Source organism: Equus quagga, chromosome 3 (genome assembly GCF_021613505.1).
Source record: "Equus quagga isolate Etosha38 chromosome 3, UCLA_HA_Equagga_1.0, whole genome shotgun sequence".
Taxonomy (NCBI): domain Eukaryota; kingdom Metazoa; phylum Chordata; class Mammalia; order Perissodactyla; family Equidae; genus Equus; species Equus quagga.
In genome coordinates this window covers 145,973,975-146,118,153 of record NC_060269.1, presented here as the reverse complement: position 1 = coordinate 146,118,153, position 144,179 = coordinate 145,973,975, and positions in this window count along the sequence as shown.

Sequence of the window (144,179 nt, the reverse complement as noted above, 5' to 3'; positions counted from 1 at the left end):
TCGAAAGAACTATTCTTGCCAAGGTGACCCCCAATGTCAAATCCAATGGTCCCCTCTTCATTGTTATTGAACTTGATCCTTTATCAATTTTTGATACATTTGACAACTGCATCCTCATTTAAACACTTTCTCTCTTGAATTTTGTGACACATCACTATCCTGGTTTTATCCTCTTCTTGGCTTCTTTTGATAGAACTCAGCATGTTGGCTCCTCTTTTCTCTGTCCCGTATTCTCTCTAGGTTATCTCAATCATTCCTCAATGACATCCATCAATGAAATCTCTAGCCCTGTCTCTCCTTGGAACTCCTCACTCACATGCCCTACTTCCTTCTTTTGAGTTCCACTCAGATGCCTAATAATCATTTCAAACTTACCATGATTAAAAGAGAAAGCATGATTTTTTTTTCTTTCAAATCTACTGATGCCTCAAACTTTCTCATCTGACTGAATGGCTGAAGAAGCCTCAAGTTTTCAAGCCAAAAATCTAGGAGTCAGACTTGATTCTTCTCTTTCCAAATCTACTATATCAGCAAGTCTTGTCAAATTACTTCAAAACATATCCCAGTCATGCAGCCCTCACTATTTCCACTAATAAGACTAAACTTATGGCCATTCTCATCTCTCACCTGATTAGACAGTCTCCTAATCCATGTCTCATATTTTCCTGTCCTCTCACATTCTGTTCCTGAGACAGTTTGCAAAATGATATTTTATCAAGTTAAACATAAATTTAACATTCTTTTACTGAACTTTCCCATGAATCGCCATTTTACTCTAACTCATAAAGCCCAGGGTTATTAGAGTCCTGCTTGCTTCACCTTATTTCATGACACTCTTCTCTTAATCCTCCAGCATGAGATAAATTATTCTCCTCTCTATTTTATCAGGAATTTTAAACTCATTCATTCCTTAGAACCTTTGCCTTGTGACTGCACTCACACTCCTCTTCTGTACACAAACTACTTGGATTGAAAGATTTTATTTTTTGCTTCCTCTTAAAACATTTACATTTAAACTTTTTCTTTTATGTATACACATATAAACATGTATAATTTGAGATAAATAAGATTACATCATAAGTGTCATGTTTTTTCTTTTCTTTTTTTTTCTGGTGAGGAAGATTTGCCCCAAGCAAATATTCATTCCCAATCTTCCTCTTTTTTTTGTTGCTTGAGGAAGATTAGCCCCGAGCTAACATCTGTGCCAGTCTTCCTCTATTTTGTGTGTGGGATGCCTCCACAGCATGGCTGATGATTGGAGGAGGTCCACAGCTGCGATTCAAACCCACAAACCTGGGACACCAAAGCAGAGCGTGAGGAGCTCTAACCACTTGGCAATGGGGCTGGCCCCTAAGTGTTGTTTTTTCTACATGGTTTGTTTTCTTGCATCCTTTCTCTTCCTTCTTTCTCTATGCCTACCCTCTCTATCTCCTTCTCAGGTGTTTTGTGCAATATGATCAATTGATAAAAATAACTCCAATTCTTCACTCCTTTCTGTATCCACACTTTTTCCAATGTGTCTTTGCAGTCTCTTTCTTCATCAGACAGAATTTATTTTGTATTCTTTGAATCTGGCCTGTGACTTACTTTGGCCAACAGAATATGGCAGAAGTGATGGTGTACAAATTCTAAACTTAGGTCTCAAGAGGTCTTGCATGCTTTCCCCTTGCTCTCTTGGACTTGTGGCTGCCATATAAAAAGCCTGATCTAATCTAACAGAGGATAAGAGACCATGTGGAGGAGAATCACCCTAGATCAGTCAGCCTAGACCATTTAGCCCCAGTTGATCCACCTGCTGGCTCAGATTCATGAATGAGCTTTCTTGAGATTTGCATCCATCAGTTATGTGTGAGTATATTTTTTCTCCGTATCCTTGAAAAAACAGGCATTATCATGAAAAAAATATATGTCAGACTAATGAATAGAAAGTAATATCTTACGTACTCTAATCTGCATTTACTCAGCCACAACCATATGTCTGCTGATCATTTGAATTTGCTCTTGATTTTGTATATTAACTGGTTTAACATAGGTTTAAGAATTCAGCCTTGAGCTACAGTGTATGTTTGAATCCTGTGAGATTGTTCTTTTTATTACTTTTTAAAGATTTTATGTTTTCTTTTTCTCCCCAAAGCCCCCCGGTACATAGTCGTGTATTTTTAGTTGTGGTTCCTTCTAGTTGTGGCATGTGGGATGCTGCCTCAGCGTGGCTTGATGAGTGACCCCATGTCTGAGCCCAGGATCCGAACCAGCGAAACCCTGGACCAATGAAGCGGAGCACAAGAACTTAATCACTCAGCCACGGGGCCGGCCCACTGTGAGACTGCTCTTTTCTCTTTTTTAGAGCTATGTTTATTAGATTTCGTTATTAGGTTGCTGAATTCATAAATCTTCTTAGGGATTTGTCCATGATTCTTGTCATAGATCTTTAGGAAACACAGGAATTCAGTTGAAGTCTCCTACAAATTATCAGAGATGAAAATAAAAGCAGAATGAATATAAGACTCACCTTTATTCCCTTTACTTTTCATCTACTACAATTTTGAGGTCTTTGTTCTAACTCTTGTTTAGTTAGAGTCCCTTCCGTAGTAATTTCTTCAGTGGTATGAGTGGGTCATAGGATCTGAATCTTTTAATTGCTGCAAATGTCTTTCCTTTACCCTATTGGTGAGTTATGGGTATATGATTAATGTGTATCAGTTCTTTTCTCATCAATATAGGTAGATGTTATTCCACCATTTTCTATTTTCCACTCTTTCACATAAGTTGTCCAGTTATCCAACAGATTTGTTTTTCTTTGTAGCTAAATTGCTCTTTCTTTCTATATATATATATATATATATGTATGTATACGTGCATATATTTATATGTATATGTACTCCTCATCTTTATTCTTAAAATTCAGAAATTTTACTTGAACATGTCTAGGTATGTATCTTCTTTCATCAAGTCTCTCCTTCACTCTGAAGATTCAGTTGTTTTTCCAGCTCAAGAAAATTTCCTCATATCATATGTGCGATTATCCTCTGTTCTCCATGTTTATTTGAGGTTATGTAGAAATCCTACTTGCATCTCAGGTCCTTTATATCTCTTATCATTTCCCTAATGATTTCCATCTCTGAGGTTTTGCTACATGTTTTCAGATAGTTCTTTCATCTGATTATCTAGGTCATAAATTCGGACTTTGACAGCAATTGTTCTTTTTTGCAATTTGCCTATTAATTTTTTTTAGTTCAACAACATGACTTTTACTGTATGAAAATCCTGAAATGCTCTTATTGGTCTTTTTCAAGTCATTCACTGTCTCCAGCAATGCTATTTTGCTCCGTTCTTGATTTACTGGATCAGAGGTTCTTCTCTCTGGTAGTTGGACACCCTTAAAGGTATACTTTTTCTTTGTGGGATTTATTGGAGTTTGCTACTAAATAGTAGCAATGAAAGGGAAACACTCCCCACCTCCACGGCTGGAGTGGGGAGCAGCAAGCGTGGAGCCAGTCCCCTACTGGGACCCAAGAAGGAAGTCTCTCTGCTTCCTGGTCTTCTTGAACCCTACCAGTCTCAGGATCAGGAGGCTCAGCCCACCTAAATGAGCTTCTTCTCCATGTCATGATAAGGAAAAGACAAAGTGTACTAATGTGGGGCAGATGTTTGTTTTCTTCATAGCATTCTTTGATTTCTGTGGTCCACGCTCATTCCAGGATTTCCAGCTTTCCAGTCCTTGGTCCAGGTCTTTCCACTGGTCCTCAGACTTTATCTGATCTACGTTTAAACATATGTTTAATAAATGTTAAAACATTTTAATTATGTTTTGCTCCAGCTCTCCCTACCAGGTGTCAGCAAACCTAAAAATTTACTCGTTCCCAGTTGCCTACAGACTTCTTGATTCAGGAGAGGCATAGTGATCAGGTTGGGAGCCAAGAAGATGAAAATGCATTCAGTTCGTCATCTTCCATGAGTCCTCCAAAAGATTACATTATAAAGAAGGTAATTACAGAGACGAATTCCTTCTTTCCCAGTACTCTTCCTCACATCAACTCAGGATCTAGAAACAGGCGCATATTTATATTTATTATCTAGTTTCCCACTCAAGAATGTAAGCCAGCAGAGGCTTGGTTGGTTGGGTTTAATGCTGTACCCCATCCCCAAACCAGCTCTACCTATATTGTCTTCATCATAGTTGATGGCCACAACTTACTTTCAGCTACTCAGGCATAAAACCATTGAGTTATTCTTAACCACTATCTTTCTCCCTCACTCATCAACAAAATTCATCAGGAAATCTGTAGGCTCTATCTTAAAAAAAATCCATAATTTAGCCACTTTCTCCCACATTCATGACTACCTTCTGGTTCTAGCCACTATCATCTCCCTCCTAGATTGTGAAAATAGTCTTCATACTGTCCTCCAAACTTCAGCTCTTGCTCTTAACACTCTATTTTCAGCACAGCAGCTAGAGTTGTCCTTTTACCATGTAAGCTGTCTTCTTAAAAAAACAATCTACTGAAAATGTGAAAAAGACCCTCATTTCATTCTGAATAAGAGCCAACATCATTAGAATGACACCCAAGTTCTCCAATATCTGAGCTCCTTGACTTTTCTGATCTCATGCCCTGTTTTCTATTCTTGCTTACTTTGCTTAGCCATACTGGTTCTTTGCAATCTTCAAGCTTGCCAGGCATATTCCTGACTCAGTGTTTTTCACTTACTGTTCACTCTGTCTAGAACGATTTTACCCCAAATAACCACATATCAAATGCTCTCGTTACATTAAGATTTTGCTCAAATATCATCTTCTCAATGAAATCTAGCTTGACTAGTTTTTTTTTTTGACAGCTTCCTTGAGGTATAATTGGCATACAAGGAACTGCACATAAAGTGTGCAATTCCATAAATTTTGACATATGAGTAGACCTGGAAAATCATCACCACAAATAAGATAGTGAACATATCCATCACCGCCCAAAGTTTCTTCATGCCCCTTTCTAATCTCTCCCTTCCACTCCTCCCACTCCTCCCTGATCTTCTTTTCCATCTTTAGGAAAGCACCACTCTACTTCCTTTTCTTTTCTTTTTTTTTTTTTTTTGGCTAACATATTTTTACTAATTTATTTGTTTATTTATTTTTCCCATGTACATCATAATATATGTCGAATTCTGCGTAGATTAAATCATGTTCATCACCCAAAAACTAATTACAGTCCATCACCTCACATGTGAGCCTCATCACCCCTTTTGCCCTCCCCCCTCTCCCCTTCCCCAGTGGTAACCACTAATCCAATCTCCAATGCTATGTGTTCGTTTGTCCTTGTTTTTATCTTCCACTTATGAGTGAGATCATATGGAATTGACTTTCTCTCTCTGACTTGTTTCACTCAGCATAATACCCTCAAGGTCCATCCATGTTGTCACAAATGGCTGGATTTCACCATTTCTTATGGCTGAGTAGTAGTCCATCATGCATAAATACCACATCTTATTTAGCCATTTGTCCCTTGATGGGCATCTAGGTTGCTTCCATGTCTTGGCTATTGTGTATAATGCTGCAATGAACATAGGGGTGCAAGTATCTTTATGCCTTTGTGTTTTCAAGTTCTTTGGATAAATACCCAGCAGTGGGATAGCTGGATCATATGGTAGACCTATCCTTAATTTTCTGAGGATACTCCATAATGCCTTCCATAGTGGCTGTACCAGTTTGCACTGCCACCAGCAGTGAACAAGGGTTCCCTTCTCTCCACGCCCTCTCCAACATTTGTTGTTTCCTGTCTTGTTAATTATAGCCATTCTGACAGGAGTGAGATGATACCTCACTGTAGTTTTGATTTGCATTTCCCTGATAGTTAATGATGTTGAGCATCTTTTCATATGCCTGTCGGCCATCTGTATACCTTCTTTGGAGAAATTTCTGCTCAGATCTTTTGCCCATTTTCTATTTGGATTGTTGTTCTTATGTTGTTGAGCTGTATTAATTCTTTGCATATTTTGGATATTAACCCCTTATCTGATATATGGTTTGCAAATATCTTCTCCCAATTGTTAGGTTGTCTTTTTGTTTTGTTGTTGGTTTCCTTTGCTGTGCAGAAGCTTCTTAGTTTGATGTAGTCCCATTTGTTCATTTTTTCTTTTGTTTCCCTTGCCTGGTCAGACATGGGACTTGAAAATACGCTGCTCAGACTGATGTCAAAGAGTGTACTGCCTATGTTTTCTTCTAGAAGTTTCATGCTTTCAGGTCTTATATTCAAGTCTTTAATCCATTTTGAGTTGATTTTTGTGCATGCTGTAAGGAAATGGTCTACTTTGATTCTTTTGCATGTGGCTGTCCAGTTTTCCCAACACCATTTATTGAAGAGACTCTCCTTTCTCCATTGTATGCTCTTGGCTTGCTTGTCGAATATTAGCGCTCCATAAACGTGTGGGTTTATTTCTGGGCTCTCAGTTTTGTCCCATTTATCCCTGTGTCTGTTTTTGTGCCAGTACCATGCTGTTTTGGTTACTATGGCTTTGTAGTATATTTTGAAATCAGGTAGTGTGATACCTCAAGGTTTGTTCTTTTTTCTCAGGAAACCTTTCGCTATTTGGGGTCTTTTGTTGTTCCGTATAAATTTTAGGATCCTTTGTTCTATTTCTGTGAAAAATGTTGTTGGAACTTTGATAGGGATTGCATTGAATCTATAGATTGCTTTAGGACGTATGGACATTTTAACGATGTTAATTCTTCCAATCCAAGAACATGGGCTATCTTTCCATTTCTTTGTGTCTTCTTCGATTTCTTTCAACAATGTTTTATAGTTTTTGGTGTACAGATCTTTCACCTCTTTGGTTAAGTTTATTCCTAGGTATTGTATTCTTTTTGTTGTGATTGTAAATGGGATTGTATTCTTAATTTCTCTTTCTGCTACTTTGTTGTTAGTGTATAGAAATGCAACCGATTTTTGTACGTTGATTTTGTATCCCGCAACTTGACTGTATTCATTTATTTTCTCTAAAAGTTTTTTAGTGGAATCTTTCAGGTTTTCTAGATATAAAATCATGTCATCTACAAAGAGTGACAGTTTCACTTCTTCTTTTCCAATGTGGATCCCTTTTATTTCTTTTTCTTGCCTGATTGCTCTGGCTAGGACTTCCAAAACTATGTTAAATAAGAGTGGTGACAGTGGGCATCCTTATCTGCTTCCTGTTCTTAGAGGGATAGCTTTCAGTTTTTCTCAATTGAGAATGATATTTGCTGTGGGTTTGTCATATATGGCCTTTATTATGTTGACGTATTTTCCTTCTATACCCATTTTACTTAGAGTTTTTATCATAAATGGATGCTGTATCTTGTCAAATGCTTTCTCTGCATCTATTGAGATGATTATGTGATTTTTATTCTTCATTTTGTTAATGTGGTGTATCACATTGATAGATTCGCAGATGTTGAACCATCCCTGCATCCCTGGAATGAAACCCACTTGATCATGATGTATGATCTTTTTAATGTATTGTTGTTTTCGATTTGCTAGTATTTTGTTGAGTATTTTTGCATCGATGTTCATCAGTGATATTGGCCTGTAATTTTCTTTTTTTGTGTTGTCCTTGTCTGGTTTTGGTATCAGGATAACATTGGCTTCATAGAATGAGTTAGGAAGTCTCCCCTCCTCTTCAATTTTTTGGAAGAATTTGAGAAGGATAGGCATTAAGTCTTCTTTGAATGTTTGGTAGAATTCACCAGGAAAGCCATCTGGTCCTGGACTTTTATTTTTTGGGAGGTTTTTGATTGCTGTTTCAATGTCCTTACTGGTGATCAGTCTATTCAAATTTTCTACTTCTTCTTGGTCCAGTTTTGGAAGGTTGTATGTTTCTAAGAATTTATCCATTTCTTCTAGATTATCCAATTTGTTGGCGCATAGGTTTTCATAGTATTCTCTTATTATCTTTTGTATTTCTGAGGTGTCCATTGTAATCTCTCCTTTCATTTCTGATTTTATTTATTTGAGCCTTCTCTCTTTTTTTCTTGATAAGTCTAGTTAAGGGTTTGTCAATTTTGTTTATCTTTTCAAAGAACCATCTCTTGGTGTCATTAATTTTTTCTATTGTTTTCTTAGTCTCTATTTCATTTAATTCTGCTCTGATTTTTATTACTTCCTTCCTTCTCCTGATTTTGGGCTTTGTTTGTTGTTCTTTTTCCAGTACCTTTAGATGGGCTTTTAGATGCTTTATTTGGGATTTTTCTTCTTTGTTGACATAGGCCTGAATTGCTATAAACTTCCCTCTTAGAACCGCTTTTGCTGTATCCCACAGATTTTGGCATGTTGTGTTTTCATTTTCATTTGCCTCCAGGAATTTTTTTATTTCTCCTTTGATTTCTTCATTGACCCAATCATTGTTTAGTAGCATTTTGTTCCATCTCCACATTTTTGTGGCTTTTCTGGTTTTCTTCCTGTAGTTGATTTCCAGTTTCATACCTTTGTGGTCAGAAAAGATGCATGGTATTATTTCAGTCTTCTTAAATTTATTGAGACTTGTTTTGTGGCCTAATATGTGATCAATCCTGGAGAATGTTCCATGGGCATTTGAAAAGAATGTGTATTCTGTGGTTTTTGGATAGAATGTTCTGTATATATCTACTAAGTCCATCTGGTCTAATGTGTCCTTTAAGGCCAGTGTTTCCTTATTGATCTTCTGTTTGGATGATCTATCCATTGGTGTAAGTGGAGTGTTAAAGTCCCCTACTATGATTGTGTTACTGTCTATTTCTCCTTTTATGTATGTTCATAATTGGTTTATATGTTTAGGTGCTCCTATGTTGGGTGCATAGATATTCACAAGCATTATATTTTCTTGTTGGATTGTTCCTTTTATCATTATGTAGTGCCCGTCTTTGTCTCTTGTTACAGCTTTTCTTTTAAAGTCTATGTTATCCCTTGGCTAACAGGCCAAGGGATGAACCTCAATGGCTCCCACCAGGGTCTGTGTCAGCATGCCTGGACCAGCTCATAACAGTGGCCCCCACCAATGTCTCAGTCTCTGGAGAGGTCCTTCCTCTCACCAAGATGCCCCCAGAGCCCGCCAGGTGAGTCTCAATTCACCAAAGGACAGTCAGGCTTCTCTCTGGTGATTTTAGGTTGCTGCAGTGAGTGAGTTTGTGCGTGGCCCCTTTAAGACCTGGGTCTTTTCGGCTTTTGGCCCATTGCTTTTCTGGGGGTATCCTCGCTGCAGTTAATAGCTTGCAAAGCCAGAAGGTAAGACCCCCATCTCGTAGCAGTATCCTCCCCATTCTGGACCTCACTCCTCCAGGGAGGGCTGTGTACCTTAGGGTGGCTCCCACCTGGCCAGCTGAGAAGCTCTGCTGCTCTCAAAGGTGGCTTTTTTCCTCTCCAGCAGGAATTTCTGCTCCTTCTGCCTTAGTCAGGACTGTCCCTTGTTGTGGGCGTTCTTTTTATCCAGTTTTTAATTTTCAATCTGGGGTAATTGTTCCAAAAATTGTTGTAACCTGGTTGTGCTTGTGGGAGGAGACGAGTTCAACGTCTGCTTACACCGCCATCTTGACGAGATCCCTACCACTCTGCTTTCTTTGTCAATAGATTAGTTTGCATCTTTTGGAATTTTATATAAATGAATAATGCAGTATAGACTCTCTTTTGTCCGACTGCTTTCATTAAGCTTAATTATTTTGAGATTTACCCTTATTTTTGTGTATATCAATCTCTTTAAATTGTGGTTCAATATTCTGCTGTGTTGATATAACAAACTTGTTTATCCATTGACCAGTTGATGGATTTTGAGTTCTTTTCAATTTTTGACCATGTATTACTGAAAAAAAAGCTGCTGTAAACATTTGTGTGAAAGTCTTTTTTTTTTTTATTTTTCTTCTTTAAGATTTTCCTGGAGGTAACATCTGTTGTCAATCTTTTTTTTTTCTTTTTTTTTTTCTTCTTCTCCCCAAAGCACCCCAGTACATAGTTGTATATTCTACTTGTAGGTCCTTCTAGTTCCACTATGTGGGATGCCACCTCAGCATGGCTTGATGAGCAACCAGGATCCTAACAAGCCAAACCCTGGACCACTGAAGCAGGGCATGCAACCTTAATCACTCAGCCACGGGGCGGCCCCTATGCCCAAGTCTTTTTGTAGACACATGCTTCTTTTTCTTTTGGGCAAATACCTAGGAGTAGAATGGCTGGTTCATATGGTATATGGATATTTAACTTTTTAAGAAACTATTAAATTGTTCTCCAAATTGGCTTTACCATTTCACATTCCAGCTTTATAACAGAAAATGAGTTCCAGTTTCTCTACACCCTTGCCAACATTTGGTATGGGTAGTCTTTTTAATTTTAGCTCTCTAATAGTTGTGTACTATTATCTCATTGTGGATTTAATTTTACATTTTCCTAATGACTAGTGATGTTAAATATTTTTTTTATGTGCTTACTTGCCATCCACACGGCTTCTTTGGTAAAATTTTTGCTCTTTTTTTTAAAAAAATTGGGTTATTTAATTTCTTATTATTGAAGTTTGGTATCATATCTGAGAAGTTTTACTAACTTTAAAGTCTCAACAGTTTTCTCTTGTTTTGTTCTAGAAGCTTTTTAGTTTTAGTTTTTAGATTTAAATGTATGATCCCTTTTGAGATTTTTTACCTTAATATAGTGAGTATGGATTAAATTTTATTTTATTGATATTAGTTAAAACACAAAACACATATTAATTAAAACACAAAATAGCTGAATTCAATGTTAGATTTTCTAAAGTTATATTGCATAGGTTAACACGGGATATTAAAAAATATGTTAAGCATTTTTTGTATTGAAACTGACTTCTAGAATAACATAAAAGTGCTTTGAGCCCTACCACTGCACAGGCTCCTGGCAAAACATCTATCAATTCATACTTCCAGCCCCAGGCAGGTGGTTCATCAGTCAACTAGAATAATAACATATAGAGCCCTTGACAAATTCATTAAGAAAGCCATAAAACACCAAGTATTGAAGAGAGTCAACCTGGTTTTGCATATCATAATTCTTAGTCCAGAAATAATTTGTAATCAGTTCGTGATTGAGGAACTTCTCAATTTTGCTATGAAGTGGAAAGGACATGGGCTAATAATAAGGAGCAGGTAAATCCCAACACCATTACCTACCTGTTAGACCTTAGCCAAATTATGTAACTTCTCTGTTCCTGCCTGATTCATTGGACTTGGAGGAGATAACAATTGATTTTGTAGGCAAAGTATCTAGCATAGATTCTGACTCATAGAAGAATAGAGTAAGTATTAGTTCCTTTCTTGCTTGTTGGTTTAAACCAATGGTGACAAAACACAGCAAACATTCATTCTGATTTAGAATTACTCTTCTCTTCTTCTGGTTTAGAGTTATCTCCCATTGAAACCTAGTGCAGCCCTACAATTCTTCTCAAAGCTTCCCTGGCTAGTGCCATGATCAGCCCTGGCATAAGGAGTCAAGTATATCTAACACCTGGGGCTAAGTTATGAAAACGCAGTCCATAGATTACTGCATTAGGGAAACATGGAGACCTTACTAAAAATGCAACCCTTGAGTCCCAGTTCAGTCCCTGGAATAGAAGTTTCTGAGGTTAAAGCTCAGGAATATGGCTTTTTGACAGTTTTCCAAGGTTGTTCTTATGTGCACCATAGTTTAAGAGACACTGTTACTTCACTTGACTTTGGCAAGTATTTTTCTGCCATGATGAGTATAAGACTTAGACCCTGCCATATAGAAGCTCAGAGGGTATTGAGGGAGCAAATAACAACAGGCATCATTAAACATGATAATAAAGCCTATAATAGAAAAATGAATCAGGATCTCTCAAAAATCTAGAGGTGCCCAAAGGTATATCTGTGTGTGTCTTTGAGGCTCTCAGTACACTAAAAATTGAAGAAACTAAATCAAAATTATAAAAAATTGAATGTCACATAATTGTACTATTCACAAAATAAACCCAGAGTTCATTAAGAATATAAAATTTAAAGCTAAAGCAGTTTGGACTGGAGTTGAAATAAAGTAAAAATCTAAATGTGTGATTAATGTCTTTCTTCAATTTTGTCAGTGTATTTCTGTGACAATATAAAGAAATTCATTTGGGGATTATGTCACAAGTCTAAATTTATCCCATGGACAAATGACTCTTTAGTGAACCCTTCACTCCCAAGTGTTAGCTTCTGGGATGAACAAGGTATTGTGGGTTTGGGGAAAGTTGAGAAAGTCTTCACAAAGGAAGGGCAATATATCCAGGTGTTGAAGTTTGAAGAGAAGTTTGTTGGAATGTGCTCTCCATGTTCGGCTTACTGCTCCATGCTCTGATCCAGAGCTACCATACACATGACTTTCTTCTTTGTGTTGGTAAGCCTCTCACAGTTTAGTGTTTAATTTCATATAAGATAATTTGAGAAATTTTCAGATCTATTATCCACTCACTACAGCTCTCAGAACTATTAACCATTGCCATCATTGAACCTGGAATAGGGCTGTGCAATGTGTAGAAGAGTGTTGGCTGGGATCAGAGGGTTTTACGTGTGGAACAGATGCAGTAAGGAAAGCTTTTCAGGCACTGCTATGCTACCCACTGACTTCCCACCACTTCCAGCCCTCCTACCATTTTACAGTGAGACAAAAAGAAGAAACAGGGATTCCTGCTCACATATGGTGGGCTTTAGCCACAGATCTCTATGCCAAGGGTCGTTGTGGTAACACCTTTCATACCCTTGACTCTTCTACCCCAGGTGCTACACAGTGTCCTGCAATGCACCCCTCTAATACCTACATTTTTCGCATTTTGGATTTGCAATCACTGTATTCCATGAGTTGCACATAGCAATAGTATTAGTTTTGTCTATAGCCCAAAGGACATTTTAGCAGCAAATAATAAAGACTGATATACATATACATGTACAGTAAAATCTTGTAACAAGTTTCTACCCAGAGGGAGTTATTTATTAGCCATTTGATTCTGTTTTCCACTGATGACATGATGATAAATGGTTCTGCAGCACAACCTGAATATTTTCAAAAGAAATGTTTCGAATAAAATAAGGTTTTATGAGTTTCTTTCATTTGTTTTTCTCTCAATTGAATATAATAATAAGTCCAATGACAGTCAAAAACATTCTTCTTAAATGAGCATATTTTAATGTAATGAATGCATATCCCACTTCTTTTCAAAAATGGCTAGGTAGGATACAAAAATATAAAGCATTTGGTAAGAGCAAAATTAGGTTAAATTAATAAAAGTGAGAAAAAATAAGTTGGATTAGAAAATGAAACAGTAGAGAGATATGAACAGAAATACATGCCCAAAGGTCTTAAAGTTTTTCATAAAAATAAAACATTGACTGAAATCATATCTCAGATCTTCCTGACATTCACAAAGAAGAAAGTCATGTGTATGGTAGCTCTGGATCAGAGCATGGAGCAGAAAAAGGGTAATACCTATGTGCTATAATATGTATATTCCCTGTAATATAGAAATAAACGAGTTGCTTAGAAGTATAGCTTTTCTAGTTACCAAAGCTGAGAATTTCTAATTTGGAAATTTGGGGTAATATGGTGAATAAAACTCTTACACAATATTGTCACAGTAAACATAGACTCCTGTAGATATTTCTCATCACAGGTCTCCATGAAAGCAGAAGATATAATCCCAGTTTTCCAGCACTCTCCCTGGATATTCTTCCACAGCTTCTTAACATTGCTCCCCTACTTGACCCTTGAAAATTGGGAGTTGTATGTACTAGTCACCTTTCCTTTGCTCTTCACTCCCCTTCCCTGGGAGATCACAGGCTTCCCAAGGCTTCGTAATTACCTAATCTCCATCTTCAGCCCAGACCTGTTGCCTGAGCTCCAAAACTCTTTCACCAACAGTCTTCCGTGGCATTTCTGTATTGGTTTCTCACAATCTCCTTAAAGTCATTCTTTCAAAACTGAACTACTTATTTCCCTTCGAAGAGACTTTGTCACTCAGTGCTCAATAGCTCAGTTAAGTAAACATTCCACCTGAAAAACCATCCCATCCATTGAGTTGCTCCACATAAATGCTTGGGAGGCATACTTGTCTTTTTTTTCTCTCTTTCTTGCTTCTATAACTAATCAATTGTCAAGTCCTACCAATTTTACCTGTTGTTATGAATTAATGCACATCTCTCCAGCTTCTTCACCACCATCTGAGCAGCAGCCAGGGACACCCTTTGTCCAGATTATGATGACATCCCTTACCTGGTTTTCCCACATATACTCTGATCTGGCCACAATCTATTTTCACCAAATAAGTAGCAAGGTTCATCTTAGGGTGCAAATGTGATCATGTCCCTCTCTAGCTTAAAATCTCCTAATAGCTTTTTGCTGTATGATGAATGCAAGATGCATATTTTCTAGTGCCATTGCCTATAAGGCTTTTGAGAACCTGGACTCCACCCCTTTCCCCAGCATCATAACAAACTCCTATTACCTCTATGGCCTCCAGGATTATCTTTTAATACTCTGCAGAGTCAAGGGCTCTCTCAAGAGAAGTATTTTGTGCCTAGGGTCTTTTCTCCCCAACCACCCCTCCCCACCCTGATGCCATCTATTCATCATGCCAATTTTGACTCTAACCAAATGTCATGAGGGAGGCCCTCTAGGAGAAGGTTGGTTCCCCCAAGTTGTGTTCCCACAGCACCATGCTCTCTCCCACCGTGTATCTTTCCCACTAGACTTTAAACTCCATTCGTGCAGAGACACTACAGAGTTTTCTTCATCTCTATAACCCCCATGCCTGCCACATTGCCTGGCATTTTGTCGGGGCTCAAAGTCTTACTTGTTAAATAAACGCATGAATGAATAAATGACTGGATGAACAAATGAATGCCTACATGTCTTATTTCAAGATTCACAAACTATAAAGTGATTAGGGTACAAACCTTTTCCTAAAAGAACATTTTGAGCAATTAGAAACTCAAGCTCTAAGGAGAGGAGCCTAGACCTTCTCTTGTTGGCATTCCCTTCATTTTTCTTCCTTGGTGGTCCTTGGACTACAGCCATGGGAGTCCCTGGTGCCAATTTGTCTCATGTTATAAACTGATGTGCTCCATAAACTACCCATAATGTGCTAGAATATGGCTCCCTAGCTTTCAAGGTCACTGTGAGAACCGCCTGCTTTGCTTACATAGCATCTTTATTATTTACTTGGAGTTATGGAGCCCCACATCAGGAAAAGTTAGGGGTTTGCTCTTCAGAGCCAGATATCTGCCTCTATCACTGCTCACACATGCTTTTTCTATTTGAGGTACCAGAGAGCTTTGCCGCTATATTTCTTATCTGAAACCACCAGGATAGAATTTCCCATAAATCAATTCAGCGAGCATTTATTGAGTGCCTCATATAGACTTGGGCTTCAATGGCCCTATGGAGACTGTCTAGTCAAACTTCCTTGTTTTACTGAGGAAATAACAGAAAGCTGCTGCACTCCTGAGCTCAAATCCATCAAACAATTCTCTATGCATGAAGAAATATAAAAATGTCTAAGATGGTCTCCCTGTTCTCAAAAGGTTAACATTTTTAGGGAGGAAGAAAATCAAACAAGTAAATGGACAATACAGTAATAATACATTTTGACTGCTTAATATAGTGCTTGGTATATAGTAAGCACACAATAATGCCCTCTTAAATGAATAATTAGATGAATAAAGTAACTGATCAATTAAAGAATGCAATATAATATGGTACTTATAAGAGTTTTTCTTTATACTTATGTGACTGTTCATTAATAACTGCTTCCCTCATCTAGATATTAAGTTAAACGTGTAATAAATATCAGCTATTTTTAATTTTGTTTTATTTCAATTGATAACAAAATCAGTGATTTTATACAGTAGTTAAAAAAGTTTCACTGAGATACATTTCCCAAATTATAAAATTAATTATATATACTAATCCACTTTGTGTTTGCCATGTTCCATGGAGCTTTTTCTCATTGGCAGCACCTTACCAGCTTGTGCCAAGCACATATACCAGCTTGCTATTTGCCATTTTGAAAACTATGTCCTCCAAGACTGATCCTCAGACCCCCAAATATTAGCAGTAGATGGTCCCTCTTGGCCCCTCTGTTCTTGAAAGAAAAAGGCAATTTTAGTGACTGCCCTCTCGCGATGGCAAATAGTTTTGCAAAGCCAGCAGCCATCCCAGAATTTCCTGCCACTTCAGCTCAGCCATCTGAACTGAATAACATCTCCATCCCTTTCTTATTTGCTTTCAATCAAGAGTTATATCCAGAGGTCATTTTGAGCTTCTCTGCTATTTAGTCTTACAGAAACTAAACCAAATGAAGAAACAAGATTTTTCTCAGGGTCAGGGAACTTAGGTCACTGTCACTTCCCCATATGAGAGCTAGTTCTGATTTCCCATCTAGTAGTCTTCACAAACTACGTGCCAGACTCAGGATAACTGAACATCTATGATAGATGCTGTGTTGGGGAGACTCTGGACACATCTCGCCCATTGCAGATCACATGTTTTCACTCCACGTGGGTAATATCCCTTTTGTAATTCTGCATCTATCTAGTTTTAGATATTATATTGCTTCTGAGGCCAGCCCCGTGGCCGAGTGGTTAAGTTTGCACGCTCCGCTTCGCGGCCCAGGGTTTCGCTGGTTTGCATCTTGGGCGTGGACATGGGACCGCTCATCAAGCCATGCTGAGGCAGCATTCCACATGCCACAACTAGAAGGACCCACAACTAAAAATACACAACTATGTACCAGGGGCTTTGGGGAGAAAAAGGAAAAATAAAATCTTAAATAAAAATAAAAATAGATATTGCACTGCTTCTAATTTAAGTTGATTGGGCTTGTTTCTTTTGTTTTGAAACTCCAGAAGAAGGTAAGTCAATCATCATTGCTTGGAGGGACAAGAATGGATCAAATACTAAGAGCAGAGTTTTATCACTGAGGATTCAGTTTGACTGCATATAATAGTACCTTAAATAAGATAAGAGTTCAGTTTTTCTCTTTGGTAAAATAAGTCCAGAAACAGTTAGACCAGGCTGATATGATGACATGTCAAAGATAACATCAGAAACTTAAGCAACTTCTATCATTCTGCTCCATCATCCTTAGCACGTAACTTCTAAGTTGCTTCGTGGTCACAAAATGATCACTGCAGCTCCCCCTATTATGCCTACACTCTGGGCAACAGGAAGGAGAAAGTGCTTAGTGGACAGGGTTCACCTCCCAGCTAAATTAGTCTTCTTTAAACAGCTTCATCATAGTTTCCCAATTTATTGAATACATTTTACACTCTCTGGGCTAAAACCTGGGTATGGTAAATGAGTAGACACAGTCTGGTGGTATTACTCAGGGTCAAGCTTTTCTATCACTTCTTCTACCTACACTACTACGGAGCCACCCACTACTTCACAGGCAGATGGTTCATCCCTTTGTGCTCCTCCAGACTCCATTGCTAATATGGTAAAAGGGAGTACAGCACAGACCTCTGTGATCTATCTTACATCTTCTTTCACCTACCGTTTTACACTAGACGTTGTCTCAGCAATCAGCTGTGGACAGGTGTGATGTGACTGCACCTTGTTTCTGCTGCACTGTGTAAGTCTTGCCCCAGGACTTCTAAACCTCTGCAGCTTGGGAATTCCTAGAAATGCACTCAGCTGTTCTGATGCATGCACCTCCCTGGAAGTACTGGAAAGCCACCATCCCCTGGGGAAATTCTTCGTAAAGGGGATTGAGAGCTGGGGATAATAGTAATCAGAGTCTCCAGTGGGACTGAGCCCCAGTGTCCATCAGTGATCCACCTGACAGCACATCCTTGAAGGGGCTTTCCTCCCCCTCTGTCTCACACTTCCTAGTCCCCTCCTCTTTCCCTAGGATCTCTTCCCAAAATAACTCCCCTATATCAAGCTCTCAGGCTTTTTTTTTTTTGGAGTAATCTAGGTTAAGATCAAGACCTAGAGGAACATAATAAATCTATTTTCAAGAAAATAAGCTAGCTTAAATTGCTAGTTTTCTACACAATTAGAATTTTTACTCAAAAATTAGAGTATTATCTCACTTTTTCTCTTAGTATTCCTTTGATAACAAACATACACTCCATAAAAGACAGCATAGCATAACACTTAAGAGCATGGACCCAAAATTCAGGCAGACTGTTTCAATCCTGGCTCTATCTCTTACATTTATTTGACTTCTCCATGTTTCAGTTTCTTCATTTGTAAAATTTTAAAAAGACAAAACCAAATCTATTTCAGTCAGTTTTAAGATTCAGCTTTTAACTGAGGCTGAAAAAATGAAAGCGAATTGTTCAAGGTTCCATGAGATCTCAGACCTCCTGCCTCCCAATCCAGCCTGGCAGACACCAAAGAGAGGAGATTAATAATCCTCTGTGAATTTTTTTTTCAGTTTGTACCCTGTGAGGGATTCCCCAAAAAGCATTCTAAAGTGAAAATTCTAGGATAACAATGGCAGTACGAGGGTCTTCTCACTTCCTTTCTAGACTAGGTATAAAATAATTTATTCTGTAGCAGTCTGTAACTTTTAGGGTTTATAAGGCACTTTTGATACACATCATCCTATTTAATCAACACTTAAACCCTGAGAAGAATACAGGTTGAGGGTTTTAATCTCCATTTAATAGATTCATTCACTCAGACAGAATTTATTTATTCATTCGCTTGTCTATTAACATTGTGTGTCCACTATGTGTCTAACATTGTGATGGGTGATGGGAACATATGAATGAGCAAATCACATCCTCTACCCTGGGAGTCTTCCCAGTCTAATGAGAAAAATGGGCATGCAAACAGATGAAGTTGAACTCAGGTGCTCTGGACAAAGCAGCTATGGGATACCTCCAGGATACAAAGAATGAGGTAACCCTACATGAGATTAGGCTGAGCAGGAAAACCTTCAGAAAAGAATGATGCTTGCTTAGTTTTGGGAGATGAGAGCTTTTCACTAGGTAGTGAAGGACATTCTTGACCAAGAGAACAGCATGAACATAGGCATAGAGAGATGGAAAATCTATTATTTGGGAACCCAAAGTACCAGTGTATGTTTGAATTATAGAGTGCAAAGCAAGGAGGAGGAGAAAGAGATGGCAGAGATTGATGAGGTAAATAAGAACAGCCCATAGTGGTTATTTTATAAATAGTTAAAGGGAGACAGTAATATGTGTAATGGAGGTAAATATCACAATCTGATTTTTATTTTACAAAGTTCACTGTGGCTACAACAGGACTTTTGAGAAAGATGGGAGGCAAACAGATCAGTTAGGAGGCTGTCCATTTATGCAGGAAAGAGATGATGAAGGCACGAATTAAGATAGTGCAAGTGGGATGGAGAGGAATGGATGCTGGAGATATTAAAAGGATGGAATTCTTGTCCTCAGTCACTGATTACATGTGGAGGATGAGCCAGAGGAAGAGTCCAAGATAACTCCATGTTTATATCTTGGACAGCTGAGTGCATGCTGTTGCCGTTGATTTATAGTGGGACTTTAAGATGAAGAACGTGCTGAAGCAAAAATATTAGCCAAAAACGTAGACATGTTGAGCTTGAATTGTCTGTGGACATATGCATTCACTATTTGATGAGTTGGTCTACAGTTTGGACAGTTAAGAGGTTGGGTTAGAAATCCAGATTGGTGGTTCATTAGATGAGACTTTGGATTTTAGACTTGAAGTGATGCTGGAATGAGTTAAGACTTTTGGGGCTGTGGGGACAGAATGAATGAATTTTGCATGTGAGAAGGACATTGCTTTTGGTAGGTCAGGAGGGAATGCTATAGATTGAATGTTTGTATCTCCCCCAAAATGTATACGTTGAAACACTAACCCTTAATGGGATGGTATTAGGAGGTGCAGCCTTGGGGAGATGATTAGCCTGTGAGGGTATAGTTTTCACAAATAAGATTAGTATCCTTATCAAAGAGACCCCAAAAAATCTCTTGCCCCTTCTGCCTTGTGAGGACACAGTGAAAAAACAGCATCTATGAACAAGGAAGCAGGCCCTCACCAGATATTTAATCTGCCAGTGTCTTGATCTTGGATGTCTCAGCCTCCAGAACCGTGAGAAACAAATTTCTGTTGTTTACAAGCCAACTAGTCTACAGTATTCTAAGACAAATTGTTTCTGCATGAAAACTGTATCACTACACCTTTTCATCATTAAGAAAGTGAGTGGTCATTCTGTATAAAACATTTAAGAATATAACAATATTTATACCATAGTAATAGCAGCTATACATATTAATAGCAGCTAATATTACTGCATATTTAATTTTGTCAGGCACTGGCTAAGCACTTACATGCGCTTTCTCATTTAAACATCACAGCAACCCTGTGAGAGAGATACTATTAATATCCCCACCTCACCAATGAGAAAATCATGACATGAAGAAGTTATAAACTGTACGAAGTTCTATAGCTGATAAGTAGCAGAGCTGAGATTTGAATTCAGGATTATCTCCCTTTTCAATCTAAGCTTTTAACTTCTTTGCTACAGCAACCCAAGGGCAGGACTGACTGGTTCCGGGGGTAAAGGGGTCATTTCACACTTGCTCATTGGTGGGTTCATTATCTCTGAAACTCTCTTAGCAACACTGATAGGCTGGTGTTATTCTTACTCCCATTGTGGGGATGATGCAAGCAATGATCAGAGGAAAACCAACTTGTCCCAGAATGCATATCAGAGAAAGAAAACAGTAAAATGGCTTTGATCCATTTCTGAGTTTCAGTTAAGGCCTCCCAACTGAAAACCATCTGTGCAGAACTTGCCAAGTTGGTGTTGCTAAACATAGCCCGTTACCTACCTTCGGGATGTATAAGGCTATGTAAAGAAGAATGCACCAGGTAAAGAAGGTCAAGGAAGCAGCTTTGTAATGGAGACTTCTAGGAGAGTGCTGCTATTGGAATGTAATGCTTTTCCTTTCCCTTTTCCATGGGGTAGGGTGTCTTCCTCTACTCACATGCTCAGCCTAAGACTTAAATCAAGTAAGGGAGGCGTCAGAGAGCCATTAGACAACTTAACGTATGTCTTGAGAGACAAAAGGACTGGATCTTAATCAAGCCTAAAGAAAAACAAAACGGCACTCTAAAAGAGAAGAAGCTTGCTGGGTATACCTCATAACAACAGAACAAACAGAAAGAGGATTCCATTGAGAACGTCTGCACATCCAGATTTTGGATAATCTTCAAGGGGTATCCTTCCCTTGGGCAGAATTATTGCAAGAATTTATTTCCTTGCAGTTGTAAAACTGAGGGCCCCAGCTTCTTGCTGACTGTCAGTTGGAAGGTGCTCTCAGGTCCTGGTGACATGGGACCCCCAACTTGTTTACTTATATCTTCAAAGTCAGCTGTAGAGAGAGTCTCAAGAGCAAGTCTACTAGCAAGATAAAATGCTATATAGTGTAATATAATAATGGAAGCGATGCCCCCTCACCTCCACTATATTTTATTGATTATATACAAATCATAGATCCTGCCCATACTCAAGGGGAGGGGCTTCTATAAAGGCATGAACACCAGAATTAGCTCATCATTGAGGTCACTTTTGGGTCTGCCTGCCACATGGCCTCTTATCTTTGAGTTCAGCACTATAACTTATTTTGGCCAATGACAAGTGGGGAGAAGTATCATAATGCCAGCTCCAAGCCTAGTTATTAAGAGCATCTCATATGGTAACTGTCCTCAGTTGTATCTGCCATCATCATTAGAACATTTCCTGAGTAATCACTTGTCCAAGGAAAATGAGAGACCCATGGAGTAGACTTGGACACAAACTGCTTCTTGGAGCAAAGTTGAGCCCAGATCAGCTAACCCCCATCGATTCACAGGACTGTGAGCACTAATAAATATTATTTTAAGATACTGACTCTTGGGTTAATTTGTTATGCAGCATTGTTTTAGTACTAGCTGACTACTATAATACCTGCATGAAAATCTAAATGCTCTGGGATCTTCCTGGGATTTCATACTGAAGGGTAGAAGAAATTACTACCAAAGAGCTTATGAGATACTGATGAGAAAAGGGAATATTGGTTTCCTTTTTTTTCTGTTATCTAGTCAGTACTTGATTCATACCTATATTTAAAGCTAGCACTCAGGAGAAGGGATGGGGATGGGTTTGAGAGGTTGAGAAGGGATGGGTATATTTATTGAATGACTTCCGTCTATTACGTTCTATATGAGGACGCTTCCGTGGCACAATTTCACTTTGGGTTCAACCATCCTGCTGGTTGGGTCCTATCAGCTCTTTTTTTCAAATGGGGAAACTGAGTGTTGGAGGTTCAGTAATGTGAACATTGTCATTCCAACTAGTCAGTGACTGAACGAGAATTTGACCCCAAGTCTGAAAAAATTCTCTGTGTATGTCTCTACGTGTTAAGACAAAGGGGAGAATTCAGCAGTTACTAGGATAGTTCAGGACAGCCCTCACCTTGCAGCCTACTCTTTTCCCCTTACATAATCAACTAAGGAAAAGCACTGGGACTGGGGAGGGGCTTGAATTGGGCAATATGTGTGATGGCTAAGCAAGTGGATTCATAGTCAGAAAACTTGGATAAAGAATCTGGTTCTATCTCCTTCTAGTGATGTGAACTTGGACAGATTATTTAACCTCCTTGAGCCTCAGTTTCTTTAACTGGAAAATGTGAAAATAGATGGAGGGGGATAATCATTTTTATCTTACAGGGCATTTTGAGAATAAAATGAAAGAATGCACTAAGCCCTTAGCCAAATGCTTGGCACACACTAATGCTCAATACATTATTATCACAATTATCTAAGTATTCTTTGTCTATTGCCCAAAGTCAACAGATAACTGCTCATCTTCCTATTTTCTTAATGTTTAGGAGATGCGAGATAATATTGATTTCTAACTGCACCCCAGTCAGTATAGCTTTTTCCATATTTAATTTCAATATTAAGTAGCCACATTGTGACTTAAAACCATCTCTTCTGTTACTAACTCTTGGCTATTTCCACTAAAACATGCTCTATTTTATATCTGAATAGCAAATAGCAGTGCTGTTTGACCAAACCATAGTCATTTCATGATGATATACAAATGCCTTTCTCTTTCAAAAAAAAAAAAAATTGTGGGGGCTGGCATGGTGGCCCAGTGGTTATGTTCACACCTTCTGTTTCACTGGCCTGGGGTTTGCTGGTTTGGATCCTGGGTGCAGACACACGCACCACGTGTCAAGCCATGCTGTGGCAGGAATCCCACATAAAACAGACAAAGATGGGCAAGGACATTAGGTCAGGTCCAGTCTTCCTCAGCAAAAAGAGGAGGATTGGCAGCAGATGTTAGCTCAGGGCTAATCTTGCTCCAAAAAAAATTGTGAAACTGGTAGTAAAACAGTGTAATGGAGGGAGAAAAAAACAGGGGCCTTGGAGCTAGACAGACCTTGGTTGAAATCTTACATTGTCTTCTTCAGTTTTCTCATCTGTAGTAGGAGATAATAGCATTTACTTCTCATGTCATTCTGGGAATTAAGTGGGATAACGTGGTAAGTGTGCATCACAGTAATGGATGCCTAACAGGAGTTCAGCATATCCTTGTTTCTATCCCCTGCACCTCTTTTCCTTTGAATCTACTTTTGTTGCAGAGAGGAGGGACTTCCTAATCCGTCGGGCCCAAGAATTCCTGAAAGGTTCCACTTGAGAGGAAGATTACTTAAGTCAATGTTAATAAGCTTAAAGGGAAAGAATGAGAGAGAAAGAGAAGAAGGAAGGAAGGAATAAAATTTATGATAAGTGGGAGAGAAAAATCTCTTTATTCACTCATTCTGGTTGTATTTTTGGGAAGCAGGTTCAACTTGCTTTGGACAGTGGAGAGCCCATCCTGCTGCCTTTAAACAAAGCTTCTGAGGAGTCCTAAAATATCAACCACCAGCGAGATGTTTATCTGAGAGCTTAGGGGGGGCTGAAAAAATAAACACTTTGAATGTATTTGGTGTTAGAGTGGAAGGCTCCAGGTCCCTCTCTTTCTACTTGTGGAGTCCCTGCCACCACTTTGCAGCCCCCAGTATCTTAGAAGGCCTGAACTTAGACCCTGAGTGGAAGGGAAAAGTGTGTGGTGTTTGTACAGCTGAGAACAAGATGAAAAACCCCAGGCCCCCTCTCACACCCCATTAGACCCTGAAGTCCATGGAGTGTTGCACTCAACACATAAACACTCTGCTTGGGGAAGCCGTGGTCAGGGTGTGAGAGGGAGGGTCGCCGTCTCAGGGAAGAACAATGGCATCTCTGTGAGGAGGCAGGCATCCCTGTTCTGTAGCTCCTCGGCCCAGGATGCATTAATCATTACTCCCACCAGGAGAATTTCAGTAAACCCCAAGGCCTTTTGGGATTGATAATGGGACAAGAGGTAAGAAGGCACCCAATCAGAAAATAAACACTCTTGGGCTAAGGCGTCAACATCCCTCTTTCCTTTTCCAGGGTGGCAGAGTGAGAGAAAAAAGGAATACAGAATAAACAATACTGGTTCCAAGATAAGATCCTACCATAGCTGGTTGTGGCACTATGGGCAGCGGAAGTTCTCTGGCATTTCTGCAACCCCACACCTTTGCCTCGGCTCTACCTGCCAGGAATGTTCTCCAACCACACACGCTTTCTCTCGGGCATATTCGTACTCATCTTTCTAGACAAAGGTCCCATGCCCTCTCCTCAGAGATGCCTTTTTATCTCCCAGCCTATGCGTACTTATCCACTCCCTCCTCTGTGTCCCCACAGCATGCCACGATCAGGCTTTTACTAAAAGGCTTTTCATGGTGTATTGGAATTTATATGCCTGCGTTTCTCCTCTGCCTCTCGGTAGATGACCACGTATTTCAATTTTCTGAGGTAATATAGACTGTGAGGCATGAACCCACTAGTTTCCCGCCTTAATCTCTGAAATAGCAGCTCTCCACATTCACTAGTATCCTTATAAAGAGACAGAGATTTGCAGACTCCTACCGACTGAATTGTGTCCCCCCAAATTATTGTGTCCTCCCCTTACTTCCAATGTGATGGTATTTGGAGAAGGGGTCTTTGGGAGGCGATTAAGTCAGAAGGGTGCCCTCACGATGGGATCAGTACCCGTCTATATAGAGACACCAGAGAGCTTGTTCTCCCTCTGTCAGTGCAAACAAAGAAGTCATGCGAGTACACAGCCAAATGGTGGCCACCTACAAGCCAAGAGAAGAGGAAAAAGAATGAAATCCACCTTGCTGGCACCTTGACCTTGGACTTCCTAGACTCAAGAACTGCAAGAAATAATTTCTGTGGTTTAAGCCACCCAGTCTATTGCATGTTGTTATAGCAGCCGAAACTGACAAACAGACACAGAGACATACACATGGGGAAGAAGGCCACTTGAAGATAACGGCAGAAATTGGAGTGATGCAGCTACTAGCCAAGCACTTCCAAATACTGATATCAACCACCAGAAGCTAGAAAGAGGCAAGGAAGGATTATTCTCCAGAGCCTTCAGGAGTGTGGCCTTGCCAACATCTTGATTTCAGACTTCTAGCCTCTAGAACTATGAGAAAATAATTTTGTTTTGTTTGTTTTTCTTGTAATCCTTTTTATGGCAACCACAGGAAATGAATGCAAATGTGAATCCCTCTTTTTGCCTCTTGATTTGACCTACCTTTTGGTCCTTCCTGTGTTCCCTGGGATCTAGGACTAGAGCCTGACTTAACGTTTCCCTTCTGCTAGCTCCTTCCCCATAACCAATATAAATGCTGGATTCTCCCATGTTTAAAACAGCAGCAGCACTGCCCTTCTGGGTCTCTAAGTCCCTGTCTAGATGAAGGAATAAGCCTCTCCTTTCCTTCATAGCTAAATTCCTCAGCATAAGAGACTGCTCTTGCTGTCTCCAGTCCTCAAATGCTATTCACTCTTCATTCTTGTAAAATTAGGATTTGTCTCCACTTTTACACTGAAATTCTGCAAAAGTCATGAATTGTCAAACTCTATAGTCTCTTTTAGCCTTTACCTTACTCTGCCTAAAATCTACCCATCTCTCTTTTTCTCTTAATCTGTTTAGGCTGCTGTACTAGAATAACACTAGAAATACTAAAAAATACTAGAAACTGGGTAGCTTAAAAACAACAGAAACTTATTTCTCACAGGTCTAGTGCTGGAAGTCTGAGATCAGAGTACCAGCTTGCTCAGGTGAGGGTCCTCTTTCAGGGCACAGACTTCACCTTGAATCATCACATGTCAGAAGCTCTGCGAGATCTCTTTTACAAAAGCACTAATCCCATTCATGAGGGCTCTACCATCATGACCTAATCGCTTCCCAAATTCCCCATCTATTAATAGTTGAGGGTTAGAATGTCACCATTGGGTTTAGAATTTCAACATATGAATTTAGAGAGGAGACAAACATTCAGACCATAGCTCTTTTCCTTGGCTTCTGTCACATCACTTTTACTCCATCTACTTCTTTGCTTGTTTCTTCTTACTGTTTCTGGGCTCTGTTTCCTCTACCCTACCCTTACTGCCCATATGGCAGAGAGTATTGACCTCAGCCTTCTTGCCTTTTTACTCTCTATATTTTTTTCAATCAATCTCATCTCTCCGATATCTTCAATAACCATCTATTTATTGATTAATCTCCCTATCAAATGGTCATTTGGCCATACCTTTAGTGCTCTTTCCTGAGCTGGTGTGCTCACTCTTTTCAATATGGGTTAGCTGAGAATGTGCCAAGTCTTTAAGTTCTGCTTCCTTTTTGATTAATAATTCCATCTTTAAATCATTTCTCTTTTCTTATACTTCCTTTAGGCAGCCCAGAAGACTCAGACTGCTCCTTCAACACTTTGCTGAGATATTTGCTCAGCCAAATACCCAACTTCATTGCTCACAAGTTCTACCTTCCACAAAACACTAGGAGACAAACACAATTCAGCCAAGTTCTTTGTCATTTTATAATAAGGATGGTCTTTCTCCTATGGCCCAAGAGCATGTTCCTTATTTCTGTCTGAAACCTCATTAAAATGGCCTTTGTCTATATTTCTACAACAGTATGTTCAGGATTACTTAGGGATTCTCTGAAAATATTGAAAGTTTCTCTACAGCTCTCCTTTTTTCTTTCTGGGCCTTCACCAAAATGCTCCTTAAGGGTGCATTGATAGCATTGCAAGCTTTTTCTAGAATGCACCCCAAAACTCTTCCAATCCCCCTCCCATTACTAATTCCAAAGCCACTTCCACACTTTTAGTATTTGTTACAGCAGCACCCCACTTCTTGGTGTCAATTTCTGTCTCAGCCTGTTCACGCTGCTGTGACAGAATACCGTAGACCAGGTAGCTTATAAACCACGAAATTTATTTATCACAATCTGGAGGCTGGGAAGTCCAACGTCAAGGCATTAGAAGATTAGATGTCTGGCGAGGGCCAGCTTCCTTATTCATAAATGTCGGTCTTTTTGCTGTGTCCTCACATGGCCAAAGGGGTCAGGGAGTCTTTTTTATAATAGTTCTAAACTCATTCATGAAGGCTATTCTCTCATGACCTAATCATCTCCCAGAGACCACCATCTCCTAACACAATCACATTGAGGGTTAGAATTTTAACTTGTGAATTTGGAAAGGAAAAGAATTCAGTCCATAGTGATATTCATTCCAAAAGTTTTTTGAGCTCTGTTTTGGGCACTATTAAATTTCTGGAATACAAATATATTAACTACCATGTGGCATTACACAATGTACTGGGGAAAACAAACCCATGAAGAAACACCAGTGTAGTGTGATAAATATTACGTAAAGTAGGAGCACAGAGAAGGGAGCTATGACATGCAAAATATAAACAAATGCAAAGATGTGTGTTGCTTATGGATAGAATATTTATCTCTTACATTTGCCCAAGTTAGCTAAATAGTGTCACAAAAGATTATAATACCACATGGCCTTTCAGCTGGTCATGACTTTAGTCATCATTCATTCTAGTCTTCTCTTCTAGAAGCAAAAAATTACTTGGTCTGGAATAGGCTTGGAAAAATGTTAGGGAAGAACTGGAACTGAGCAAAACTGAACATGTGTCTCAAATCTTAATACACTCAAAAACGAAAAAGACTATTTGTAGGAGAATCTCATGCATTAGGAGTTAAAATTCAATAAAAAATCTCTACTATCACTTTAAATTTAACCATATGATTTTTATAAGAAAAAGGACATTAAAAACAAAATCTGGCAGTATTAACCAGCATTTGAAGCACTTACCACATACCCTGCCTGGCATTCTCAGAGATCATCTAGCTTTCTTTCTTTTTTGTTTTTTTTTAACATTCCTTATGTTACATTATTTTAGAATGTATCAGGAATCTAAAACCATTTCTACATAAATAGAAATTATTAAACTAAAAATAGGAAATAATCAGCTTTGTTAGGTTTTTAAAAACATGTGCTGATTCTCTTTAGTGATAAAAAATTACATCAGGAATACATGGAAACACCCGTGGTTAGATACACCACTCCACTGATAACAGCAACTTGGATTTCAGTGTTAGCAAGACTGGCACATACAAGAGTTTTTCATAGAGAATGGGAAAAATTCAACATTGTGAATAACAACCATCACCTGAGCTCAAGGGCACTGCCTGCTCTTTGATCACCCCAATAGGAAGATGTCATTCCTTATCATCTATAACTCAAACTCATAATGGATAGCATTCTCAGCAAGCCACCTCAGATTACGCAGATGCCCTATTTACCTGTAGGTCTTATCTTCAGATCACGTGCTAAACACAGTCCATCAGCTGTGGTCAGACTAGCATGCCCAATCTCTCTCAAGGGACAAAAGGCAAAACACTCTAAGCCAAAACAAACCAAGCTCTGAAGCCACAACACCAGGACAGAGCCTTTGGATGGGAGGTGCAATGGATGCATCAAATTCTTTAATCATCCTCGAGGATCCTTGGAGAGCTCTGTAATATCTTGTGACCCGTGATGGAAGGATAGCATTTTATTTCCTCTTAGATTTTCCACAAAACAATGTAATTTTTCTAAAAAGTTGCCCTAGAAGTTTATCCAGAACTTTTGCTTTAATCAACTCAAAATTAACTTATATTTTAGAGACTGCAGCTCCCAATGACTTACAAATAAAATTACTGCCAACCCTATTCTTTGTTTGATAAATGGCCCAAATTCAGGAGGAAAAAATAAATTGTTTTGAAACAGTGTATTTAAAAATATATAATCTTTTATTCCCTAAGGAACAATTTAGAGCTGACCAAGTACATTGTGTACAATATGTCTCTAAATTTTGAACCCATGGGAGTTTCCAAGAAAACCCAATACCTGTGTTTCAGAATCAATTGCACTTCAGCCTTCCACACAGTTTGTGAGTACTTTTTATGTCCAAAAAGTTTTCCCACTCCAGAAAAAAAAATTTTTCTTTGAATGAAAAAATATCCTTCTTAAGCTCTTCTGAAATGGAACCCAATCCGTTAAGTTCCCCAGGGGCTAATGTTCAAGTGTATTGTAAAATTGAGAAAATATATCATCGTCTCCATTAAGCAAAACATCAAGAGTGAAAAAATATGTTCAAGAATGATTTAAATAAATGTAAAATAAGTTTATTTTAAAATACTATATAGGTTTCATAAAAATATAATTCCCTTAGAAAATGCACACGTGTTTATTTTATATAAACAGCAAGGTATATCATCTCTTATGTATCCTAAGTGACTGTCTATACATTCAGTTGCTTTAATATTTGAAGGAAGTTTTTCCTTTTAAATAAAGTCTCAAGGAAATGTCCATTGTTAGCCCTCCTCTGCTTCTCTAGAACATCGAGTAGGGGTGGAGGTAGATAATCCAGCTACATAAATTGTTGGGACTCTTCAGTTGAATATTGCTAGTGCCAGGGAGATAATCCATGTGTGTCTGAATCCAACAAGATGGGCTTCAGGTTTTAGAAGGAAGTCTTCTGTAGAAAAGTGCTACTTTCTCTATATCCGTTCCCCTCTAGCTGATTAGTCTAAGCCCCCTTACTCATAATTCATTGAGGGATAAGCGATCCTGTGCCATTTTGGATGGATGAGCAGAGAAGCTTGCTTGGGGCTTCTGAGAGTCACTTTCTGGCTTTTGTGAACATAAACCAGGTTTACTCTCTCTTCTAAGTCATGAATGAGGAAACTGCACCCTGGCTACTGACAGGCATATTACAATCATAGGCAAACTTGCCTTAGGATAGAACTAATGGCTGACTTTGATGATATTGTTAACTGTTGGACTGACCAGTCTCGAAGTCCACCCCACCTATGAATTCCCTCTCATCTGAACTTACGTGTTTCCATAACGTTCATGTCCATTTGAGTTTAAGTTTCTATTACTTGCTGCCAAAAGCTTAACAATAGATATGCTTTCTTTTCCTCTCTGTTTTTATTTTAAACCATAGATGGGAAAGGCTGCCAAGATTTCAGCCCTTTCTGGAAAATATGGAGAAGAATTCTGTGCTATTCTCTTCCTCTTTTTGTTCCTCTGCATAAGAGGAGCAGTGGTTGTCTAGGTGGATAGTTAGCATGAGTGAACATCAGGTCTGGAGAGCTCTAGCTGTGACCTGCACTGATGAGAGAAAGGGAGGTCTCCACAGCCCATATTGCTGTACGATACTGCAAGGGCAGATGTCTTCTCTCCCTACAGGCAGCTCCAACACGCCTGACCGAAGAGTAGATAGGAGAAAGTAGAGAAAGCCCCACGTTCCCTAATCAAGCATCACCAGTAATAAAGCTGATAGTGTACATTTTATTGTGCTCTAGTACTTGAGTCTGATCACAATTGGTTTTGATTCAAGGGAGATTAATTAACACCTTCAAAACCTGGCAAGAGTACGTATATCTGAGTGCTGGGTGACGGGGTCATATTTGGAAATAAAAATTTTGTATTATTTATTATTGTAAATAAATTATATATTATATTACTTATTATTATAAAAGAAAAATAAATATTATTATTTCTAATAATAATAATGAGCCTTCATTGGACGCCTTCTAGATAGCAAGACTTTTCTAAGTAGTTTATACCTATTGTCTCTAAACTTTACAAAATGCCAAAAAAAAATTTTGTAGATGAACTAAGTTTCGAAGAGTAAGTAGCTTGTTGACAAGTATCAAAATTCAAATTAGACTCAAGATCCATCTAATTTGAAGGCCACGTTTTTCTTACTCTGATACAAGAGGCAATTTCTTTCTTTTTCTTTTTTTTTTTTAAGATTTTATATTTCCTTTTTCTCCCTAAAGGCCCCTGGTACATAGCTGTGTATTTTTAGTTGTGGGTCCTTCTAGTTGTGGCATGCGGGATGCTGCCTTAGCATGGCTTGATGAGCAGTGTGCCATGTCCGCGCCCAGGATCCGAACCGGCGAAACCCTGGGCCACTGAAGCAGGGTGCACCAACTTAACCACTCGGCCTCGGGGCCGGCCCTGAAGCGATTCATTTCTTATGGACTTCCCATGAATTTAGTCTGTACTTCTTACTGGATATCATAAAAAACCCACCTTTTGTAGGAATACAAGTTGGATCTTTCTTTATAATGACTTATTCAAAGTCTATATATTAGGATGGCATACTTTTTTGAGACAAGAACTATGCAGCTGTTTTATATATTTTAGTCATTTCCTCCCAGTTACACTGTAATTTTCTTAATTCTGAGTAGTCCAATCTCATATAAGAGAGAAAATGCCCTGGCAAGTGTCCTGGAAGCTTGTCACAAGGAGTGTGATAAAGGCTGTGAGATACAGACCTAAGAGAAAGGTCTTCCGTTGCCCAGTAGCCAACAGTAATCCCTGCAGGCAATAGCGTTATTGGAATACATCCTGGGGATTTGCACATTCTTCATGCAGCCCACAAATTTATACTTGATGTGGCTCAGGATTCATAGTCAAAAGGCTAATGACTGAGGCTCTCATCCACCACCCATTACATTGCGTCACTGAGGGTGGCCACATATCTTTTTAGTTTCTTCCTCTGTAAAACCGATTATTTGAGGTCATGATCCTAACTTAAAGTATTGTTGTAAGGATTCTTTAAAATAATATATGCATAAAATCAATGCTATATCTGACATATAGTAATGTATATTAACTATTAAGTTGTTTCCCTCTTTCTATGAAAAATCTATGTAGTATATATTTATGACATGGAATAATTAAAAGCTTTTATTGATTGCCATCTTTCACATCTTATGAAAAATTGATTCAAAGGCCTTCTAATCCAACTTGATTCAATTAAGAATTCATTTCATTTCATCACAAAGCTGTGAAAAAATAGAGAAGAATGAGCGAAACAGACAAGCACATAAATAACTCCAATACAATGTATTGTGTAAGTCATAAATTCATAAAGAATTATAAAATGAGATATTTATCATCTCTTTAGATTGTTTATAATCCTATAACATTTGAAATGATGGAAGAGATTAAAATGGAAAAGAATGATACAACTGTTTATGTAAAAAAAATAATACTTTCACACCATAAAAATAAAAGTAAAATGAAAAGCCATAAAAGGGTATTAGGAAAATGTTTATATCAAAAATGCCAAAAAAGTTTACTATTTATAGCCTCAATACACGTTTAAGATCATAAAAAAATAAGTGACTTGAACAGCAATTTCATATGAAAAGAAATACATTAGTAGACAATCCTATGGAAAAATGTTCAAACTCTAGACAATAAAGCGAAAATTAAAGTAATAACAAGACCAAAGGAATATTTTTGCTATTAATCAAATAGTTTAAATAATATTACATAATGTATGTGAGGTTTCAGTGCAACTGAGACTTTGCAGGTAACAGTATAAATTAGGACAACTGCTGGAGAACATAACATAGCAGAACACGTTTAGAACAAGTATCTGTTCAAAACTTTCAAAGAGGTTGTGCCTCTTCTGGGATTCTGCCTTAGAAAAAAATTAAAGGAGAAAGCTGTTGATGTAATGATTTTCTTTGTTGTTTTATTGTGTATAAGAAATCTTATTAATAACCAAGAGTAAGAAATGGAATGTCCAAGTATATATTCTAAAGAAATATTATATGGCCATTAAAAGTGGAAAGTTTGAAGATTCTGTGGCAACGTGGTGATAAAATTACCATACAATGTATATAACAGAATGGTTATATTATGTTACTGCTGTAACAAAGAGATCTAAAATATTTTTATAGCTTAATGAGGATATGTGTTCATTTCTTTCTCACACAGCAATCTGAGGTAAGTGTTCCAAGTTCCACATTGTCATTCAAAGACCAAGTTTCATTTAAACAACCTGCTCTGCCATCCCCTATGGCCTGGTCGGCATCTCTACATGGCTGGGGCTGGGTGTCTGTGGGTTCCAGCCAGTGGGAAAGGGAAAGAGCTCATGAAGGAGGAGGCATACATCAGTCTTAAGGCTAGAAGAGGCACACATCTCCTCCACTCACATCCATTGGCGAGAACTCAGCATATTCCCATGCCGAGCTGCAAGGAGGGCTCAGACATAGAGCCGAACTAGACAGCTGTGTGCTTAGCTATGATTCTAGCATTATGGGAGGAGGGGAAAGTGGATTTTGACAGTCGTCTCCACTTGTAATCTTAGGAGACAACAACAAATGAAAAAAAAAGGATTATCTGATAAGACCTTTGTAAAATTACGGATAGCATGTATATATAATATAAACATGTATATGCACATATAGCCATATGAGTATATATATATGTGTACGTGTATTAGATGTATACATAGATGCATATATATTATAAGCATGTGTTTCTATATATGTTTTACATATGTATAACTTGTGTATATGTTCTATGTATGTTTTATGTTATATATAATTATATATATTACAGATATCCATATATACATATAATGTATATAGAAATACATATATACCTCTAACGTATATACATATATGAGAGAGAATAGATAGGTGAATGTAAGATTTATGAATTCATAGCTAGATAACAAATAGATGGATAGATAGATAGACAGACAGACAGACAGATAGTAGCAGGCTGAGCTGCTTTTCTCCTGCACTCTCTCAGCCCCACACAGATCCCCACTAGGGCACTTTGATTGGTTTTGAATAGTTTGCTATGTGCCGCTGTAGATCCATCACGTTTCAGGTCAAGACCCTCACACATAGGAATTATGCGGTAAATAATTTGCAGTAAAAGATAACTTTTTTTGTTGAACTAAATTTTTAAAAGCTGACGTTTAGTAAAGATTTTGTACAAATGACTAAAACAAAATTTGTGAAACACCAATGAAGACGGACCTAGAAAAATAGAGGAGTGAAAACTAGAAAAAGAGCAAGGGATAATGGAAAAATAGCATTTTTCTCTTTTGGTCTGGAACTAGAAAGAAGCATTCTCTGAATTCTCCTGACTGGCATTTCACCAGCTCCTAGTACCATGGATTTAAACATCCCATGACGTCATAGTCACAGTCTGATGCGGATGTAGCCCTTCTTAGCTAAATTTTACGGTATATATATATATAAATATCTCCTTCTCCACAGTATAGCCTCAAACATTCTTAAACCTCCTGTTTGTCATTGCGAACATAAAAGCTCAATTTAAAGAAATGTACTAGAAGGGCATTTTAGACTGACTAGCCCCTGTCTAACAATTTCAGACAAGAATTTGGAGCCAGGTGGTAAACAGCTTCTCTTGAAGAATACTTTCCTGGCCAGCCTTTCATCTATCCAGATGTGTCAAATAAGAAAACGTCATTTAATGCTACTTCAATATAGTTGTTATCATGCATTATAAAACTCTTTAATGCAAGAAAAGGATTGGTGGGCTTCCAGTCATTGCAGTTCTAGACATGAGAGCTCCTCCTTGTTGCTGTTACATTCATATTCAGTTATAAAGATATATTCATGGTGTATGTGCATTGCTGCGGACTGTATCTGAGTTTAGTTTCTGCCTCCAGTACAATATTTGACACACTCTTCATCTTACTGTCTCTCTACATGTAACAAAATGATTGGACTAAATTAAACTTTACTATCTCTTAGGAAATGCTGTGGAAGCAATAGAATTTATTGGTATTATTTTTTAAATAATGATTTCATCTATTTATTAACTCAGAAAATAAAGATTGTATCCATTTATTAATTCAGAAATTAATTATTGACCTACACAAGCCATTAGACCAATTTTATTGAAATGCTACTATCAGGCACTTGGGTGCATTTGTAGATGAATGGCATGACAAATAAATTATGGCCTAGCAGACCAGACAGGTTGACACACTCTCACTGAAACACGGTGAAACATGATTTCACAGAACAGTGTGCAAAAAACAAAAGGATCCAAGAAGAAGGAGTTGTTTTGTATTCACTGCCTTGTCCTTTCTCTCTTGCTAGAGTGGAAGCGTCAACTTAATTGAGGACTGGGATTCTATTTTATTCAACTTTGTATCCCTGCATAACGAAGTATTAAGCTTTTTGGCAAAGTGATTTTCCTGTGTATGTGCTTGGATGTACAAGGGAAGGGCAACACAGAAATAAAAGCAATAAGCATTTTTATTAATTTCCTTGTGTATGTGGGTGTATGTAAATAATCCAATCTGTGAATATTTTAAAAGTGGATGTAATTCTTCTTAATGAACTACTGAGTTTCTTAGAAAACTGTTAGTTTAATATTATTAATAGCATGATTTCTTCCCCTACTGTTTATATTTAGTATCTATCTCATAGCTAATTTGGGAAGATGTATGTACTAACTCATAAGTGGTTTGGGGAAAAGACGACTGACACATAGAAATAATCCACATTATTAGCTATTTTTATCCAATCATATTGAGGCAAAAATCTCCTTTTACAATTGTGGCCCTGTCAATTTCTTCTCGGGTCTCTAAAATTGCTTGCCCATGTATTCATATTCTATTTCTTCCATGAACATGGGGGAATTACAGCCTGGGCACCAAGACCCGGCATGGAGACTACATTTCCAGGCTACTCTGTGGTTGATGTGGCCGAGTACAAGAGACACGTCAGCAGAAGCATCGCAATGGAAATGTAAGTCATTTTATAAGTAAAATCACTTGCACATACTGTCTTCTTCATCTCTTTCTCTGTACTGCTGCCCGGAATGTGGAGACCATGCTGCACCACTAAAGTAAGGGCCACTCAGCCTGCGGCCTTCCAGCTTCACCTGGGATGTTTTATCTCCAGGCACTGGGCGAGAGGGAGTCGAGGCACTGGTTCTGAAGCTGGATAGCCTGTGTTCAAGTCCTGACTCCACCACTTACCAGCTTGTAAATCTTGGGAAAGTTAATTTCTCTGTATCTCAATTTCCTCTCGTGTAAAACAGGGGTAATAAGATCACATAGGGTTCTGTGACAATTAAAAGAGCGAGCAAGCGGGAAGCACTCAGAATAGTGCCTTGTACTTAGAGAATGCCAGAAATTCTCAGCCATTCTTATTTTTGTCCAGTTGAGAGAATAAACTGCTGTCTTGTTAAAAAACATTGCCATTTAGGTTTTTCTATTAGATGCAGCCAAACCTACTTTTAACTAAAACAACATGCAGACATCTACTGCAGGTATAATAAAATGTAGCTTTTCTTCAACATACTTCTAAAGTAAGTTCATAGCCTTTCCAGCTTCTCCGAAGATACCACAGGAAAAGTATGGAGAGAGAGAGGAAAGAAAAATTAGCATGTCTAGTATTTATATACTTGTGTTGCTATACAGATAAACAATGACTTTGTCATGGCGCATTTTACTTCTCCATTCATCCTGAGAGCCAGTTGTTTCTCGCCCTTCTCTAAGTCGCTCTTCCCCTATTATGTATATTACGTGAACACGTACACATGTATACACACAATGCACATGCATGTATATGCATACATACATGCATACATATATCTGATCAAGTTGTGGATATTGTCAAGGCATTGCTCTGTCTTTGACACTTAGTTTAAAAAAAGAGAAAAAAGAACCAAAATAATAGATTGTGATGAAAACATCATTAAAGGTGCTAAGTTTCTTTTAGTGAAAACTTTTTGATTCTATTCTCTTAATACATAAAGATTGTATTTAAAAGTAAATTGTTTAATTAAAATTTCAATAACATACTATTTGTTTTAAATTTACGGTAAATGTATTGTTTTTGTAACAAAAGGAACAATGAGCACTTATCACATCTTTCTGTAACTATTTACTTATTGGCCCCATCCCTGTTTCCCAGACTGAGAAGTCGTGCGGGGATTTTGTCACATTTCTCTTTCTATGTCCCATGAGTGGCGTTGTACCTGACACACAACTGCTATACAATGATTAAGTTTGGAAAAGAGTGAGTAAATAAATGATTGTCACAGGTGCCCAGAGCTGGTGGTGACTCCATTATACTGCAAAGAAAATCGAGACGCCGAGATGCACAGAGGATTGCCTGACAACCTACAGGTATTTCGGGGTACAACAAATCAAGGATTCAGGTCCTCTGCTTCTCAACCCCATAGAATCTCTTTAACCCCCACCACATGTCTGAAACTTTAGGAGTGAGAGCTTTTGTTTTTTTCTTATACTTTTTGTAAGTGCTGCTGAATGATGAAAAAAAAAAAAAGGGATACAATTCAAACTGCTGGTGATGAAAATAAACTAGTAGGAGGCATCCTGAAGGTCCAGGAACTAATATCCATGCATGGCAGCAAGCGAATGTTTTTCCTGGCACACTTTGACTCTGAATGTAAGCAAGCACAGAAGTTGGTATTTCATTACTTTAAGCGTTTGTATTATGGCATTTGTATATGTCAGTGGTGTGTAGGGAGAAAGATTAAAAAGAAGTTTCTTGTTATTACATATTTTGAAATGTTCTATATTTCTACAGCATGGTTTATTTTTAGTCCCCCTTCTCAGCATGCAATTCTGACAATTTGGAGATAGAAAATTCTCTAACAGACACAAATTTTTAGATACATAGAATATCTGACACGGGCTGCCTACATTTGAATCCTGGCTTCATTCCACAGATGTGTGACTTTGGAAAGTAAAATAACATTTGGAGTCCATTTTTCTCATCTGAAAATGTACTGTTGAAATTTAAAAAAAACAACTCTTGTACCTATCTCATCAGGATGTTTTGAGTGTTAAACAAGGTAATATATGTAAAACATTTAGCACTGAGCTTGACACGTTTAAATATCCTATCAGTTAGCTATTTGTGTGGAATAAACTACCTAAAAACTCAGTGGCTTAAAACAATAGGCGTTTATTGTTACAGTTTACAGGTCCATGGGATGGCAGTGTTGGCTGGCCTGGGCTCAGCTGGGTGACTGCTGATCTTGGCTGGGCTATGGCATGCATTTGAAGGTTGGACGGGGCACTCTGCTGTAGCTTAGATGTGGCTGGGGCAACTTCATTGAGGCACCTCTGCTTTCACATCCTTCATCCCCCTCCCTCCAAGGACTACCCGCCTACGCTAATGCGAAAGTTGTGTTGGGCCTTCTTCTCCCAATTGTGGTTGGCTGGTGAAACTTAACTGAGGCGGCTCTGCTCACATGCCCTTTCTTCTCCTCTCCTTATTAACCCAGGCTAGCTAACCCAGGCAGGTTTTTCTCAAGAAAATGGTGGAAGCACAAGAGCAAATAAGCCTAACACGCAAGCACTTTTCACAACATTGCTTGCTGCGTTTCTGCAAACATCTACTTGGCTAAAGCAAGTCTCATGCCAAGACTAGGGGTAGAAATGCAACCCTCCAACCCACTTCCCTTGGTATGAATGTGCTGCAAAGATGAAGAATAAAGGGCATAGATGCAGGGAAAGATAACAAATTGGTGCCAATAACACAATCTACTACAAACACTCAATTGTACAACACTGAGTAATATCAGCTCCATCATTTACTTCCAAGTCTTTGCACATAAAATGCCTACTGAATGGCCTAGAGCAAGAATTCAGAAGCCAGAGGGCAAGATTTTGAGTGGAGAGGAGAAATGAGAGGATATGTGAATAGAAAGGAAGCACTGACTCTTACAAGGATCCAGGAATTGGGAGGGGTAGATAATCTGTGGTTATATGGTCTGTAGGGCAGCAATAAAGAGGTGAGAGGTGAGCTGGGTTTAATCCTGACACATATTTATGAAGAAATTATGTAAATGTCGAGGAGGATTGCCGGGCCTTATGGAACAGAGAAAATTTAATGACTAAGCAATAGCCACACTCTTTCATCTTCATTCCTTTTATCCAATTTGTCAGAGTGGCTAAGCTAGTCAAGTACATTCCATCCATAGAGGACACTGAGAGAGACAGTGATCAGAGTTCACTCTTGGGGTCTCTCCCCTAATTCCCCCAGCTTGATAGAGGGCCAATGCCTCTCTTTACGGGGCTATCAGCTTAAGGGAACTAGGCAGGACCAGAGTGCTACCTAGAAAAAAAAAAATGGAATCTCGCAGTAGTGAGGCCTAACTAGAGTCTTGAATTCTGAGAGAGGAAAGACTGGGGTCCCTAGGATTTCTACACTGTCCTTCCCAGACCTTTAAAGGAAGAGAAAGAAGGTATTTGGAGATTCAGAATCCAAAAAATAGCTAGCCAGGGTTTCTTTTTTTTTTTTGGACTGAGAAGTTTGCTATATAAAATAAGAGTGTTGCAGAACACTAAGATTTCCCTATATCTTTAGTATTCTAGAACATGAAGAGAGCGTGGGTGTAGAGAACAAGGGAATGGCAGTAGTTATATAGAGCAGGACACCTTTAAACCTAAAACTGGCATTTACTTCTTAAGAAGATAATGTGGTGCAATGGCTAAAAGCATGGGGACCCTGGAGCTAAACATCCTGGGTTTGAATCTCAAATTTGCCATTTAGTAATTACTTTAACTTTCTTACTCATTTAAACTCTTTATGCCTGAGTGTCTTCATCCATAAAATATAGGTAATTATGACTACTGCATAAATTTTTTGTGAGAACTAGATAAATTAATATATATAAATGCATAGAACATTAAATGGTACATTACATGATATATAGCAAGTACTAACTACTCTTATTTAAAAACAAGAAAAATATCATGACTAAATTATAAAATCTCTTTAATTCCATGCAGAAGAATTACCAGAGTCAGCATCACAGAGCACTGGATTTGAGTGATACCCCTTCCACATGCCAGCTGTGTGGTCTAGGGTTTATTTCATCCTCTCTGTGGACCTGTTTCTCTGTCTCCAGGATGGAAAACTTCCTGTCCCACCTATCTCATGAGGTTGCTATGAAAGTCAAATCAGATAATGGGTTTCAAAGATCTTCATAAACTCTAAAGTGCTGGACAAAATATAGATGTATTGATAGGACATATCTTCAGCTTAAAAAATGAATCTCAGGAACCCTTGTGCACTGTTGATGGGAATGTGAATTGGTGCAGCCACTATGGAAAACAGCATAGAGTTTTCTCAAAAAATTAAAATTAGAAATACCATAGGATCCAGCAATTACACTTCTGGGTATTTTTCTGAAGGAAACAAAACACTAACTTGAAAAGATATATGCACTTCCATGTTCTGTGCAGCATTATTTGCAATAGCCAAGACATGGGAACAACCTAAGTGTCCACTGATGGACGAATGAATGAAGAAAATGTTGTACATGTATATACAATGGAATATTATTCTGCCACAAAAAAGGAAATCTTGCCATTTGTGACAATGTGGGTGTATCTTAAGGGCATTATGCTAAATGAAATAAGTCAGACAGAGAAAGACAAATATTTTTTGATTTCCCTTATATGAGGAAATCTTAAAAAAAAAAAAAAAAAACCAAGAAGAACTCATAGATACGAAGAACAGATTGGTGGTTGTCACAGCCAGGGGGAAGAGGGTCGGCAAAATGGGTGAAGATGGTCAAAAGGCACAAACTTCCAGTTATAAAATAAATAAGTCTTAGAAATGTAATGTGCAGTATGGTGACTATCATTAATAATACTGTATTGCATATTTGAAAGTTGCTAAGAGAGTGGATCTTAAAAGTCCTTATGATAGACAAAAATATTTTAGCTTTGTATGCTGATGGATGCTAACTAGACTTTTTGTGGTGATCATTTTGCAATATACACATATATTAAATCATTATGTTGTATACCTGAAACTAATTTAAAGTTATGTGCTAATCATATCCTTTTAAAAAAGTGAAAAAAATCATGAGGGAATTTAGATAATATTTTTAATTCAATGATAACAAGAATAATACATATCATGGCTTGTAGGATGCAGGCAAAACAGTATTCATAGGGAAATGTATTGCTTCTAATGCAAATATTTGTAAAGAAGCTAGTAAAAGAACAGCAATATGAAAAAAAAATAGAAGGAAATAATTTTAAAAAGAGAACTGAGATAGAAAAAAATATCAACTATGAACAAAACTAAAATTAGTCCTTTGAAAAGTCTGATGAAATTGATAAAATACTCTAACCAGACTGATTAAAAAAAGAAAGAAGGAATAAATAATTGATATAAAGAATGAAAAGAGAAACAGCAGTACAGATTTGCATACATTAAAAACAAGAGGCTATTATGAGCAAGTAAATAGTAATATAATTGCCATATAATAAAAATTTAGATGAAACAAACAAAAATTCTGTACCAAACACAATTGATAGTAGTGAAACATAGAAAGTCTTTCTTTTGAGACTGGGAACAAGAGAAGCATGCCTACTAACACTCAAATATTGTTCTGGAGTTCTAGCTATGTAGTAGAGCAAAAAAGAAAAGTATATGAATCAGAAATGAAGGAACAGATAGCAGTATTTGCAAAGGGTCTGATGGGTGCGTTGACAAGCCAAACAAATATACAGACAAATTATTATGAATTGAAAATTTTAGGAATAGAAAAGACTGTTGGATTTAAAAGTTATTTTGGAAAATCAGCTTAATTTCTATATATTAACAACAAAGAAAATGAAATTTTAGAAAGATACCACTTACAATAGCATCAGAAATATCAAGTACGTATAAATAAATCTAATAAAAGATAGACAAAATTTCTGCAAAATGACAAATAAAATTCTATTGAGATAGTATAGAAGATCCAAATGAATTGAAAAATGTATCATGTTCATGGAGTGGAACGCTCAGTATTGTAAGGATGCCTATTCTCTCCCAAATTATTGTATGAATTCAATGCAATGTCAACTAAAAATTCAAAAAGTTTTTTTGTTGCTGTTGTAAGAAAAAAAAGCGATCCACACTTTTCCACAAGAATTTACTGTGTGGGGTCACACCACATTTTCCCCTCAACTGAAGAGTTCCTTACAGATTTACTCCATTATACAAAACACTTGCTCTGTTTTTTCATGCTAATTCCAAGATGCCATACAGTAGTGGCCTGACTCTCACTACTGGATTATGTGAATCTTTAAAATAAATAATGTCGGGTCTGATGTTTTAACTGGGTATTTGAGAACATGGAACAGTTTAAGGTTACACAAAATTTACCAGAAAATGAGGGAAGGGAAAATGAATTCACGAAAATTCAATAAAAACATTTCTGTCTTAATAGATGACCACATCCTGGTACAGAAGTGCATTCTTAATATTCAGGCAGCAGGGGTCCTTTTACAAAAATGTTGGAGTGTTTCTTGAAAATCCCTGCACAGAGTAGATGCAATACAGGCATAAAACTGAGTTTGGCTTCATGCAAGTATTCTTAGTGGATTCTTAAGACTCAGTTTTTATAAAGTCCTTGGAATGCCCACACATTTTAAAGCAAAGAGATGTAAGTACATGAAATGCCTTTTGTTTTTTTAAAAATTCTCACTAATCCTTGTGGTTATGAAGCCACACATTAAAAAGAAAACTGATCTTTCTCCACAGGAAATTCACACAATGTTTATCTGATACTACCTTAGGTCACTTGCTTTTCCAGATTGATTGTTCACGTCTTCCCACTAACTCTTTTGTGGTGTTGTTATTGTTGTCTGTACCTGTTAGGAATGCCTTAGGCTGCAAGTAAAGACATCTGACTAGAAATAGCCTTAAATCAGTTATTTGTTGTTCTCCAATAACAAAAAGTCTGGAAATAGGTAATTTCTGCTAGTTGGTTTACTGGCAAGTTATATTCAGGGTCTAGGTTAGCATCTCTGAGGTTAACTTGACCTCATAACTACCCATGGCCTCAACTGCTCCAAGTATCACATAATTATACAAGTATGTTCAGAGGCTGGATTGTGGATAGATGGGCAAGGGGCAAGTAGATCATAGGGGAGGGAATTTCTCTGCACAGGGCTTCCTCTTTTCCTGGAGGAGACTCTTTCCCCAAAGGCTTCCTAGCCTCACTGTTCTTATAGCCCCCCAGCTAGAACTGGGTCACACATTTACTACTTCTAGATTAAGCAGCTGGGCTCACCTTTTCTGATATCTGAACAAAAACACAGTTGGAGTTAGTTTGGAGTTAGTTTGGAGTTAGGCAAACATCAGAGTTGGCCATCTTGTTTTTTGTTTTTTTCTAATTTTATTTCATTTAACAAAGAATTCAACCCAACAGAGTAGTGTCAATTGTAATACAAGAGATTCTTCAGATTCCCCAACAGTTAATATTTTAACACATTTTCTTTTTTATTCTCTCTCTCTTCCTTCTTACATGTTTACGTATTGATTTTTTTATGGAACAGTTGTGATTAATTTGTAGACATGGTTCTCTATTATCCTAAATACTCCAGTAGGTATTTCTCCAAAACAAACAAAAACCTCTTACATAACCACAGTATAGTCCTCAAAATCATGAAATCACCATTGACACAATACTTCTGCATTTATTATATTATGCATTTGGGGCACCAATATCACAGAAATGATGCTATGTCCTCAGTATCCTGAGAAGTGGTATATATTATCAATTTGTCCCAGTATTGGCAAGGTAAACTATAACCACATGTTAAACTGGTGTCTGCTAGATTTCTCGACTGTAATTACATCTTTATTTGTAATTAATAAGTATTTTGTTAGGAGATACTTTGAGACTATGAAAATATTCTATTTCTCATTAAACTTCTACCGTTTTAGTACCCATTGTTGACTCAATTTAATTAGCTATTATGATGGTTTCAGATGGTGATGTTATAATTCTATAACTTAATCTACATTTGTTAGCATTCTTCTATTAGGCAGAGCTTTTTCTTCTTCACATTAATTCATTTATATCCATATAGACTGATGGAGTCCTACTTTATTTAATGGATTAAAATCCAATATTATTTTGATGCTCAATTTGTCCACGATGTGGCCAGTGGGAGCCTGTCCAAATTGACTTCTGTATCCTTTTGATGTGCCATCATGATTCTTTGAACACTTCTTTACCTTCTGCCAAAATAAGTTGTTCTATGTTCAGCATGTGCTGTTGGTGTAGTCTCAAATTCAAAATCATCATTTCTCCACAGAGTCCCCATTCCTTTTAGTGACAACGGTATTTGCAAACCAACATCTGAGTTCTACATATACACATTGCTACCTGGGTCTCATTGTTTTCAGGCCTTTTTGTAGACTGAACTGGGAAATATATAGATATCTCTATATTTATATACGCACATTTACTTCTATATTTGTTTATATGTCTATCTATTGAAAACCATGAGTTTACTCCAGTGCCTCCAATTCTAAGCTAAACTTTAGGATGGTCTAGCTTTCCCCCTTTCTGTATTTCTAATTCCCTTCCTTAACAGTGAGAAGCATGGCTCCCACTATCCTTGACATATTAATTTATTTGATCAAGTCCTCCCTCTGTAACCAATCCCCCAGCAAGACTCGTCCCTGAGACCGACTATAGCCCACCTCTGGCTTAGACATGACTGCATTATGGCCTTCTTATTGCCCTTCCCCTGCCCGGTGGATCAGCCTCCTTCGTACTTGGCCTTTTCCTTGCTTCAATCCTGGTCACACCAGCTGCATCTTTACTCAGCTCCTGATTGAATTTTTTTTCATCACTTGACATAGAAATATTTTGGTACTGTGCACTATAATTAGTTTTTGAGAATTACTTTGGCACAAATCCACAGAAATAAATTGATTGACCCATTCAGCTGGAACGCAGTCACAAGCCCATATGAACAGTGAAGGGCACATAGATTAATGGGTAGAAAAATAAAAGCACTCGCAAATTATCAAAATATTTGTTCAAATCTCACTATTTCTTTCACCAATGAAACATTGCTAAACATTACACCATAAACATTTTACCAAACCTTGCATATTTAAAACCTGCATCATCTTCTATCCTACTATAACTCATTGTGAGTACTTTTGTCCAGGCACTTGTCACCTATACCTAAACGTCTGTTTGTCAGTGTCTCTAATTAACTTTGGAAATCTTTGAAGACAAACACTGTCATTCATTTCCATATCCCCAGAGCTTAGCTGGGGGCATAATACATTGGTGTTGATAAACACTTTCAGAATCACTGAACTATTTAATAACCAAATAATGTCAACATTAGCCAAAATGAACAAACACAACCATTGAGTAAATGGTTCAAAATTTATTTCACTGTTTTTTTCTTTTTGAGAATATTTTAATTGCTTTTCTCTTTCTTACGCATCTTCAATACGTTTCAATAAAAGTCCATTGAACATCTTCCCTGTGTCAGACCCTGTATTTGTAACTGCAACCTGAAATCATCTTCCTATTAGGAATGATGCTTCTAGTTCCCAGAAGCCAGACACTTGAATCGTAGATGTGGGAGATTTTATTTACCTCTAACATCCTAGTTTGAGTTGGATTCAGAGAGGTCAAGTTTTACAAAGACTGTATAAGCCACAATATTAATGACTTTTTCAGAGTTCTCTAAATTCTGCTCACCTCCATATCTTGATAAGCCACATTTCTTTAACTACGGACACCAAAAGGAGCAGTTCTTGTTGTTTATCTTGTTTTTCCCTCTTATAAACCAAGTTCTCAGACACAACTGAACTATTTAAGTCAAGTTTAGCATCAAAATTTCACATCTCAAATTTCTTAAAATTTGATTATCAGAGGCTTCTGCATGCCAAGAGATAGATAGAAAATATTATGTAAAAGGAAACAATTGAAAATAGTAAAATAATTCTGATTAATTTAATTTTATTTAAATTCAAATAGCCACCTTTAGCTAGCGGCTATCATACTGGATAAAGCAGCTGTAGCATGAAAGCTCCTCCAAGGCAGCCTCAATGTCTTAGTTCATCTCTACATCTTGAGTACCAAGCAAGTTACTCATGCTACACAGGTGCTCATTAAGGCTGATTGAAACTTTGAGTCATGGCATTGGAGGGCATGGGAGTAAGAATTTTGGGCCTTGCTGGAGAAGAGGCAGTAAATCCAAGTGATTGATGTCTCTATGGCAGAGAAGGCCCCCATATGGTGTTTCCTCTTCAACGTAGTCATGGAAATAGTACAGGTCTTAGGGTTAGGAAACAGAAATTCAAGATGTTCACCTGCTATATACAAGCTGTGTGACCTCAGGCAAGACACATAGCCACCTCTGAGCTTCTTTGTTCTCACCTGTAAAATGGTGATATAAAAGAATGCAGCCTCTAACTCATTGGATTTTTCTAGGACTCAATTGAAGCCAAGAGTAGGAAAACCAAGCTGTAAATTGTGAAGTGGTCTGTAAGTACATGGTTTTGTTATTAGTTCCATAGATAAGACCTGTTGGCAGATAAATATTAAGAGTCGGTTATCAAACATCATATCATTTAGACAGCTCTGGCCCTAGAAATGTTGGCATTTGTTCCTTTCACTCCATGCTGTAAAAAAGAATAAATAAATCATAAATGATTAATTTAGACTTGCCTCCATGCCTCCCGTTAACAGCTCAAAGTCCCCACCACACAGCAGGCTCAGTGATGAACTGGTGGGGTAGAACCTTCAAGACGGCGGCTAACCCTTCCCCAAGTACAACCAGCTGTGAAAACAAATTTAGCTCCACCAACACTGCAAAGGAGCAAAGTTTTTTCGTAGGTTAGAGATATAATGTTCACCCCATTCAGAGGAATCCAAACCAAATGCCAATGGCTTGTGGGGGTAAGAGAATATTCAGCATAATAGACAGATTATCTGCTAGTTTACTGAAAGTGAAGGAAGAGACATTTGTCATAGTTTTGCTAGAAATGAGACTTTATCAAAGGGAGAGAGGGTGAAAGGTCACTAGTTCTATTGGTGCGATTATTATCTTTGCATAGCTAGAGTGGCAAAAGAAATGATCCCAAACAGAGCAAAACAAAACAGACCTCAGCGAAGCACTTCAAGATGAGCCCCAAGAAGCCACCACGCCAGACCCACCGGCTGCATCTTAATTTATCTTCTCAGGGCTTGTTGACAAGAGTTGATTGGGTTCTCCAGCTATCCGAGCTGCAGCAGGTTTCCTCATGGCAAACCACTGGGTGGACATGAGGGATGGTTATTTTTAGGAAACAGTCATTATAATAACAATGATATTACCATTTTTTGAACACCTACTACACCCCTGAAACTGTATTTTCTACTTATTCTTGCAATTGATAATCCACAAAATGAGTTACTGTTACTGCTTTGCCATTGAAGCGACTGGGGCTTAAGCAAATTGGCCTGTACTAGCTGATTTCAGGGATAATTTGGGTTTTAGTATTAATAAATAGAGTAATGAACATCGCATCAAAAGCAGCTGCTTATATAAATACCTTTATTAGTGCTTCAAAAAATGTACACATGAGGGACTTGATAGGCAATGCCAATTGGTATTTCTGTCAACATTTTTGATCACATGCCTGTACAGTTTCTTTTCTTGAAGATCTCAAGAAACTCTTCTTCTGTTCAAGCTAGGCTTCTTTAGTGCTGGCTTCACTGCCGTATCAGCAGTCACAGCTGCCCCAGACAAAGAATCAGCCCACTGGTCTTCCTCTCTCCTCTGTCCTGAGAGTTCCACTCTTACCTGGTTACCTCGCTGGACCCCCAGCATCTGGATGCACCCTCTCTGTCTGACTCCTGCCATTTAACAAGTGTCTTGGATAATCTATCTATCTCTTGTTTTACCTCCCTCCAGAAACGTAGCTTCTTGAAGTTTCCCATTTCTTTAGATAAACAATGAGGCTTTTTCACATACCTCTCTCAGAACCAGGAACAAACCCAGGACTGCTAGTTTCCAAGACACTTTTCTTTATACTGAGATACTTCATATTTTAGAGAAAATAACTATGACAATAACACCAATGTTGTAACTTGAATTGAAACTTAAAAAAATAATTGCACCCACCATTTATTGAGTGTTTTCTATATGACAGGTAATTTCCCAAACCCTCACACATCGAATAACATTTAATCCTCAAAAAACATAATGTAATAGGGATCATGATCATTTTCACCTAACAGATGAGGAAACTGAGGCAGAGAGAGATCAAGAGATTTGTCTAGGACTGCATGGGTTCAAGTAATAAACCAAAGTCTGACTCCAAACTGGTATTCTTATGTGACCTTGAGTGGTAGGATGTTAAAAAGTATGTGGTCCTTGAAACCAGAGCCTTGACTCAGACTCATCTCTCCCACTCCCTGTGCAGCAGCTTTCCCGCCCCAAGCAAGTCATTCAACATCTTTACATGGTGATTCCGTGCATGAGCTCAGGAGGTGACCTATCTGCGTTGGCTCCACCACGTCTACTTACCAGCTATGAAAACTTGGACTATTGAAGTAACCATTCTGTGCTTCAGTTTCCTCATCTATAAAGCAGAGATAATAATGATATCTATTCCCATAGGTGATCAAATGTGTTAATACGTATAAAGTGTTTATAACGGTGCCTGGTCTAGAGTAAAGAGTTAACAAATAAGAGCTTATATTGTCATTATATTTCAGCTTCAGGCTCCTTATCTGTTAAACAAGAACATCTAATCTGCCTCATCAGAGCGTGGTGGGAACGAATCAGCTAATGATCACCCAACAGGATGCCTCATTATCCTTTTGCTTTAGTAGATGCTTTGGAGAAGAAGCTATTGAATTTCATAAGCAACTTTCAGAGAGAGTTTGGATGGGAACATTGTTCTAGGACCCAGGAGCTGTGTCTGCTTTGTTTTTTCTCTCTTTGGGTCATTTACTGACTTTGCTCACACGCAGTCTCTTCACAGAGGACAAAGACACAGACAACCTCTCAAGAGTTGGGGAAACAAGAGGGGTGGTAGAACCAGCAGAGACATGCGTCAGAAGACTCTGATACAAACCCTGCCTCCTACATCCAGCAGGCTGATCTTGAGCAGGTCACTCACACCCTCTGAACTTGATCCAATATCTGTAAAATGAGGGTAATGACACAAGTCTCACGAGCTATCATGTCATCTTAAATGTAACATATGTAAAGCATGCAAGAGAATTGTTTTCCTTCCAGCTTCACTTCGCCAAATCCTTGGGATCATGGTCAAATCCATGATTTCCCATTATTAAAGAGCCACAGGGCTAGACTTTTCCATTCAGAAAAGAGACGGAAAATATTCATTCTGTGAATACTTTAAGTATATTAGATTTGCAATGTGGATTCAGTTTAAGCACAGTTCTATGCTTAGGTTAAGTATTGATACCCTTTAGGTAGAGTATAAATGTAAGTATTCAGTGTAAGCAAAGTTTAAGTACAGAGTACTGATTCAGTATAAGCATATGCATTCATTTTAAGTAGAAGCTAAAACACGGTGTGCAAGTTAAAATGCATGGATGAGCCCTGAAGGAAAAGGGTGATCAGAGGAGGGAGAGGTTTCATCCAGCTCTTGAATTATGAATTTTATTACTTATTATTATTATTTTTACTATTTACTTTATTATGATTTTTAAATTTTATTATGATTTTTTTCATCATTCTCTTCCACCTCCACCTTGAAGACCGCCACTAGGCACTCACAGGATTCCAAGCTCTTGAAATATTTTAAACAAAGATATGTAGTAAAATATTCATGAGCGTCATTCTTTCTAACAACATTCAATAAGCACCTACCTATTCCAGACCCTGTGACAGCTGCTCAAGACACAGGCGCAGTCACCAAAGCCCTCACAGAGATTGGATAAACAGGCAATTTTCCTTGGGCTTAAAAGTAAGAAGATTCTTCATATGAGGACTTTGCTTGTGTCTAATGGGGGCACAAATAAAGCCACTGATAAGAGCCCCTGGAGTTGGAGGGAGGGTTGGGGAATTGGCGAGGAGAAGGCTGTGACAGTGTAAACCGCCACATTCCAGGTAGGAAGAAGGGTGCAAGAAGAGGTACAAGGGAGAAGAAGTGCCAGGCATACAAAAGGCACAGGCAGTAGAGCTTTAGAATCAACCTCCTAGGTTCAGTGAATGGAACCCAAGCCACCAGATTTCTACTTTTCCTCCATTTTTGCATTTGATCTTTCCAGGTTAAAGTTTATTTCATGCACCACTTTGGAGAGGGCATAGGAGGCTGTAACAGGCACCCAGGCAGTGGAATGTGATGACAGAAGCATCTTATTGTCTTCAGCAGTTCATGCATCCCCTGCAGAGCTATGTGGCTGGACAGCATCACCTCAACAATAGGCATCTCTGTTTCCTCATCCATAAAATGAGTGGGCTGAACAATATTCCAGACTCTGCCAGCCCTAATATTGTTTGATTCTGTAAATTCTCCAACACTAACTGGCCAGAGAGAAGATATCTTCTTTCCTGGCCTTCCTTGTCTCTTTACATTCCTGCATGTCCTTATCGTCCAACACCTGAACATGCACGTTGATGTTTTGCCCTGATAGATAAAGTAATGAGTTTCTGCTTCCAAATGCTTTCTGATATCTAAAAATTCTGGTGTAGGGAAAAATGTGTGTTTCAACGGAAAATGAAGATGCATTGTCTACATACAGCACATCCTCACAAGATGTCTGATTTTGGCTTGTCCTAGTCTTCAAGCTCCTTCACAACTCTAAAAATTGCAAATAATCAATAGCAATGCAAACTAATTCTTGTCCATAGACATGCAAATTCAGTCCTGTCCTTAGAGGTCTACTCTACTTTCCTCCCTGACCTGGGAAAAAAACAGTTTTATCTCCATTTGCACCTTGATTCCAATATTCCTGGTCTAAAAATGTGTCTTTTCTTCAGATTCTGTTTTGAATTTAGGGCACACCATTAGCCAATTCCTAGCTCTGTGGTCCTCAGCTTTCTCATCATAAATTGGGAAGATCAGGTAGAGGGCAGGCCTAGATAGGTTGTAAATATAATGGCTCTCCAATCAAGAGGTGCCTGATTAGTAAATCAAAATACAACTTGCCCAGTTACGTTTGAATTTCAAATAAACAGCAAATTGTTTTCTTTAGTGTAACGTGTATTTGTTTGCTAGGGCTGCCATAACAGATACCATAGACTGGTGGCTTAAACAAAAGAAGTTTATTTCTCACAATTTTGGAAGCCAGAAACCCAAGATCAAGGTATTGACAGGGTTGGTTCTTTCTGAGGGCCTTCAGGGAATGATCTGTTGTAGGCCTCTCTCCTTGGCTTGTAGATGGCTGTCTTCCCTCTGTCTTTACATTGTCTTCCCTCTGTTGCTGTCTGTGTCCCAATTTCTCCTTTTATAAGGACACAAGTTATATTGGATTAGGGCCACCCTAGTGGCCACATTTTAATTTAAGTATCCCTTTAAAGACCCTATCTCCAGCTACAGTCTCATTCTGAGGTCCTGGGGGTCACAACTCCACATATGAAGTTTTGGGGTCACATGATTCAGCCCATAACAGTAGACTTCAACAAAAATGAGTATGCCACTCTGCTTTGGATTGTGAATGGTCTTTGTGACCATCTAGGCAAACAGAGCTGAAAGGGATGTGTCCACGACACCAAATCCTAAGAAAGGAAGCCTGTTTGCTGTGATGACTCACAACCCAACATTCCTTAAACTGTAAGAGGGTCCTTCTGACTGCCTCCCCATGCTCCTCATGTTGCCTACCCACTGTGCCAATTTCATCATGCCGTATACAGTTCTCTGAATGTAACAGCTCTACAATCAAGGGGTGCCCCATTTAGCAAATCAAAATATAACATACTCAGTTACATTTGACTTTCAGATAAACAACCAAATTTTTTTTTTAGTATAAGTATGCCCCATGCAATATTTGAGACTACTTATATGAAAACAAACTATTTATTGTTAATCTGAAGTTCAAATTTAATCAGATGTCCTATCTTTTATCTGACAGTGCTATTCCAATCCCTCATTGATATACATTGCTATGTCTAGAATTCTCACCTGTCACCTCCATGCACTTTACATAGGTAAATTCTCATCACTTCTTGTTATGGACTAAATGTGCTCCCGCCCAAATTCATATGTTGAAGCCTTAACACCCAGTGTGGCTGCATTTGGAGATAGAGCCTCTAAGGAAGTGATTAAGGTTAAATGAGGTCATAAGAGTGGGGCCCTGATCAGATAGAATTAGTGTTCTTATAAGAAGAGACACCAGAGAGCTCTCTCTCTTCCTCTCTCTAGATGAGCACACAAGAAAGGGGTCATGTTGGTACATAGCAAGATGGCCTACAAGCCAACATGTTAAGAGAAGACACCTCAGAGCAAAACCTACCTTGCCAGCACCCTTGAGCTGAGACTTCCAAGACTCTAGAACTGTGAGAAAATAAATTTCTGTTGTTTGAGGCACTCAGTCTGTGATATTTTCCTATGGTATCGCTACCATACTGACACACGCCTTAAGATAGTTCACCAGAGACTAGTACACAGAGTATGACACAAAATTAAGTGCTCGTTACTTTATGAGTGACAGGTCTAGTTATTTTGGACCCTGCTGAGTGAAACAGGTACCCACCTTCTCTTCTTGGACTGAGTCTGTGTTAACTTACCTCTGCTGGAACCTATCTATCTTAACACATCACACCATATTTCCACTGCCTGCTCCTTTGTCTGCCTACCACCAGGTTATCCTGGAAGATAGGAACTGTCTGTCAGGCATTCATTGTTATGCTTCTATCATAAAGCAAAGTCCTTCCCATACTGAATGCTCACAATTTCCAATGGGGCACCTCAAGAATAAAATTTGACATATAATGAAACATGATATTAACCAATGCACTTGGGATTGGGTTTTTTTTAAGATTGGCACCTGAGCTAACATCTGTTGCTAATCTTTTTTTTTTCTTCTTCTTCTTCTTCTTCTTCTTCTTCTTCTTCTCCCCAAAGACCCCAGTACATAGCTGTATATTCTAGTTGTAGGTCCTTCTGGCTCTGCTATGTTGGACGCCACCTCAGTATGGCTTGATGAGCAGTGCTAGGTCCATGCCCAGGATCCGAACTGGTAAAATCCTGGGCCACTGAAGCGGAGTTTGCAAACTTAACAACTGGGCCACGGGCTGTCCCCAGGACTTGGGATTTTGTTAGTTCTGAGGGGACTGAAATCAGTTTCCAAATACCTCCTTCAACTCCCACAGTTCAAATCTTCTCTAACCACTCAGTTTAGAGGCAATCCATTTATCTGAGTTCACACGTCCGGGCACTGCAGGGATGAGATCAAATGTTTCCTGTCGGAGCTAGGTCTCAACAGCCCTTGGAGGGCTGTCAGTGACCCCTAGAGCCGCTGTGAAAGTGGACCAGCAGCCAGATGGCTTCACATTTCCACATTCCTTCAGTTTGTTTTCTTACTGTGGCAGATACCCAAGAGCATCCCAAATCCTCAAGAGAAATGGGATTTCAGGAAAATCCTTGTTACTTTTGCAAAGCAGGAGACATGAACTTGTGAGCCCAAGGAAGAAAGAGAAGATTTAAAACATACACCAAAGGTTTTTAAGGTATCTGTAACAATATCAGAAAAATACCAAAATGGATAGTGTCTTTTTTTTTCAACATTCAGTTCCACCTGGGGACAAAAGTGCCACACATACCCATCCCTGAAGATTAAGACAGGTCAGGGATCATGGAGTTGTGGCCACACAAACAGATTAGCCCATTTCCTGAGACATCGCTTATGTAGCAGCTGCCTCCTTGGAGGAAGAGCATGAATCACATTGTTCTTTTCTCTTCCATCTGATCCGACACCATGTAAACAAGCAGAGTTGAATGGGAAAGAAAACATTTCAGGCAAATGATTTCAGTACAGTTGGAGCTGCTTACCTTGTATAAGCCATCTGCTTGCTCCGTGACAAGGTCTCGCACTAGGAAGAAGCAGTCTTAGGAGTGAATAGGTTGGATAAATGAATGAGAAACAATTATTTAATACCAATGATATGACAGACATTGTAGTTGATTCTTCCCCACAAGCAATCTCATTTCACCCCAGCCCCTGGAAGGAAGTGATAATGGTCCTACTTCACATAAATTAGAAGAAAAACATGCCCCAAATCATTTAATAAAGGGGCAAAGTTGGCACTTGAAGCCATGTCACTCTGACTCAAAATAATTAAGTTATTAACATAGTGAACATTTAATTGTAATTAGCTATTCAAATGATCGATAACTATTAATTGAAAGAGTGAATGAATTATGTTAGTCGATTTTATCTTATCTATTTTTGAATGAATGAAACTGAGATACAAAGAAATTGAGAAATTTACATATTTTCACAAGTCTCAAAAGATAGAGCTATGACCTTTTCTCTCTTGTGAAGCAATCGAAGGATAAGAGAAGTGAAGTTTTAAGATATAAACTAACATAATGAGGATGAGATGTCAGAATATTACACTGCATCCTCATTTTGGATAAGTTGGTTTTGGATGAAAAAAATCTTTCTTAAAGTATTTATAAACAACTCTTTCAAGAAACCACAGACCACTCTGGTGTCAACAGGCAGTTTATTGACAAAAAGGTAAAAAATAGAGACCAAGATGCTGAGAAAGATACTGTTAAATAAATGGCCACCCAAAATGAATGGAGTGTTTGACTTAGATAAAATAGCGATGATAAAGTTTGCAAAACTGCAATAATAAGGCATATATTTATGTGTGTAATCTTTCTTCAGTGTACTTTATGTAAAATTTCTCAATTTAGGGGAAAACTTGGAGAGTGTAGCTCAGCAGTAAAGACCCTGAGCTCCAGGGTAGGGCTGCCTGAGTTTATATCCCAACCTATACATGTGTAGACCTTGAAAAACGCACCCACCTCTCTGAGCTCCAGGAAATGGGGATAATAATTACACCTACTTCATTTAGTCTTATGATGATTTAATGAGATAATCCTTCTAAAGCACACAGCCAATACCCAATGTATAATATACTTAGAATAAATAGAATGAAATTATATTTATACTATGACATAAAATGATCTTATTTCACTTTACTAATATCATCAGAATTGTGGTTAGACAACTTCTGATATTGAAATTAGGATTATATTATCATTCCTTCTTTGATCTATTTTCCCTAGTAATGACCTAGGACTTACTTTGCCTATAACATCATTATTAATCAAAGTAATCAGAAAATCAATAAATAGCCAATCATATAGACATAAATCGTAGTTCCTTTTTGAGGAAGATTAGCCCTGTGCTAACTACTGCCAATCCTCCTCTTTTTGCTGAGGAAGACTGGCCCTGAGCTAACATCCATGCCCACCTTCCTCTACTTTATACGTGGGATGCCTACCACAGCATGGTGTGCCAAGTGGTGTCATGTCTGCACCCAGGATCTGAACCGGCGAACCCCGGGCCTCCAAGAAGCAGAATGTGTGAACTTAACTGCTGCGCCACCTGGCTGGCCCCTCAATCATAGTTCTAAATCAGTACTATGACATTTGTAGAGGGAGATCGGCTAATACTACGAGCACTGGAACAAGGGAGTATTATGGGAAAAGCATTGAATTAAGAACTAGCACAATTTTGGTCAAATCTTCACTCAAGTTACATTGCCTCTCTGAGTCTTAGATTCCTCAGCTGGACACAAGTGTCTTGGACAAAATTACATGTATGGTGGCTTCTGTTTCTCAAATGGAAGTTATTACCATTTTAATGTTGCTTTAGTAATATCATACAAGTATTAGTAACAATTATTATTATAAATAATTTGAGGTCTACTCTTTCCTGAATCACTGCGTCAGTCATTAAACCCAATTACCTCATCATGTAAATTCACATGGATTATAACCCTGAAAGGTATGTACCAGAACAGCTTTGAAGAAACCAGTGTGTCACCTCATGCATTCATAAAATAATCAAAAATGTTGAAGCCATATGGTAAAAGGTTCGCTGCCTCCTTTCCCCAGTCTCTCCTTTGACTTCCATTTCTATCCCACATTTGCAGTATTTATTTACCTTAAGCTTAGACAAGACTGCAGTCCCCGAAGGGGATGTGCAGAGATTCCATTCTGAAGAGGGACTTGGGAGAAAACCATATTTCAAGCCCATTGGCATTTGGAAGACGGTCGAACTATCGGTTGGGAAGTTACTTGCAAAGAGTATAAACAGAGAGCTAGAGGGTGGCCGGGCATTTGCCTTCCCATCTGACTTGAAGCTCTCAGCACCTCCAGCTCACCATCTGCAAGATAGATCATCAGAATGTAACAGACCATTTATTCTGATGACCTTGTTTTTCTGATGCAGAAATTGAGGCCCTGAAAGTCAAGCAATGTGCCCAAGGTGACGGAATGAGTCAGCATTGTTCCCAATCAGAGACCACGCTCTCGGTGAGCCCTTTCGTTTTTTTAAGTCAAGCATGGGTTTGTGACAAGGAAGATGTGTAAATAACAGCGCACTATTCAGTCGCTTTGCTGTGCTTCCGCCACACAATGAATTTCTTTTGCTGGAATGGAGGGATTATGGGCTTCCCTTTCGAGTAGACCTTAGATGAATTCTTATTTTTTATTCAATAGCCATGTGTTTCTTTAGCCCGTGGATTACCCTTTGTCTCCTTCTTTGTAAAACAAGAATAATAATATATACTTCATAGAATTGTCGCTGCATTAAAGTGAAACGTGATAACATATGTTAAGAGTAGAGCACAATGCCTGACACATAGTGAGGACTCTAAAAAGTCCTTCTCTTTGCCTATGACTCCACTGAGGCTGTGAGAATCACACTTCAGTCCCCAACAGTCAGACATTGCTCATACAACACCCAGAGATATTTCATGCTACTGCTGCCTTTCAAATATTTCTTTGTTCAGTCACATTGTAGAAGGATTCCTATTAAAAAGGCTTTGCCAGGGAATGAAACAGAAATTTGCAGTAATAATCATTATGAGACTTCCAGCTAAAGGGAATATGTAGAATCCACACATTCCCACAAACACACTAAACATACACTTTTACTTCCATCCTTCTCTCTCAACCCACTCCTCATCCTCAAAAAAACAAAACAAAGACTCTAAAAGGACAGGTAAATTATTTTTAAAGCCATAAATCCATAAGGACAAAGAGAAAAGAATAGTGAAACAATTCTGGAAGCTGGAAAGCAGATGCCTGAGTTGTAGTAACTAATGTAGCAGATCCACAAAAATAGATGCTGAAGCTGGCAGTGAAGAAAACCAAGAGGCAACTTGATTTCCACCATAGAACTCCCGAGATGATCAGAAATTAGCAGTATCACAAAGCTTTGAGGATGGGAGAGAAGGCGGAGGAAAACGCCAGAGGAACACTTGAAACACCGTTGGAAGTGGTCAGATCAGTAGATCCGTTTTCCTTGTTCACATGACATTCTGCTCATCCAGGATAAAAAGGAGGGTTTATTCCCTAAAGAAGGTAAAACAAAAGGTCTCTGGACAGACAGACACCAAGCACAGTTGGCCAGGAAGATGGGAGTGCCATAGTGCAAACAGGGAAGATAAGCGAAAGTTTACATACTCAGCATTGAGACACGGAGACCTCCCTCCTTCTCCCTACACTGAGCTGACCGAGTGCTGGCAGTCTGACTTATGTCCCTGAGATCAGAAGAGTCCTCTCTAGAGAACTGGATTAGTCCAAGAGAAAAGCCCCAAAAGTACTGGCTTCAGGTGTTCCCCAATGAGAACAGCCAGCTGGGTCCCCCTACAGTGAAAAAGCCAACCGACACGCATGGAACTTCTAATCAGATATCAGTGCCCATTCTTATCATTTAGCAATCAGCCAAGGTCACCTGACATTGAAAAAGAGCACCCAATATGAAAGTCGGAGACTAAAAGGAGAGAGAAAAAATAAATTAGAAAAAAGAGAAATTACACAAAAAGGAGAAAATTTTAAAAAATGCTATTATTGTTATCTTCCAAGGGATAAAAGAATGTATGTAATTTACAAAACAAGAACAGGAAACTATGAAACAGGAACTCTCAAAGAGCAACAAAAAACCTCTTAGAATTGTGAGAAATCTGAAAGAACATAGAGAAATATGAGATAATATGAGAAAAGAAATGAAAAAAACAACAGAAGATTTTGAAGATAATATTCAGTAAATCTCATAAGAAGTAGAGCTGAATAATTGAGATGGAAAATGTATGAGACAAAAAACGTTGTGACATGTCCAAGAGATTCAATATGCAGTATTAGGAATTTCAGTCAGAAAGAGTAGAAAATTTGGAGAGAAAGAATTCACCAAAGAAAGAATTACACAATTTCCCCGATCAGAAGCACACGAGTTTCTGTTTCAAAGGGATTAGCATACTGCATAAAAAGAAACCCACATTAAGACTCTCCATCAAGAAGTTCCAGAATATTGGAGACAAAAGAAGATTGACAAGCTTTGAGACAAGGGGCCAGATACTGCAGAAGAAGGGATAAATTTTACATACAGCATCCAGAATCAATATAATACTGTGCTTCTCAACAGCAACACAGGAAGCTAGAAGGCAATGGAGAAAAGCATTAAAAGTTCTGGGGGAAAATGATTTGCCCCCTAACACGCCTATGCACAGATGACCTGTCAATTTCATATGAAGATACAGTAAAGATATTTTCAGACAGGCAAGGTCTTAAAGTTTCCAATCATATATTCTTCCTCAGAAATCACCTGGCAGATTTGATTGGCATTCTCTCAAAAAGGGTATAAACCAGGAAAGAGGAAACAGTGGGATACAGGATCCAAATAGGCAACCAACACACGAAGGAGGCAAAATCCTCCCCTGGGAGAAAGGAGATAATGGATCCCAAGCAGCAGACCCAGAGAGGGAGCCATCCAGGAAGCGGCAGGTGAGAAGGGATTACTCTAAAGTGACATTTTAAAAATGCCTAAAGTATTAGTGTGTGTTCAAAGTAGACTTCCAAAACTGGGGAAGAGTTCAGAGTTGAATTAATAATTATATAGAAAATAAACAAATGAAACAAAAAGAAAAATCATTGACTTATTGGGTAAATATTTGCAGAAAAGTAAAGACAATCACGTATTATATGAGCCAACTAAGAATAGCATACACGTAGTAATAATAATGTAGTATCGAATACGGACTCAACAAAATTGCTAGATAAGTATATGGAGAAGCTGGAGCAATAGCAACTACGCAGGAGAGTAAGGGAGAGAAAGGGGGAGAATGGTAGGAGTGGTGGATAAAACAAAGCAAAATCTCTTCTTCCATATCAGGAAGTCAATGTGTGATGTCTGAGAGAAAGATCTAGAAGTTAATCATGTCATTTGAAAATATAGATGCCAATAGCAAAGAATTAGCTGAAAGAAATTAGAAGCAGTTGCCTCCAGGAAGAAGATAGTGTCTAGGGTGGGGCAGGACTGGTCTTTTTCTTAAGTTTTGTATAACTATTTGATCCTCTTCAAACATATACATGTTTACTTTTGATAAAAGTAAAAACTAAATTAAAAACTAGTGTTTTCTAAGCTTACTCTTCAAGACTTTTACCATCTCTTTATTGTAATCCACTAGTTATCTTTTTTTAACTGCCTCACTTCTCTTCTTTAACCAAGAACAAACAATAATATCCACGTAATCACTGTTTGATGCACTGTTTCATCTGTTTCTTCCAACACATATTAATTTTAAATCCTCAATACTAAAATTAAGAAAAGTTTGGCTATGTGACGCCTAGAAGCGTCTTATTTTGGTTGTCCATCTGTCTATGCCACATTGAAAGCGCTTCCGTAGAATGGCTCAGGAAAGGCAAGTCACTGCTCTCAATTCTCCACTAGAGGGAAATGTTGGTCTTTTTACTAAGTACTCGGTCAACGGAGAACAGCTTCTTCAGGCAATGGGCTAGGAATTACAAAGCCCCGGGCAAGCGTCACTTTTCCCGTCCTGGAGTGTAAGTTACCGGAGTTTGAGGGGACCTTGGTGTCCATCTAGGTGAAGTCTCTGACCTTTCCCTTCCTACGCTTAAAAACAGAGGCTCAGAGATGAGCAATGCTGTCTTAGGTCATGGGAGAAGGACCTGAGAAAGTCAGTGGTAAAGCCAAAGTTGCCTTATTAACCTAAACCGGGCAAATTGGGAATTAAACAAGAGAGTAACTCAAAAGAAGTTGCTTTTTAGTGCAACATTATTGAGCTGGGGTAGGACAGTAAAAATTAACAGTCATGGAATGTGTGCTATGTGCCAGGCATATATCGAATGTTTACCATGTGCTGGAACTTTTTTTTCTTAATTCTTTGTTCTTATCCTGATCAGTGTCCTGTGAGGTAGAAACAATCATTATCCCCTTTCTATAGATAAGGAAACTAAAGCACAGAGAGGTTAAGTTACCTGCCCCAAATCACACAGGAAGTAATTAGCAGAGCAGGAGTTCTTGATTGTAACCATCATGCTTACTGACTATCCACGGAAGACGTGGAATTGATCTGTTAGTGTGGAACAAGCTACCTATCCTCTCTGGGGAAGTGGGCTCGCATCACTTTTTGCTTCTATGAGATGATTTGTCCCACTGACCCCAGAGATCCTTCAAGCTTCCAGCCTCATAGGCAGAGCTGCTTCAGGATGTGATTTCCTTCTGTTCTCAATGCCTAGCACTGGGCCTAGCTCCGAGGACCGGCTCATTAAATGTTAGATGAGTGAATAAACAGGATCCTAATTACTTCACAAACAAATCAGTTGTGGAGAAAACATATTCATGTCACCTCTCATTATTCATATGGTTTATGAAAATTCCACAAAAGCTATCATTGTCCACTTGGTCTCTCTTAAGACTGTGGAGTTGATCCAACCAAACATCTAATTCTTCCTTACAACACCCCTGCCCTCCCCCCGTTTGTAATGCTGTTTTTCAGTCCATAAAACACAATCATGTCACCGTGGCCATGGGCAGGCTCCTAAGCCCGCTGCATTGTATCATTTCATGAGCTGACATGTCACCGCTTTATGAAACACCTGGAGTCTGTATCGTTTATTGCTCTGGACCCGGCCAAGTCCTCATCCTCCCTGTTCTCAGAACTTCGAGCTGGTTTAACTCATCATTCCTCACAACACTGGGACTGCGGGAAGGGGCGGGCTCCGGTGCAAAGATGGAAACCATGTTCAAAGAGGAGGGTTTCCTAATGTCATGGAACTTACAGTGAGGGAAACTTCCTCCCAAAGACTGCGTGTCTCTGCACAGAGGGAAAGCACGCTCCACGAAGAATCCTTTCAGATTCTGTAACTCCCTGCTGGAAGATTGGAAGTCATTCAATGCAGTTCTATAAGTTTGGTGGCTCAAAATACCTCTGTCTTTCCCCCTCTAGTGCATCTTCCACATATACTTTTCTAACATTGACTTTATTTTGGTTTACAGTTCTGTGAATTGGAACACACGGATAGATTCTTGCAACCACCGCCATCACCAGGAGATAGAACAGTTCACTCCCCAAAACTGATATTTTTTATAGTCAGAGCCTCTCCTCTTCCCCAGCTCCTGGCAAACACCGATGTGTTCTCCATCACTATAATGGTGTCCTTTTGAGACCATCATATAATGTAATCATAGAGGGCGTAAACTTTGAGACTGGCTTCTTTCACTCAGCCGTAATGCTTTCGAGATTCATTCAAGTTGTATTGTGTATCTACAATTCACTCTTTTTTATTGCTGAAAACTCTTCAGTTATATGGATGTACCACAGTTTGTTTATCCATTCACCCACTGAAAGATATTTGAATTGTTTTCAGTTTGGGGCAATTATAAATAGAGCTGCTATAAACATTTATATGCCTGTTTTTTTGTGTGAACATAAGGTTTCATGACCCTAGGATAAATGCCTAGAAATAGGATTGCTGTGTCATAGGATATGTGTATTTTTAACTTTCTAACAAAGTGCTAAAATGTCTTCCAGAGTAGCTGTACCATATTGCATTCCCACCAGCAATGCGTGCAAATTTCCTTTGCTCTGCGTCCTCTCCACAGCTTTGGATTATCAGTATTTTCTTAGGCATTCTAATACTTGCGCACTGTAATTTCAGGCTAGTGTTAATCATATTCCCCTAATGGCTTATGATATTGCCCGTCTTTTAATGTACTTATCTGTCTTCTGTATACTCCCTTTGGTTAAGCGTCTATGCAGACATTTTGCCCATTTTTTAAATGGGCTTTTGTTTTCTTACTGTTGAGTTTTGACGATCGTTATATATTCTATACCCAAGTCATTTGTTGGATATGTGATTTTTTACGTATTTTCTCCTAGTCTGTGACTTGTCTTATCATTCTCATAGCACTATGTTTCAAAGAGTAATTTGATAAACTTTTTTGATAAAGCCCAATTTATCATTTTTAAAGAATTTTATGGATTGTGCTTTGGCTCAATATTTAATAACTTCTTGCTTAACCCTAGGTCACAAAGGCTTTCAAAAAGTTTTATTGTTTAATATTTTACATTTAGATCTGTGATCTGTTCTGAGTTGACATTTGCGTAAAGTGTGAGATTTAGGTTAAGTTTCATTATTTTGCATATGAATGTTTAACTGTTTCCAAAACAATTTATTGAAAAGACTATCATTTCTCTATTGAGTTGCCTTTCAATCTTTGTCAAAAATCAATTGTCTACATAGTTTTGGGTCTATTTATAGATTCTTTCTGTTCCATTGACTTATGTGTCTATCCTTTCAAGATCACAATGCCATGATTAGTGTAACTTTTTTTTTTTTTTTGAGGAAGATTAGCCCTGAGCTAACTGCCGCCAATCTTCCTCTTTTCGCTGAGGAAGTCTGGCCCTGAGCTAATATCTATGCCCATCTTCCTCCACTTTATATGTGGGACGCCTACCACAGCATGGCTTGCCAAACACTGGCATGTCCAGACCCGGGCCGCGGAAGCGGAACATGCTCCACCAGGCCGGCCCCTAGTGTAGCTTTATAGTAAATCTTAAAGTCAGGTAGTGTGAGTGCTCCAACTTTATTCTACTCTTTTGACAATTCTAGTTCATTTGCCTTTCTATAACAATTCTTGAAACATTCAATATGATGTTAGCTCTAGGTTTTTTGTAGATGTTCTTTATAGACAACGAAATTCTCTTCTATTTTTAATTAACTGAGGAATTTTATTATGAATGATGGTGTGTTTTGGTAAACTTCTTTCTGCATCTTTTGATATGGTCAATTTTTTTTTGCTTCTTTAGGCTGTTAATACAATAGATTACATTGATTTGGAAATACTGAATCAGCTTTGCATTTCCTGGCAAAATCCCACTTGATTGTTTTATTATTGTATTTATTGTATTATTATTATTTAGTACTAGATTTGATTTGCTAGTATTTAGTTGATTTTTGTTTCTAGGTATATGAGGGATTTGGTTTGTAGTTTCCTTTTTTGTACTGTCTTTGTCTGGTTTTGGCATCAGAGTAATACCAGCCTTATAAAATAAGAAGTGTTCACTCCTCTTCTATTTCGTAGAAGAGATCGTCTAGAATTGATATGTTTTCTTCCTTATGTATTTGGTAGAATTCTCTAGTGCATCTATCTGAGTCTGGAGATTTCTGTTTTGGAAATTTTTAAACTATAAATTCAATTATTAACCACCACACCAAGTTATCTAGTTTTGGTGGCTGTGATTTCAGAGGAATTGGTCAATTTTATCTGTTATAGAATTTATGTTCATAGAGTTATTCACAGAATTTTTAGTTTTTCTCTTAATGTTTGGGAGCTCTGTAATGGTAGCTCAGTTTTCATCTTTGATTAGTAAATTTTGTCATCTCTCTGTTTTTCCTTTTTCAGTCTTGATAGATATGTAGCAACTCTACTGATCTTTAAAAAGAAATCCAGCTTTTTGTTTGATTTCATCTACTGTTAGTCTGTTTAAAATTTCATTGACTTCTGCCCTTTGTTATTTTCTTTCTTCTATTTGTTCAGCTGCATTTTGCTTTTCTTTTTCTAACTTCTTAAGATGGGAACTCAGATTATTGATTTGAGATCTTTCTTCTTTCTGATATAAATATTTAATGTTACGAATTTTTCTCTGAGAACTGCTTTAACTGCATCCCACAAATTTTGATATATTGTATTTTCATCTTTGCTCAATTCAAAATAGTCTTAATTAATTACTTGAGACTTCTTTGACCATGAATTATTTAGAAGCAAATTGCTTAATTTTCAAATGTTTAGAGACTTTCCTGTAATCCTTGCTATTGATTTCTACTTTAATCTATTATGGTTAGTTAATCTAAAAGAACAAATTTTGTATGATTTCAAGTATTTTGAATTTTTCACTGTGTTTTGTACCCCAGGATATGCTCTATCTTGGAGAATATTCTGAATCCACTTGAAAAGAATGTGTATTCTTTTGTTGTTGATTAGAGTGTTCTATAAAAGTAAAAGTGAAAAAAAAAATCTGGTAGATTGATGCTGTTATTTCATTCTTCTATATTCTTATTGACTTTCTGTCCACTAATTCTATTGAGTAATGAGAGCAGAGGTTGAATTACTGAGAACAAATTATATATCTAAATATAATTGTGAATCTGTATACTTCTCCTTTCAGTTTTGTAAAATTTTTTTAGATATTTTGAAGCTTTATTGTGAGGACTTATTTTACACATTTAAGATTTTTATGCCTTTCTTGTGAATTGGCTTTATTATCATTATATAATGTCTCACTTTATCCCTGGTAATGTTCTTTGCCTTGAAGTTTATTTTGCCTGATATTAATACAGCTAGATATTAGCTCTAGCTCTCTTTTTGATTGATGTTTGCATGGTATACGTTTTCCCATCCTTCCACTTTAGTCTTAGTTTTATCATTATATTTAAAGATAGTTTCGTGTAGACAGAATATAGTTGCTGTGTTCTGAAAATATTTCTTTCTGTGTTTTTTTTTTGACTGAGGAAGATTAGCCCTGAGCTAACAACTATTGCCAATCTTCCTCTATTTTGTAAGTGGGTTGCCACCACAACATGTCTACTGATAAGAGGTGTAGGTCCATGTGGGAACAGAATCTGGGCTGCCAAATTGGAGCATGCTGACCTTACCTACTAGGCTAGCCCCTGAAAATGTTTCTTTATTGATTATTTTAGAGTAGGTCTGCTGGCAACAAATTCTCTTACTTCTCTTTCATCTGAGGATGACTTGACTTGGTCATTATTTCTGCAGAAAATTTTCACTTAATAGAGAATTCTGGGTTGACTATTCTTTTCTTGCAGCCCTTTAAAAATGTCTCACTTCCTCCTGGCCTCTGTGCTTTCTGGTGAGAAATTTATAGCCATTGAAATGGCTGTTTTCCTAAGTAATGCATTATTTTTCTCTGTCTTCAAGATTTTTTTCTGTTTTTAGTTTCCAGCAGTTTGATTGTGATATGTCTGTGTGTGGATTTTCCTGGGGTTTTTTGTGTGTTTGCTTCCTGTTTAGGATTTGTTCAGCTTTTGAATCTATAAGTTTATGGTTTTTGCCAAATTCAGGAGATTTTTCTACCATTATTTCCTCAAATATTTCTTCTGCACACTATTTCTCATCTCTTTTTGACACTTTCATTAAATAAATGTTAGATATTTTGGTATTGTACTACAAGTCTATGATAATCTGTTTTATTTTTTATCTTTCTTCTCTGTGTTCTTCAGATTGAATAATTTCTATTATCTCTTTCAAGTTTACTGACTCTTTCCTCTAACATCTCCATTCTGCTATTGAGCTTATTCTAAACTTTTACTTTGGTTAATGTGTTTTTCTGTTTCAAATTTCTATTTAGTTCTTCTTTATATCTTTTATTTCTTTGCTGAGACGTTGTACCTTCCCACTTGTTTCAAGAGTGTTCACCTTACTTTGTTGAAGCATTTTCAAAATAGCTGCTTTGACGTCTGTTAGATAATTTCAACATCTACTTTAGCATCTGTTGATTGTCTGTTCCTCTGTGAATTGATATTTTCCTGCTTATTCATATATTGAGTAATTTTTGGATTGTATTCTGGATATTTTGAATATTGTGTTATGAGATACTGGATCTTATTTAAATCATATGGAAATTTTTAATATTTTTGTTTTATCATATCCATGCATGCACAGCTTGGGCTATGCCTAGGAATTCACAAACAAGTTTTCAGATAATTTTGAGGAACTCCTCCCTCTCTGAAATCTTCTCAGAACTTGCTCATTTCCTAGAACTATCCTTTTCAATCTTCTAACCTGAAAACTGAGGCTTTGTTTACTCCATTCTCCCCTAGTCCTCTTGTGGCAACGCACATGTCTAGGGTCAAGCTGTGGAAGACGGAAAGAGAAAACAAGTGACTGAGGTATTCTCCCCTCTCTTGGAAGCACAGCTTCTTTGATCAAAAAGGAAGTTTCCACTTCATCAGAATTTTAAGTGTTTGTGGGTAACTGCAGGCTGAGGTATGAGACAATTGATTTTTTTTTTTTTAATGAGATGTTTATTCCATTCTCTCTGGTCATTAGGAAATTAGTTCCCACTACTTGAGCCAGAACCTAGAGTGCTTCTCCTGGAGTTCTCTCTGTCGCACCAGTTTCCACTTCTAGCTTCTGGGCTATGTTGCATCCAGACTAGAAGATACTAGAGTAAAAAAGAATGAAAAACTCACTGATAATTCAGTGGTACTTTGAATTCTAATCTTCCTCCTCAACCCTGCTGCTACTATTTATTTCTTAGAGTTTGCAAAAAAAGCTTCTCCATACATTCTTTCCAGGTTTTATAGCTGCATTCCCTGGGATATCAAGTGTGGAGTGCGCTTACTCCATTTTATCCATATCTGAAGTTCCTGCATTGTTTTAATTTTTTTCTAATACTTGTCTTAAGCCCTTCCAAAATTTCCTTCTATGTTTAGCCCTTGCTTATTTCTCCAGCCCCTATTCTTACCAAATTCCAGTCAAATCAAACTGGTTATTGTTTCCCACATTATTGTTGCCTTTCACAAATCCAGAGACACATAGAATAAAATGTTAATGGGACTTCCCAAAATTTGAAACACAGAGGAAATGTGATTCCATCAGTTTTTGATGCCCTTCCTCCCTCATCCATATTTGTCTGGTTAACTCCTTAGACTTTAAGATTCAGTTCAAGTGCTGGCTTGAGGTTGAATTAGGTGTTCATCTTCTATTTACATTTCCAATATTTTGCACTGACTGCTGAAGAATGCTTATCTGACAAGCTGTGACTTTTTTAAAGGGCTGTGTCTTTTTCATCTGTGTGTCTTCGATGCCTAGAAGAAAGTGTATGTTTTATAAATGTTATTTGAATGAAAGAAGGAAGAAAGAAAGGAATAAATTTATTGAGTAGTCGTTTTATAAATATTTTTCTTATATAATCTGCACAAGTTTAAAAGAACATAATTGTATTAGACATGTTTTGCAAGTGACTGTCCTTCACATTTCCTGTCCATAAACCTTGTTAAAGGTGAATTGCCCTAACCCACAGGCTCTGCTGTCACAGACAATTGGATCACGATGGGCATTTGCTCAAGTTCAGCTTACCCAAAGACTGACTAACATCCTATGGCTGGAAAGAAAAATAAGAACTAAGCCAATCATCATAAGCTTTCAGGAATTTTGGAATTAGAAGACGGAGAGAATGTAGCCAGCTGGAGCTAGGAGACTATATACAGTTGGGACCAGGGTGACAAGAGTTTTGTCCACCTGATACAAACAAAAGAAAAATTAGTTAGTAGGGAGGAGACAGTGAATACAAATAGAGAAATAAGATGCTTTGGGAGCTTGGGAGAGAGGTCATGATGAGACACAGACAGAGAGGGGCTTTCCTACCTGCTTTTCATTTCCAATAACTGACCATACATACAAAGATTCTTAAACTGAGATTCTCTTGGGACCTATAGTATACTTTTTACAATTAGCTTTCTTTAACTTCCTTGAGTGGATCTCTATTGCTGTCAATCTCCTGGTCAAAGCAAATATTGATAGTTCCTAATATAACAACCATTAGCTTCCCTTCCACTTTTCTAACAAAACCTAGATTTTGTTAAGATATTTTAGCCTCCTCCATGTAGCCATGCCCTTCAAGGAAGGTCAGTAGTATCACTAGCTCCCGGGGATGAATCTTATTTGGTTTAGGCAAACATTGTAGATCTCTCCCTTTGCCAGTGATTGAATTATATGCAGGGGTAGAGGGTACAATTCTGGCCAATAAGATATGAGAGGTAGTCAATTGGGGGACTTCTTGGAAAAGGTTTTCTTTACAACTAAAAGGAGACAACTGAGATATAGCAATTTCCCTTCTTCTACTAGACGTTGTTTCTGCATGTGGTACTTAGAAATGTGACAGTCATCTTAAGATCATGACAGGAGCTAGAAGAACACACTGAGAGTGTCAAATGGAAAAGTGAAAGGAAGTTATATTATTGATACTCTTAATACTGTTTGCCAGCTTAATTTTACCAAATTGGAGCTGCCCTACATCTTACTGCCTGTACATTATTTAAGTCAACTAAAGAGAAGATTCCTGGTACTTTCAGACAAAACATCCTAATTAAAACGCTTGTCAACAGAGCATTATACAGCTAAAAATGATTGACACAAACAGTATGGTGACTTTTCTAATTTGTCTAAGCCTAACAAAGACTCAAACCCAAATCTGTCTAGCTCAATCCAGGAAAGGGATGTTAAGCACCTCTTATTTATGGTGATTTATGTATTTTAGTGTGTTGACATTTATTCTTCCATAATCACACAGATCCTTCATTAAAAAATAATAATAATGCCTGTCTTTAATAGCTGATTAGTCAAGGGTAAATTCCAAACTCTCTAGCATGGCATTGGACCCCACTAAGAAGATTGTCCTATTTCTCGTGATTCTCAACTCTTCCTACTTCTTCCCAACCACCTAGTAGTAGATTATATTGATGCTCCAAGCAAATGTCCTTGCATCTTTTGTATCTATTTCCATGTTTCTTCCTATTCCACCTCCAACCAATAATCAGCCGGTGTGAGAGAGTGACAGTCAAGATTCTAAGTCTCATATTGGGGCAAATCTGAGAGGTAACCTCCACTCCAGAATTTCCCTTCAGGATAAGACTACACTAAGTGGGCTTTTTACCAAAGATTTCATCTTTACTTGGCTTTCTTTCCTTTCTTGTTTTGTTTCTCCTTTGAAAAGAATCACTTAAACACAATTACTCACATCAGAGTCTGTTTCTAGATAACATATGGACATATCCTATGTTTTAGTCATTCTGGGCTAATCACTATTGCTCAGGCATTTTTGTACCTTCTTGCCCTTGCTGATGCTGTTTCCTCTAACTGGGAAGACTTTCCCTCAGCTCTGTGTAGCCATACTCTTTAATTACAAAGTATTTAAGAATGCAACCTTTGAAGCTGGGCAGTCTCGGGTTCAAATCATAGCTCCTCCACGTAAAATCTGTATGGCCTTGGGCAACTTACCTAAACTCTCTGTGCCTTACTTTCTGCATATGTAAAACATGGATACTACCTCTCAGTGTTATTGTACGATTAAATGAGATAGAGAATATGAATATAAAATGCTCACCAAAATATAGGTCTTCCACATCATTCTTCCTCATCCTTTTTTCTAAATCATTCTCATCATCCCATGTTATTAATAAGATTATTATCAATATTATTATTTAAATTCTCTGTCCAATTTTGACCTCCTCTCTGATGTCTTCTTTTCTTTTATTTTAAAGACTGTCAGCTGAGCTAGCAACTCTTGCCAATCTTCTTTTGTCTTTTTGCTTTTCTTCTTACTCTCCCAAAAGCCCTCAGTACACAGTTGTGTATTCTAATTGTGAGTGCCTCTGGTTGTGCTATGTGGGATGCTGCCTCAACATGGCTTGATGAGCAGTGCCACGTCCGCTTCCAGGATCTGAACTGGCGAAACCCTTGGCCACCGAAGCAGAGCGTGCGAACTTAACCACTTGGCCACGGGGCCGGCCCCTCTGATGTCTTATTTATTTGCTTCTACCCAAGCTAAGACAATTACTGACTATTCTTTATAATTTAGTCCATAATCCTAGTAAATACTGCATACATACACTTACTAATTTATTCAACAAAATTCACCACTAAGACTGCAAACCTACCTTATCATTATTGATGTATCCTGTTTTTTTCTGCTATTACTACAGATCAACTTCTTTTTAAGCTCACACTCTCCACCGTATTGACTATGCAAAGATTTTGTACTTGAAAATTTCCTTTTTCTTTTCTTGAATATGTTTCTTGCTCTTTACCAGCTAAATTTCATCAGCCGATTCACATGATCTGTTATAACCATCTTAAAATGTAACCCTCCTTTGATGCATGTTCTCCTGTGGCTCTGACTCCATTTGTCTATTCCTCACCAGAGCAGAACTCTTTGAAATGTTGGCTCTCATTGCTATTTCAACGTCATTCCTCCCTCTCCCCAGGAATGACTCTTATGAAGATCAACAATGACTTCTGTATTCTGCAACCAAAGGTCACCATTATTTCTCTTGGTTTTTGTAGAAATAGTTCTTTTCTTTCCTTCTCCCTTATCACATTGACCTGTCATTATTCTGCACCTAACTGGTCACACTTTCGTCATTTATTCTTTGCTGGTTCCTCCTCTTCTTCAACTTGTCCTTTAAAAGTGAGAGTGACTCTGGGCTCAGATGCTAAAACCTTTTTTCTTCTATGTCCACACAGTCTTCCAAGGCAACTGCAATCAGTCACCTTGGTTTAAATACCATCTAAAGGCATCTCTTACTTAATGTTAGCAACTTCCTCGTGAAAACCAGGAGCAAACGTGCTAACTGAGAGGCTAGTACCCATTATTTTAAATAGGAAAAATATATATAACATGTATGTGTCAATCTCTAACACAAGCGCAACTTTCTAAAATACAATGAAATAATTAGATATGAGTAATAAATTATTATGTCAAGGTGTAAAATGCTGAAAACAGTGCCTCCTGATCAGCAAACCATTAAAATGATGTTAACAGGTAACTGCTTTGTCTTTAGTAGCATGAACTCTCTACTATCTAAGTAAAACGCTATCCAAGTAACGCACCCATTTGTTAACACTCAGAAAATTTCAAAATATTTGCTTGTGTGTATGTTTCTGCCTCCCAGAACTTTCCCTGTACCTCTGACATCTTCCTACACTCTACTTAAATATCCAATTCCTTATGCTCTTGCTCTCACTTTCTCTCTCTCGCTCCTGCACACATACACACACAAAACTACTTCTCTACCAGTCTCCTCTATTTAGCCAAAGTCATCACCATCCAGCAAGATGTTTAAAGCAAAAATCTAGGCATACTTCCTGATCCCTCTTTTCCACTTACTGCCAATATCTAATCTCCCAGTAAATCCTGTTAATTGTGTTTACAAAATATGTTTCATATTGACCCCATCTCAGACTACCAATAGAAAGAAAATATATACATGTATATTTATACACACACACACACACACACATATATATGTATATATCCCGTAGGGTCCAAACAATGATCTTTTCTAGTCAGGGTTACTGAAAAAGACTCCAAACTTATCTTGCTGTGATGACTTGCTCCTCTGCCATTGATTTTCCACTGAGCAGCCAGAGAATATATTCTACTTTGAACATTCCAAAGGCTTCCCACTTTTTGTAGGATAAAATACAAATTCCAAAGTCCCAGTGGAATAAGGGAGTAGTATATGGGAGAGGGACCCTGCAGCCTCTTCCCTCTGCATCAGTCCTCACCGTACCTCAGGACCCCCACGGTTGCCGCACCTTCTCAGAACTCCAAGACTCCACAGAACATACTGTGAAAATTCCTTATTTTCAAAGTGTGATTAAAATGTAAAAACTTGTGAAAACGTTTAAATATGGTAAAGAACAATATTATAAGATAATGTGCACAACGTCAAAAAAATGCATTGAAATAAATCTAACAAAATGTGTCTAAGAAATTTATAGAGAATATTGTTAAATCTGTGCAATCAAAAAACCAAAACTTAAATGGAGAGAGACAACATGATTGTAGGTTAAAAGATTAAATACCATGAAGGTGTCAGCCCTCCTTAAATGAAACTGTATTTTACATGTAATTACAATGAAAATATCAACAGAAATTTTAACAAAACTTAAAAAAAGATCCTAAATTAATAGGTAAATTTATAGCCAAGATAACCAAGAGGATTTTGAAAAAGAAGGAGTGGGACTTAGCAACCAGATATTGATATTTTTATAAAAGTGTAGCTATTAAAATATGAGGTAAGAACGAATGACTAAATAGAGCAATGTCTCACAGCCCCGTAACAGGCATGTGTGTATGGCGTATATGTGCATATGTTTAACTGGGTGTATGACAGGTAACTGATCATTGATATTTAACAGATCATTGAACATATTTTTGTTTACTTATCAACTAATTGACTAACTGAATAAATGAACAGAGGAAGATTACAGTTCTGTTCATTTTGGACCATCTAGTCCACTCTGTATAATTGGGGCTTCGGGATGGCTATCCCACTTTAAAATTCCTTCTTTAGAAGGAAAGGAACAAAGTAGCTAGACGAGAGTTGGGCAGGTGGAAATTATAAAGGGCAAAGACTAACTAAAAGAGCTGCATGTATTTAGACTTGCAGCCAACGTGAGCTGCTTACAAATCTGCTGGGCAGTGTGGACTGACTCTAAAGCAGAGCCTGCTCCATGTATACAATTGAACGGAGGTTGATTTTGTCTCAATTGGTATAGATAGCACTTTGTCATAATTGGAGGCCATGTGGAGTTATGACAATAACAAGGATTTGGAATCAGAGCTAGTTTCAAATCACCATAGAGTGACCTGTGACCAGGCACTAAAGCTCTCTGGGACTTGATTTTCTTGCCATTAAATTCAGGATGATAACAGGCAGCAGAACATAGCAGTAAGAAGTGTGGATCTGGATCCGACTGACTATATTCAGATCCACTCTGTAGTTGTGTGAACATGAGCAAGTTGTTTAATGTCTCTGAGCCTCGGTTTTATCACCCATGAAATGGAGAAATAAGAGTACCTACCTCATAGGGTATTTGGAAATATGGAATGACTTAATATATCTAAAGTCCATAGAACAGTGCCTGGTCTATAGTAAGCCTTGAGAGTGGTAATAGTAATAACACTAGTAAAACCTATTTCCAAGTGTTATGATGAAGGGTAAATGAAATGACATCTGTCAAGCTTTGGGCGCAGTGCCTGAAACATCCAAAGTGCCCTATAAAGGTTATTTCCCTTTTTCCCTTGAGCTGTCTACAAAAGGAACAAATGCCCCTCCAGAGGTGGTGAGTTCCCCATCAGAAGAAGTGTTCAAGCAGAAGTTGGTTAACCACATCTCCAGGGTGTTACAGCAAAGCGTTTGAAACTGGGTAGAGACTAGGATTAGGTGATCCCTGAGCTCCCCTTCAAATTTAAGAATTCATGATTAAGTTGGAAATTTTGGGGAAGTCTGTCAAAGGGGAATTGTGGGTAACCAAAACTTTCCTAAAATTTCCAGCTCAGTTTCCAGGATAAATGCAGCCCCCATCTTCTTACACAGCACACCAAATATTAACACACACACACACACACATAAACACACACATGTACACAGAGGCATCATTCATATGTTGTAACATAAATCTTTTCACCACAATGACCACACTTGTCAATGAAAGAAATACTCTTGTTCAGTCCAATGCACTTGGGTAGCCCAAATAAACAATAGTATAATACCCGGCATTTATTCAGCACCCTTCGGGGCAAGGACTCACACTTTATACATATTTCTCGTTTATCATGGCCACATTCCTGGGAGACAGGCCGCCCCTCAGAGACGTAATGGCCTTGGGCTTTTGATTTCAAGCCTGGCTGGTGGAGAGTTGTTGCTTTCCGCATGTTAGAACATGCAGTACTTAAATGTCCTTCAGCCTTCTTGGGCTTGACTAAGTGGCCTTTCATGACAGACATCTGACACCACATTGGGAGTCACAGTGCCTCTGGTCTCAGCTGTTTCTTGTCACCACCGGGGCTTCTACCCTTGTGAGTTAAGAACAGCCAGAGTCTGAGTAAAAGCTTTGTGATGTATTTCATCAAGAACACCCCCTTGAGTGTGCTACTGTATTCGGATCCAGCTGGGGAGCAACCTACAGGAGCTTTGGAGGTCAATATGGATCCCAGCCTGTGCCACTTACCAGCTACGTGATCTTATGGAAATCAGTTAACCTCTCTTAACTATCTGACTTGGAAGACAGGCCCAATAAGAGATAATTTGCTAGGTTGTTATGACACCAAAGTGGAATAAAGCGTGTAAATTCCCTGGCACATTGTGGAACCTGAATTAAATGTATCTATTATTAGGTTTTTGTTTTTTTTTTTAAGTTAGGCCCATTCTTTTTTTTAATGGAGTTCAACTCTTTTTTTTTTTGCAGGGTCAGATTCATTCTAAGTTAACGTCTGCTGCCAATCTTCTTCCTTTTTTCCCTTTCCCTTCCTCCCCTCAAAGCTCCAGTACACAGTTGTGTATCATTGTAAGTTCTTCTGGTTCATCTGTATGAGCCACCACCACAGCCTGGCTATTGACAGGGAACCAAACCCAGCTGCTGAAGTGGAGTGTGCTGAATTTTTAACTGCTAGGCCATCAGGGTTGGCTCGAAAGTATCTATTAGTTTATAGACATCACCCTGCCTCCAGGTTACTGAACTCACTGTTTTTACATATCCAGTGTTACAGGCTGAATTGTGTCCCCATTGAATTCAGATGTTGAAGTCCTAACCCCCAGGACCTCAGAGTGTGATCATATTTGGAGATGAGGTCTTTTAAGAGATAATTAAGTTGAAATGAGGCTATTAGCACATTCCCTAATCCAATATGGCTGGTGTCCTTATGAGAAGAGGAGATTAGAACAGACACCCACAGAAGAAAGACCATGTGAAGACCCAGGAAGAAGCCAAGGAGAAAAGCCTCAGAAGAAGCCACACCTAGCTCTCAGACTTCTAGCCTCGGGCTGTGAGACAATACACCTCTGTTGTTTAAACCCCCCAGGTTGTGGTACTTTGGTACGGTGGCCCTAGAAGACTGATACATCCACTTTGAGTCTACAGCCATAATCCCCAAACCTCAGGTCACAAGATTCCTTTGGAAGACAGTGTAAATAATGTCCCAGGGTTCAGGAAGACGCTTTAGCAAACAGAAGCTGTGATTGCACACAAGAAGTTAGTTGGATAAACCCCTTGGCAAGAAAGCAAAATCAAACCATTTCCTCCATCAGTGGGTTGACGCAGAAAGTTCACCAGATTTGAGGCAGAAGTCAGAGCTTGAATCCAATCTCTATCAGTGTTTAGCTGTGGGAACCTTGGTAGCCATTTATCTCTACGTGTTTTGATTTTACCCAGGTAAATTCACCTATCTTCCACACCAGACCATCCTTAACAATCTGGACCAAGTTAGTAATCCTTGAACATCCAGGGCATAGCCCAGTTACTGGTTTACACTAGACAAACTATAAGTATTCCTCAATGCATAGAACTTTAAGATTCTGTTTGGAGTTATTCTCAAGGCTTCAACTGGGAGTGAGGTGAAAAGACAGATTTGCCTCTCAATGAATATCACTGTTATTACCGAAGAGAAGAGACGTTTTGGAATCACAGTGAAGGGAGCATTCATCTCGGCATTTTAGGCTCAGATGTCTTACACAGGAGTAAACAATAAATAATGTTTCAATGACTAGCCAAATCTCATCCTATGTGTTTTACATAGTTGGTGTAAAATAAATGTTGAACTGAATGATGTACTTAATTCTTGAACTATATTTTCAGGAAAAAAAAACTATTTCTGGAGACTTGAAAATATGTTTGTTGAGAATTAGTAGTCAACCTCACGAATCATAGCACAAAAACTATTACTAGTCTAAAGTCATCCATCTATGGCAAGACATCTTAAAACTTCTCAAATTCTGTTCCTGCTCCACTTCGCTTGAATAAGTATTCTCCTTTCTAACTTAGGGAATGCGTGAGAATCCTTATGCTTTTCCTTAACCTGACATTTTCCTTAACCCGACGATTTATGTGTTACTGTTTTCTTGTTACAGTTAATTTCCTATCAAAATAATTTGCTACCTACCTTGTGAGTTTTGAGAATTAATTAATATATTTTGAGTGCTACGAGTTTCTGAGATGAAAGTCTCATAAAAATTTCATGATGTTAGTATGTCCTGATTCAATAAAAATTGTGAGGAAAAAAATGCCTTTAGAGGGCACATTTTTGTCTTTGGGACTTCATCACAAATGCAAAGTAAATCCTATCCCACATTTTCCCCTGGATGTTGAAGAATCCTACAAACCAGCCTTTTGCAGTGGAAAAGTCTTGAGTTTGGTACTCAAAGAGCTCTGCGTCCACATCCCAGCACAGTTACTTGCTAATTCTGGCAACTAAAGTGACTCTGGAGTATTACTTTACATCTCTCAGCCTCAGTTTCCATTTTCTTTATTGTTAAGATGGAAATGGTAATAAAATCAACCTCAAAGGACCACGGTGAAAATAAAACAAGGACTGGCAGGTATTGAGCACAGGGTTTATGTGGCAGATTAGAATATGAACTCACTCTCCAAATAAAAGCAGATCGGTTAAGCAAAAACTTAAGGGTGTTACTTATTAATCACTATTATTATCTCCTCTAGATATAAGACTGGTGACTTATTAAATCTCCAAATATATACTAAGCATACACTATACACTACACATAGTGGCTGCCCTCAGAAGCTCCTAAATTAGCCAAGAATGAAGCTTAGGCACTGGGCAGTGCCTTCAAAAGTTTGTCAACTATTTTAGACAATGAAGTCCAAGTAGCAATTAAAAATGGAAACACACACGCACAAAATCTACCCTTGCAAAACTTACAGTTCAGTGAGGAAGACAGACATGCACAGGTTAAAAGTGAATATATAGCATGTTGAGCGGTGATCAGGGGTAAGGTGGTATAGACAAGAAAGAGTATAGAGAACGCCAACTGTGGGTTATAAGCTGCAATTTTAGCTGGAGCAGCCAGAGATGCCTCCCCAGAAAGATAGCATTCATGTAAATCCATGAAGCATCTTTAATCGTATGTCACTGTCTCAGTGACATGTTGTGACAAGCGGTAAGTGCCTTAAGACACAGTCACCAGTGTGGAGCCATAGCAGAGAGCTTGACATGGGATCTGTGTGTTCCCTTCACATTGCCCAGGTTGCATTTATTCATTTTCACCTGGAAAATAGTCTTTTCAGAATCTATTCTGTGCGCATCCAGTGGTCAGCATCATTGAGAGCTAATAATGATAATGATCTTTGAAGACGGTGCTCGTTTCATGGCCAAAGGATCGGCACCTGAAACATTTAACAGCACATGATTAGGGTGATAATGTTGAAAACATCAGGTTAATCACTTACATCATTACAATCTCAGTTTTTCAAACATAGCTGCATATAATTTGCTGAGATTGGGAGCCTAGAGGCTTTCTGACGACGGATCTAACATAGTCGATTTGTTCTGGTGAAATGAGCCCAGGGCACACTGCCAAAGAGCCGCAGAAAATAAGCGCTCAGGAGCAAAGTACTAGTTCTCTCCAGTTTTTCTCTGGAAAAATTTGTGTGGCTCAGACATCCCATCCCATGTTAGGCTCAGCCCTGGAGTATAAAACACAAGACGTGATAGATTTCAGTTTCCCTGTTCCTTCGGCAGCGCCCAGGTCTGCAGTCTGGTTAGCTGTCTCACCTGGGCCTGGGGGAGTTGTGAGAAAGAACCGGTTATAAGAAATTTCCCCTTAGGGTTGGGTGGCCTGTGCAAGCTGGGGTTTCTGTACAGCACGATTGTGGTTTCTGCTAGCTCTGAAGATTGCCAGAATGCTTGCAGGGATTAAAAACAGGAAATCCAATGATCCACATAAATGATATTTTCCTAATGGTAATATTCCGCGCATTTAAAGGACACAAACCCTAGAATTGTGCGAAGAAACGGGACCCCTCCTGGTCTTCCTTTCATGTCAATAACTCCACTATGTGAGTCCTATGTCATTTTTTTACACCCACTCAACCTGTGACATGTCAACTTATGCAACTCGGGTGCTGAGAGCATTGCTTTTACTGCATGTCCCAAACTTGTGGGGTCATTCCATGTATGACCAGCCACTCTCATCAGCTGCACACCAGAGTAGTTTCAAAGATTTGGAGACAAATTTCAAATTTGTTACAGTATCACATGTCCCAGTCTCGGAATTCAGCACTGGACTCTACGTAAGAGCATTGGAGCTTCTATGGCAGATATCCCACAGAGTACTCTGGGAGATGAATAGAGTGGAAAAGCTGTGCGTCTCGCTTGATGATACGTTATCTAGCATGCAATTCAATTCAATTCAAAATATCTCTAATTCTCTGATACAAATAAAAGCCAGCAGAAAATTTCTGAAGATCAAGTTGTACAAATGATCAAGAGCCTTTAAAAATATTTGTATTCTTTAAACTAACTAATCTGCTGTTAGAAATCTATCCTATAAAAAGTATTAGAGATATATGTATAAAGATATTCATGGCACCATTATTCACATTACAGGAAAAAATGGGAAGAAAAAATATTCAATTACACAGTCATTAAAAATTATGTTTTTCAAGAATATACAGCACTGAAAAAATTAGTATGTTATAAATAATGTCATATGAAAAAATCAGGATACAAAATTATACATGTATAGTGAGATTTCAAATTTTTGTCCTTGATAGACGGTGTATATGCACGTGTGTCTGTACAGGCATTGAGAAAATGACAGCAGATATCTCTGATTGTGCTGTCAATGATTTCCTTTTATTCATGAATAGAAATGTTCCTTTTCAATTAATATTAATCATCATATTGTATCTTGTGCCATGTTATTTCACAGTGATATAAATCAGGGGTCAACATACTACAGCCCATGGTCCAAATCCAGCCCACTGTCTGCTTTTGTAAATAAAGTTTTATTGGAGCTCAGCCATGCTCACTTGTTTATGTACTGTCTATAGCTGCTTTTGCACAACAATGAGAGTTGAGTAACAGTGACAGAGGCCATATGGCTCTCAAAGCATAAAACAATTACTATATGGACCTTAGAAAATGAGTTTGCTGATCCCTGAAACAAATGTAAATTAATGATTCTCAGCAGGGGGAATTTCACTCCCATAAGAGCCATTTGTCAACATCTGGAAATATTTTTGGTTGTTATAACTGGGAATGTTGGTGGTACTACTGGCATCTAGTGGGTAAAGATCAGCAATGCTGCTAAATATTGTACAATGCACAGGATAGCCCCCACAACAGAGAATTGTCCAGCCCAGAATGTCAACAGTGCTGAGTTTGAGCTACTCTGGTGTGTATGAATAGTTAAACCATTCTAATATTCCAGTCAGATTACCAAATTTGACTGACCCAAGCCTTTTGAGATACCTTCATGAGATGAACTTTTCACCGTTGCCGATAACAGTTTAACCTAGTTCTTTGTCCTCTCTGTGCCTTTTTAAAGGGTATTTTACTCAAATTTACTGCCATCATTTAAACAGAGTTCTTCTTTCTGACCTGAGAAAATCAAGTTATTTTTAGAAACAAGTGGTTACTGGAAATAAAATGTTACTACTACGATACACATATTTTCTCCCTTATATTTTGAAGATGTAGAGGAAAGAACTGTTTGAAAGCCTAAAGATCCCTTTAGATATGTTTTAGGCCCCATCTTGTTCTGAAGAAAGCTGAAATAGATATTTCTGAAAGAACAAAGTGAGACTGAAGCAACCACTTCAGTTACCTTTGAAAATGCACTATTTACTCTGTTAGATTCAATGATCTTAAAGATGGAAAGATCTGTTAATGTGGCTCTAGGACTATGTGTACTACACCTGGAAAAAAGTGATTGTAAGTTCTGTTGGTGTCCAGCTAGTTCTATTTATGTTTCTTAATCTTCAGTATTTTGAGTAATATGCACGTAACCTCCTCACTCTCAATGGATTGACCAATCTTCTGGGATACTGAATGGACACATATTTCTGAAACAACTAACACTGAAGCAAGCAACAGTTTATTCAGCAACACTCACTACCCTGTGATTTAAGTAGATCTTGAAACACAAAGATCTGAGGGCAAGCCCACAGCCACCAAGCTCCCAGCTCTTGCCCAAGTTAAGCCCAAGCACAATATGAACAATATCCTCCTCTGTACAATAGAGACCATGAAAACCATGCTCATAAATGTGTGTGAGGAGCAATGGGTTAATACATATATAAAACATTTAGTTCAGTTCGTGATAAGTTTTAAGTGCTGTATTTGTATTGACTATCTTTTATTACTTTTCCACTTAATGTTCAAAATGATTCTGTGAGGGTACCTATTATTAGACCTATATTTAAAATGTGGACAATGAAACTCTAAGAGTTTAAGCAGCATGCCAGAGATCACACAGCTAATAAGGGATGAGGTCAGTACCACCATTTTACTCCAAAAGACTGGGAAGGCAAACATAGTGATCATTTCAGAATAGTTTCAGCACCCCATCTAGATGACAATGACAGACTTCTAAAGGAAGCTTCAAGGACTTCTTTAGCTCTTGCATTTGACAGCTCAATCCAGTCCACATACACCTTCCTCAGTGCTCCTGTCAGAGACAAAATGGTGGCCCGGGCCCATGGTGATCCCAATATAGCACAGCAGTTCTTATGTTCTTAAAGTCTTCACTGAGTTGAAATTATTTCATTTTACGTGCCTTGCCCTCATTTCAAAGGCTTCTAAGGCCCCCATTTTCAGGTTACAAAAACAGTCCTAAAAACCAACTTCTGCCAAATCACAAGTAATTGAGCAAATTATGCTTCCTAATCACCCATCTTTCTTTGCGTCTCAGCCGTCAAACCCCTTCTCCTGACGCGCTCCGGGGGCCCTCAGCTTTCCAGCCTCTTCTCTAGTGTCATTCTAATTGGCACTAATAGCTTCACTAAAACTCAGGCATCTAAAAGGTCCCACCAATCAATTTATCCTTTGACCCTGAGCACTGGCTTCTCAGTCAAGTTCAGGCATTTCTAATCCACCTAGTGCTTAGTCTGGACAGCTTATTTTGTCTGCTCCTTTTCTTCTTCCACTAAGAACTAAAATGAGACCAGCTGCATTCATTAAAGTGTCCCTTCCCCTCACTGACCCATAAACCCACCATGTGGGGCAGCATCTGTGACTTCTCAGCGCCCTTTGCAGGTTGTCTTCCCTAGAGTGACCTGCAGAGTGTAGGGGCATTCCCTATAGCACCCTTCCCCCACACCAGCCCTTTCTTCTTCACACCTGGGAGGTGAAAAGCTAGACTCGTTTGCTGAGCCCTCCATTTCATCACCTTTGTTTCTATTCCCAGGGTGAAAGATCAGACAGGTGACAAGTGCGAGGTCATAGCCAGTGCTGTCAGAAAGTAGAAAACAGGGGGCCTTGGAAAGGATGAGGCTTAAGAGGATTTTTTTGTGCTCTGCCTGCCCAAGCTAATCCCCCCAAAGCCACACCATAAACAAAACATCCTCTTTCTTGGAGGGAAAAATGCATTGGACACCTGAAAGATATTTATGACCCACCATCCTCTCCCTTAGAGTAACGAGCCTCCTCACATGTCGAGGAGTGTTCTTGTCTTCTCCATCTAGACTCAGAGCAAATCCAATTCTTTTCCAGAATCATCAACGTCTTTACATTCGTGTGCACTATCAGTATAATCCCTAACATCCTCCCTGAAAAACATTGCATGGCAGAAAGTATGAAAAGATTATTTGTCCTCAGTATATTAACATTTTGTAGTAACACTTTCGGGTAACTGGTGTTTTGACTTCTGAGAGACAAAAAACGTCACTGCTGTAACGGCTACTGCATCTCATGGACTGGAAAGATAATGATAGGATCAGAGTCTGAGTTGCAGCCCAGATGGCAGAACCACTAATTTAGCCAGTGTATCATGGAAGCCATATTTCTGCCGGTCCTTCAAGAAGGAGAAACATTCAGTAAAATGAAACAGGTAATAGGTATGGAGAAAGGTGTTCAGGGAAGAGGAAGATCCTGAGTAACAACAGGGAAATTCCTCTAGATCTTCCCTGCCCACCTCACCCCTAGAAAGAAGGAGTATCAGGAAGGTAACAGGTACTTGGACTTTAGACTCAGAAAGGACTGGACTCTCAACCTAATTTTTCACCACTAACTTGGACAAATTGCCAGACTATTCTGGATGGATTCTCTTCTCTGTCAAATGGGTACTGACATCCTCCAAACAGTGGCATTGAGAGCTGGATGAGACTATGAGGTTTTATTTCATTTATTTCTCACAACAGCCCTAAAGGTAAGTAGTGTTATAGTCATTCTTGTATTACCCATGGTATAATTGAATTTTAAAAAGCTGACAAATGTAGCTAGCATGTGGTGCAGTGAGATGTGGACCTTTATAGATAGATCCTGCTGGTCCCTCTCCCTGCCTCGCAGCCTCTGAAAATGCATCAGATAAAGGGGATAAAATAGGTAGAGACTGTTTCACCTGAGAATCAGCATTTGCTTTATAATGTTAAGTTTCCTCCTCTTTCACCATATTTTCTGCTTCCCCTTTCAGTCCTACGGCTTCTGGCAAGTCTTCTCTGCATAACCTTTTATACAAAGCTTTACTCTGAACTGGGGTTCAACTGAACCCTGGTAGGCTGATATTTGTTATGGACTCAATTGCCTTTCCTCCCTATATACTCTGCTTTAATAGCTCTTCTTTAATAGATGGGAGTGGAGATGTAGAGACATTTATCCAGAGAACTTGGTCAAAAACCAATCTAATCAGAATCGATTAATTAATTTGATTAGATCCCCCCTAAATTTCTTGAGAATGAACAAAATTCCAGGCATGACTCCTAAAGCCAAGGAACTCACAGTCCAATAGGGGGCATGAGCCATGTACAGGAAATGCACACAAACACATACACACACATGTACGTAAAGACCAAAGAGCTCACTTTGGAGAATAAGGAAACTACAGAGGAGAGGCTGAGGTAGGGAAGCATAGAGAGAGGTTTTTATTCTAATCCAGGAAAGAGATGAAGTAATAGTAGTGATGATGGAATGAGTAGAGCGATTTGAGAAATAATGAGACTTGGATGTCTGGAGAAAGGGAGAGAGGAAGAGAGGATGAGAGAGGAATAACGGCTGCCACAAGGTTCTAGCTTAGGAAATTGGGTGAATTTACTGAGATAAGGGCATAGTTAGAACATTTTGGGCAGAGGTGGAGGAAGAGATGCTATAGAGAAAAGATGATTGTTTCTGTTTTTGACATCTTAACGTAACACGAGTCTGGGCGCTCATGGCGAGAATGTCCAGCAGCAGTGAGACATCTTAGTCTGGAGATCAGAAGGGGGTTGAGCTGAGGATGGGAATGTGGGACCCATCAACAAACAAAGAAGAGACTATTGGCTTGAGCTTCATAAACACCATTCTTTGGCACTTTCTAGGAATTAGCTGTCTGTTTTTGTGTACAGATTGGCTCTAAGGAATGGTTAACATGAGGGGTTGTCAAACAAAGTGCTTTGCAAAAAGAAAATGCTGTAGGAAAGCCAGCGGATCATCCCACTGATGACAGGGACAGTTATGTAAGCCTCCACGCTGGAGCGCCACTCTGCCAAGTCTGCTTTTTTCTGCTTAAGTGTGAATCCTCTGAGGACTTCCCAGACAGAGCACATCATCCTGCTTCACATTCTACCAAAGGCTTTTAGCAAATATCAAAGAAATTGCCAAGTTGAGCTGTGACAGCCTCATTGAAACTGATAGATTCTTGCTTGTCTTTTCTGCCAACTGTTCTTTTCCATAAAAGGCTTAGCTTTATAAAATAGTAAAAATGGCACATTAATAATAGTGATGCCTAATATCTGTGTTTACCATATTCTAGGGCTTGTACTAAGCACTTGACATGAATTCTCTGATTTAATCCTCACAAAACCAAATGAGGTTGAAGTATCAGATAGCTATTGCCATCATAGTGCTGTGTAACAAATCACACCAAAACTCAGAGGCTTAAAACCACAATCTTTTGTCATCCTAGATCAATGTGTTGGCTGGGTTGCCTCTGCTGCTCTAGGCTGAGCTTATCTGGGCAATTTCTCTTTTCACTGCAGGTCTGGGGTCAGCTGGGGCATTCCTGTTGCTATGTAGGGACAGTAAGGATAGGTACCCAGGAGTAATGCTAGGCTTGGAACTGGCACCCCTTCCCTTCCACCTACATGCCATTAGACAAACAAAATAAGCAAAATCCCCAAGTTTCTTCCCATAATGGCACAGAAGGTTTAATCAAATGCACTTGACTACCTTCACCATTCCCATTTTACAGATGTAGAATTCTGTATATAGAAATGTTAAGCTTAATGCTTAATCCTTTCATTTATTCATTCATTTGCTTATTTTTTCCTTAATAAAAATCAATAATGTTCCAAGTAACATTGCCAAACCTTCAAAACCAGAAATTCATGATCCAGTCCCTATCTTAAAGGATTCTACAGTGTATGTTGTGGGAGAGACAAACTTGTAGATACATTGCTACAGTGCAGGACAGCAGCTTCTACAACAGAAATCTCTACAAGATACCAGAGAAGGAAAGGGATGACTCACGCTGCCTGGAAGAGTTGAGAAGACTCTGGTGGTGGAGGAGGTGATATCAGAACCGGGTCTTTGAGAAAGAAGAAGTATTTTTTCTAAACAAAGGGAGGTGAGTAAGTTGTAAACAGAGTGTTTGTCCCATAAGAAGGTGTCTAAATAAATGAGAACCCTTGAAAGTATAAACAGAGCAGTGACATTCTTGCTGCAGTGTAAGGTTTGAATTGGAGGAAGAGCAGTGGAAGAAAGAGTGAAACATTTAACAAAAGCACAGTGAAGAGAAGTCTGAATGAGGAGACCAACTTTAGCACATGGGCATGCACAAATGCAGGCATGCACACACATACACACAGATGCACACACACACATACATAACATACATACAGACACACACGTGTGTATATGCACACATACACATATACACAGGCACACTTACACAGACACACACACAGACATACACAAAGAGACACACACAAACATAGACACTCATACATGCACACACACAGACATACACACAGAAACATATATGCACATACATACACACATATGCATATACACACATATATACACAAACACAGACACACACACAGGCCAATACTCTCAGCATAGATATTTTTAGGAGAAGGGAATAAGAAAGCAACATGGAAGCAATTTCAACCACTTTCTGTAATTGCTCACCTGATGGCCCTGTGGGATAGGATTTCAGCCAGGCTGTCACACACAGTGAAATTCATCCTGAGACCGTAACTACGTCTCTCCCTTTCTCAGGTGTGTTTCACTCTCCCACGGAAGCCTCCCTTACTCTCATCCCTGAATTCAGATTGACACCTCTGTAGATATGTGTCTCAAAATGGCTGTCATCGGGTCAGGCAAACTTAGGAGACTGAAGTGTCACCTTGAGGTGTCCCATCAGGACTCTGCGGCCCAGCAGTGGTGGGTCACAGATCTCAGCTTCATAAGCTATAGCATTGGATAGAAGTGTAATTAGCCATACCTAACTTTTCTGAGTGTGTCTTATGTGCCAAGTGTGATGCTAAGCGCTTTATGTGCATCATCTCAAACATTTCTCACAGCCTTACAAAATAGTCAGAAAAAAAATTTTAAAAAACCTAAAAGTTTCAAATGCCTAATTTTTTTCAAGAAATAGCTACTGTTTATTAAGTACCCAACTGTGTATGATTACAAAACCCAAAGAACTTTCATTAGACCAAACCCATTCACAGAAGCACACTTGTCTTGAGCCTGAGAGTTTTGGTAAGCAGGCAGGAGAATCTAACAGAAAGAGGGAGTTGCAGAGAGCTTGGCTTTGAATTCTAACTCCATCACATATCTCCTGAGCAGCACTGGGCGTATCGTTTAACTTCTCTGGGTCAGTTTGCTAATATGTGAAGTAGAGATAATTACTGCTAACTTTGAGGTCATTGTGAGGACTAAATGAAATGACATATGGAAAGTACCATCTGATACTAGCAGCACACTTGATTTTGGATTTACGTACACTGTGATTTACCCAAGGGGTTCTCCTTGGAAGGACTGGGGGTGGAGGGAGAACAGCAGAACAGGCCAGGAGATGGAGCTGCACAAGACTGTGGGTCAGGTGAAGTCTGGCTTCAGCCTGAATCCCAGGCAAGCTTTGGAAGGTAAATTGTGCCACAGAGTCTGTCCTGCCTTTAGATAAGAGAGTGGGGTTTTTGTATCCCAGCACCAAGCAATCAGTGCCCATTGGATGGTGGGCAAGAAGGGCTTAACATCCAGACTCTTCTGGGCAACTTGAAGGGCAATCTCCTAGAGAAGGTTGCAAGTGTGAGCCATTAGCTGAAGCAACTACAGCACCTAGAGGATGAGCACATTAACCACACTGGCTAGAGGGATCCTAGGGTACCTGATAGGGCACCAACAAAATCTGCTACAGTCCACCACTTGAATCATCCAGGTTTGTTTAATTCTCGCATTAGGTTCATCTCATCATGCTGCATTTGGTTTGTCATCATACCTGGTGGTCTGCTCCCCCACAGTGAAACACAGAGGAGAAAGAGACTAGAGCACACCAGTCATGTGATATTGTGGTCCTGAGGATCAGTGTCTCTGGCTTCAGGTGCTTGGCCTCAAGGCTTAATTTTCTCTCTTACCTGCTCTGTGATCTACTTAAACAGATTTCTGTTTCTTCATCTACGGAATGAGGAAATTCATTGTGGTGAGTTGAATAGTGAGTCCCAAACATATGTGTCCACCTGAAACCTGAGAATGTGACCTTATCTGGAATAAGCATCTTTCAGATGTAATTAAGATAAGAATCACCTGATGAGATCACCCTGGATTAGGGTGGCCCTAAATCCAATGATGACTATCCTTCAAGATGCAGAAAAGGAGAAGAAACACATAGAGGGAAAGGCCATATGAAGACAGAGGCAGAGAGTATAGTGCAGCCACAAGCCAAAGAACACCAAGGATTGCTGGTGGCCACCGGAAACTAGGAGAGAGGCATGGTATGGATTCTCTCTGAGCCTCCAGAAGGAATTGACGCTGCCAGTACCTTGATTTTGGACTTCTGGCCCCCACAACTGTGCAAGAACAAATTTCTATTGTTTTAAGCCACTCAGTTTGTGGTAATTTGTATTATGTGAGATTGTTGTGAGGATTAAATTAGTTAACACAAGTAGGGTACATAGGACAGAGGGTGGAGCATAAAGGAACTTTTAAAATGTTTGCTTTTATTGTAATCATTAAAATTGCATAAAGACAAATGCACCCCAAGGCAGGTAAATATTATTTATTGCTGACTATGTAAGTCCATTGTACAACCAGAGGGAAACTATCAATTTGGGAGCCCACACACAATTCCAATTAGAAGAATGGCACACATGGACTCAGACTTTGCAGGAATACTTCCAATCTTATTAAATCTCACAGTGGATCAAGCATAATGCTTTGCTCTTAGCAGCAGCTCAACTGAAAGCAAAGTCACTCAAATCAAATTCTAAATGTCCTTTGTTTGTTTAAATTCAGCTCTCAATATAGATGCAAGATTTTTGAGGGTCTTGGACGTTTGTGTGGATATTACCTGAAATAGAGTATGTTTAAATATCTTGCCTTACCCTTTCTAAGAATGAAAGTCTGCCTTTAGTGCATGGGCAATGCCATGTAAAAACACTGTTAATAAGCCAGCATTTTCACGGTCCCATATTCTACTCTTTGCATGATGCATTCTTCTAGAGATAAGGGGCTGAAGTAAGAGAGATTTTTGAAAACGTTCAAGGGAAGAAAAGATGTCTCTAGGACACCATTCCTGCTCTTTTTTTTACCCGCCCAACAGCAGTGGCCTCACCCTCTTTCCAAAGTGCTGGAGATTATTTAGGTAAACTCAGTTATTGGCAGTAATGAAGGTCTCAATTCAAAACCCTCTTTTGGGTAAAGTGATTCAGAGTGAGAAGTGTTATGTTTGACTTCTTCTCACTGTGAAATCCAGATTTTGCACGGCTGTAATGTTCTCTTTGCAGGAAGGCTGGCAGGGCCAGCATTTAAGTCTTTTTCAACCATGCCTAATACTATATCCTGTCATTTTAACACCCTCCTCTCGTTTCTTCCTTTACCCTTTGCCTTTTAAGATGAATTGAAGGATCATTCTTACCCTAGGATTTAGAGTCTCTTAATTCTGTTTTTGGATGTGTCCAGAGGCACTAGAGCATTTTTATTTTATTTTAATTTGTGTTTACCAAACCTGTATCATGCCCTCCATCAGGCAGTGGGCTCCTCTGGGCTCTTTCCAGAAAATTAAAAACATAAATTAAGTATAAATGGCCAAAGCCACAGAACAAGCAAGGCCTTCTTGGTGTCCACAGAGAGGAGTTCTATTACCACCACTTGCTTTAGAGAAGAGGGAAGTTACCTGTAATTCTTGTTCTCTTGAAAGTGTGTATTTTATAATAGGTCCCCATTCACCACCCTGCCTTCCCTGAGGAGTTCTTAGCTGCTTGATTTTTTTGGCTGCAGAAGAACTGGCAGTGAGGGGTTAGCACATTCTTATGACCCCTGGAGTAGATGCATTGCAGTTCTAACAAGAATTTATACTCTCTGTAACTGTGTTTCTGGATTTCAATTTTGCCTCAAGCTGTTTGTTAATAGAAGTCCTCTCTGATGAGAATAACTCTGCACTTAAGGAAAAATGCTTCCCTAAAGGTACTATGTCTTTATTAACAGAAATCTCCCCCTTAAAATAATTACAATAAATAAGACAAATGAAGAAAACATGAACTTTTTTTAAGAGTCAGGTTTCAAGTTCTTTTTACTACCTTGAACCTGAACCATGCAGATTAATACACATAAGTATACATAAGGAAACATCTCAGCCTCTCTCCCTTCCCAAGACTAAAAATTTCTTGAAGCAGGCATGCTAATTCATTTCAACCCACTCAGCATCTCCTATTGATGGATAATGGCTGCCTGTTGAGGTGGAGTTGAAGCCAGGTGCAGACTCAGCAGGACGGAGTGTGGTGATTGATTAATGATGCCTGCCTCAGTGAAGGAGGAGGAAGTGGCAGCACATTTGCCGTGTACTTGCCATTCCTGGTAAGGACTGTGTCTCATTCATCTTTGTATCCCTGTGCCTAGCATGGTGCCTGGCACAGAGGGGTGCTCCATAAATATTTGTTGTACTGAATTGAACTAAACTTTCCACCCAACTCCCTCTTTCTGAGTCAGAGGGAATGGTGGTGGTAAGATCATCATCTATTGGTGGGAAGCAATGGTGGTGAGACATTCCTCCAAGTGTAGAGTTTTTATGGGGCCAATATGTCCAAGTACCCTATAATCTGTTCTATTACTCTCCATGGACACAATGAGTAGAGCAGAGAGGTCAATGAGTAGAGTAGACACCCGTCTACTATATGAGACTTTCATGACCATCAGTTCTTGGCTGTTGCCCTATTACTTTCCCAAGGAACTAAATCATAGTCTCCATGTTCCTCACTGCCAGGTGGTGTTGTGCTGAGACATATCTCTCAGTACCCCAATAGGGCTCTGCCTTGCTACATTAACCACTGACAACTAGTAGGCTTTTGCTTATATAATCAATCCATTGGACTAGACTCCTACACTCACTACCCTACCTCTGAGCTTGCGGCAGCCTTTGGACTCTGTGCTTAAAACTAACTGCAGGGCTTCTTTGCAGAAACATCCAATTTCTAAGCCCATTCAGCACTTTGTTCTCATACCTCCTCCCATCCCCATTCTGCCTTCATTATCATATTTCCCTGACTTATTATTTCATGTAACCAATATCCCATAATACCACAGTCTCCATCACCTTTGATACAGCAGTGAAGTGAATTGGATACTTGGAGTAGGAAGTCTTGACTTCAGTCTTATCTCTGTTATTTAGTATCTGTGCGACACAAGAGACGTTACTCACCTACTCTGTGGATTGTTTTTCTTTTTTTAATTAAAAAAAATAAATGCAGATAACAATAGCACCTACCTCAAAGGGCTACTTGGAGGATTAATAATAATATATGTATTGTGTCTAGTATCTAATAGAAATTCAACAAATAATAGCAATTATCTCATTCCAGGATCTACGTGTGTTAGAATTAAAGGAGTAGATGCACCCTCAAAAGACATATAAAAGAATATAGGGTCAGCCCTCTAGATTATCAAAACAAAAATGTTAGAAACTCTTTGAGATCATATTTATGAAACACCAATGACTCATCAAAAGGCAATCTTATTCTCCAGCAGAAATTCAACGGTGCGTTATTTACTAGTAAAGGAAAATAGAGTAATTAAAAAGATATTTGGAGAGTATTACATAGCCTTAATTTATATCATCCTTTTTTCTTTCCATTATCTTACTTGATCCTCACCACAACACTCTTATTTTATAGATAAGGCTATTGAACATGGTAGATAAGGCTATTCACTAACTTTCCCATGAACAGATTCCCCATAAGTTATAGACCTCAATCCTATTCCCAGCTCTTCTATCCAGCCCTCATTCCACTGCACCACATTTCTCCTTACGGAGATGTCTTAAGGGAAAATTTTAAACAGGGTCCTCACCAAGTTGGTTGGGAAAAGCCTAGAAATACAGCTTATTGGTTTCGCTGATGGCTTTCTCTACCGCTGCACTAGATGTGACAGCACTGGGTATGGGACACCATGGCCGTCCCTGCCGCAAGCTCATCTCTTTCCACACTGAGCTTTTGGCCTGAGGGCCCTTCTCAGATGGCCCTGACAATTGAGGGAGCTTGGTGTCATCACATCATCAGGCCACAGCGAGGCTCACAGTGTCTGCCTCAGCAAAAACATACCAGAACAAGCACTGGAAGAAGGAGAACACCTCTCCCCACCCCCCGTGTGAAGTGTTTGATGAAAGAAAAATAACAAATATGCCTACGATGTGAAGGCAAACTTCTGCTCTACACATTAGAGCAACACTGGCCTTTTTCAAAGGCACCAATAGCCCAACACTTGGGTTTTTCAGCAGCTTCTTAGAAGTGTGTTTCAAGAGAGGCGACTTCTAAGAGTGTAGTATCTGCATGCAAGTTGCCCACCTTCCCATGAAGGAGAGATTACTTATCAGCTCTTCTCCACAAGCTGATTACTCTGTCCCATGTCTGGGAGTTTCCATACATAGAGTTTGATTTTGCCTTGCCTCTTATGGTTTCAAATCAGAGACTGAAGGACAAAGATCTGGTGGTTGCCTTGTCACAAAAACTCGCTCAGGGTAGCTACACTTCACAGAGGTCGGAGGTTGTTGGCATTATTGGAAAAGCAACAGAAACATCTTATGTGAAATAAGGACAATGAATATAACTGGACCTCATGAGCCATGGAGATCAATAAAAGGAAAATTTTCAGGATTGAAAACCCCACTCTCTCCGTCTCCCTCTTTCTGCCATCATATAGTTGGTTGTTGTTCTTGTTTTTTGTGTTTTTTTACATTTGCTTCTTGATCTAGTCATTTCTCTTTGGATATGGCTTTCACATAACCATGAAGCAGACACCTAGCCTACACATCCTACCAGTTAAGATATTCCATAGAGATTAGCCAGAGTCATTGTTACTCATGCAACATGTATGGGAGAAAGAAACTGATGAACCCAGTGTTATTTCCTCTGCACTAGGTATCCTCATCTGTAGAGAAAGGGAGTCAAAGAATGCAGACATGGCTGTAGGAATCACCCCTGTGAATGAGAGGTGTACAGTTGTTAGAGCAGGGTCATAGGCTGGTAGACATCCCAAGATGTCCATATGGAGCATCATATAACTTCAGAGCAGGAAGGGGTTTCAGGAGCATATGTCTCAAAATATTGTCTCAAAAACTCACACAGACCTTGCAAAGTGAATGTCTCTTCCCCACAGGATTAGAAAAATAAGCCTCAGAGAGGTTAACTTGCTCAAGTTTACATGTTTGGAAGCCATGAGAATCAAGCTCCACCTTTGTCTCAAGATCCCTCCCAGAGAATCAGCTACCTGGATGAATTTACCACTGCCCAAGTCCTAGCACTCAACCTACAGGCCTAGAAACCTGATTTGCCAACACACAGAGAATAGGTCCATCTCTCTAGGTAGACGCACATATATGAGCTCACAGGGAATGATGAAACACAAGCTGCCTATTTATTCATCCACAAGGAAGTATTCCTCCATAATTCACACTAGAATTCTCAGTTGGCATGGATATACATTGCCTCCTTACAAGAAGACTTATATGGGAAAACAAATTGTCAAGTACACGAAACAAGAATAGGGGTATTTCCTATATAATTTAAATAGTTCAGCTTAGATGGCAGTAGTACCCTGATGTGATCTTATATAGAATTAGGATGGACTTGCTTCTAGGTCCTGGCAGGTTGTGTCTTGGGGTCTGAGTGTCGTCTATTCGGTGCACCTTTTAGAAGGGAATCATCAGTGCTTGCCTCTATGATTCTTCTTTAGCTTCTGCTAAGCAGGCTTCTTTCTGATTGGCATATCCTTTTTTGGGATGGATTAACCCCTTTAATTACTTCTTGCACCCACCTGGAATCTAATCTATCTTTGCAAAATGACTTCTCATATCTCTCCTCTGACCCATTTGTCTGTCCGTGTGACAACTTAACTCTCTGAGAGAAGTATAGATCTTAGGGTGTGCTTCATTCTTGCCCCTTGTTCCTACCACCAATATCCAGATCTACATATTTAAAATGCAACTGAAAATTAAAGCCATTACAGAAGCTTTCCAAATGGGCAAATATTTGCCTCAATTATTCTATTTACAATTCCAAAAATATTTCTTCTGTTGAAGTCTGTGTACAAGAAGTGGCTCCAAAACCATTTTTAAGGGAGTTTTGACATCAATGAAACGTTATGCTGGCAGGGTGAGTGAAGTGCTTGATTAATAAAGAGTCTCAGTGTTTTCAAACACATATTCCAAGCAGCCTCATTTGAAGAAAACCACAAACGGAGAATGCTTTGCTGCTCACAGTCACAAGGGGGTTGTGTATTTCATTCCCGCTTACACAGTCCGCTTACTTTGGAGCTTGGGTAGGAAAGAAACATGGCCAGCAGAAATAAGGCTACATTCAGTGACCCTACCCTTCCACCCATTGGCCTGATGGGAGAACTTTTTTACCCCTCTTTGCTACTGTTTTCTTAGTTTTTAACCTTTTAATACTTAATAATTCTCTAAAAGACCATCTTGAGAGAAGAGAGGGGGATGCCTTAGGACCTCATTGTGCTAGCTATTGGGGATTCTGACATTCCCAATTTCTGAATTTCCAGGCAGCGGTGTTGGCATGCTATACAGAAACGTAATTGAGCATGTTCATGTTAATTACTTTGAAGTGCTTTCCTCTTTTCCAGTGCTTTACAAAAATACAGCAACTTAAATTGGGTCATTATTTCATATGTCTAAGATTCTACTCAGCTACTTAGGGTAGCCATGAAAATGTAGTCAGAAGAATAATTAAAAATGGATTCCTCTAATTCCTTATATAGGAAGTAGCTAATTAAAAAATAGAGGTTAAGCAAAATAATATATTGTCAATGTGATTACTAAAACAAGGGACTTTTGGTAATAATAACATAAAAATCACAAAATATCATTATTAAATCCCAGTTTATTCTACAAATATATTTTGGGTACCAGCAATGTGTCAGGCATCTGCACTTTTATTTACCAATGCATTTCATTTTACTCTTTCAACAATCTCACAAAATATAGAATCATCATACCTATGAGGCACAGAGAGGTTAAGTGACTTACCTGAAGTCACATAGCTAGTTAATGACAGAGGAGATCTATGGACACAGATGTAAATCCTTTCACCAGTGCCCCTACAGTGCACCATGCTTCTCATGAGCAAGGTATAATTTGGAGATAAATAGCCCACAAATCTGGTTTCCATAGGTATTTTGCCATAAATTTTAATTTACTCCTACTAAAACATTTACAAGAATAATTAGTACTCTTGAATAGCAAATGTGAGTGTACATGTATGTGCATTTGTGTTTAACTTTTGTTTTTATGTTCTCAGCTTTAGAGAATGCTGAAATGGACAGAAAAAGGTAAAACAAATTTTGTTAATTAATTTGTTCAACTATACGGGTCACCTACTATCTCCCAGACAACAGGATGCAGTGTCAGAAATCGGAGATAGATAAGATAGCCTAGTTAAAGACTCACAAGCAAGAGAGAAAAGGAGAAGTAAGGCCATTTAGTTCACCTTTCCATGATATTGCCCCAGTTAGAGACTTCATCACCTTAAATTGGGCTATGACAATAAAATCTCCTGTTTCCCTACCTTCATTCTCTCTCTTTCTAATTAATAAACCATGCTGTCTTCTAATAAATGAACCAGATTATTTTTATTCACATATCTCCTTTATTTATTGCAGCATAATAAAACCTTAGTCAGCATATCTATCAAAACGTTAGGTTAGCATATCTAACCGTAGTGGCTTAAAAAAACAGCCATTTTATTTATTTACTATTCTGAGTCAAGAATTCAAGCAGAGCTCTGCAGTCAGGCTCGTCTCCGCTCCATGATGACTGGGGCTTCAGCTGGGATGGCTCAAATGCCTTGGAACTGCCTGGGAAAGCTGAATCTCTCTCCTTTCAGGATGTCATCTCAAGTAACCTGACTGGGGCTGCAAGATCCAAGACATCTGCCTTTACATCCATAGTTTTGATGCTGGATTGTTGGCAGAAATGCCTTGGTTCCTCTAATCCTGGTCTTTTTCCTACGGCTTCTCTCTCCAGCAGAATAGCCTGGACCACTTTATATAGCACATGAGTCTCCCTCCAAGCAAAACGGAAAAGTATAAGTCCTCTTAAGATGTATGTGTAGGAGTCCCAGAACTTTATTTCCACTATATTGCATTGATTAGAGCAAATCATGAGATCAGACAGACTCAAGTGGCTGGAAAGTAGACATCACCTTTTCATGAGAAGAGCAGCATGCATATACTGGAATAGGAGGAATTATTGGTGGTTTCTTTTTAGACAACCTATTACACATACATTTGCCTGTTCAAATATCTTCAATGGTTTTTGTTGCTTAAATAACAATACCAAACACCTTTGCAAGGCATTCGAGAAGTTCTATGAAAGAGCCTAACTGCCTAGTCATGAATTACTTTGTTCTAGTCAAACCCTCAAACAATCAATTAAGAGAAGTTCCCTAGTGTTTTATCTATTTCATCCATTCTCTCATCCCATTTATATATGAATATATAATTATATACATAATGAAAATTATTTGAAGGGTCTGCTCATCTCTTCGGGAGGTCCATCTCTGCCGTTCTTTATCCTTGGATTTAGTCATTTCCCAACTTCACTGTTGGACATGTGAACCAGGCCCGGCCAATCAGAGTATAGCCATCTCCCTGGCCACAGCGTTGATTCAAAGATGGTAACATAACTAAAGCAGACCCAACCAAAATCTCCCTTGGAATTTTGTGCAACAATCTGGAAAAGGCATAGTTGTAATCTCTGATATTACACAGACACACAGTTCCAAGAAAACCTGGAACTTCCAGAGCTCTCTTTAATAACACACGGAGATAGCCTGCCTAAAAAGAGAGCCAACACAACACAAAGCAGAAACCAGAGATGAAGAAAGAAAAAAAGAGGGCTTTGCTCCAGATAGCTTTAAACCTTGAATACCTTTGAGTCACATGAGCCAATCCACTTTTTTGTTTTCTTTTGGCTAATGTGGCAAGTTTGTGTTTTTTTGAAATCAAAAGAATAATGATTAATATATCATTTCTCTACGTCCACCTCTCTATTTTATAGAACCACAGGACATTGAACTATTCCTCCAGAATAATCCCAGCATCCAGGATCTAGGTTCTTGATTATCCGACATTCTGCTCATTACATTCAGACTCAGTTCTACTTTCCTGGCTTCTGATCTCCTTGATTGCATTTAATGCTAATACTCAACTTTCTATTTCTTGCCTCTTTGTTAGAGTTTCTCCTTGACTATTATTTTCATTCTATTTCCAGATTTTCTGATTCAAAGCAACCTCTCAGTTCTAGTACATCAACCCAAAATATTGGAACCTCCTAACTTAACTCAGTTATCCTCTTTTACCTGCTTTTTCATCCCTGATCATCTCAATCTCATTCAAACTTTACAAATTTGACCCCTCCCGCCACTTCTAAACATTTTCAAGTCCCTTCTCAAATATTGTTCCCATTTTATATCTAAATAACCCTATACTAATAGTTTTGTGTCCCATGATAAAATGCATACTTTCCCTGAGACAAATGTAAGCTATCAAAACTTACACAAAAAGATTTAGAAAGCCTAAAGTGCCCAATAATCATGGAATAAGAGAAAAAAGCATAAAACAAATTACTTCCAAGAAGACTCCAATTTCACATAGTTTTATATCCCATGCTTTCAAGTTAAAGTTATTTATATATCATTTAAATTGGTTCAGAGCATATAAAGAGGACTACTGCTAAAGTTATTAAGCTGAAGTAGAATAACCCCGACATGAAAACATAATAAAGTGAGCCTATAATTAAAGAGAAAAAGAAATCAAAGTATAGAGACTGTCACTTATGAATGTGATGCCAAATCCTTTATAAAATTCCAGCAAATCTAGCCCATAGTATGGTAAAAGAGTAATACAACATTCGTCTAATATATATTTGGCAGTATTTCATGACCATTCCAGAAAACAACTTTTAGTAAACTAGGAATAAAAAGATGTTTCCTAAATATAATTTGCTACAACCAATAGAAGCATTTCTTTTAAAATCGAACAAGAAACAAACCGCAATACCACCATTATTATGTGCATTTGTTCTTAATGGTCTATACAATGAGAACTGAAGTGATTTTCACACATTCTAACTCCAAAGTCTGAGCCTTCTATATGGTTTTCAGTCCTCAGAGGTGTACATCCTTGGTTTTTAACTAGTCAGCATCCTTTCCCCCTTCTAATAGCAATGCTTCAAGTTTCTTTTGGGAAATTACCTTTCATCTATTACATGGAATCCTGGTGCGCATATCAATCAAGCTGTCCCACCCTCTTCCTGGCCAGAGTAGGCATGCAACCAACCAATCAGACTTCTTTTTCCTTTCTCTCTCTCTCTTCCTAATTCCACAGAATTCAGGTCTTTAATGGAATGACCAAGTGCACTAAATGATTCAAAGTGATTCACCTTTAAGGGTGTGGTTTCAGTAGGCTGTAATTCCTAGAGTTTTCTCATTCTCGTCCTTTCTACGTCCTCATTTTAATGTCTTTTCAATCTATGACTCATCTTCAAATTTCTTAAATAAATATCTTTTAAAGTCGTTTTGCTAAAGTAAACCAGTGTATGTTGAGTCACTTGCAAAGAACCTTAGCTGGTATATCTGTACTTCCAATCAACTAAGCTAGAACTCTGGACTCCTGTTCTTTTCCTTACTGCACATAATCAATCAGTTGTCATATCCTGTGGGTTTTACTTATACAATATGCCTGGTCTTCATTCCCTCATCTCTCCTCTTTCTGCTACTGACCCAGTTGAAGTCATCATTACCTCCTTCCTGAACTATTGCAGTGGCCTCCTAACCTGTCTCCTTACCTATAGTCTCTTCCTGTCTAATCCATTCCACCAACAGTTGTCAGCTTATTATAGTGCTCAGAATATCCTTGATGATTACTCTGCCCCAAATCCTTAAATGACTCCTCAGTCCAAATAGAATGAAGTCCAAAATCCAGAAGACAACCTAACAATCCTGAATCTACACATCTAAACTTAACTCTCCCTTCTTTCCTTCCTGACATTTTATTCAAATCAAATGAAGTCATTTGTTGTTCTTTTCAAGACACTATGAATTCTTGTCCTTCAACCTAGCCAAAGTGTCTTTTCTTTTCCCCATATCTTGCAATTCAAGTGCAGCCAAATATTCCTTATATTTAGAGGCCAAGCACAATCACTGCTTCCTTCTGAAACCTACCTAAAGAACTGAAAATCTCATCTGTTCCTTCTGCATAACCCAGCACCTCATCTCTACCTAGCTTGGTACACTCAGCGCTTTCTGCTTATGTTTTATTTAAATATGAACATGTTTTACCTTTCCTTCTAGACATAAACCAAGCCATGTGTCCTGTTTTTCAGGACAACAAGGACAGGCAAAATGTATGGTTAAGCAGGAATGGAAGGCTATAGCCAGACCAAAATATTTCCTAAACTCAGTCCATTAAACCTGGAAAGATAGATAGGGTGTGGTCACTGAGAATATTTCTGAGAAGACCCTGTATGTATAAAGCCTTCTTTGAGCTTCTAACTCCATTTGTGAATTGTGTGGTCACAGCCCAATGACCAATGTGGTCAGCCGAAAGCACTCCACACATTTATAATGGACTGCCAAAGATGAATGACAGCAGTGTCATTGTTGAAAGAGGCTAAATAAAAAATATTCATCATTCTTGAGACTTACTCTGCCACACCTTCTTTGTTTTCTTAGTGGATGACATATCTTAAACCTCTAAAAGGCCCTAGTACAAAAGCTCATAGAGCACAGTGTATTAGGCACAAGGAGAATTCAGGCTTTAGAATTAGACAAAACTACTAGTCCACCCTGTATTAGGTACACGAGTTACCAGTCTTTTCCTTTAACCATGAAATGAGTATAAAAATACTAACTAAGAAGTCCTATTCTGAGGCTCAAATGAGATCATGTGTGTCTGATGCCTATCACAGTGTTTAGCAATTTTATATGCTCATGTCAATAGTTGTCTTACTAGCATGCATATATTTATTCCAACATCTTTTTTAAAAAAAATATTGTGAGGTGAAGAGAACTTTGAAAAAATTGTATCTAGTGAGAATAGGTATGGTTATATAGTAAGCTGAATAATTGTCCCAAAGATGTCTGGTCCTAATCCTTGGAACCTTTAAATATTACCTTACATGGAAAAAGCATCTTTGCAGCTTTGATTAAATTAAGGATTTTGAGATGAGGGGGTTATTCTGGATTATCTAAGTGGTCTCTAACTGTAATCACAGGTGTCCTTGTAAGAGAGAGGCAGAGAGATTTGACACATACAGAAGAGGAGAGGCAATGTGATCATGGAAGCAAAAACTGGAGTGATGGGGCCACAAGCCAAGGAATGATGGCAGCCACCAGAAGGTGAAAGAGACAAGGAACAGATTTTCCCTTAGTGCTTGTGGAGGAAGGATAGCCCTACTGACACCTTGATTGTTGTCTTAGTGATAATGTTTTCATACTTCTGACCTCCAGAACTGTGAGAGAGTAAATTTCTGTGATTTTAAGCCATCATGTTTATGGTAATTTGTTACAGCAACCACAAAAAACTAATACAGATTTTGGTACAAGATAATGGGGTGCTGCTGTAACAAATATCGAAAAATGTGGAATTGGCTTTGGAACTAGAAATGAGTAGAGACTGTTAGAAGCTCTAGAAAAAACCTAGATTGCCTTAAATATATTATTGGTAGAAATATGAACAGTAAAGGCACTGATGTTTAGGTTTCAGAAGACAATGAGGAACATGTTATTGAAAACTGGACAAAAGGCAATCTTTGTTACATAGGGGCAGAAAACGTCATTGAATTGTTCCCTACAGCTGAGTGGAGAGAAGAACTTGCAAGCAATGAAGTGATGCACTTGGATAGTCAGCTGAGGAGATTTCCAAGCAATGTCTTGAAGTTGCAGCCTGATTGCTTCTTGCTGCTTACAGTGAAATGCAAGAGAAAAGAAGTAAATTGAGGGGGAAACCCTTAGGGAAAAATGAAACAGGATTTGATGATTTCAGACATTCTCAGCCTGTTGATATTGCAAAAGATGCTAAAATTAGGAGATTTGCTATTAGGAAAGTGAGCTCTGGAGAGAAGGATAGCTTGCAGCAGGACAATACACTGAAGATAAAAGCTATAATGAAGCACAGGAATGTCACAGAAAAGCACTGAGACTGAAGGCAGTGTCAAAAGATTTAACCTCAGACAAATTAAAACAAAATTCTCCCCATGAAATTAGGAGGATACATGGGAATTGGTAAATTTGGTCAGTGGTAATGACAGCAGAGTGAAGTATTTCACATCTGATGATCTCTGTTTTCTCTGTGAAATGAAGGGGGTGGGGATGGGTAGCACTATCTGCTGAAAGCAAGAAGGTAGGTGGCCAGGTAGAAAACTCCAGAAACGAAGTCAATGTTTGAGTTAACTTTATTGGAATAATGGTGATGATGGTGATAAACAGTCCAATAAATGCTAATAGCTAATAGCCAAAAAATGCTTTTACCATACACCAGACACAATATTGAGAATTTTGGGAGTTATTACCACATATAACCATCACATCAGCCCTAGGAAGTAGATATTATTATTATTTTTATTATTATTTTATAAGTATACATAATACGTCATATGTAACGTCATACATTATACATAACAATAAATGTATACTATATAGACATGTTTATATATGATAGGTAATTAATATATTAGAAATATAAAGTTTACTTTTATTTTGTTGTTATTGTTTTACAGATGAGCAAACAGACTCAGATAAGTTAGGTAAATTGACCAAACACACATATTTAGTAGGTGGCCAACCATGGAATCGAATCGTGGTCTGTCTATTCCAAAGCCTGTTTTCTTAACTGTTATATTATATTATATTACATCACCATCTTAAAATGTTTTCTCAAAATGCCCTCTCAGAAGACTGCACAACTTTCCATTAGTAGTCCTTATCTTCTCAGATCAACATTATTTGTTTGTGTCCCTATTCCTCCAGGAAAAGAGCGGCCCTCACACCATCATGTGATCCTCCATTGCCAGTGCCATCAGTCACTTATCAGTCCTCACTTTACTTGACATTCAATGCTATGCACCCCTCTTCTCCATGTACCTCTTTGTTCCATTGCCTGCAACGACTCCACACTCCTGAATCTTATTGCTTTTGGTAGAGCCAGGCATATCATATTTTCATGAGCCCAGTCTTAATGTTTCACTGAAAGGTATATTGACCTGGAAGACTACAGAGCTGGTCCTCATTCTCACTTGATCACTGAGCCACTGAGTGACCTTGGGCACTCTCCTCATTTCCTCTATGCCTCAACTTACTTCCAAATAAGAGAGATGATCCAGAGGGTCTAAATAAGCTCCAACGGTCTATAATTCCAAGTTCATAAAAAGGACATTGAGAGGGAGAAATCTTGGCTGTCTGCCTCAAGGAAAAAATAATTAAGATATCACTTTGCAAAAGGAGTAAGTGAATTTCAACAGCATCACGCCTGTCTCTGCCTGGAGTTGGCTGCCTCTCCAGGCCTGGGCTCCCTTTTGGACACTATAAATTATCCAAGGACATAGGCTAATTGACACAGTTGAGAGGAGAGGAACACAAGTAGTCCCAGGCTTGGAGAGTGAGACCTCTGTGGAGAGGTTAACAGAACTGGAACAGTTCAGGCTTAAGGAAGGGCCGCTGAAGGGAGCCATCATTCTGCCGACACATTCATAAAATGATATTGTGAGAAGGGTAGGGATAAGTCTTCTTATTAATCAACAAGGGCAGAATGAGAATTAACAAGCTGTAAGCTGCAATGAGGAATATTGAAGCTAAATGTCAGGGGAAATTTTAGACTACTGGGAGCAGTTAGGCAATGAAACAGACTGCTCAGAGAAATCATGAAGTCACTCCAATTGGGGGGCATTCAAGGCGGAGAGCAGATTCGCATCTGTCACTGGAAAGGGAATTCCAGGGGAAAGTGGGGGGCTGGACTCTAATCCAAGGTCCGGTGTAAAGGTGGAGTCGGGGGAGATTGGAGGTGGTAACATGGAGATAAACATAGAGTCAGGATGGTATAATTGTGGATACCATGGTTTGGGGAGTTTTCATGGACTGGGTTCAAATCTTTGCTCTGTCACCTACTAACTTGCACAGCTTCCTTCTGAGTTTCGGTTTCCTTGGCTACAAAATGGGGACCATGATGACCATTCTGTAAAACCTGTTGTAAGGATTAAAGAAGGCCATATCTACAAATTACTTAGCATGGCATCTGGCACATGGGTAGTTCTAGGCAAATGATGTTTATGATGACAGCAGGAGCTCTCTGGAGCGGGAAATGAGGCAGAGGGAAGCCTCCCAGCTCCAACTTGCTTTAGAGGCTAGTCCTCAGACTTTGAGGAGGACAGGGGCTCAGTGTTCAGAACTGGTGAGACTATTCAACTGCTGACTGCAGCTCCCCAGCAGAGAGTGTCAGTATTAGGAGGAACCCATTTTGATATTTGGTGGGGCTACATGTGGGAAAGGCAGAATGCTTCTCTGAACCACCCATGAGCTAGGGAGTACCAGAGGCCAGAACCGAGAAAAAGAGTTTGTTGGCATCCACAGGGTAGAGATCGTTTCCTGTAGCAGATGTTCTTGGTGCCCTGAAGCATACCCCTTCAGCCCGCCTCTGAGTTCACCCACAGTGGTGCACAGCTCTACATGAGCTCACGCTCATATTATGGCAAAGTCTCACTTCAAAAGCCAATCTTGCTATTTTCTGCCTTGGAAAATAGCCTTTTCTGAAGCTGTGAGCGTCAGAGGGGCCTGAGCACAAGTGCAGCTCAGAAAGTCAGATTTGTTAATCCTCCAGAGGCAAGCATCAACGAACGCAGGATAGGAGCCAATGGATAAATGACCCCAGCCTCCTGTTCTATGGGCAGAAATTCTGGGATGCATTGACTTCTTGGAGGTCCCCACAGAACCAAGCTCCTACTGCCTGAAGCAGAAACACTCCTCCTATCAGCGTTTCTTCCAGCCCTAACTCAGTCTCCCCACATCCTCATTCCTGCTCCCTGGGATTACTTCCCAAATAAACGACCTGAATTCAATTCCCTGAATCAGCCTCTGCTTTTGGGGGAACTAAAACTAAGGCAGTGTCTGAAAGGGACAAAAATTCAAAAGGTCAGAAACCAGAGGGAGCCTTCAACAGAGAAGCTTTGTATATTAGGACTTGCCATGATGAATACTCTAGAAGTATGTGTCCTCGATCTTTAGTTTTACACATAAGTTGCCATCTATTGGTTTTTAATGAAGCACTGTCCCCTCTGATTTTCCTCCATCCTCCTCACAGGAGAGAAATAAAAAATTTAAGACTTTCGAATGCCTTCCATCTTTCTCTCTTCCCGCATCTCTCATGGCCCAGATTCAATCCTGGCCCTTTATTCAGTACTTTTCTAGTTCAATCTACTGAGACACCTGCCTTCAAAGATTTATAGAGCATTTTGAACTCATAATTAGATCTTGTTGAATTCTTCTCTGCTTCATGTGTATGTATGAATTATTTTCCTAAGGAATAGGAGGTCATAGGCTTAGCAGACTATAGCTTTCATTTTATTGGCTAAACTTGTGTGTTATAGCTGCTCCTGGCTGCAAAGGAGACAGAAAATTTAGTTTTTCCTTCTTCTAGAGTGGAGACAATTAAGCAAAAAGGAATAAACAATGAGCACTCAGCCCGTGGAAAAAAAAATTTCTATAACTTTCCTTATCAGTTGAAAATTTGACAGTTGAAAATCCCAGGTTTTTGCAGAGATCGAAGGAGATATTAAGTTTTAGTCAAGGAAACTGTCACCTGTTAGAGCTAATTTAAAACTCCACAAATATATAGCTGCAGAAATAATAATCATCATTTATTTCGTAAATTATGCTGGTACCAGGGATATAAAAGTGTAGTGTCTGCCCTCATGGATCTCCCAGCCTGTTGGATGCACAAGGAGCTTGCAGCCTGTTAGGAACAGACACAGATCATTGCTGTCCAGTGTGGAAAGTGCAGTGAGCGCTGTGTGCATACAACATTGTGGGGGCAGGGAATTGGAGAGGGGGGAGCTAACCTACTTCTCCCAATGGCATTCAGAGAAGTCTTCCTGGAGTGTTACACAGGGGCTAAACTGGTAAGTTTGGGTTATAGATAGTTTTGTTTATCTGGCTTAGTGTGAAAAGGAACCATCAGAATTACAAGCAGGAGAGTGAAGTGATTTGATTTCCCCTTTAAAAAGAGCATTCTGTTGGTTATGTGAAGGAAGGACTGCTAGAGAGTGGGAGTAGAGAGACTGGTTACCAGGATGCGGCAGCTGGTTGGGAGAAAAGGGTGGCTTGCTCTGGGGTGAGAGCTTTGGAGATACTAAGGAGTGACCAAATTCAGAATATGCTTTAGAGCTACTGTATGCTGGAGAATTGAATGTAAAATAGAAAAGAAAAAGAACCTATTTTTTTTTTCAGCTGGAGTAATTGGAAACTTGTAGGTTTTCTTTACCAAAATGGAGAAGATTAAAGGATAGATTAGTCGGGATGCACACTCTCTTTTGCTTGTGTTAAGTCTGAGTTGTCCATTAGTTGATGAAGTGGAGATATCAAGTAGACAGTCTAGGGTTCAGGAGAAAGTCTAAAACCTCTGGAGAAGCACTATCACCTCCTTTATGAGAACTTCCATGATGCCTCCATCCTGAAATCTGATTTTTACATGCTCCTCATTGGGCTCCTTTAGAACCTCCAGCATAGCTCTTATTGCCGTAATGCTTATTTGCTTTTCTCACCTGCCTTTACACTTGCTGAGTTCAGTGACTACATTTTACTTATCTTCACACTCCTATGACAAGATCCAGCACATGACAGGGGTGTCACACATATTTTTTTGTTTAAGAATAAAGGAGGGGCTGGCCGGTGGTGCAGCAGTTAAGTTCACATGTTCTGCTTCTCCGACCCAGGGTTTGCTGGTTTGGATCCCCGGTACGGACCTAAGCAATGCTTGTCAAGCCATGCTGAGGCAGGCGTCCCACATATAAAGCAGAGGAAGATGGGCACAGATGTTAGCCCAGGGCCAGCCTTCCTCAGCAAAGAAGAGGAGGACTGTCAGCAGATGTTAGCTCAGTGCTAATCTTCCTCAAAAGAAAAGAAAAAGAGAATAAATGAGTGCCCCTGTCAAGTAGGAAAAGTATAAATGACTGTAATCATGATTCTCATCATCTATATTTTATATATGTGAAATGTGAAATGTTAGGGACTTACAGCCCATCTTCTGATTTTAAACATCTTATTCTTGCCACCATATCGTGTAGAATCAGGTCCATTATTAATACAGAATTGACCAAATTGACTTGCTTCCATGGAGTCTAAAAAGAAATATCTCACTTATTTAACAGATTTTTCAGAGATGTTAGATAAAGCAGTGGAATGCCCATCTCTTGTCAAAGCCAGCTGTTTATACATGTTGTTGGGTAAGTTTTATTAATATTTGATTAGATTAGACTATTGAAGAAAAATGTCAGTACTAGAGAACATTACCCGTGATAGCCCATACATATTTCCATTTTAATTATCATTGTTATTCTCCTAATGTTTCAGAATAAAAGGGCCAATCTCTTGGATTAAGTCTTTGCACATAATTTAAAAATGAAGCTGGAGTTTGGGCCACAAACATTGCTATACATTTCTCCGTAACTTTTCTGAAATATAAAATAAAAATCTCCATGTCGAAAATATTGTGAAATATATTATTTAATTCAGCAAATTTTATTCAACATGGAGTAATATGCTCAGATAACAAAGATTTTCAACATATAAATTGGGTGTTTATTTTGTTTTCCTTTTTTTCAATTCATCTCCACTCTTAAAGAGTTACTAATTATGAGTATGTTATGACTGTGAGCAATAAATTGTTATTTGTTTGGGATTTTCAAAGTTGTATCTTTACAGTCAACATCAATCTGTAACTTGTTCCAGTTACTCTCATCTGCAGTGATTAATTAACCTTGTAGAAAAGTTGACACCACCACTGGGAATAGTTCTTTGTTATTTTTTACCATGCATTTTTTTGTATTGAACTACTTATGTTTATATCTCCTGAGGCCATATAATTTAATACTTGGTGATTTCAGATAGATTTAATTGGTGGAAAACCTTATATATTATTGCCAATGTAAGAGGAAGTCTTAGAGAAAGCCACATTGAGTTTAGAAATTATCATGCCATGGTGTTTAGCAATGTCTACTATAATAGTCTGCCTTTTTCTTCCAGATTATTTTCCCCAAAATAAAATGTAAGTGAATTCCATGAAGGAAAAGTGCTTTTGTGCCACATACCTAGAACAATGCCTACCACACAGCACATAGACAGTAAATTCTTTCTGAATGAATGACCAGTTCATTTAGTTAAAAGCTATCTGTACAGTTTGGATGATCTTCCTTCTCTTGAAAGTACCATCAGTTGATCATTATAGTGAGATGATAGTTATAGCTGGTTAAATTTGTATAACACTTTAAAATTATCAATGTTATTTGCAATTCTCAAAGTGCTACATTCATTTGAGACTTGCAGAAATCTCATGAAGCAAAAAGAGTCTTCACGTCTTAACTATATAGTGGTGCAAACCCTCAGATAAAATGAGGGACTTACACTCAGCATGTGTCTGAACTCAAATCCATGTTCTTTTGATTGTATCGTGTTTAGGTGCTAGAGAACATCATGACATTAGCCTCCAGAAGGAATTCATGATCTCCCATGAGGGACTAATAAACCCCATCATGTCTGAGTGGTGTCAGACTGGGGGAGGTAGACAGAGGAAGGTATCCGCCACCTGAGAGAGGTGAAGCCCTAGCAGAATGTTGAAGAATTAACAAAGCAGGAGTGGGGAGGGGGCGAAGGGAGTTCCAAGTACAGAACTATAACTTGTACTCCCTCTTCCACCATTCTCCATAACCTACCCTGCTTTTTCCTCTTAGAAGCTCCTATCACTTACCTGATATTACAGTATACACTCATGTATTTGTTGACCACCTCACCCACTAGAATGCAAAAAGGCAGGGACTCAGTGTAACTCATTAACCACTACCTCCTCAACTCTTAGAAGAGACTCCAGCACATTCTAGGCACTTAGGACATATCTGTGGGCTGAATGAACGCTGAAGGAACCACATGTGCAGATGCAGGATATGTGACACAGCAATGGTCCTTTTGGAGAACTGCAAGCCATTCTACCTCCCTAATAGGTTGAACTATATGAGATGCTGCTACTTGATTGCTTTTGTTTATTTCTATGGAGATTTTGTATACTTCATCTTGATAGAATGTGGAGAAGAAATCAGGAAGGGAAGAGCTCTTGAGATTGGAAACAGAGGAACTGATCAAATTTGGGATGCTCTTACTTAGTGTATTAAAATATTTGGATAGGTCTTATAAAAATCAGCAGTCATTGATAGGTTTTAAGTAGGAGATTAAAATGACCAGATAGATCCCTTTGATAATTTGCAGCAGGTGGATTCAAAGGGAGAAGAATGGAAGCTGAAAGACAGCATAGAAGTCATTGCATCATCAGGCAAGAGGAAAAAGAGGAAAGTAAGTGCCAGGACCCGCTGGTTGGTAGAGGCCCTGACTCAGCCCCACTCAGGCTCAGCTTTCTCTGCTCAGTCTCTCAGAATTCCTTCTATATGACAGGACCTGTCTGGTTTCCTGGATAGATACCAGCTCTCTTTTTTCACCTTTATCTCAAGCATGGAAGAGCCCCAAATACATTCCTTTTCTCACAGCTGAGACAGATTGGATTTACTTGAAATTGAAGAGACGTGAAATGGAAGGGAATAGACAAAAACACTCGAGTGCAGGTTCCAATCTGACTGAAGCCAGTTCACTCATCACAAGTTCTCTGAGACCCTGCCTCCTACCCTTTAGAATTCTTAAGTTATTTCCTCAACCTCTCTCTTTTTAATCTTTGTCTAAATTAAGTTTTTTTTAAAAAAAGCTTTAATTTCATACAAAACAGTATAAATCAGGCTTTATTTTTCTTGAACTTGATGCTACTTTGTAGGAAAACAATTGTTGGCATCTAATTTTTACCAGAAACAATGCTCAAAAACCATCCATGCTATCACCAATAATATTTTTTGCAACATCTGTCATCTGACTGGTTGATCGTATACTTTTTTGTACAAATTAAGACACTTTAAAGAGTAAAATGATGCACTGTTTATAATTAGCTGGGACAACAAGCATAGACCAGGACTTTCCCAGGGAAATCAGACATAGGTCACCCCAGATATAACTGAAAACTCAAAATATAGGCAGCCATTGTATTCCTCTCTCTAGGGGTAGATTTTGCAGCTAGTTTGTCTGCGATACTTCAGCAGGAGAGTGCAGTCTGTAACTCTAAGTGTTCTTTAATACGATTGGTTATATCTGCTTTAAAATTCCCATGCTAAAATGATCAGTGCTCTGTTCCTTACGGCTTTCAAATTTCCTCTTTTTGTCTTCTAAATGTCTTAAGAATCTTATGGGGTAAACAAGGGCCAGAGTTGACATGCGCATTTTATAGATAAGGAAATTGGATCTCAGAGATATGAGATCAAGAAAGCAATGATATAAAGTAGACGAGTCACAAGACATGTCTTTGCGCACTGGCCCATCATCACTTTGTTTACACAGTGCTGCCCAAAGTGTGGGCCACAGATGCTTTAACTTGTAAGCAATCAGAGTTGACCTATAGAAACTTCCATAGGAATTCAGTACAATTATTTCATGTCTGTTGAAGCTAATAAAAAAAAATCAAGGTCACACTTTACAAGCCTTTCTTATCCTTTAATTTCATTTTTTAAGTAATTCATGTTTAGTTTATTTTATAAAAGCATCACTCCATGGCAAATCGAAAATTTTAAATATAAATTCTTTACTATAGCTCTTTTGAGAAATACTGGGCTCCAGGAGGTCAGGCAATTACTTCAGCACTCTGAGTTTTAGCTTCCTCACATTTGAAAACTGAAAACAATATATCATTCCACCTCACAGGGTTCAGTAAAAAAATAATAAAGTAATAACTAACATTTGTATAGGTCTTGAGAATAGTGATTTCAAAAATATGCTCAGTAGCAGGACCCAAGAATTGACAGGACTTAAGCTATTAGAGGATGGGGCTTGGTGAGTGAGGTCAGCCCCACCACCCAGCTCTACTCCTCACTCCCTCTTCGAGCTAAGTGGGTTTTCTTTCTCCTCTTTTAAATATTAGGGTTCTGCTTTAAGATTACCATTAAGTTATAATAATGTACATCTGAAATTTACACAATGTTATAAGCCAATATGGCCTCAAAAAATAACTGAAAAAAAAGATTGCTTTTAAGGAAACATGACTATTAAAAAAGTTCCAACTTGTCTCAAGAGTGTACAAAGTGTTTTTATACCCATTATCTCATTTAATCCTCACAACAGCCACATGATGTCAGGATTATTATTTTATAAATGAAAGAAAAAATGACAAGCTTGCACGGTGGTCAGGATCTCAGCTGGTAAATGATGGAGCCCGACAGAAGCCCAGACCTTAGGACTCCATGCCAAGGTCTCTTCCCAGCAGTCTGGCATGTATAAAAAGAAGCCTACAGTTTCTGGTACATTTTCTCTTTCCTTCTCTTTCTACTTTTGTTTGCAAAGTCTTGGCTCATGAAAAGAACCCTCAAAAAAAAAAACGGGTTCAAAGATTACCAAAAGTTTATGTTGTGGTCAGAAAAATCAAATTTATACTTCCTAAACAATAAGCTCAGAAGCTTCTCCTTTCTGAGTTTTAGCTCTGTGTGTGTGTTTGTTTGTGTTATGGGGTGAATTGTGTCCTTCAAAAATTCATATATTCAAGTCCTAAGCTCCAGGAACTCAGAATGTAACTGTATTTGAAAAGAGGGTCTTTAAAGAGATAATTAAAATAAAACAAGGTCATTAGGTTGGGCCTTAATCCAATATAACTGATGTCCTTACAAGAAGAGGAAATTGGGACATAGACACCAACAGAGAGAAAATGATGTAAAGACATAGAGATGGCCATCTACAAGCCAAGGAGAGTGACCTAGAATAGATCATTCCCTCACAGCCCTCAGAAGGGAACAACCCTGCCAACACCATGATCTTGGATTTCTAGCCTCCAGAACTGTGAGGAAATTTCTTTGTTTAAGCCGCCTCGTCTGTGATATCTTGCTATGGCAGCCCTACCAAACTAATACAGTGAGTGCATGATATTTATCACAGCAGTGTATGGAATCACTTAAGCTACTTTTTCATGTGTCAGATAACAAAAGCAAATCGTGTTATTGTCCATCCTATATATTTGGGAAATATTCTATTCACATTTCAAGGCAAGTGAGTCACAATTTTGAGTTGCTTCCTTTTTTTTCTTTTTAAATTCTGCATTTTCAGAGGAGTGCTGAACTCCATACATATTAAGTATTTCATTAACAGGAACTGAAATTTTCTTTGAGTCTAGCAAGCCAAATGTCTATGGAGGCAGTGTGCTTGCCACCTGTGAGGCCATTAGGAAGGCATTTGTCCTCTCTGGAACTTAATTTTTCATCTACAAAAGAGAGTGTTAGAGAGGATGATCTCTAAGTCAATGTGTTATGGTTTTAAGAGCACTGAATGTGGAGCAAAAAAATCCGAATCCAAGTCCTGTCTCCCTATGTGACATCAGGCAGGTCCCTTAGCAACTCTGAGCTTTTATTTACTTTTTTGTAAAATGTGGATAATATGTTTAAATCACAATGTAGCTATGAGGACATTGTGAGATAATGAATGTGAAAATACCTGGCACATTGAAAAATCCAAGTAAAAGCTGGTTTTCTTTTCACTTCAACTCCGAAATGGCTAGGCCTGTAAGCATTTTGATTGGATCAGATAGTATGTCAAAACAATTTGAACTAACTTCTAAAGGGCAAACAAAATTGCATATATAGAGAAAAATCACTTCAGTCATCCTGCATTTATATTTCTCCCCAAGATATTTTAAAAGGCAAGAATGATGTATTCCGGACATCATTGTGACGTGCCAGAACATGATGTCAGTTAGTATTGAAATTGTTCATCATCTCTTCTAATATCCCTCTTGTTGGCTGGGATGTCTTGGATATGCCAGAATTGATTTTGCGAAATCTAACTTGCTAGCAATGAGCATCTCCTAATTCTTCGCCAATAACAATTCACTCTTATGAAGAAGTTTAAAGTGTTGCTTTGGTTGATTACAATATATACTCGAAGACTGTCTGTAAATTTTCTGTTACTAGATGTGAAGGCAGATACCTTTAATTTCAGACGGGTTGGAATGAAAGTAATGCAGATTCTCAGTGAAATGATAAATATCCAAGTAGATTCTTAATACTGCCAAGCCTTTGGGACCGTCTGGTGGAGTTTAAAGAGTGGATTTGCAGAGACCGCAGTTCTCCAGAACAGATGGATCCCTGGAGCAGAGATGGAGATGGAGTTAGTTAGCATCTCAGAAAGAGTGAGAAATTATTGAATAATCCATGCATTCACTCAACTGATACTTATTAAGAATCTGTTAGATGCCCATCACTGTGCTCCTAAGAGGGGGAGAAAACAACTTAGCCTTTCCTCTTGATCAAATTCAGTAAACATCTTGATGGCCTAGTGTGTAATCTGCTAGAAATAAAAATGAATATAAGAGGGGTTCTTCCCTTTAGGGAGGCATAGAAGAGACGTATAAAAAGTCACTATTACACACACAATGGTCAGTAGAAAAATAGATATGAAACTAGTTCTTTATTACTAGCAAAGTTGGCAACTGACAGCTCCTTACAGAACCCTACTGAAGGCTGTTTAGGAGCCTGGGGCTGAAGCAAAGGCTAAAGCCAGACCTCTGATCACCCAGCCCCCATGAGATCTAAACCTTGGGATCTTACCACTTTTGGCCTACAGCAAAGGGAGAAGAATTTGTGGAAGCTCCAGACTCCATTTACTCAGTGTCAGAGAAGCAGAGAGAGAGTGAAAATGAGACAGATAGAGAAACAGAGTAAAAGAGAGTGACAGAGAAATTTGAGAGGAAGCCCAAAAAAGTTTTTGCTAATTTCACCAATCAGATTAATGACTTCTGCTCCTTTATCTGAGGATTAAAAGAGAAGACCAGTGACAGGAAGAAAAGTGGAAGCTTTTGCTTCCCTAGGGTGTTAGAGGAAAGAAGATAGGAGATAGGGAAATGAGTTCGAAAGTTAGTGTAATTGGTGGGGTGTAGGGGCCTCCAAAGGATGGTGATGGTGTAACTGATGAGGGGACGTCTGAGAGAGAGAACGTGAGAGAAAAATCAAAATCTGGAGCCTCTGAACAACAACAGTGGAACCTCAAAAAGAAGCCACATTTTTTAAGCCTAGTTGATTGAGGCAATGACTATTAATTTACTCAGGAAACATTTTTAAGCACCTGTTACATATATTCACTACATTAGACTTGCTGACTCAGAGACAGACACGATCTCTAAGTTCAAAAAACTTACACTTTCAAGCCAAGCTGTACCCATAAACACTCAACTGGAAGTCAACATGGTAACTGTTATAAAGGATGGACAGGCCAGGAACCAAGCAAATGCAGAAGGAATAACTTTCTGTAATCCAGGATACGAAGGATATAGAGGAACACTCCACAAAGAGAGAACATGTGAACTGAGTTTTTGAAGCAAGAGAAAGGGCTGACTGAGCAAGCTGACTAAGAAGAGGCAGAGAGATTGACTTGGCCAAAGGAAAGGAAGCATGGCACATGATGGGACACACCGTTTCTTAAGAACCATTTCTTTATATGTCTATTGAGCTCCCACCATAGCTGGGGATACAAGAGTACTTAACAGAGAAAAGTATCTGTGCTTAAGAAGATTCCATTGTGGTTATGGAGGAAGGTGAGTTCAGACAATAAATAAATAAATAAATGATTAAGAGATTTTCAGAAATCAACACATGCAACCTAGAAAATAAAATGCGCTAATGGGACAGTTCCAGGAGACCTATTTAATTTGGGGAGAGGGTCGGGGAACGTGTCTTTTGGTAATGAAAATTGAACTCAAATGTTAAGAAGGATTCTCGCAAGTGGAGACAAAGGGATGGAACACTCTAGGATGTAACAAGAACAAGTGCTCAGAAACCGGAATCAACTTGGAAGATTCAGGAAATAGGTCAAAGGTCCACCTCGGCTTGTGAGTAGAGTGCAGCATGGAGGAGAGACAATCGGAGAAACAGGAAGAGGCCAGGCCGTGTAAGACCAACGAATGTTTGACTTGGAGGAGGCATAGGGTGAAGAAGCTGAAGTAGTAGTCAGCAGGGCAGGTTATAAAGGGCGAAAGATGCCCCACCATGGAATTAGGACTTTCACTCGTTATCTTAGTCCATTTGGGCTGCTATAACAAAATACAATGGACTAAGGGGCTTATAAGCAACCAAAGAATTTTTTCACAGTTTTGTAGGCTAGAAAGTCTAAGATCCAGGGGTCAGCAGAATCAGTGTTTGGTGAGAGCCCCCTTCCTCAGAGACAGCCATCTTCTCACTATAACCTCATATGGCAGAAGGGGTTAGGGATCTCTCTAGGGACTCCTCTCCAAGGGCACTAAGCTCATTGTGAGGGATCTGTTCTTATGACCTAATCACCTCCCAAAGGCCCCGCCTCCTGATGCCATCACTTTGGGGTTTAGAATTTCAACACATACATTTGAGAAGGACATAAACAGTCAGTCCATTGCACTCACCATAATTGGAAATGAGCGAAAAGGAACAAGATTAGGATAAAGTTCTAAGTTAAGCTTTGTTAACCAGCTGAGTGGATGAAGCACTCTCACTCGGACACCATCCAGCCTCTCAATATCTTAAGAATGACCTATAGGAGATGTGCACAGCAGACAAGATTTGGAATTAAGTATCAATAAGCTGTCTATGTGAGCCTGGAATCCAGGCCCCCAGTCATTCAGAAAGAGGCAAATTCACAAGCTTGTTTGCTTTTTTTTCCCTCCTTTCACAAGCCCCTTGGACACAGAATGTCCTCTGTGAACTAGCCAGGAGAAAGAAACCCGGCTTTACAGTGCATGTAATCTGGAAAGCAAGGAAAGAAACATTTAAGCTGTTATTCAAACAAGTTTCATTCCAATTACTACTTTCCTCTCTGTCAAAAACAATTATTCTCACTTTTGACATGGCCATTGCTTGCTGAGGTGCTTGAGGGATCTACCTCCATATTTTTCTCCTGCTGTTTTCTCTTTTCGTTGCTTTTGGTTGCGGGTTGTTCTATAGTGTTGTTGTTGATTTTCCCACTGCACCCAGCGCCACAGAGTTGCTTTTACATGGCCATAAAATAAAATGAATGTACGCAGGAAAGGGAGCCTTGCTCCAAGTCAAGTACTGGACAGCTTAGCTTAATATGCACTCCGCTTCACAAGCTGAGACCTGTTTACACTCATTGCTTAAAGACTCAGTGACCGTTTGCTTTGTGACATCCCCTATGCCAGCACGGGGCCCCAGCCAGACAAGGAGTGACAGGCCAGGTCATTTTTGCCTTGTGACCCCAGGAGAAATGCTAGTCCTCAAACGACTTTGATGGGCTAATTGCAGAAGCACACTGAGTTAATCACACCACAGTTGGGCGCCTGTCAGCACCTCCATGACTCTATCAGCTGGGGCTGTTGAGTCTTCATGACACAGAGAAAAGGGAAGTGAAGGGAGAGAGCTTAAGCATTTCCTAATACTTCTATGGCTATTAGGTTGAATGTGACCAATGTTCATGCAGTCCGATTGGGTCCCTTCTTGTTCTGTCATCTTCAGTTGTCTTGTGTTACTCTTTGCCCTGTCTTCTGAAAGTTGGGCATGATTTTCAAAATGATGGCCAGCATACATGTTTTCAGTAATTAAAATTTTTAAAAATGTATTCAGCTGCAGTTTAAAAAGTATTTCTTAAATCATGTATTCTTTCCTTTCCCTACCCACATGGACTCCCAGAAATCTAATTAAAACTCAGTGGGTCAGTAGCAGGGAAGATGTGAGAAGGGTAAGGGTATCCATACTTGGTTTTCATGTTACAATCAAATTGAATTTATTGTCCTCTGCTTATTTCTTGCTTTTCATATATTCAAGCCTTTGCTCATAACGTTCTTACGTACGTGTCTTAGTCAGTTCTAGCTACCATAACAAATAATTATAGACTTGGTGTCCTAAACAACAAACACTTATTTCTCACAGTTCTGGAGGCTGGAAAGTCCAAGATCAGGGTGCCAGCAGACTCAGTGTCTGATGAGAGCTCTCTTTCTGGTTTGCAGATAGTCACTTGCTTCCTGTATTCTTACATGGCTCAAAGAGAGATCATCTCTCTTGTGTCTCTTCTTATAAGGCCGCTGATCCAATTCATGAGGGCTCCAACCTCATGACCTAATTACCTCCTAACATTTTTACCTCTAAATCCCATCACACTGGGGATTAGGGCTTGACCATATAAATTTTGAGAGGACGTACTTAGTCCATAGCAGAGGAATTAAAAGAGATGTCTGATGTCCACAGTGTAGTTAAGATTTATTGTTCTCCAAAGGTTACTTCCTATACATACACACAGGCACACACTCACACACACACACTCACACACACACACTCACACACACACATACGTATCTCCATATACATATATATTTTTTATTGATTGATTTTTATTAAATGGCCATAGTTGCCTATGAGTTATGGTGGTATTGGCAAATTGAGATTTGAGGAAAACTGAGTATTTATCCCATATCAACATCAAGACTTTACTATATTAAATAAGCTATTTTCTGAAACTCTTTACCTGCCAGATTTGTTTGTACGTCCGTGGGTTGACAGTATTTTAAACACACACCAGAAATATCATTGCTGTACCCCACACTTATTTTTTAGTTCTTCCAAAAGAATATTTGAGACTCACAGTAACTCAAGGAGGGAACAAGTAGAGATCTTTTCCTGTCTGTTTTATACACCAAGAAAGAAATTAACTTAAAGATAAAGTGATTTGGGGTCTTTTGAGCAGTGATGTTGACTGTCTTACTCACCTCTCATCCTTCTATTACTTAGTATATAATAACTGCTTAATCATTACTTAATGAACAATTAAATTATCAATCAACCAATTAATTAATTGTGGAAGACATACCATCCTTTATCGTCAGAATTGCTCCTACATTTTTATCTTCCAAACTTACAACCCTGTGATGAGTGTACATAGGTACATCCAATAATGTGTTCCTTTAGGCATAAGCAGACTCTGCATAAGGATTATCATTTAAAGATTTTGGGAAAAAATTTAAAAAGCATCAGAATTATTATCGTTAGGAAAATAATAACTTTCTTTGGTGTTCTTAAAATTATCACATGGTTTTGAGTTGTTTATAAGTTACATATGGGAGGAAGGGAAGGGGTCCCCAAAATGTTTTGGTGCTTGTGGACCCTAAAGTTTTTATTCTGGCCCTCTCTCTATGTTCTTCCTTTATTAGCTCCTGCTTCCTTTACCCTCTGAATGTTTGGGATCTTTTTCTGCCAAATCACTTAATCTGGATTCTTGTGATGCCTGCTAAGAGCAGCTTTCACAGCCTAAAAACATCTCTGTGCAAGCACCACCACTAGCTACCTGAGATACACACTGAGAAACCCAGAAGCTAAATTAGTCTGGTCCCAAGTAAGAGGCAGACTTCCACCCCAGAGGTGTTTATTTTTCCTTTAATCAATTAGTGAAGCAATACAGACGTACAGAAATGCTGAGGGCCCTCTCCCAAGCACCAGCAGAGTGAGGTTAGAAAAGCCAGGAGGATCCCCTGGTGAGTCCCAGCAAAGTTCAAGACAGCCCTGGGCTTTCTCAGCTCTGAGCGCAACACTTAACAGTTCACCATGAGGCTTTCCCGGTGAACTCTGTCCCATTGATATTGGACATTACAGGAAAAGATAATAATCAGTCTTACTGGCCCCTGTGGCCTGGAAAAGATGGATAAGCATGTGACCTGCTGTCTACCCAAGGTTGCAAGGACAATGAGCCTCAGCGCTAGGTAGTCTTAGAATAGACTCACAGAATCGAAGAGGTAGAATATAATGAACCATCCTTATGTTCCCTATCGCTGGTGGTTTTCTATCCATTGTTGAATGACTCCTGTAATGGGACCTTACCACTTTCTATGACTGCCACTTCACTTCTTTCATAATTTTAATTGCTAGACATATCTACTGAAATATAACCCCAAGTGACCTCACATTGCTCATTGCTTTGCACTGTGGAGGCAAAACAGATGGGAACTTAGCCTACTTTCCATAAAATCTCTTCAACTATTTGAAGATAGGAGTTTCACAGTCATAATCCTACTCCTCTCTGAGCTAAATAACTCCATTCCTCACCTGCTCCAGCCTGGTTTCCACCCTCGCTGAAACAGCTCAACATGACCATTAGTGAACTTCCAAATAATGAGCCCTATGAACAGATTTTAGTTCCTACACTATAGAATTCATCGGATGCATCTGACAGGCATAATTCCTCCTTCCTTGGAAAATCTCTCTTGACACAAGTCTTTCTCAGTTTTCTACCCACAGTGGTAGTATTCTTAGTCACCCTCCTGCACTGGTCTTCCCTCCTTTAATCACCCATTAAGTGTTGACGTTCCTCTGGGTTCTAGCCTTAACTCTCCTTTCTTCTCCCTTTATGAACTGACCCTCAGAGAATGCATTCATGCCTTGACTCAATTCTCATCCAAACAAAGATGGTACTCAAACTTTGTTTCCTGTTTAAGCATCAAATGACCATACGCAGCTTCACAAAAAAACACCCCCAGGGGTCTCAAACTCAATAATTGCAAACTGAAATATAACTGCCTTCCTTACCAAAATGAGTTCCTCCTCTTCTGCGTTCTTGCTCTCCTCCTCCTGCATTCCCCAACTTAATAAACGGCTCTACCATCTATCTCCTAGAGGATACAGTGGAAAAACCTAGAAGTCATCCTTGACCTCAGTCATTTATCCACAAGTTTCCAAATAAGGAAGCAAAAGTGGTATTAAAATACAAGACTCCTGATTCCAAACCAAACGGCTTTTCTTTGCATGTTTATTTGTGTATATTTATCTTTGTATATTTACTCAGGTAAATATATGTGAATACAACTTTCCAAGGACTTTTAAAGAACATTTACTATTAATTGATGAGATTAATTTCAGTGAGAGATACAATGCAGACTTTCATTCCATTCCTTTTCCTATCATCTTCACATAAATATAGAGCTTTGATACATTCTACAATTGGTTGTGAAGTCTATTTCTGTCAGGCAGTGGTGAGGCAACAAGGCAAAGTTCACAGCTGAGGCCAGGCACACTTTGCCAACAGTTAGCTTAAACAAGGAGAACTTTGACACTTGCAATAAGGGGAAACCTTTCCATGAATCGCTGCTTTATTGAAAACTTGCCCAGCACATGCCGTTTAAGTGGAAAAGGAATTTCTGCTGCTGTTTATGGGACTATGGGGGTCAGATGTCAACCAGGGCCTTCTTAAAATGGACTGGAAGAGCTTGCCTCTTCTATGTCACCCTTCATATTTTCACTTATAACAAATACGCAGGAACTAAATAATTTTGTTAAGGAAGGCATGATGCCTTTTACAGCCTGCAAGCTGGAGGGGTTGCCATGGATGTGAACTTCAGAGTTTCCACAGCATTTCTAAATATTTGCAGAGCACCATTTCCTGCTTCAAGAATGACAAAAGTCTAACTCGGAGATTCAACATTTTAGTGCTGGTCAATTATTTCAGAAGAATTGTACTTTGTTGAAATCCACACTCAAATATGCTACAACAACATTTTGGGCTTGGCAAGCTTGCCCAATCTAGGAAGTTCAAAATAAAGCCTGAATGCTCCATCCTTAGAGCTCTTGGTGAGGGTCAGACAGTACAGTGGAGCTGTTACATAGGACACGATTTTCTGGATGCGAGTAGTAAAAATTGGGCATAAAATCCTCTATTCAGGAGACTGCAACCTGGTATTATCCTTAAATGCACATGATTAGGTGAATGCGTTCAGATAGAAAAACATTTCCTCCTCCATTTCTCAATCCAGCCTCTTAACCTTCAACTGCCTCTCAAATTATTTTATTATTCAGGTTTATAAAATTGAATTTATTTGCCTCCTCTTGCTGCCAAAAGCTTGCAAATCGTTGCTAGGATCTCCTAGATATTCTGAGAATGAATCATCCAATGACTCACTTTTGCATGAAATATCAAATACATTCATTCCACAGAAAGGAAATAGTAGCCACCACTTATTAAATGTCTTCCATGTGCCATATTCTATACAAAGACATTATCTCTTTTAATTTTCATAAGAACTCCGTGAGTCAGGAATTATTTTAAATATGGAAACCTAACTGACTCTTTCCAAGTTCACTTTTTCTATGGCCCTTTCAAAAGGAAGATCTTTTATCTCACACCTCATGTGGCTTAGGAGCAGGGCTAGCTGTCATCACAGTCTCCAGGCCGCTTTCCATTCACACACACACCAAAAACAAAGGGGCTCCTAGAGCTTACAAAGGTCATGCCATCCTGTTTCATCTCCATCTTTACCAATTTGTTGCTGTCATCTACTGACCTCCAAGTCACTTCCTCTCATTCATTTATGCCTTTAGCTATTAACTCACTCTTCCTCCATAGCTTTACTCTTGTCTTTATTTCCAGTGACATCAATATTCATTCATTCATCCAACAAATATTCATTCAGCACCTACTGATACTCATGTTCTAGTTGCTAGGGATGCAGTGTTGAGTAAGACAGGAAAGACCTCTACACGTAGATACTAGTGTGAGTGTGGGACAGGGACTCTATGTGGATTAATCATTCAAAACTTATTCTAACCAGTGTCAAAGATGACTATTTAATGGGGCCCCTAAAATTGTGTAACGTAGTGGCCTCATTAGCCTCTTTATTCCTCACTTTCCTAACTTCCAATGACTTTTCTTTTCACTTGACTTTACCTACTACATTGTCATCACCAGAACCTGCACCACCTTCAAAATCTCAGATTTACATATAGAATTCTCTGATCTACATCTTCCATTCCGGGGGTCACTTGTTGTAGTGACTCTCTTATCAGTTGTTCAGTCTCACTAGACCTCCAGTTGGGGTTGGGACATGTGCACAGGCCAGGACTTTGTTGATGGTGTGTGTGGTCCTGTGGGCAGTGGAGCTTGTCAGCTGCAGAAGACCTGTGCTTCTCAAACAGCCACATATGGGATCAGCTCCAACTTCCAAAGTCTGAAAAAATTGGGTGCTCCCACGCCTGAGGCCAACCCCACTCAGCTGCAATCCTGAGAGAGCTGACAACAGCCATGCAGGCCAGGGGCCTATAGCAATTGTAGGTCCCTGAGCCTAGCAACAAGCTACACTGGGGGCCTACTCATTTAACAGAAAAATTACACCAAGAATGTGCTATTAGACCTTGCAACCAACTGTGCTGGGGCTCCCCAATCATAAAGTGACTGAAGGGTCCATGGCAGCCACATGCAGCTGAGCATTACAAGCAGCTGGCCAGGAGACAGCCTAGCCTCTCTGGGCACCTGCAGCAGGAGTAACCCTGACACAACAGAAGGACACATGTAGCCCACACAAGGGTCGCTCTTGGAACACTGGAACTGGTGATGAGAGAGAAGCACACTGCTGTGCCTCATGAGGCATTTCTTACATAAGACCACCTCTCCAAGATCAAGAGATGTAGCTGACCCACCTTATACATAGATATAAACACAGAGAAAGAGGCAAAATAAGGAAGCAAAGGAACACATTCCAAGCAAGGGAACAGGACAAAACTCCAGAAAAAGAACTAAATGAAAAAGAAATAAACAATCTACCTGACAAAGAGTTCAAACAAAACGTCACAAGGATGCTCACTGATCTTGGGAGAAGAATGGATGAACTCCGTGAGCATGTCAACAAAGAACTGGAAAATATAAAAAAGTATGAATCAAAAATCGAGAATACAATACTGGAAATGAAAAATTCCCTAGAGGGACTCAATAGCAGAGCAGATGATACAGAAGAATGGATCAGTGAGCTGGATGAAAGACTAGAGGAAATTACCCACACTGAACAGATAAAAGAAAAAAGAATTAAAAAGAAGGAGAACAGTCTAAAGGACCTCTAGGAAAACATCAAGTTCATTAACATTCGTATTATAGGTGTTCCAGAAGGAGAAGAGAGAGACAATGGTGCAGCCAATCTATTTGAAGAAATAATAGCTGAAAATTTCCTAACCTAAGGAAGGAAACAGACATCCAGTTACAGGAAGCACAGAAAGCACCAAACAAGATAAACCCAAAGAGGCCCACACCAAGACATATTATAATGAAAATGTCAAGAATTAAAGATAAAGAGAGAACCTTAAAAGCCACAAAAGAAAGGAAAGTGACATACAAAGAGAACCTCATAAGGCTATCAGTTAACTTCTCAGCAGAAACCTTACAGGCTAGAAGGGAGTGGCACAACTTATTTAAAGTGCTAAAAGGAGAAAACCTCCAGCCAAGAGTACTCTATCCAGCAAGGTTATCATTCAGACTGGAAGGAGAGCTAAAGAGTTTCCCAGACAAACAAAAATTAAAGGAGTTTGTCACCAAGAAACCAGTTCTACAAGAAATGCTGAAGTGACTTAGTTAAGTGGGAAAGAGAAGACCACAAATGGGAATAAGCAAATTGTCAAAAACGAAAGACAATAAAATCACTGGTAAAGGCAAAAAATACAGTAAAGGTATAAGATTGACCAGCTATGAAGATAATATGAAGGTCAAAAGACAAAAGTACTAAAATTACCCAATTCTATGATAAGAGGGTAATGGATACACACACACACACACACACGCACAAAGAAGTTAGATACGATATCAAAATCATAAAATGTGGGAGGGGGGGAGTAAAAGAGTAGAGCTTTTAGAAAGAGGTCAAACTAAAGAGGCCATCAACTTAATATAGACTGCTATATACCTAGAATATTATATATGAACCTCATGGTAATCAAAAACCAGAAACCTATAATAAATACATTAAAAAATTAAGAGAAAGGAACCGAAACATAATACTAGAGAAAGCCTTCAAAGCACAAGGGAGAGAGCAAGATAAGAAGAAAGGAACTGAGAAGAACTACTAAAACACCTAGAAAATAAGTAACAAAATGGCAACAAGTACATTCTTATCAATAGCTACTTTAAATATCAATGGACTAAATACTCCAATCAAAAGGTGTAGGGTTGCTGATTGGATAAAAAAAAACTAGACCCATGTATATGCTGCATATAAGAGACAAAACTCAGACCTAAAGACAATCACAAACTGAAAGTGAAGTGATAAAAAAAGATATTCCATGCAAATGACAAGGAAAAGAAAGCTAGGGTAGCAATACTTATATCAGACAAAATAGACTTTAAAACAAAAACCATAACAATAGACAAAGAAGAGCACTACATAATGATAGAGGGAACAATCCAACAACAGGATATAACACTTATAAATATCTATGCACTCAACATAGGAGCACCTAAATATACAAAGCAATTATTAACAGACATAAAAGGAGTAATATACAGTAACACAACAATAGTAGGGGACTTTAACACTCCACTTACACCAATGGATAGTCATCCAAACAGAAGATCAATAAGGAAACATTGGCGTTAAACGACACACTGGACCAAATGGACTTAGTAGGTATATACAGAACATTCCATCCCAAAACCTCATAATACATATTCTTTTCAAATGCACAAGGAAGACTCTCCAGTATTGATCACATATTAGGCCAAAAAACAAGTCTAAATTTAAGAAGATTGAAATAATACCAAGCTTCTTTTCTGAGTACAAAGATATAAAACTAGAAATCAACTACAGGAAGAAAATCAGAAAAGCCATAAATATGCGGAGATTAAACAAAATGCTACTAAGCAGCAATTAGGTCAATGAAGAAATCAAAGGAGAAATCAAAAAATACCTGAAGACAAATGAAAATGAAAATATGACATGCCAAAATTTATGGGATACAGCAAAAGCAGTTCTATGAGGGAAGCCTACCTCAACAAACAAGAAAAATGTCAAATAAACAATCTAACAATGCACCTAAAGGAACTGGAAAAAGAAGAATAAACAAAGCCCAAAATCAGTAGAAGGAAGGAAATAATAAAATCAGAGAAGAAATAAATAAAATAGAGACTAAAAAAAAAAAAAGGAAAAAAATCAATGAAACCAAGAGCTGGTTCTTTGAAAAGATAAACAAAATAGACAAACCTTTAATAGACTCACCAAGAAAAAAAGCGAGAAGTCTCAAATAAATAAAATCAGAAATGAAAAAGGAGAAATTACAAGGGACACCTCAGAAATACAAAAGATTATAAGAGAATACTATGAAAGGTATATACCAACAAATTGGGTAATCTAGAAGAAATAGATAAATTCTTAGAATGGAACAACTTTCCAAAACTGAATCAAGAAGAAATAGAGAATTTGAATAGACCAATAACCAGTGAGGAGATCAAAACAGTAATCAAACACCTCCCAAAAAATAAAAGTCCAGGACAAGACGGGCTCCTCGGTGAATTCTACCAAACATTCAAAGAAGACTTAATACCCATCCTTCTCAAACTCTTTCAAAAAATTGAAGAGGAGAGGAAGCTTCCTAACTCATTCTAGGAAGCCCACATTACCTTGATACCAAAACCAGACAAGGACAACATAAAAAGAGAAAATTAGAGGCCAATATCACTGATGAACATTGATGCAAAAATCCTCAACAAAATACTAGTAAATCAAATACAACAATACATTGAAAAGATCATAAACCATGATCAAGTGGGATTTCTGCCAGGATGCAGGGATGGGTCAACATCTGCAAATCAATCAACAGGATATACCACATTAACAAAATGAAGGATAGAAATCACATGATCATCTCAATAGATGCAGAGAAAGCATTTGACAAGACACAACATCCATTAATAATAAAAACTCTGAATAAAATAGGCATAGAAGGAAAGTACCTCAACATAATAAAGCCTATATATGACAAACCCACAGCTAATATCATTCTGAATGGAGAAAAGGTGGAAGCTATCTCTCTAAGAACAGGAACCAGACAAGGATGCCCACTGTCACCACTTTTATTTCACATAGTATTGGAAGTCCTAGCCAGAGCAATCTGGCAAGACAAAGAAATAAAAGGGGCCCAAATTGGAAAGTAAGAAGTGAAACTGTCACTATTTGCAGATGACATGGTTTTATATATAGAAAACCCTAGAGAATCGGCCAAAAAACTCGTTGAAATAATAAATGAATACACTAAAGTTACAGGATACGAAATCAACATACAAAAATCAATTGCATTTCTAGACACTAACAATGAAGTAGCAGAAATAGAAATTACGACTACAACCCTATTTATAATTGAAATAAAAAGAATAAAATACCTAGGAATAAACTTGACCAAAGAGGTGAAAGATCGGCACACTGAAAAGCATAAAACACTGCTGAAAGAAATTGAAGAAGCCACAAAGAACTGGAAAAACATTCCATGCTCTGGGATTGGAAGAATTAACGCAGTTAAAATGTCCATGCTTCCCAAAGCAATCTACAGATTTAATGCAATCTCTGTCAAAGCTCTGGCAATATTTTTCACAGAAATAGAACAAAGAATCCTAAAATTTATATGTAACGATGAAACTCACTGAATAGCCAAAGGAACCCCGAGCAAAAAGAACAAAGCTGGAGGTATCACACTCCCTAATTTCAATATATACAACAAAACTATAGTAACCAAAACAGCACAGTACTGGCACAAAAACAGACACAAAGATCAATGGAACAGAATCGAGAGCCCAGAAATAAACCCACACATCTATGCACAGCTAATTTTCAACAAGGGAGCCAAGAACATACAATGGAGAAAGGAAAGTCTCTTCAATAATTGGTGTTGGAAAAACTGGACAGCCACAGTAAAAAGAATGAAAGTAGACCATTATCTTACACCATGCACAAAAATTAACTCAAAATGGATTAAAGACTTGAATGTAAGAACTGAAAGCATGAAACTTCTAGAGGAAAACATAGGCAGTATGCTCTTCGACATTGGTCTTAGCAGCATATTCTCTTTTTTTTTTTTATTTTTGAGGAAGATTAGCCCTGAGCTAACTACTGCCAATCCTCCTCTTTTTTTCTGAGGAAGACTGGCCCTGAACTAACGTCCGTGCCCATCTTCCTCTACTTTATATGTGGGACGCCTACTACAGCATGGCTTTTGCCAAGCGGTCCCATGTCCGCATCCGGGATCCGAACCAGCAAACCCCAGGCCGCTGAGAAGTGGAACGTGTGAACTTAACCGCTGAACCACTAGGCCGGCCCCAATATTTTCTAGTACCATGTTTGATCAGGCAAGGGAAAGAATAGAAAAAATAAACAAATGCGACTACATCAAACTAAAAATCTTCTGCACAGCAAAGGAAACCTTCAGCAAAACAAAAAGACAACCTAACAACTGAGAGAAGATATTTGCAAACCATATATCTGATAAGGGGTTAAAATCCAAATATATAAAGAACTCATACATCTCAACAACAAAAAAGTTAACCACCCAATCAAAAAATAGGCAAAAGATCTGAAAAGACATTTCTCCAAAGATGATATACAGATGGCCAACAGGCATATGAAAGGATGTTCAACATTATTAACTATCAGGGAAATGCAAATCAAAACTACAATGAGATATTACCCCACTCTCATCAGAATTGCTATAATTAACAAGACAGGAAACAACAAGTGTTGGAGAGGATGTGGAGTGAAGGGAATTCTCATACATTGCTGGTGGGAGTGCAAACTGGTACCGCCACTATGGAAAACAGTATGGAGATTGCTCAAAAAATTAAGAATAGCACTACCACACAATCCAGCTATTCCACTGCTGAGTATCTATCCAAAGAAGATGAAAACACAAATGTGTAAAGATACATGCATCCCTATGTTCATTGCAGCGTTATTCACAATAGCCAAGACTTGGAAGGAACCTGAGTGCCCATCAAGGAATGAATGGATAAAGAAGATGTGGTATTCATACACAACGGAATACTACTAAGCCATAAAGAAATTATGAAATCTGGCCATTTGTGACAACATGACTGGATCTTGAGGGTATTCTGCTAAGTGAAATAAGTCAGAGGGAGAAACTCAAATACCATATGATCTCACTCACAAGCAGAAGATAAAAACAACAAAAGACAATCACATAGAGACAGAGATTGGATTGGTGGTTACCAGAGGGGAAGGGGGGAGGGAGGAGGGTGAAAGGGGTGTGTGTGTGGTGATGGACTGCAATTAGTCTTTGGGTGGTGAACATGATGTAATCTACACAGGAATCAAAATATAATGATGTCCACCTGAAATTTATATAGTGCTATAAACCAATGTTACCACAATTAAAAAAAAAAAAGAATGAACACTTGGTCATAGAGTTGACATGTCAAGTAAGCTACCCAAAAGGCATTAGCAAGACTTTTATTACATGATCATGATCTTTGCCAAAGAATGTCCAAAATTTAAGCAAAGTAGCCAGAAGGAAACAGTCTTGTGGTTAGCATTAAAGTTTAAACAGAAATAAATTATATGCCATTAACGAAGTTCCAGCTCTACCCCTCCAACAAGCTGGGCATTAGCTTAGCCTCTCTGCATCTTCATTTCCAAGTCTACATAATATCTTAAAAAGCCTGGGCTCTGCAATCAAACTGCCAGAGATTGCATCTTGGATCCACTGCCAACCCGCTATACAACTTGACTTAGTAAACTCTCTAAGCCTCCATTTTCTTATATATAAAATAAGGTTAGCAATACATACAGTGGTTGAGAAGATTACATGAGATGATGTTTATAAAAGGCTTCACTCAGTAGCAGGCACATTCAAAGTCCTCAGTAGCTGTTTTGGCTCTCTTCATTATCTATATCCATCATGGCAGCCATTTGAAACCTGGGGGCTGCTTCTCATTTACCTTTATAACACCAGATCACAACATATCCAATACACAGTGCATGTTCACTGGGCATTTGTTGACTCGCATTCTTGTTGATCACAGAGAAGTGAGTTAAGACTTCAGCTTTCATCTAAGGCTTATTTGGAAAACCCTTTGGAGTAATTGGTCCTGTGCTATTGGTAAAACATGGCTCCTTAGGTAGTAAGAGAGGAAAAGTCTATATTTTAAAAGGTTTCATGGACTGCCAAGAACTGTTATAAAACAATATTTTGATGAGTTATACAGTAAATGAATCAGAAACATATGAGCTTAATTTCCCTGAAAATACATGTGGGTTTAAAAATGAAAGGAAAGGAATCTTGGCACACTTTGCTATGCCAAACCCAAAATGTTAGGAAAATATTTTAAGATGTTAGGATGTACAAATCCTAAATGCAGCTCAATTTGCTCATCCTTCAGTGGCCTGCTCCCACTGTACCTGTTGAGTCTGGTCTGCCATAGTCATAACGAGGAAAACCTAAAAAAGAAAAGAAAATCATATTGGCATAAGACAGAGCCAGAGGTTCTAAGTTAGGTCTGGCTCTTCTACTGGCTGGCTGTGGGACTCTAGATTAATCACTTAGCCTTCCTGAACCTTGGCTCAGAAAAACAGTCCATGGCTTGCAGACCTCACAGGGTTGTTAGCAGCTGTTAGAACGGAAGTTCAGGAAGCAGTGTTAAGCCCAGGATGACAGGGACCAAACCAAAAAATGAGATGGTGCCCTCAGGGTGGGACAAGTGTCCAGACTGGCCCAGATCTATGCGTCAGAGGGAAACAGGTATGCACAAGATGAGCACATAGCCAGCTTCAGGGAAATCTTCAGCAAAAGTTAAACAAGGCATCCACAGTGGATTATCTGAAGTACACTTGCCCATGAGTATTCTTAATCCCCTGGTATCTCCTGCCATCTACCACACCTGCAGAGCAAACCCCCACTATCCCGGTGGTTGGACACCTCAGATGGATGGTCTCCAACCTCAGCTGGACCCTCAGGGATCTTTTTCAACTCTTCTGTTTCCCCACTCTTTTCTATTATGCTAACACTAACCCCATCGATGAACTGAAACACTTCCACTAAAACCACTATCCTCTTACTTGCAGCAACAAGCATTAGCTAATCAACATTATTTTCACATCTATATTTATTTTTGTCCACACCCACCTGCATTAGTTAACTATTGCTGTGCAATAAATTATCCCCAAACTTAGCAGCTTAAAATGACATGTATTATCCCACAGAGTTGCAGAGGGTCAGGAATTCACAAGTGTCTTAACTGGGTGGTACTGGCTCAGGATCTGTCACAATGTTGCAGTCATGCTGTCAGCTGGGACTGCAGTCAGGTGAAGTCTGGGGTGGAATCTATTTCTAAGCTCTCTCACATAGTTGTTGGCAAGTCTCAGTTTTTTGTTGGGCCGGAGGCCTCTGTTTTTCATTGCACAGGCCTTTCCATAGGTGTCCTGAGCATTCTCAGGACATGGTAGCTGGCTTTGTCCAAATTAAGTGATCATAGAGAAAGGGTGCACACCTAGGACAGAAGCCATAGTCTTTTATAAACTAATCATGGAAGTGACACTCCATCACTTCTTCTGTATACTACTGGCCACACAAATCACCCTTGGTGTAATGTGGACAGGAACAAGACTAGGGTTCAAACATCAGGAGGTGGGGATCATGGGGTCCCCCTCAGAGGTGGCTTCCACACCATCTGTGCTCTCATTCAGACGTGTATTCCAGCCACCCTACTAATCTGAGTCTTGGCTTCTTTACTTCCTGCCTCCTCTGGGCTGTTGTTCTCTCAGTCATCCCTCACCTTTTGAAAGTACTCCCTCCCTCTCTATTGACTCTTCGTGCTCAGCCTTGGAGCGTACTTGTACTTGACCAGCCACAGGAAGATCTTATGGGGCCTCAGGAGATTACCACACCTAACGTTCCATTTTTTTAAGAGAATAGGCTTAAAACACTCTGTCACAAGTTTTAAGGCTTATGTTACCTGTTGAGGAGAAAACTCCGCCACCTTGTCTACAAGTGATTGAAACAGTAAGTAAACCATACATAGCTAAATAGGCACCAGTCAAGACAGAGATCAGCCCTACCTGAAATGGTTTGATGCCAGTGGTACAATGTCACCCCAATAAGGGCTTCCATATTGAACAGCGGTAAACCTAGACAATCAAATTAACCGTTTTGCAAAAATTAAGCATTAAGTAAAAAAGAGAAGCCAAATCATTTGGATGAAGAGTGTGAACCAAATATTATGAACATACTATTTCAATTTTCATATCTCCTATATATTCCAGTCTGCAAACATGGGGCCCAGAGCATCTGCAGAGCTAAAGAGATGATATCCCTCGTTTCTCTCATATTCTTATAATTTCTTGTAATTATTACTCCATTATTAAAGGTAATATGTGTAAACTGAAAATGACTGGTTTTCCCCTTCCAATAAATAAAATTAGTTCTCTAATAGCTTTCCCTATTGTAGCATTCCAACCTTTTTTCCAATATTTTTTCTTTAGTCACATGAACTAGAGAAAATTCTCTGTGTTTCTGCCTCAGAACCTAGACCACCCCCTTGCAGTCCTTCTCTATACAGAAACAGTCCATGATCCACCAAAGTCCAAATCTTCTCTACTTACTCATGCCATATTAGATATGTTTCTTTCTCGTTTATAATGATGTGTCGGTGAGACACAGGGTAAGTGGCATGTTACAGAAAAAAACAACCCACAGTGACTTAGCCAAATACACGTTTTAATTTTTGCACAAGAAAAGGAGCTTAGCCTCCCAGGGCTGATTGGCTGATGCAGTGGCTCTACTATTCCAACAAGGACACAGATCCTTCGGCCTTTCTGCTTAATCAGCCTTGAGTGAGGCTTTTGTCCTCATGCTTGTGGTTGCAAAAGGGCTGGAAATGGCTTCTTTACCTCCAACATTGCATCAGTGTCCCAGGCAGGAATAAGAAAGGTAAAGGGCAAAAAGCATATGCCGTCTGAGTCTGCCCCCTTTAAAGTGCTCTCCTAGAAGTTTCACATAGTGATTTTTGATTACCAAAATCATCTGGTTTCATTAACCACAACTCATTGCCATTACCACTGATTGCCAATCCCAGCCACCTGCAAAAGAGGTTGAGTTTTTTTTTATTGAACTGGGAACATTATTTCTCTGAATAAAATCAAGACTGAGTTGGTATAGATGAAAGAGAAAATGGTTATTGAGAAATTGTCTCACGGTTTCTGTGTCAAAGAATGCAAAGCAAGACAGGCATTGTGGCGCTTTGTGCCATGTCAATTTAGCTCAGCAGAAACTGAATTTCCCAGAATCTCCTTACCTGTAAGGGTCTGGGTTAGAGTGGGCCATAAAAACTATGTTGGGCTAGATTAGAAGGCAAAGGCGAAGCCGCAGCCATATTCTTTTCATGATCGGGTGGTCCCGGCAAGGCACCAGGTGCAGCTTTAGTCACATAGGTTGCACTGATCTGCTAGCTTGCCTTGTTATCGTGAGCCAGAAGCTGGGCCGTAGTTCTTTCTTCCTAACTTCATGCCCTGCTGAATTCAGTCCCAAAGCAGAACATGGAAGTAAGGGTATAAGTAAAGTATTTGACCAGCTTACAGAATTATGAGGTCAAATCCCTACACTAAGGACCACACTGTGTGTCATTCCTGGTGATTCTCTTTTGCTTATCAAGTAATGGCTGCAACTTCCTAGGAGTTTGACCGTTGGCAATGTAAGCTCTTAAAGACCTGGTTCCCTTATTTGTATGACAAAGCTAATTGTATACATATCTTTCAGGGTTTTGTTGGATTTACAAATAGTATATGTAAAAAGCTCAGCACAGCATTACTAAAGAGTAGATGTTCCAACAAATGATGGTTGTTAATGCAGGGTCTCCATTACACCAATGGAGAATAAATAAAAATATCTTTTTAGTGGTATAACAGAAGGAGTCATGTCATAAATGCAGGAAACCAACAATGAATTGCTTTAGATGACAAAGGCAGATGATTGATACTTTAAAGCAGAAATGTTCTTTCTTGCTCTCTCTGCCACCCACCACTACCACCACCATCCCAGTGTAGGAGTTTAACAAGTAAATTGCATCTTTTCCAGTGCCATTTAATTGCCTTAAAAATACTAAAAAATATTTAAAATCAATTAATAAAGAGACAAATATCTTAGTAGAAAAATGAACAAAGAACATAAATGGAAAATTCCCAGAGGGATAAATAGTAATTCCAGAGTCACATATTAAAATATATTCACTCTGGTAAGGAAATACACAAGATGAGCCTGGAAGACCTTGCAGTCCCAGAAAGTAAGGAAATGCTCACACAAGAACAAGCAAGCAAGCAAGAAGAATAAGAAAGAAAGAGAGAGAGCAAAGAGGGAGGGAGGAAAAAAGAAAAAAAGGAACAAAGGAAGGAAGGAAAGAAAGAAGGGAGAAAGAAAAGAGCTCCCAGTGGCCAAAACTGAAACAATCTTAGCAAAAAAATAAAACAGTATTGGATCATAACTCAAAGTATAATGTAAATATCCATGAGGTCATACTAATATAAATGAATGAATAAATGAGTAAACGTAGAATAGATAAATCTCCCATACAGAAGAATTCCAAATAATTTATGTAGGTAATTGCCCTCAAGGAGGGGAAGGATGACTTCTTACTCCTTAAGTCTTGGCTACACCTAATGACTTCCTTCCAATGAGTACAGTATGGAAAGAGAGAACAAAAGAGTAACTTTGTAACAGACAAACATGACAAACACCACTTCAGCCAGGTGATCAAGGTCAACATCAGCATATGTCATGTTGATAGCATGTACCCTGGATATAATGTGATGAAAATGGCACTTTACTTCTGTTGTCTTCCACGTAACCCTCATGTAAGCATGAGAGAAACATCAGGCGAATCCCAGTAGAGGGATATTTTGCAAATACCTGAACAGTACTCCTCAAAACTGTCAAGATCATCAAAAACAAAGTATGAGAGGCTGACACAGTCAAGAGGAGGCTGTGGAAACATGACTACTAAATAAAACGTAATATCCTGCATGGGATCCTGGAAAGAAAAAGGGCACTAGGTAAAAACTAAGGAAATCTGAATAAAGAATAGGCTTCAGTAATAATAATGCATCAACAGTGGCTGACTAATTTTAACAAATGCGCCATATTAATGTGGTATGTTAATAATAGGGAAGACAGGTATATTGGACCTCTCTACTATCTTCACAATTTTTCTGTAAATTGTACTAAAATAAAAAAGCATGATCTAAAAAGATGTTCATTCTCATTCTAAGAAATGAATATCTTTTAAAAGGCATTATTTTTCACATATTAAACCGGCAAAGGTTTTTAAAAGTACAGAAATTCAGAGTTGACTAGAAAATTAGCACTCACATTTGGAAGTATAAATTCCTGCTTTTCTAAAGAGCAATCTATATTATCTAACTGTTAAAAGAGGAATACACTTTGATTCAGCTATCTCATTTCTAGAATTTATCCCTATGTTGCTTATCTCATAAGTAAGAAAATGTACAATGATGTTTCTTGCAGCTAAATGCTTATTAATGTGAGACTAGTTAAATAAACAGTGCAGCATCTATGCATCCAGTATCATGCAGCTGCTGAAGTTATGCACTTGGGAACTTTATGTCCATATCACAGTTTTTATTACAAATTTGCAGTATGGTCCTATTTGTGTAAATGCAATATGATCCTACATGTGTAAAGACACAAACATACATACATACACACACATCTATATACATATATAGATGTTAAACAAAATATTAGCAGTAGTTAGTGGAGAATGTGATATATAGAGTTATTATTATTGTCTTTATATTTTTATTTTGTTAATTGATTTTTATAAAGTATTAAAAATCTATTTTATATGTTAAAGCCGTATAACTTTTGTTTGTTTGTTTTTAATATTCAGACTCCTAAGGAGTATCTTACTTTGGTGAAATGGTCAGTAACCATGATCCTCCTTCTGCCTTAAATTCAATGCCCAGAGAAAGAGATTCCTGACACCAGCCCCAAAGAGTACAGCTCTTTGGATCTTAACCAGCTGGTAGGGAAAAAAAAATACTTGCAATGTGAACAGAAGGAAACTGCAGTCTCAAGTGGTTAAACAACCTGACCAAGGTCACACTGTTAGTGTGAAGTCTCATCAGGATTCATATACTGATCTGTTTTACTCCAGAACTAGGGTTACAACCACTTAACATTGTTCTGGAAACAGACAAAAATTGCTGAAACCTTGGCTCTACTACGTCCTAGCTGTGTGGATATGTAGCCATTTAAGTAATCTCTCGGGTCTTCACTTTTATCACCTGTAAAACTGAGGTAACTATGCCCAGTCTGCAAAATCCTGCCAGGAAAAGGCAAGACTGCCAAAGAGCATGGCCCAGAATGGGTGCTTAATAAACATTTCTTGGATAGATGGATGAATGATAATAGGGACGATAAGTGGTTTGCTAAACGAAGTATGGTGACCACTTTTGTCAACATGCTAGTGGAAAAGGAGGTTCCTAATAATGAAACATCCTTTATGGGGGTTATTCCTCATAAGATATAGAACTGTATACATTTTACTCACTACTAAGTGGTCCTTTTCTCTATCAGTTTGATTCCCTCAAAAATGTTCATTCTTTCTCAGATACATACTGTAAACGCTTTAAAAAGTAGTTTATTTTTTTCTTGGATGAAAAAATACTACTTCTTCTATTTGCCAAAATAATGAATATATTTTAGGGGTAGTTAAAATGAACTTTTTAAATTGTATTAAAAGTATTTTAATTATTTCATAACTCAAATATAATGCATTAACAATATGATGTGTTGACATTAAGAGTCTGTCAATATAATATCTAGAAAGATACCAAAATCTAATCTAAAGTATCTAGAAAACACAGAAAAATTTGAAAGCAAAACTACAACCCAAACACTGAAGACTCTCACCAGCTGATTGAAATTGAAACATATTAAGAAAACAACTAAGAATCAGAATTATTTTCCCCTTTTTATGCCAGTACCTGTCAATTACATGGATGCAGCATAAACAAACATATAAAGGTTGATCTTCACCAATTTCAAGAAATAAGAATGTAATTTTTAATTCAATAATTGCCTCTAAAGATATATTTCTTAAAAATAAATAAAATTCTGTTTTGAAAAGGAACACAAAGCTGAGAAACGAGAAAATGAATTAAAATTCCTTAGCATTTAAACTTTCTTGAGTGAAAAATTTCCACACGCCTGATAGGGATGAGCTGGACTTTACAGGGGGAACCAGGGCTGTGGGTTTATCTGCACTACGATGGTTAAAATCCAAGACCTCTATGACCTGTTCAGTGGTAGGTTTACATTGAAACTGTTATAAATTATTACAGAGGTGAAGCCAAGCCAAACAGTCCAACATAAATATATCTGCAGACACACTGGCTACTATATATTCTAAACACTGTCGGTAAATGAATAAACAGAGCTTTCTAAATCATTTAAGAAAATATATTTATTCATAAAATCAATAATTTTTACTTTTTAGTGTGAGCCCCTCCATAAAAAAAAAGACCTATTATGTCTAATATTTTGGAATCTCATGGATTCTCAGGCGGCTCCCTTCCTGCGATAATAGCCAGAACTTCGTATTTCTCTGAGTGACGTGTGAATGTTCTTCACTTTGGATACTTGCCGAATCTCTACCTGCTGAAATTGTTCCACTGCATTACACAAATTAAATATTTGAGCACCACAATTTCGCAGACTGACTCTGCATCTGTATAAAGGGACAAAGAAGTATAACATGACAGTCTGATTTTCCTAGGGTTTTTGGGAAAGCAGCAAGACTGCTGGCTTGCCCGCATGGGTGAATCATAGCCAACCAGAGTAGTCCAAATTTTGTGGTCTGGTTTTATTTGCTTAGTCATATAACTCAAGGCTTTAAGTCTGCACATTGTTGACCAAAACATTAATTGTGGCAAAATAGTTTGTGTCTGTACTGAAAGAGTAAAACCAGAGTAAGCCACATGTAGTGACCATGAATTAGTTAAACAAGGAGAAAAAAGCTCCAAACCTCTGAAACTAAAGTCATTGGGAGGTCTGGCGTTGAAGACAGCTTCAATAGAAATTAGGTTGTTAGTGGGGGCTGCCTGTTAAAGCAGTAGGAACTGGAAGTCAAAGCTTTTCTGGTTAATCTTTCTTTCTCTTTGTGCTGCAGTATTAATCAATGTAATGTCTTCTCTGTCATCTGAATCTCCTTATCTATTAAACAGAGCCAACTTGTGATAATCTGCAGCCCACTTTTCTTAAGAGTAATTTGCCTTCACTTTTTCCTTTAGTGATAGGCAATATCTCTGAAATTTTGATATAATCAATGAACGTTGGACACAGGAGAGAAAATCAAACCAAAAAATGACAAACTGGATGTCACAGGATATGGAAGAATTCTAAGGAAAACCTGAAAGGACATCTCCTAAGACAAACACATCTGAGTTCAGGAGGAAAGCCTCAGGGTATGAAAATTAATGTTATTATTTTTTCTTTCTATCCTGAGCATTTTTCAGAATGTCCACTTTGAAGCCAGGCTAGAAAGAAAACATGCACTAGTTCCAATGCCATAGTCCTGTATTATCCAGGCAGTCCTCAGGACATCGATGCACTAGTTTTAAGTTTCTATGAGCAAGAGAAGGCTTTGTCTTTTAAACAGCCCCAGCAGCCCAAAGGGTGAAAATATTTACCAGAGCCCTGGCGATGATAACAGCTGATAGCGGAAGATTATGAAGAGCTCTTGATTGATGGAAATAAACTTGCAGATTTCTAAATGCCATCAATTGTAACAAGACAGAAAGGGTTAGGTTTGTTTTTTTTCTTGGTTTGGTTTGGTTGTTGGTTTTTTAGCAGAAATTTTTTGAATTATAGGAGGACCACATTTCCTGGATTTACAATAGAAATTGTCTATGTAATGTCTACCTATGGCTCTTTAGAACAAACTAGTTGTATTAGTTTCCTAGGGTTGCTCTGACAAAGTACCACAAACTCGGTGGCTTAAAACGATGCAATCCATTCTACGCCTTTCTTCTAGATTCTGGTGATAATCAGCAATCCTTGGTATTCGTTGTCTCACAGCTAAAGCACTCCAATCTCTGCCTCTGTCATTACATGTCCTTGCGTGGCTCTCTCCTCTTCTTAGAAGAACGGCAATCATGTAGGATGAAGGGCCCACCCTACTCCGTTATGATCTCTCTTCACTAATTACATCTGCAACAACTCTATTCCCATATAAGGTTACATTCTGTGGCAATACGGGTTAGGACTTCAATATATCTTTTGGGGAGATACAATTCAACTCAAAGCACTAATGTATTTATACATCATGCTTCTTCCAGTCTATAAAAAATACTTCAGCCTTAAATGTTCGTAGCCAGCAATTCTCAAAGTGCAGCCCCACAGTCTACAAGACCCTTTCAAGGGACAGGTAAGGTAAAAACTATTTTCATAATAATATTGAGTTTATTTGCCTTTTTTACTCTTCTTTTTTCATGTCTGTACAGTGTACTTTTCCAGATTATTTAATATGTGATGATATCACTCTGATGGATGATAGAATGTGTGTTTGTGTATCATCATGTTTTTTCTAGAGTTTTCTAATGTTATAGCTCTAGTGAATAAATGTGTGCATTTTCCAAGATTAACTCAGGCTTATTCTTAGTACTTCAACTGTGCTCTCACTAGCTTTCTTTGGATCTTGCATGCTATAATCTCCATAATCCATTTTTGTCCAAAAATCATTTGTTTGAAATTCCAAAATTTGTCTTGAACTTACATAAAAACACGAGAAATAAGTATACTTTGTTGTACTTACTTACACTTGTATTTTAGGATAGATCATTGGCTTAAAAAGAGAGATTAGAAGACTTGCTCTCTCAACCCAGAGCTACACCATCTACTCTAAATATGCCGAAAAAAGTGAAATATATTTCTGAGAGTTCTTTGACTCGTGCTACAGAAGAGTCTGCAACAAAGAATCTGGAGAAAACCGTAATATGAGGAAAATATGGAGAGACTATAAATAAAAAAATGAGACAACAAAAAGTTACTTGATTATGCAACACAGCATTCTTTAATAGTATTATGGTGCCAGTTAAATTGAGATGTCATTCTGAAATCAAACATTCAGAGTTTAAGTAAAAGAAACTGAATATTTTAAATGAAGGCACAAGGAGCCCTTCAAGACAACAATTGTTTGTTATGGCATTTCAAACGAAAATCAAAAAGTCATTGAAGCACCTTATAGGATAATTTGTATTGCATTGACTAAAGAAGCCACTCAATAACTGCTTAATAAAAGCTTTGTAGAGCTGACATCACTGAGTGCCTACTGAATGAAAAGTCAGAAAAAGAAATTGCAGCTCTGCCACTTTCCGATGACTCAGTAACTTGTCAAAGTAAAGATGATTAACACCTCAACTGCAGAATTGAACTTTAGCTATTTTTCACCATTATACATTTGCAGGAAATTTTTTTTGTGTGAGGAAGATTGGCCCAGAGCTAATATCTGTTGCCAGTCTTCCTCTCTTTGCTTGAGGAAGATTGTCACTGAGCTAACATCTGTGCCAATCTTCCTCTTTTTTATGTGGAATGCCACCACAGTGTGGCTTGACAAGTGGTGCTAGGTCCATGCGTGGGATCTGGGCCTGCTGAACCCAAGCCACTGAAGCAGAGCATGCAAACTTAACCACTATGCCATCAGGCCAGCCCCCTGCAGGAAATTTTTTAAAGTGCAGAAAAAAACTAGTTTCACTTAAGAATGATCTTAATAAAGCACTAAAAGTTATTAATTTTATTAAATCTCATCTCTTGATTACAAGTCACATTTTAATATTTTGTGTGGTGAAACAGGAAGTCTCAAGCACTTCTGCTGCAGAACTAAGTCTGATGGTTGTCTCCAGGACAAACACTGGTGCAGCTGTTTGAATTACAAACTGAACTACTTTTTTTTCATGAAATATCATTTCTATTTGAAAGAATGACTGACAAACTATGTTTATTCAAATTTGGTTATTTGAAAAACATTTTCTTGAAAGTGAGGCTGTCTATTCAAGGAAAACAAATGGCAGCATTTATCGCCAATGATAAAATTTAAGCTTAAAAGTGAAAATTAGAATTTTGAAGACCTTGGATCCTCCAACCAGAGACTGACACGTTCCCAATACTTAGATTGGTGATGATGTTAACAAACATAAATCTTAAATTAATTTGGGAGATCTGAATAATTCGATAACCCACTATTTTTTCAAATGACCATTACACAATGTTACAGAATCATACATGGGTAAAAGATACATTCAAAAGTCAAGATAGACCAAAGGATTTTAGTGTAACAGAAAACCAAAAGTTTATCAATATGGTTTCATATTACACATTGCAGCTGACTTTTATAAAATACCACCTGGCAAGTCTTATTGTAGTAGCAAAGAAAAATAACCAGAATTATTTGAAAAGCTAATTACAATGCTTTTTCTTTTTTCAACCATATACCTGTGTGAAGCTGGATTTTCTACAAATATTTCAAACAAAACAACGTATTGCAATGTGTGAATACAGAAATAGATAAGAGAGGAAACTTCTTCTATTAAACCAAACATTGAAAAGGTTTGCAAAAATGTAAAACAATGACACTCTTCCAACTAAAGAGATTTTGGTTTTGAATATAGTGATTTTTCATAAAAGTATGTATGTTAGCATTTCATAATTTATTATTATTTTAAATGAATTAGTAAACATTTTAGAATTTTTTCAGTTTATAGATATAATAAATCAATATAAGTAAACATAAGTAAATAACATCTCTTTGGGGTCCTCAATATTTTTAATACTAAAAGAGATCCTAAGCTCAAAAAGTTTGAGAAATGCTGACCTAAACAATCGTTGACAATCTTTCTTTTCTCTGTTCCTTATTCTGTGAATCCAATTTGTTTTAATTCAGTTTCATATTCTTTATTTCAGAATCATAACTGTAAGGCCCTGCTAGTATAATCCATGTGTGGAAGACTCACTCTGTCACTCTCCAGAACGCTGGATCAAAAGGAAGGGAGAGGTGAGGAAAGAGAAGAGAAGGGAGAGGGGGAGAAGGTAGAGGGGGAGGAAAGGATATGATTGGAGAGGTAAGTCCTTCCCCTTCTAATCCTTTCCCTGTAACCCTTCCCCACAATCCAGAAACTAAAGGGTTAATACCTGGGCAGACAAGGAACTTCCAGGACCCAGACCCAGCACAAAAGCAACATCTGTTCTCACCTACCAATGCTGTGTTCTACTTGCTGTTAAATATTTTTAATCATTCTGGCACATAGAACTGTTAGGAGGATCAAGTAAAACAACATATGTAAAGGGCTAGTATAGTGTCTGGTGCATAAATATGCTCATTGAGTGTCAGATATTATTATGATTATGATTTCCTCACCCTACTCCTAACAGTGACTGTAATTCCTTGACTTGCCTCTTGAGCTGAGACTATATTTTGCCCTATATTTTCATAGTGGGGTATTATCAGACTTGAATCATGCGATGAGGACTGAAAACAACTCCAGAATGTTCCAAAACAATGTTTGCTTCGGGATGCAACCCAATAACTTTCAAAGGAGTCTGAACAAAGTGTTCAGAGCATATGCATACCTTCTAAGCATTGGCTTTTGTTGCCTTTGCCAGTTGTGAAAGAAAAAGAGTGAACTTGCAAAAATACCCCCAAGAGACTTCTCGGTATTTGAGTCTGGCTCAAGACAGAAAATATGAAAAGCCCTGTGTGAAAACCTGTCTTTGGTTAGAGACCTCTGGCCAGCAAAGACTGACCCCAATACTCTTCATAAAGCAAACAAGCCTCTGAAAACCTTGCACTCACTCCTGAAGCAACTCAAATTCCAGCACTAGGAATTTGACTTATTACTAATACAATTTCCTTCATGAGGAGTTGTTGGACACAGAGAATATCCCAAGTAGGGCAATTCAGATCCCCAATCCTTCCTATTTTACTTAGGCTGTAGGTGTATTTACACAAAAGTTTGGGCAGCATTAAACCACAGCTAGTCAGAGAGGTCCTGGACGCTCAGGACTAACTCATCCTTCCCCACTTGAAAGGCATCTTTTGGCCTAAGAATTAGCCAAAGGAGTTTCCGGTTCATGTGGAATCCAGGTCTCTAGCACAACACGGCTTTTTGTTTTTTTTTTCCCCCCTACCTGTTCAACCAACAAGCAAGCTAAGGCATTAAGTATTTTTCCACAGCTCTCCACAAATGCAAAATTCTGCTTCTGCTCACATATAAATGAGGCCTCACAGTTTACAAAGTGCTCTCTTACCTGTTTCCTCATTTCATTTTCACAGAAGCTCTGTAAGTAAGGCAAGTGAAGATGCCAGTTGCGACGAAGCAAAATAAAAACAACTGAATTTGGAGTCAAAAGAACTGAGCTTAAAGCTCAGCTGTACTAGTAACTAGCTGTGTGATCTTACATCAGTTAAGATTTATGTCAACTCTGAAAGACAAAAAATCTGAAATAATAGAGCTCAGACAATATAGAGGTCTATTTGTCTCTCATATAGCAGAATCCAGAAGTAAGCAGTCCAAGACTAGTAAGGTGACATCTTATGTTTCATTGCTCCACCATCCTCACCATGTGGCTTCCACCACTTGTCTTAAGAAAGCTACCTGGACTTCATCCATCTGAAAGGAAAAAAAGATGAAGTGGAAAGGGAGTAGATGGTACAAACAGCTGTCTTTCATGCTGCCATATCCACCTTTCGCTTACCTCCCATTGATTGGAACTTTGTCATGTGACCACAACAGCAAGGGAGGCTGAGTGATACAGCATTATTTCAGGCCATGAGCCTCGTTACAAATCAGAAGTTCTATCAATAAAGAATACGAGAGAGGCCCGCCCAGTGACTCAACTGGTTAAGTGCGCACGTTCTGCTTCGGCAGCCCAGGGTTCCCCAGTTCGGATCCCGGGTGGGGACTTGGCAGCGCTTGGCAAGCCATGCTGTGGTAGGCATCCCACATATAAAGTAGAGGACGATGGGCACAGATGTAGCTCAGGGTCAGTCTTCCTCAGCAAAAAGAGGAGGATTGACAGCAGATGTTATCTCAGGGCTAATCTTCCTCAAAAAAATAAATAAATAAAAGAATACCAGAAAAATGGATTTTGAGGGACAACCTAAAAGTTCTGCTACAACTGCAAGCAAGTTACGTGAACTCTCTGAGCCTGTTTCTTCACCTGAGAAATCCATAAATCCTTACTTCACAAGCTGGTCCTTGAAGCCTCCGACTGGTCACTGATCATCAGCTTTGGAGAAGAGGATGCCTGGATCAGACACTTTATTTTTGTGATATGTGAGCTTCCAAGGCACAAAGTATGGATTAAATGAGAACCCAGGGAGAAGAGCGTAGGTCTAAATGCCAAGCACAGAGTCAGGAAAAAGTATTTGGGGAGGGGATGGAGATGGAGATAGAAGCAGCTCTAACGAGGTGAAATCAAACCAAAGAGAAGGTGATGCAGTGGGAAGGAGAAGGATGAACCTAGCTGATTGTGTGGAACTACAGCTATTAAGTAGCATTGGCTATTTGCTTACAATGGATGTTTGTCTGTAGAAGTACGTTTCTGGAAGATCCAACCCAGTTTAAAAGTTTAAAGTCAGTGCAGGCAACAATAAGGGTTACATGAAAATATTTGCACAAAAGCTTTGTGAACCATACAGAGCCACTCAAATGTAATAAATGATAGTACTATTATGAATAACTAATGCTATCTTACCACTTTTTTGTGATTATAAGTGGAGACAGTGCCTTAGAAATCTCAAGTGTCCAAAATGAATGTTTTTGATGGTGGGAATTAGAAGCCACTATAGGCTAGAAACCAAAGACGCTTACCCCTTTGACTGAGGACACAGTGCCCAGCTATCCTCCAATCCTAAGCAAGAGGATTGGAGCTCTGGATTGGAGTTGAGATGTGATTTCCTAGCCTGGCTCCACTGCTTACTAGGCTGTGATTAGGAGTGTAAGTATGGGGGCAGAATGCCTGGAATCCTGGTTCTGTACTTGCTGGGCACATGATTCTGGCCAAGTCACTAAACAACTCTGTGCTGCAATGTTCTCATCTGCAAAAGGAGGATGATAGGAATGTGTACTTTAAAGGACTATTGATGCATGGAAAGTGTGCCTAGACTAGTTTCTGTATGTACGAAGTGTTCGGTATATTTTAGCTAATATTATTATTGATGTTGCTGTCCCAAAAAATACAATTGCACAGTCTACCCACATGTAGTTCTCATCCTTGGTTTCACTATCCAGATCCTTCAATGGATGCCATTTTGGGCAACTACTACATGACAAGCAATGGACAATGACTTTAGCATCCCCTATTTCCCACAAACAGCACTGGAATTGTTATTGTTGCTGTTATCAGAAAAAAACCGATAGTTTGTCTGAGTTCACACTGTTGACAGGTGGTAGAACTGGGATCTAAGTGAGGCCTCTCTGGCTCCAACAATCGTGTTCTTTCAACATCGACCTATTTTATTTTTATATCCCTATCTGATCTTTGCTGATTATTTGTTTATTCCACCTCTCTGATTTGAAAGAAAATTCTTTGAAAGGGAACTCTGCCTAGTTCACTAATAGATGTTACCCACAGGATAAGGCTCAGGATTTTACCATAACATTCAAGGCCTCCATGGTCTGATCCTTGCCTACGTTTCCAATCTTACCTCTTCTTACTCTGCCGCTCTGCTTTGTTATTAATATACTCCTTTTCCCTACTAAATTCTTCACTGATCTTCAATGGAGGCATCCCTTCCTATAACCACATGTATCTGACTTTGCTGTCTAATCTGCTTTTCATGCTCCACTTGCTTCTACTCATGCTATGCAATAACTCAGGCTTCTTCTTTAAGACTCAACTTCAGGAAGGGAATATCATGACTTGTAGAGGGAAGGTGCAGTAAGTGAAAGCTTCATGGAGACTCATTCTAATTAGATCTTTATTTATAGCATCTCTAATTCCGTAGAATGGGGATATAACATCCATTTTCTCCTTTTCCTACAAGAGTAAGTCATCCTCCAGATTTCCAACCAAAGTCTCATTCTTCAAATATTTATTGACCTCAGACTTTGAGCCAAACTGACCCTCTGAAGGTGCAGTGTACACTGACCATATACCTAAATATGTGCAATTATTGCTACTCCCCAAATGTAGCCTGGGTATTTCTCAAGATAGTTTGCACTTGGAACCAGATCCATAGATATGATTGAATATAGCAATTTGAAGCATACTAAATAAATGCAGCCAAAAACCTTTTGTGCATCTTAACTCCTAGTTTGAGCTCAGTTTTCTCCACCTGTTCTTGAAAGCTTAAGTTCAGCTGCAGCAGATCTCTTGGGGCTGAGCTGTATATGTGTGCACATAACTATTATGTTCCAGTTTATGACACATTTACTACAAATAACCACACGTACCTGACCTCATGCCCAGTTTGTGAAAATGGGACAACTGGGCTCTGTGTAGTTGCATTACATGTCCTGGAAAGGACATAGATGAGAGGAGGCAGTTTTGTTAGTCTTTTGACAAAGGATGAGTCTGAACTCCTCAGGAACAAAAATTTTAAAAACCCCACATTAGAATAATATCTTAGAAGAGCCATGGAAAAGATTTCTTGAAAGAGGGTTTGTATTTAATTTAAGGACTATTTGCACTAGCTAGACATATAAATGGGCTCTATGTAAAATATAAGCTTCACTGGTGGTGTAAAAAGAGCAATGGGATGAAGTGGAACCTGAAGATAAATTCCAGCTCTCTTATGTGCTGTGTAACTTTGTGTAAATACCTTAAACTTCACTAAACTTCATTTATTTCAATTATAAAATAAGAATAGTAATAATTTTAATGCCTAGAGTAGTCATAATCGTTAAAAGACATTATCTATGCTACTTACCTTGGAAACTAGAATCTTAGAGATGACTAAAGATATAAATATAGGGAACTATAACAGAAAGAAGAAAGCCTGTCCCCTGACTGGGAGACAGTCCATCTGAAGCTGAGTAGGATCTAAACTCTTAGGCCTAGGTCCCTGCTCTGAAAGTCCAGTGACCTAGTCATGACAGTCCCAGAGGTGATCAATTTCAGAGAAACTAACCAAAATGCACAGAAGATGGAGGTAGATAACAGAATACTACTGTAACTGGAAA